Source organism: Ictidomys tridecemlineatus, unplaced genomic scaffold (genome assembly GCF_052094955.1).
Source record: "Ictidomys tridecemlineatus isolate mIctTri1 unplaced genomic scaffold, mIctTri1.hap1 Scaffold_190, whole genome shotgun sequence".
Classification (NCBI taxonomy): Eukaryota; Metazoa; Chordata; class Mammalia; order Rodentia; family Sciuridae; genus Ictidomys; species Ictidomys tridecemlineatus.
The window spans coordinates 272,430-394,089 of record NW_027521631.1 but is presented as its reverse complement, the minus strand read 5'-3'; the positions used below and the strand labels follow the sequence as shown (position 1 = coordinate 394,089).

At 42.0% G+C, this 121,660-nt stretch overlaps 1 pseudogene across 1 annotated transcript; it reads right to left on the bottom strand.

Moving 5' to 3' along the window:
* Positions 1-31,143: 31,143 nt before the first annotated feature.
* On the bottom strand, positions 31,144-91,971 carry LOC120888254 (junctophilin-1-like; annotated as a pseudogene). Its single transcript, XR_013432737.1, has 3 exons — positions 91,392-91,971; positions 85,506-86,269; positions 31,144-32,193 (listed from the first exon to the last, which is right to left on the bottom strand). The product of XR_013432737.1 is annotated as a junctophilin-1-like (transcript).
* Between the last annotated feature and the right edge of the window lie 29,689 nt (positions 91,972-121,660).

Sequence of the window (121,660 nt, the reverse complement as noted above, 5' to 3'; positions counted from 1 at the left end):
TGTTGGCTTTGCTAAATACCCAATGAACTTAGCCTTTAGGATATTTACAATGGCTCTTAAATGAACTTGTATTCCAAGTAAGCCTTTTCTCTATTTTTTTTCTTTTGAAGCGACAGCACATTCACAGAAAAGTTGCATAAATAACACATAAACTCCTATATATTTGGTCAGTAATTTGTTTTTAACATTTTGCCACAAACTTCATCATTCTTGTGCACCATTTTACTCCTTTTAAGAGTAGTTTTTGACACTTTCCAGTTCCTTGGAGAAGAACAGGAAATATTTCTGATTGCTTTTGAGATCATTTTTGGAATACATGAAAAAATCAAATGTATCACAAATTTTCAAATATTTGATATTTGATATTGACTCCTTTAATATTTCAGTGGTATATTTTAGAATAAGTATTTTCTTTCTTTCTTTTCTTCCTTCCTTACTTTCTTTTATCTTTTTTTTTTTTTTTGCAGAAGCTCAGTACAGTGATACATTTCAGGAAATTAGATATTGATAAAGATCTATTACCTAATCTACATTTCATATTCCAGTTCTGTCAGTATTCCCAGTAACATTTTTAGGATATTTTTCCCCATTATAAGATCTAGTCAGAATTTTACTACATTCTCCCATTTCAATTTGCAATATAAATACTTCTTCAGTATTTATCTTTCATGACTTATTCAAATAACTAAGGTCAAACACACTTAACTAGGTAAATCATTATTCATCCAACAAATTCACATGAATTTTTATCTGATTGCTCTATGCAGATTTAGTGAGATCTACCATGGTGGTCTCATAATATTACTTGTATTAACCACTTATATTGTAATTCAGTGTTCTTCATTAAAATGTAAACACCTTAAAATATAGTTTTTCTATTGATTTTTACTAGAGTTCCTACACATGGGAAGTACCCCCCCCAAAAAAACCTGGCAGAATTTACTAAAATAAATGACATATTTTATAAACACTTAAAAATTAGATATTAAACCAAAGAAAGATTACTATTTTGTATTTCTCTGTCCATGTTCTCTCATGCATTATCTTATTAATCTTTATTACATCCCTGTAAGATAAGCCTTTTTATCATAAACATGGCACAAATAAAGGAAGTAAAGCACAGAGAAGTGAAGAATGTGCCTAAAAGGTTTAGGAGGTGTAACAATACACCTTCCCCTGAAGCTTTAAACTAGAGACCTCCTAAAAAAAGGAAACAATACTTTCTCTAAATTTGCTGAAGTCAGAGAGTACATATGTCTTTAGCAATGAAGGACAGAATGATATTTTCATGTGAATGTAAAATTATATCATAAAGAATTTGTGAATTGGGAAATGAGATTATTTTCTTCTTCCTATTAATGATTGAAGAATGTTTTAAAAACTAAAATTCATCTTTATAAAGAGTAGTTCATATGAATTAATATGAGGAAAAAATGAAAAACAAGATTTATAATCAACCATGTGAGGGGACCGATTTGTAAAGAGCAAAAAAGAAAAATGTTTTCTACAAAAAGAACTTTAAAATACTGCTATCACTAACAGCAATTCAGCAATATATTTGAAAATAAATTTTAGGCAACTGTGTATGTATGATATCTAACAATTTCTCATTATATAAATGTTTTTCCATCTGACCATATAATGTATGTGCTTTGGGGAAACAAAATTCAAAAACTATTTAAATACTAAGTTCACAAATAGATTTTTCTTGTCACTGAAGTAGATAGCCACTTTAAATTAAAACAGCGGCTTAAATCTACTCTGATATTGTGTTTTATATTCCTAAAGAAAGTGATAACCTTAAGTCACACTAGTCCAGCCTTATTTCTTATGATTCTCATTCCAAAGTATCAGGAAACTGAACTTATTTTGAATGAGTACTAATTAGTATTAAAATACTAAATAGTATCATGGAAATCATGTCTCCAATACATGTCCTGAATGTATAAAGAATTTCTATTTATAAATTATTTAAAAATTCTGGTTAGAGAATGGGCACAGGACTTACATAGATATTTTTTCAAAAAAAGGGCCAAAAAGGTACTCAACACCACTAATCCTTAGGGAATGAGATGTGCAAGGTAGCCAAAAGGTGGAAGGAATCCCAAGAATTCGTCAATAGATGAGCAGATAAACAAAATGTGGTACATATATAAAAAAGAATATTGTCATCTCTCAAAGTTATGTATGTAAGCATCACTGATAATGGTGTTTGTTGTACTAAATTTTCTTCCAGTTTTCTGCATAAGATGTAATTTATTTTTTTATGGTTGAAATTTTTTTTTGCTTTTATTATATTTTATTTTTATGTGGTGCTGAGGATCAAACCCAGAGCCTCACACTTGCTAGGTGAGAACTCTACAAGTGAGCCACAACCCCAGCCCAACAATGTTTTTCTATTACTGATAAAACTTGCTATTATGAACATTCTTTTGTGTAAATTATTTTAACAATATTTATTGAACACCTACTATGTGCCAGGTACTGTGATTTTTTTTGTCCTAACTGGTTTTACATGACAGTAAAGCAGAATTCATTTTGACACAATGTACACAAATGGAGCATACATTCTCATTCCTCTGGTTGTACATGGTGCTGAGTCACACCAGTACTGTAATTATACATGTATATAAGCTAATAGTATCTGTTTAATTGTAATGTCCTTCCCATCCTCAATGCCTCACCCTCCCCTCACTCTCCTTTGCACTATCCAAAGGCCCTTCATTCTTCCCTACCCCCACTCCCACTGTGGATCAGCATCCATTTATCAGAGAATACATTCAGCCTTTGGTTTCTTGGAATTGGTTTATATCATTTAGCATGATATTTTCTGGTTCCACCATTACACTTGCAAATGACATAATTTTATTCTTGTGCATGTCTCTTGGTATACTTATGCAGTTAATTACTCTGTAGTACATATTCAGGTATAAAAATGTTTTGTCATCAAGTATGTATATCTTCAAGTTTAAGAAATAATACTAAGCAGTTTTCCAAACTAGTACAGATTTCACTGCTACTAGAATACATAAAAGATCATGTTGCTCTTTATACATATTTTCAATTATTAAGTTCTGTCATATGTGTGTATGTAATGGTATCTTGTGGTTTTAATTTGTATTTCCTTGAGTAGTAATAATGAGCTTGAATATATGTTCACTGGCCATTTGGATAATCTTTTGTGGAGTTATTAAAATTTTTCCCGTTTTAAGTATTTTCTCTTGGCTTATCCTTCCATTTTACACTTCTATTTGTTTTTCAAATCTGCCATGCTTGAATTAAAACTAATGATATTCCATATTTATGCCAAGGATTACAGTTTTGTTGATTACACATGGGTGGTTTCCTTGTAAAAATTATTTAAAACTTTAAAGTACCTAGTAAGAGAGAGTAACTGCTCTTTGCATCTGCCTTTGGAACTGGTTCACCCGGGTGTGGATGCCACTGCACTGCAACACAGGACCTGGGACTGCCGTTGGTCCTCATTCCCACTTGCCACACATACCCTTTAGGCCAGTTCCTACGGGGAGTCTCAGGACGGGAGAGTTAAGAGGTGCTGCTGGGTATGGCACCAGAGTCCTCCCACTTCTGAAGGTCAGGCTTAGTTCCAGGGACAGTTGTCACTTGGAAAGGTTCCACAATGCCTGGGACAACTCACCACCTAGAAAATACACATTCCCATAAAAACAAAACTCCAAACTGTCATTATGCTATTATTCAACTATTGCAAAACTGGATTTTTATCTAGCTCAAATGATGTGTTATAATTTGATAAATTTTTATCTTTACATATTGAACAATTTCTTATTAAAGGAAAGTTGAAAATCTGATAGATATAATCTAATTATAATATCTAATTACAGGATGAAATAAATCACTAAAACCAGCTTAATGAGTCTTAAATACTAATTAATATTCAGACAAGAAGCAGGAATTGTGACATTGCTGTCAGCGGAGGAAACACAGGCGCACCTGAGCGAGCAGGTCGTCTGTCATGTGGATCTGAAGTGCCCACTCCCTCTGCATCGTGCCAGGGACACCAGAGTCAGGAAGCTCCTGCTAATGACAGGCGGCCATGAGCGCCACTCATCAGGCGGACATGCTGAGGGGAGACCGTCTTGCTAAAATCAGCTGGGGAGTCTGGACGGGAGCTGACCAGTCATGTTGCAAAGAGCGACAGTTTCCAGAATGAGTAGGAATGCGGGTCTGCTAGAGGCAGGTGGCTGTGACAGGTGTGCAGGCAAAGTGGGTTACAGTGTGCACACTGGCACGCTCTTCAACACAAAGGGACAAACCGGGTAGACCTGGCCAGACTGCCCCACTTGAGTGCCCGTCCCACCACCAGCAGGAATCTGGGGACTCGGCCACCTCTCCCTGCAGTGCTGTCCTCTCGCACAGAGTCATCCACTTGTGTGTGAGGTCAGCTGGGCTCTCTCCAGGTAGCGCAAAGAGTGCCTGGGTGTGTTCAGTGCCCATTAGTCCCTTGTCCAGCTGCACTCTCCCAGCTCAGGAGGCCCAGGCTCTCCCTTCAGGGCTCTGTCGGCCCAACTCTGACATGGGTGACACCATTGCATTCCAGGTCCACAGAGAAGAGAGCCAGCACCAAGCACAGTGACAGTGCACAGAGCCAGCACTGAGTGCAGTGACAGATAGGGAGCCAGCACCAAGTGCAGTGGCAGAGTAGGGAGCCAGCACCAAGCACAGTGGCAGTGGAGGGAGCCAGCACCAAGTACAGTGGCAGTGGAGGGAGCCAGCACAGAGCGCAGTGACAGAGTAGAGAGCCAGCACTGAGTGCAGTGGCAGTGTAGGGAGCCAGCACTGAGTGCAGTGGCAGAGTAGGGAGCCAGCATTGAGTGCAGTGATAGAGTAGGGAGCCAGCACTGAGTGCAGTGACAGCAGCACGGGGAACAGCAGAACAGGGAGCGCAGAACCTCCTCGTCACCCCCTGGCCATGATGGGATTCAGGCAGCAGGGGGTGACAGGGCAGCCGCCACCACCTCCAAGCCACACCACCCTGGCTGACCTGCCAGGAGAGAGTGCTCCGTGCTCCTGGAGCTTATCAAGAACGTCAGAGAGCAGCTCCTCGGACTCTTGTCCCCATGGCAAAACAGCTGCACTCCCATGGCCCCCATGTGCTGTCTTCAACAGCCCCTCCAGACCAAGACTGCACAGAGAGTGTCCCTGTACCAGTGCCACCTGCAGCAAGCTGAGGCACCACGGCCTAGGCTGACCCTCTGGAGGGCATCTGTACCAAAAGAACCTCTCACGTGACAGGTGACTCGTCCACCTTGATGAGGTCTGTGAAGGGCCACAGTCTAAGGGCATGAGTGTGGAAGGAGCTTCAGAGAGCAGGGACAGCCCCCTGTGGCTTCCTGGGCATCTCTCCAGGTGCTGTCCAGAGGAGCTGCCGGGCCCTCATGGAGCTCCACTTCTGGGATGCACGCTCCTCTTCAGAGCCCAGAGCAGGACCGCAGACCCCTTCTAACTCTCCATCCCGCTTGCCGACCTTGTCCTTAAGGAATGTCAAGTCATGGCTCCTGGCCATCACTTCCAGAGCTACCCTCCAGGCCACGGGCCTCACATCCTGGGAGGAGCCGGTGGGCTGCCCCTGCTCCCAGGGCTGCCTCTGCTGGCTCCCTCTTTGCTGGCTGTCTCCATTCCATTCCAGACTCCTCTGGGGGGTCTTCTCCCCATCCCCTCTCCCTTCCCTAGCTTCTCAGGTTTGCCCAGCACTTCAAGCCCCACTCACAGGCTGCACACCTCAGCGTCCATCTCTGTTCCAGAGGCTGTCACAGTTCCAGACCCTCTGAGCATCCTCAAGGAGCTCCACCTGAGCAGCCCAAGCCTTCAGACACGTGGGTTGGAAGTCACTGCACTCCTGACTCTGACCTCCTGCATGCACACAGGAACACGCTGCTGAACGCACCCTCAGATCAGAGACCAGGAGCCAGGCCTCAGCCTCTGCCTTCCTCCTGTGCAACGATGCACAGAGCCTTGATCCTTCAGTCCTGGGGGCCACGCTGCCAAGGGGCACACTTCTTTGCCTTGGGGTCTTGCTGCTGAGGCCCCTTCCTGGACCTGAGTACCCCCCTGCACAGGGGCTCCTTAGAGGGGTCCCCACCCCTGCTCCCTCTCCCCCCCAGTGGCCCTCCACAGAGCAGCGAAGGAAACTCAGGACGCTCCCACCTGACTACAGAGCTCCATCCTGCACCTTCCTCTACACCTTCCAGGAGAACACGAGGACTGCGCATGGAGGCTCCAGGACAGTCCCCGGCATGACCCCTGCCCTGCTCCTGCCGCTGTCTCAGTGACCAGCCCCTCCTGCCACCTGGGCTCCCTGAGCCAGATCCTTCCCTGCCCCCTGCAGGGTCCAGGAGCCTGCACTCATCCCCTGCCAAGGACCCATGGAAGGTCATCAGCAAGGGACAAAGGAACACAAGGATAAAACAGGGCATTTTAGAAAAAGAACGAATGGGCCTCACTCATTCACAACGGTGTTGAGGCCTGTTGTGTGTCACACGCTGTGAAAGGAGGCCCAGGCACAGGGTGATTCTGTCCTCCTGGAGGTCCCGTTCTGAGGGGATAGAGGACAGGGAAAAGGCAGGTGGAGACAGAAATGAGTTACATGGTCTGTTTGACGCTGAAACTGCTACCAGAAAAAAAAGTTGGGCAAAAGTGGATTAGGAACATTGAGAAAGGATTCGAGCGTCTGAGTGGTCAGGGCAACCCTCGTCTAGAAGGTGACATCTGAGGATCTGGGAGCCCAAGTGACGATGTGGTACAGGAGGAGGAGCTACCTGGCAGAGATGCCTGGAGGAGGCCATGTCCACTCCAAAGGCTGAGGGCGGAGACCCTGGTCAGGGGCCTGAAGAGTGCAGGGCCAGCCTGGGGCTGTGGGGCATCGTCCAGAGCTGCCATGGGACGGGTGGAACACGGAGCCCACTGGCCAGGAACTGGCCAGATTCCAGAGCGTGGAAGGAAGCAGCAATGACAGAGGATGCTCAGTGACAGAAGAGAAGGGCTAATCCACAGACACCGAGGATCCCAGAGTGAACGTAGGAGCAGGTCAGAAACTGGAAAGAGACAACTTAAAATTGACGTGATGCCCAGTGTTGGAAACCACTTGCAGAAATGAATTCTGGCATATTTGTAAGATCAAATCCTCATAAGCAGTGACCAGGCACACTGTAAAAGAAAATCTAGCCCAAGAGCAAGGTTCACCATGTGACCTGAAATGGCTAAGTGGGGCTCTTCAGCACTCACAGCAATGCCAGTGTCCAGCTGAAGTGGAGCACACACGCATTACAGACACCAGGCACCATGAACAGATGCCAGTTTCTGGTTCTCTTAGGTACTTTGTTATATTTTGCAAATTTGTGAAAATATGTGTAAGTTTAATATCAAAAATGATAACAATGACATTTTTAAGAGACAGAAATCTGAAACAGAATGCAACATATATTTTTTTAAAAAATCGTTTCACGTATAATTGGGTAAAAATTCATTGTTCAATAATTTCTCCTGTTGAAATTGGAATTATTTGAAATAAAACAAATGAATAAGATGCAGCTCCTCCCTCACACCACATGTTGAGGCCACAAAACAAACAAACAAACAAAACACCTAAAGAAAAACAGTTTAAAATCCCTGACTGAGGGCATAGCTCAGTGATAAAGCCTGAGCTCAAATGCCCACACCAGAAAACTGTATATCCACACTGAAGAATAACTAGAACACTCTCTCTCAGCCTCCACACAGATCAACTCAAGTGGGTCAATGATCTCAGAACCACAACAGAAGCTTTGCATGAAACCAGAGGTCGACCCTCCAACACGTAGGGGTGGGCAATGACCTCCTGGATAACACTCCTAGAACTCAGGAAATAATCAATAAATTATTGGGATTAATGAATTGTTGGGGTTAATTTATTATGAACTAATAAAAGAGATATCATCAAATTTAAAAACTTCAGCCCAGCCAAGAAAAGTACAATCTATTCCCTATCTGTGTCTTCAAAGGACTTACTAAAGACTTCCTTAGAGACAGATGAAAAAGTTTAATTTTTATACAAAAGATAAAAAATTTAAGATCAGAATGGAAGAAAGCTTTGCTAGCTTCTCTTCCAACTGAGGATTAACATCCAGTATATATAAAGAAGTCCACAACAACACTAAAGAAAAAAAAAAAACAAGTGAGCAAGTGAACTAACAGACATTTCTGAAAAGGAGAATTAAAAACGGCCAACCAATAAATTTTAAAACATCCAACATCGTTAGTTGTCAGAAAAATGCAAGTCAAAACTACATTTTGATGTCATCTCCCTGCATTGAGAATGGAAATCATCAAAAATACAAATAACAGTAATTGCTGATGAGGACGTGGGGGAAAGTTACACTGATACACGATTGGTGGGGCTGTCATTTATATGATCACAGTGGAAAAGATGGTGGGGGTTCCTCGCACATCCAGGAATGCAGCCACCACATGACCCAGCTCTACCATTCCTCAGGATTTCCCCGAGAGACTTAAAGTTGCCAAACTGCAGCCACGAATGTCCACCCCTGGCTATAGCAGCACAGTGCACAAGGGTCACAGTATGAAGCCAGGCCTGGCACCTATAAACAGCTAAAGAGAATGTGGTATTTGTATACACAATGGAGTTTTATTCAGCCTTAAAGAAAAACAAAGTATGTCGCAGGCAGGAAAACAGATGGAACTTTTTATGTTAAGTGGAAAATGCCAAATGCAGAGCAGGAGGAGGGGAATGAATGGAAGTGATGGGGAATAAAATGAACTGAGTCATGTTGTGGGCATGTACGAATCTATAACAAGGAACCCCTCCAACACATATTATCACAGTGAACCAATAGAAAGGAAACAGATACTTCACATTGAAAAATGAAACAGAATAATAATGCGATTGTCTTCTGGTTGACGCTGGGGACTGACAACATACCTTTGCACTTTATGCTTCCTAAAATAGTGGGAGATTTAAAAGTCTATAAATCCATAACAACGAATGATAAATGGGACCTGTGTATGAAGAAGTCATGATTTATTAACAGAGAAGGCAATATAAGGAAAATATCTGCATAGGGTGATATGAAAGAGAGTCTGCCAAACAGCTCCGGTGAAGCTTGAAGAAATCATTGGAATCATTAATAATGCTGGGTAATGAGAAAAACAGGTGCATTGCCTCATGCAGAAGGTGCATAACTGCCACAATCACATTCCCAGAGGCCTGTCCACAATCTAGAGCATAGACATGGGTTTATGTCATGATATTACAAGGAGGCGAGATGAGAGGCTGAGAACAAGGTTGTCTTTTAATATGATATTATGACAGCTCATAAGACGATTAACTATTCAGTTCCTAGGATCCCTGTACCGAGCAGAAGCTGGAGTGTTAATCTCTGTGAAACTACATCATCCAAATTTCACCCTTGGGCATTCAAGGTCCTGAGATGAAATGGCTGCTCAGCCTGACCAATCTGTAATAACGTCCAGCCATCTACCCAGCTCACCCACACACTGTGAGCTCCCAGTCAGTGTGCTCCCACATCGTTCACACATATAAATAGGGGTCACTTAACATCAGAAAGGAAAAATGTAATTGAGACAAATAAAAGAATTGAGTATGGAGGAAAGGGAGATACTGCAAAAAGGGAAAGAAAATCAGAATTCTAAAACTTATATCATACCTATAAAATAAGAGCAGGATGCTCTGCACAGGACCATTCATATGACCGTAAAATGCCACTAAAACTAAGAAAATAAAAATGAAAATTAAAAATATATTCCCTATCTGTGTCTACTAAGGACTTACTAAAGACTTCCTAAGAGACAGATGAAAAAGTTTAAAAAAAAACCTGATCCAGTATGAGTGGTGTCTTTACAAAATCAGAGAAAACAAAGACACAGAAAGAAAACAACCTGTAATGATACACGTAGGGACCAGTGTTGTGAAACACCAGACCACCAGAACCTTGTGAGAGGCAAAGATCTTAAAATCCTGTGCACTTGGAGGGAGCACGGCCCTGCAGACCCCAACTTTGGGCCTCCGGCACGCAGACTGAGTTAACAGATGCCACATAGTCTGCGGCACTTTGTCACAACAGCCCTGGGACACCAACACATAATGTAGTCACTATTTATTAATTTAAAGAATCATTGTTGTAGCTGGGTTAGTAGGGAGACCGGGGACAGCAATATAAAACCTCTACTTGTTTATCAAGAACAACATAAATTTGCAATGACCAAATTTAATAAACTAAGAATTAGCAGTCTAATTATATTAAAGAGCACTTATGGAGCATCCACAAAGTATATGTACCATATTTATGTGGAGACATGCTAATTCATGCATTGATTTAGTAACTTATGAAGCATTCTTCATGTTAAGAAACTAAGAAGTGTTAAAAACTAAGTGACAGCTTGCACACTCGGGGCCAGTGTCCCTGCTGGTGACCCCACAGCAGCTTGCCTCCCGGGTCCTTGGTGAGCGTGTGCAACAAATGGGACGTACATCTCCTTCAAAGCAGGTGGTATGGCTCTGGGTCAGTGGAGGCTCTCACGAGTCGAAGGTTGTGTGGCTGCTGCAGGAAACCACGGGCATTGCCGATTACTTTCATGTGTGCACGAGAAGTGGGCACGCAGGGGCACCAGACTCAGAAAGCACAGTGGACAGATAAGCAGGGGCCTTCATAACATGCCACACTACACAGCAGATGGAGTAAGTGCTACAACCCTGCTGGGACAATCAGAACACACGTTGGAAAGCCTGCAGTATGCACAGGGAACTATGCACCTACGAACTCAGCAAATTCTCAGAACCAGGCACCGGCTCCCACAGGAAGGAGGAGAGTAGTCATAAGAGAACTGAACTTATTAGGACAAAATTGCACTCCACCACCCTCCTTCCAAAGTAGAAGAGGTAGACCTGGCTGGGGTCACTCTACAGCTAACTGCCGCGGAGGGGGACACACAGGGACTAGGAGGAATGTCACAATGAGATGTTCACAGTGAAGCAGCGAGAGGGGCAGCGGCGCCGACCCAGGACTTCATGTTCACAGACGTGTATTAAGGGCTCTGTTCTTTCAGAAATGGGCCTGGCGGCTGCCTTCAAACCAAAAGAAGCCACAGGAAATGTGCAGGGTGAGTGGGTGGCTGGGGGCTGCTTGGATTCTCTTTTTTGACCCTGGTGCTGCCGGCTTCCTGGGTGGAATAATCGGGCATTATTCCTTGAACTTTGTGCAAAGACTCTTGGGGTTTATACATGTACACTAAGCTGCAGCTTGAGAATGGACGGCGAGAACTACCTTCCCAGGCACCCAGAGGAGAGCTCGCGCAGGGCAGAAACAGGCGCTGGGAGAAGGCCCTGGAGATGGCCGTTGCGGTTGAAGATGGAGGCAGAGGCGGGACTGAGTCCTCACCCCACATCGCCTCCTGCACGAGGTTCATGGCCTCAGTTTCCTCATCCACCTGGGGTGGGGGCACCACCTCATGGGGATTCTGGGAGCATCAGAAGAGGCATCGAGTGCCACATGGCCATCAGGGACCTCTGCAGAGCAGGTACTCAGAATGGCCCAAGGATTCGGGGACAAAAGCCTGCAGCCCAAGGCAGAGAGCTCCCAGCTGGAGAGTGCACCAAGCGTGAGATGTGGCAGCAGCCAGCTTTCAGGAAGAGCCTGCTCCTGGGCAGCCTTGGGGTTTCATTTCCCACCAGGAGAGAGTCACTGGGTGGCAGCCAGGGAGAGAGGGCAGGACAGCGGTGCCCACTCACAGGTCTAGCTGTTTCTGTTCCATGGTAGTGTGGATGCTGTTCCTGATGGCTGAAGCTGAGCTATTGCACTCTTGTCAGAAGAAGGCAGCCTCAACTCTGGCAGCTTCTGAACAACTCCAGCAGTCAGAAAGGTCAGGGCAGGAACAGGCGAAGGGAGGAGTCTAGGTGGCAGCCACACTGGTAACTGGCTTGGCCCCTGGACACAGGACTCAGTCAAGGCCAGCTCCATGCCACTCACAGGTTGTCCCCCAAGGCTGGGCTCATCCTTGTTTCTGAGGTGTCACTCTGGGCTATCTACCCAGCGTCCTGCTCTCGTCTTCCAGGTTTTGCTAGCTGTGTCTGTCCACCCTGATTTAAGCCATCCATGGTCTTCTCAGTCCCCTCTCCTGAAGGGCCCAGGCTGGGCATCTGGGCAGTCCTGGGCAAGCAGATCCAAGAGGAGGCCGATGGATGTGGTTGCACAGGCTCTGGCCTCCTTCTGGCTTAGGGGTCAGCACGCCTGGGCCCTCCTTCCTGCCCAGATGCAGTGTCTGGAGTGACTGTCATCATGAGCCATGATGTGGCCAGTGAGTGGACACACAGCAGTGGGGGAGGGCCTCCCTGAACTGGAAGCACTGGGGCCCCAAGCCAAGTGTTCACCCTAGTGTGGGGAGCTCATCTGAGAACAGGCTTGCACTGCTGTGAGCTGGGATTCAGTACTCGTCCTGCACGGAGCTTTACCCGCAGCCTGGCCTTTTGGGTCAATGAGTGACAAGCCGTCCCTGTCACACTTCATCACAATCCTCCATCAAGGATCACACCCAACCCAACGTGCGTTCCAACATCCTCATCAATGTGATCCTTAGATGGGAAGAGCTGGAAAAACAAATGGTCAGTCCTGAAACTTGACACACGTGTACTAGGTGTTAATAGCATCTTCATCACTTGTGGCTCACATTTGTACGCTGTTTTAGAAATTATAGATTAATTCATATCAATTTGAAAATTTTAATCAGATTAATTTATACACAGCACTGTGCCAGATGCTAAGGGAATTTAAGAAAAATACGAAATTGGCCTATTTGAAATAAAGCCAAACATGAGTTTTATTGAAAAGTTTTACTCAGAGTCAAGCACCGGCAGCATCGGGGCCTACTCCAGCCTCTCTCCACAGGCGCCCTGGCTGGTGCACGGAGGCCAGGGGCGCCTGGTTTTATGTGTAGCTTCGCAGCATGATTCCCAGTCTCCCACTTGCCTGAGGTGTCACTGTCAAGCAAAAATTAGACACATTTAGGATGTTCACGTGGAATTTTCCCACATGCGTACTGTGTGAAATGATCACCTGTGGCAGCTGGGCAGAAACTCCATTAGACTAGCATATTAGATTTTTAGTAAACAATTTTACATTTTTTTTCCCAAAGACATCAGTTGAGAAAATGATCTGCCATAGGAGAAAACAGAACCCTTGGGATACCATGGGATACACAACATGCTGATCTTGATTTAGAATCTGCAGTGGCATCAAGCAAATGTGTCCCCTGAACTTGGCGTGTTCCTGAGAGTGGTCATGTGGAACACGGGCTCCAGTCAGGCCGCCGTTCCCACCTGTGACACACCGGGCTGGGATGACCTCCTCTCGTCCCACTTGTGCCGATTTGTAAGGTGAAAACAAACGCTGTCTGCACTATGGAGTGAAAATCCTTCACAGCCAACCAAGGCAGAACACGCTAAAGGCTCGTGCCCAACCACCATGTGGGATCCTGGGACACAAGACAGTCTCAACACGCGTACACATAACGCTCTAATGCATCCTATCAATAGAGCAAAGGACACGTGAGACGTGCTTACAAAACAGATGGGAAGTATAACAAAATGCTCCCCCTCCGTGACAGAGGACTTACCCAGGGGCTTGGCAGGGACTTGCTCCAACTTGGTGAAGGCATGTGTGAAAGTGCTCAACTAGCATCATTCGTGGTAACAAACAACTGCTTTTTAGTAAATCAGGAGTCACTCGAGTTCCTACATGGCAGCTGTCAAGGTCACAGGGACGGCGTGATGTAAGGCAGACTGCTTTCTTCCAACATCAGGAGGGTCTCAAGGGGGCAAGGGGAAAGAGTTTCTGAGGGCGCCAAGGGCCAGATCCTTAGTTATGAAGACTGAGCCTCTGCTGACTCACGACTAGCCTCCCACGTCATTATGAAAGCCTGAGTTCCTTCCACGGATACCAGGAGCCAGTGAAATAGGGAATACCAAGAGCCCCCTGGCAGCCTCACTCCTAATGATGCAGGACAAGTGCTCCTTCTCACACCAGCAGCCACACACCTTGGAGAAGCAACCCTGCGATATCTCAGACTAGCACTGTACACAGGTCAGAGAGACTGAGCACTGTCTGGTAACTTCAGGAACAGTTCAGCCTGGTTATGGGCATTTCTAAAAGGTGACAACACCCATCATAGCTAATTACGGAACAGTACTTTCTGCTAACATCAGATACAACTCATGGTGGTAAAGGGCATCTGTAAAGGTTCTCAGGAGCCTGGCGTAATCGTGAGACTGAGTGTTTTCTTGAAACCTCAGGAGCAGCTGACTTGGTGAAGAACATCTGTGAAGCTTATCACTAGCACCTTCTTAAGTATGAAGGATCGAGTCCTTCCTACTAACATCAGGAATCACTCAACTTGGTAAAGGGTATCTGTCCAAACTCACAATTAACATAATACTTAATTATGAAAAGCTGAGTAGGTTCTGCGGAAATCAGGAGCAACTCAACTGGGTAAAGGGCATCTGTAACAGCTCACGACTAGCATCACACATAATTATGATATACTGAGTACTCGCTACCTACGCCAGGAACAAAGCCATCTGTTAACTGTCCTGGGTAAGAGCTCACAACTAGCATTGTACTTCATTATGTACCTCATGTGCAGGTCAACTTTGTAATGGGCATCTGTAAAGGTAGACAATTAGCGTCATGCTTAAATATAAAATCGTGTGTTCTTTCTACCTACATCAGGAACGACTTCAGTGCATCTGGGCTTCCCAGCTCTTATCACCTTGTACTGGAGGTCTGGCCAAGGTCACCTGACAGTACAGGAAAATCTGGACGAGAAGGGGGTACAGTAGCAGTCTATCTATTTTTACCTTGCTTAATTATATGTATGTAATCCCAAGAAAACAGCTAAAAATTCATCAGAATAAAGATGTTTGATGAAATCAACATACAAAATCAATTATATTTCTACACACATCAACAAAAATCAAGAAATTAAGAAAACAATTCTATTCACACTACTATTGAAAAGAACAAAATCATTAAAAATAAACTTAACAAAATAATTATAAAACTTATACTCTGAAGATTATAACTGTTGAATTAATTTGAGGAAGCCTTTATGAATGAAAATGTCATTTGATCATAGATCAGAAGACTCAGCATCGTTAAGATGACAATATGTCCAAAATGGACCCGCATAGTCAACACAATACCTATTAATATCCCAGATCGCATTTTTTGCAGAAATTGCCAAAATGATTCTAAAATTTGCATGAAAATTCAAGGAATACAAAATATTTAAAGCAGCCTTTAAAGAAAAACAAAACAAGCCAGATGCATTGGCACATGCCTATAATCCTGAGGCAGGAGGATTGCTACTTTGAGGCCAGAAAGACCTTAAGAAACATAGTGAGACTCTGTCTCAAAAAGTAAAAATGGTTGGGAATGTGGTTCAGTAGTTAAGCACCCCTGGTTCAATCCTCTGTAAAAAAAAAAAAAAAATGAATAAACAAATAAAAACAAACTTTAAGGACTCATGTTTATCATTCCAAAATATGCTATATGCTAAGTAATTAAGACTAATAACTGAGTCAGCTGGAAAATAGAGACACTAATAAAAAGAGAAATAAAATAGAAAGAAAAATACAAATATTAAGTGTTAATCATAAAAGGTTCAAAGTCGCTGTTATCCCACTGTGGCCGCAGCCAGTTCAGAGTGGGAGCAGCCTGGGACAGCCACTCCGGACCCATTTTATGTGATTTATTTCGTCGATATTTTCTGGTTAAATGAAAAACTGTGTGAGTCATCTTAACCTATCCCGTGTCAAGGTGTAGCAACTGTCACCGCGGAGACATGGGAAGAGGGCGATTTAGGTCAGACAGACACCCTGAGCTGCAGTGTGGTGGGAGGGGGAGGGGGAGATTCAGTGTTGGAGGACTGCAGAGAGAAAGTAGTCCTTCTGCGGAAAAATAGAGGCCAAAGGTCTTGTCCTAGTGAGGGAAGGGAGAAAGCTCTTCCTAGTAGCTCTGGAGGGCAGGAGGAGGGAGACAGACTGGGCTCAGTATTCAGGGGGAGGGCACAGTCCTCACTGTTCCCCAGGACTGGCCCTCAGGAGTGTGCACCAGAGGCCCCTATTCCAGGACGGCCTCGGTTCAAAATGACTCCAGCTGCACTGCCTCTTTTCCCAACAGGGTCACATCCTGAGGAGGAGGGGCTGGGGTGGGAGGGGCCCTTCAAGCCCACCACCCACTCCCTGGCCTTTATTCCAAGAGCAGGAACTGGGCTACATCCTGTTCCTAACTGTCCAAAGTCATGCTTTCCCTTTAAAAATGACACACCTGTCTTAAATGAGTCTCAAGATCACTTGCAGATCTGAAATGTCAGTTTTCTACCATGAACTGTTTTCATGCCAGAATTAAATCCGTCAGATACTCTGGTGCCTTAGCTTGTAATCCCTGCAGAACAGGATGGAAACCTGAGGTCAGCAGCTGTCATGTGCAGCAGGATTCCCAGGTTCCCAACCTACCTACCTTCGAAGAGGCACAGAGGAGACAGAAAAGTGATTAGCACATGAGCCGGAGGGGGCGAGAACAGGACGGGCTTCAGGAGGAACCTGACCAAGAACCCTGAAAGACGGCACCAGACCTGAGCGTTTATCAGCGTTCAATGAACATCTGCTGTGATTGTTCAAACCAACAAAGAAATGCTAATTTAAGGAAAGATGAGTTGGAAAAAGAGAAAGAAACTAGTGAAGGTTCAGAAATACAAGTCCCGAGTCCCTCCAAAAAGACCGCAGCCCCCACCCAGGTAGGCAAGGGCGAAGCACATCAGACAGGGAGACTCCTGCGTGGAGCTGGCTCCTCCCAGGAGAGTAGAACCCAGAGCTTCACGGTGTACAGACCCTAGCTCACCACAGGCCATCACTGCATCATGGATAGAAAGGAAATAATTATCAGAAAGTGTGCTCCTCCGTAAGGAAAGGGTGCTCCAGCGACACCCAGGATGCCCGTCTGCCTCTGATGCCACCTGCGCCCTCCCCAGTGCAGTTGAGCTGCTGACAGCGCTAACCCTGTCCTCAACTCCCAGTCTTTCTTCTCGCCCTCCTGGAAAAGGCACGTGTGGGGCGGCATCCAAGGGAGGTCCCGGAGCACCCTTCCACAGGAGCGTGGAGTGGCGTCCTAGGTTGGTACTAAGCACCCTTTTACAGGAGTGCAGGACCATCCAGAGCACCCTTCCACAGGAGTGTGGGGCGGTGCCCGAGGGTGGTCCTGAGCACCCTTCCACAGGAGCAAAGGACCACCCAGAGCACCCTTTTACAGGAGCGTGGGGCCGCATCTGAGGGTGGTCCTGAGCACCCTTCATCGGATGCTGGCTTTGATGTCCGGCCAAGGCCAGCCCTGCTCAGCCAGGTGTTCCCAGAGACTTCAGCTTTGACTCCATTCCTGTCCTCAAAAGAATCGGTGGCCTGTGGTCATGCCGCGTGTCTTCAGTACTGTGGTGTTTTCCAGGGCTCCTTAGGACTCTGTTTATCTGTTCCCTCCTTGGGAGCTCCCTGCGTCAGTGAACACAATTCATCACACAGAAGGGAAGCGGTAAGCCTGGAGTGTGCTGACTGGTTTCCCCAGGACTTTGGACCTAGCTTAATCCTCCCTTGGATGCTGCTGCTCTTGATAACAGCATGTGGGACAGAGGTTCCTGGTGGCTGTTGGTGGCCCCACACGCCCACCCTGGCTTGGGGGTGAGGGTTCTACAGTAAGTGCACTCTAAAGGCTCAGCTCCCCTCTAATCCAGAGCCTAAGTTTGGGGAGGGTCACACAGTGACTGACCTGGCCAGGACATGTCTGTCCTACAAACCTTTATCAGGCTCACAGAAGACCCAGACCCGCCTGGCGCCCAGGCGGACAGCAGGGGTCTATATACAATTGAATACACAGCCTGTTTCAATCTAGCATCATCCAGTCACAGCAATTATAGACAGCTTAACTTAATTATCATCATCTTAATGGCTCTCCTCTCAACCATTACTTCTGACAAGCTGTGGGGGGGTTGAAAACCCTCGTGAGGCTTGAGACAAGAACTCTGGTGTGTGCAGCTTTGGGCGAGTGGGGTTTTGCAAAAGCAGCATAGTCGAGATTCAAGTCCCAAAACAACATGTCGTTGACCCATGTAGAGTGCAGTTCAGTGGGCTTTGGCATTCCATGGTGATGCACAACCCACAGCACTGCCAGTTTTAGAATCTAATTTCCTCAGGAAGAAATCCCATCCACTTTGTCATCACTTCCAGTGGGGCAGAGTGCCCGCACCCCACTCCGGCGGCCACCACAGTGTTTCATGTCTCTATAACACCTGCTCCAGGGGTTTCTCTGAACCACAGCATACTGTGCTACAGGCTCTTATAACCGGCTTCTCCTGCTTAACGTGTTCTCAGAGCTCATCCACATCGAGGCAGATGTCAGTTCTTCATTTCACTTTGTGGCCAAATGAGATCCCACTGCCTGGTCTGACACATTCTTTATTCACCTGTCAAATAACAAACTTTTGGTCGTTTTCACCTTTTGGAATAATGGTGCTATAAACATCTGTGTGGCAGTGTGTGTGCATGTGTTTTCACTCCTCATGGAACGTGTCTAGGAGAACTGCTGGGTCACACAGTAGCTAACTCCGTGTTCATAGGTGAGGAAATGCACAGGTGTGTTCCAAAGCAGCTGTAACCTGTGCACTCCCTCCCGCACATGAGGTTCCTGACCTTCCAGAAACTGACAGTTCATCCAGCCCTTCAGGTCTAGCCATACTGCTGGGTGGAAGTGCTGCTCACTGTGCTGTGCTTGAACCTGACTTGTGAGTAACAACGTCCAGAGTCCTTATCTATATGCTGACTGTGGGATCTGGGTTGTGGACCTCAGCAGAGCCCCCAGCACCAGTTTCAAAGGAGGAGGCCCATGGAGCAGGGACTGAACCTGACACTGGGCAGCAGGCTGCTCTCGGGTGCCAGGACCACCTGGTTTAAAAGGAGTGTACGTAGACACTGGGCCTGCAAATCTGTGGAGCTCTGGACAGGCGGCACATCTCTGCTTCTTCTCTCTGTAACCCCTGGAGTTAACAGGTTGTGCTCCTGGTGAGGGAGAGTAGAAGTTGTGATGTGACACACTGCTAAGCCAAATTCACAATAATGCACCATTTTTTACTCCAGAACTCATAACGCAGTATGTTTTTTGGTACTGAGAATTGAATCCAGGAGTGCTGGACCACTGAGCCACATCACCACCCTTTTAATTTTTTATTTTGAAGCAGGGTCTTGCTAAGTTGCTGAGGCTGGCCTTCAACTTGCAGCCCTGGGCCTCAGCATCCTGAGTTGCTGGGCTTACAGGGGGTGCCCTCACATCTGGCTTATACTGTGATTTCTAATATGGTATTTCATGTCACGGTGGCAGTGACCTCTCCAGGTTGGTATTCCGTCTTCTTTCAAGTGGAACTGAAGTAATAGGAGATGACTCAGTTTCCCCAAACTGCTGATGGTGGATGAACTGAAATGACAGGTTCTGGGTTTTCTCTCACCCTGGTCTCCCCAGGAGCCAGGGTGTGCCCTTGGGGAGTCCACAGGTGGTAGAAATGAAGTGAACATGCCACTCTCCTGCCCCTGAGGCTGTCTGACTGGAGAGGGACCTGGGGAGCTAGCACCTGGCATTGTCAGCAGAGCTAAGTGTGTTCCAAGAGCAATGTGAAGTGGGGCAGGAGCAAGCCCTTGGTCAGACCCTGCAGTAGACCCACACCCTGGTGGATAGGAGTGTGACCTCTCCTCTGTGTGTTGGAGCAGAATCACTAGCTGTGTCTTGTATAGCTTGCACAGGTCACGTACACCACTGTGTCCCGAAACTAGTTTCACAAAGCAAGTCTTTCTTTTCTTTCTAGTGCTTAGACTTAACAAAGCAACTGCCAAGTGAATTAGCATCCATTTCCCTTGGCTGGTGGTAGATTAATTAAGCCTAGTGAACTGGCTTGGCATCAGACTGATGAGGATTCCAACTCTCCATTTATCTGTCTACATCTATTCAAGAAGGTTTGATCTATGCAGGCCACAGTTTTCACAACTGACATGCACAGGCCATTGTGACTTGGAGACAAGGACTCCTTTGGGATGAAACATCTAATAAGGTGTCTGGCAAAGTCAGTTCTTGGTAAGGACAGACAAAATACTAGTATAAAGTAATGTGCTTCCCAGCCTGAGTGTGCAGGAGGTCAGCTTGGTAGAGCTCACAGTTGGCACCTGAAGGAGAGTAACCATGTCTAAACAGAAAAGGAATCCAGTGATGGGGGGACTGATATGTAAGACCATCTTCCAACCATGGCCAAAGTCATCAGAGCAAAGCCCAGGTTATCAAACTCATCAAACATATATCATGTTAGTCCCCTGAAGGAATGAGAAAGAAATAATCCATAGTTATGGCAAATGGGTTGATTTTGGATAGGAGACCATCCAAAAGTAAGACTGTCTTTAGTTAGGTGTTAGATTACAGCAGTGATCATATCCAGTATATATAAGCTTAGTGCCCCTAATCCCCAGAGTGTGGATAATTCGTGTGTGCGCATGCTGACAGTTTGTCTCACTAGTCACTTTTCAAAAGTTAAGAGGGCATCTACATACATGTATTCTTCTATCCATCCACCCAGCTATGTTTTCATTTACCCATCTACATATCATCCATCCATCCATCCATCTATCCATCCATCCATCTATCCCACCAACCATTTTTTCCATCATTCTTCCATCCATCTTACATTCATCCACTAATCCATCGGTATACCCTCTCATTCATGTACCCTTCTATCCATGTATACACTCATCCAACAAATTCACCCAGCCCAATGTTTATTAAGCATCTACCTATGCCAAGGTAGATATTAGGCATGAACAGTCATGACCCTGTACAATTCCCCTTGTAATCAAATAGGCAGATGTCAAAAAACAATTACAACAATCAAGCACACATAGAATCTGTCAACAAGGAAATAAGTACCTACAAAGAGTGGGTCTGAAAATCTACCCTCAGGATAACAATAACTATTTTGTGTGTGTACCAAGGATTGAAACCAGGAGTGTTTAACCACTGAGTCACATCCCCAACCCCTTTTTAAATTTTTTTTTATTTTAGACAAGATCTCATTAAGTTGCTGAGGCTGATTTGAACTTGTGATCCTCCTGCCTCAGCCTCCTGAGTTGCTGGGATTACAGGCGTGTGCCACCATGCCCAGCAGCAATAAGTTTTGAATTCCCAATAAAACCAACATTTCTGAGCCACGTTCTTACCTAGGTGGTCTTGGGCATGTGATGGCTGTTCAGTTCTCCCAGGATGAGAGGTGTGGATGATATACTTCTCATTATTGAAGGCTTGCTCCAAATCCTAATTGCTGACTGATTGCCCTATCCTTCACACTTAGGTTGTTTCCTTGAAGCCACCTCAACTTGTGAAGCTTGAATTTTCTCATGCAGGTTAATAATCTTTCTTCATTTCATTTTGGCACATTCAAGAGAATCATTTTTTTCAGCCCTTATGCATCAAAACTGCCTGTCATAGGCAGAGGGAATGGCAGAAGTGGAGGAGGGCTGTGGCTGCAGGATGCACTCGACTACAGCAGGCCCAAGGGTCAGAAGGCAGGCCGAGCACTGTTGGCACCTCTAGCCACCGTGTGCAGGTTCAGAGATCTGCAGGGCTGTGGTCCCTCGGCAAGCTGCCCATGAGCTGCACAGGGAGTCGCTATGAGGAGGGGGAAGGGGGTCCAGGGAGCACTGAGTCCAGCCTTCCTGTTGTTCCTCAAGGCAAGGAAGGCCCTGTGTACCAAAGAGAACAGAGGACCAGAGTGTCCCTTGCAGAGGAGCCCCTGGCCTAGTGCCATGGGGAGGGTGGCCTGGGAGCAGTGGTATCAGGGTCAGCACTGTGAGGAGTGCAGTCAGTGGCCAACAAATCTCCAGACTGAACAGCAGATGTCCTGGATTGCTCTGGAGGCAAGGGAGCTGGGCCCTAATAGCCCTGCAGTGGCCAGCTGTTGCTGAGGATGTCCCATGAAGGGCAGTGAGGAGGGAAAGAGCTCTCTGCAACCAGGGCACTGCCCAGGAGGGACTCAGGCTGCAGCAACAGGTGGCTGGGTGGAGGGGTGGGCGGCTCCCAGACACGGCCTCTCTTCACCTGTTAAGGACAGGTGAGTGCAGTTCAGGAGCATCCTGACCTCAGCTCCACCTGGCTGCCCCTCCGCCCTGCCCCACGAAGGTGTGCCTCCTGGGAGAGCTCTTCCCACTCCCCTGGGTTTGTTCCAGGCTGGTCTCTGTCCCCTTGACCCAGTCACCACTCTTCCAAACTGAAGGATGGCTCTTGGGTACTCACCACAGTGGAGAACCCTAGTCCTCAGCAGACAAAGCCAGCCACATCCTCAGCAGACACCCTCCCTCGTGCTGCTGTGGCTCCCTAGTCCTTCCCACACTATCCCCGGTCCCTTGGAAAGTGTCCTGGCCAGGCTCCCCAGACTTGTGCCCTGTGGGTCTGTTCTCTGTCTCTTGGTGGTGCTGCTGGTGACATTTCCCCTTGGTCCATGAGATTATTTAATTCAAACCTGACATTCCCCTTCTGCTGGGAGCTCTGTGTGTAAAGGCAGACCCAGCGCTTGGTAAATACTGCTGGGGTGGGTAGACGGAGGGTGGGTGAACTCTTAACTAAATCCACGGAGAGGCAGAACAGACTCAGGAGCCGACGCACAGCTTTCAGGACCAGGGTTCACTTTGGTGTTGAAGGCGTGGAGCTTGAGAAGTCTCCCGACAACCCTGACCACATGCTTGAGTAGGTGGCTGAGAGGTCTGGAGAGGGCACGAGTGGGCAGAGAGGAGAGCCGGGATGGGACCCAGAGTGCCACCAGGCAGGGAAGCAAGTCTCACAAAGGAGCCTGACAGTGCTGGGCTGAGTTGTGTCTCCCCCAGATCATATGTTGAAGCAGCAGCCCCAGCACCCCAGAATGTGAAAAGAGAACATTTATAGAGGCTATGAAGTTGAAATATTCTGGGGGGAAGATGTGTCCCCCTGGCCAGAACCACCAGATTTTCCTCTCAGCCTCTGGCCTTCCCTGGCCTCCCGGTCTGCTCTGGGTCCTGCTCGCTGGCTTCCTCTGGGAAGGCCACTCAGGACCAGGTGGCCTGGAGCCTCTTCATCTGGGGGTTGTTGGACCCCAGCAGCACCGCGGGAAGTCCTGATTCCCAGGCCATGGTCAGCCTCCCGGGAGCTCCCAGGGATGCTCCTGCTCCTCACGGAGTCCTGTCCTGGCCTGGTGGGCTCTGCAGAGCCTGCTGCTACCTGGCAGAAGTCCTCTTTCCCCTCTTTTAAAAAGTCGCTGAGCAGACATGCTCTCTGCTCACAGGAAATCTCTCAACTCAGTGCTTTCCTGCTGACTTGGTGAAACCCCTGGAGATGTGGAGGGTAGGCCCTGGGCAGGCTGGTGGGCCAGGCTCCGCAGCTGGCGACATCCCGGGCTGCGACCTGCGGGCTGCTGAGTGGGGTGCTGCCCACCTGAGTCTCATAAAGAGGGTGCGGGGGTGGGTGCCAGGGAGCTAGCCACCAATTGGAGACCCAGCTGCCATTCCCATGGAGATTCTGCACTGAGCCCTTGCCCTCCACATTTACCTTCTCCCATGCACCGTAACCTCCATTAAGCAGAAACAAAAGATTAATACGGCAGAAGCCATTTAATGAGCTCGCGCTGGCAGAGGATGGCTCTTTCCTGCAGTGGATTCCTGGAACAGCAAAGCAGAGGCCTCCCGCCTCTTCCAGGAGAGCACCAGGCCTTCCCGGGCCTGATCCGCCCTGCAGCAGATGCACAGGTGGCCTCTGGCCTGGGGAGACCCTTTCCTTTTCCTCTGTGTAAGGTCAGAGCAGATGAAGATGAAGGAGACCTCCCTCCAACAGGGCCGGGGCAGGTGGGGAGCCAGGGCCTGTAGGTCTCCGGCAGGAAATCAGGCCCCAGGGACCCAGGGATCTCGTCCTCTGGACGTGGCACGAGGAGATGGAGTGAGCTTCTCATGCTGCCCACTGGGACACAGAGTGACGTCTGACCTCCAAGCCACAGGGAGGGGTCCAGGGATGCTGCAGAGTCCCTTCCCAGAGGCAGGTTGAGGGGAACCGGGGAGATCTGCACCTGCTTTCTGTGTCTCTCCAACCCTTTCTCCTTTCATGTCCCCCACACTCAGCAGCATGGGGTGGCCTCTCTGGAGGTCCTCTGAGTGCTCAGCGCTCCTTCTGCTTCCTGAGCACGTGCCCACCCAGCAGTGGATCTCTGAGGATCTCTGGATGCCTTGCTCTTCTGGAAGATGTAGCCTAGCCTCAGGCGGTGGAGCTGGCATAGAAATCTGCCGCTCTGGGGCACAGGCCCCGGCGATGCAGCACTGAGAACCTCCTTTCTGGACAACTCAGAGGCTCTGCGGGGCCCTTCTCAGTGGAGCACAACACAGTGAGCAGGGCTCCTCTCAGGGGCACTGCAGAGACTGAGCTGGAGGCCAGTTAGGACCTGGAGCACACAGCGCTGCCTCTCAGCCGATTTACCCAGAGTCTTCCTCGTTAGAAGTACAGGGTCCCACCTCACCCCTGGCCTGTGCGGGCCATAGGAAGTGGGATTTCTTCGACTTCCCTCTATTTGGGATGTGAGGCCCTCGGGGCATTGCCAGGTTATTAGGTCAGGTCTCTGCCCTGTCTCAGCCTCGGCCCTTGATTCCACTGGGCCTGGCAAAGCCATGGCCTCTCTCATGGCCCTACCACTTTTCTCTGCAGGAGCCCTGGATGTGGGCAGCGCCAGGGCTGCCTGAACACCTAGTCACTTGTGGGCTGCTTCCCAGGGCACCAACACCAGCATCTCTCCAGCTACAGCCCTGGGTGGTGGCTGGTCAGACAGTGGGGGGCAGCATCCAAACAAGCCAAGTGTGGCCAGGAGGAGGGCAAGGGTGAGCGCAGGCCCTGATCCCGAGAGGCAGGCTCCTCCCCGAGACCCTTGCTTGCTGGTTGGGCTACCAGGTGAGCCCAGGGGTCTCAGCAGGGCTCAGAGGAGAAGAGGAAAGAGGCCTTGCCCCCCCTCCCCCCAGGTGGCCGTGGTCCAGTGCTTCCAGTGCAAACTCAACTCCCTATGAGCACTTTAAGGCACACAAGAGCTTCACATTTTATTTCATGGAACATGGTTGTTTGTTAAGAGTGTTGGGCTGAGAGGAGGGTGGCCCTGACAGGGGTGGGGGCTCTTGTCCCCACAGCTACATGCAGACACTTTGGTAAGATGCTGGTCATCTGAGCAGTGGGCCTGTAGCTGCTCAGCTCTGACAATTGGGAAGTCCCCACGGAAGGACTCCACACAGGCGATGCAGGGGATATGAAAGTAGGGTAGCACACACTCGCAGACTCCCAGGAAGTTGGACAAAGACAATTAAAGCAAAATTTTGGTATTTTCCTTGAAATTTGAATTAAAACCAGATATGGTTTCCCAAAGAATGCAGAAAGTAAGAAAGAGAGGAAAGAAGAATAAAAAGACCCTGTTCTGGCAGCAAGTGCCTGGTCACCAGGTGTGGGGCCCTCTCAAGGTGGACACTCTTTTGTTTAGGTTAGTGCATTTGCCTTTCAACCTGACCTCACCAATGTCAGGTAGTTCAGGTCTGGCCAGGTTTGGTTGAAGAACCCCAGGGCTCTCCTCTGGGACCCTCAGGCCGTGCTCTCTCTGGCGGCAGTATGGGGAGATACTGGGCCCAGGGGGTCTCTTCAGGTCCCTTCAGTTTTAGTCCTTTCTTGGTCCACACTGACTGTGCACCAGAACTGGAGGAGGAGGGTGCTGAACTCGCAGGTGCAGGCCAAGAGGAGACCCCAGGCCTGGTAAGGGGCTGGTGGGCCCTGCAAGGCCAGAGTCCCTTCTGGTCTCTGAAGTCTGCCCCAGCCCTGCCCTGGGAGCCCTGACCTGGGAGCCCTGCCCTTCACCCTGAGGTCAGTGTGCTGCCTGACCTTTCTGCTGAAACCGAGATGCTGAGAACCGAGGAGGTCTGCGTGCCCCCCGAGCTCCCAGCTGTGTGCTGCTAAAGGGGCAGAGCGGGCTGGTGGCTTTCCAGACCAGAGGCTGAGATGGCATCGGAATCCAGGGAGACCTCATTAGTCTTTCCAGGATTTAGTCCACTGCAGATGAGATTCCTTGGTCCCAATTCCAGACCCGTAGTCTAGTCTCTGATTGGATTTTCAATCTTTTGAGAGATCTGATCATTTTCCCACAGTGGATACACACATTAAAGTTAATCAATGGACACAGATTAAAGCTGAAGCTGACCTGGAATAAACTGTTTTCTTTCTGAGAGGAACCCACCTAGTGGTGGTCTGCACCTGCCAAGTCTGAGGCCTGCCTCCAGCTCCTCCAGGAAGGTGAGATGTGCCCCCCGCCACCGCTGGGCACCTGTGAAGTGGGCAATGCTTCCTTCTCTCTGGGTTGTGTCAAGGCCACTATGTGCGTGCCCTGAGGCCTCATGTGCAGGGTGGAGAGGAAACCCTGACCCTCTGAGTGGGGGTTTGGGTTCAGCCTCCAGGCCAGGGAAAGGCTGTGGACATGACCCCCAGCGGCAGACTCAGGAGAAGGCTCTCAGCGGTTCTCAGTGAGTGGGAGGTGAGGGCCACAGTCCAGAGTGTGACCAGGGACGATGGCCACAGTCCAGAGTGTGCCACAACATGGAGTGGAAGGGAGTGAACGGCCCCTTTCCCCTAGCAAGGCAGGACAGCTTCCCGTCTAAGGGGCCGCTCTGAGAGCCGCTGGACAGAGTGTGAAATCTTGTCATAGAGACTGCACAACCTGCCTCCTGGCTGAGCCTCAAGAGGGCTGAAGAGCAACAGGGCCAGGGCCACCAGGCAGGGTGCACCTCACTGGCCTCCTGTGTCACTGACCTCCTGTGTCACTGGGCCTTCTGTGCTGTGCCCAGCAAGGACCAGGAGTGGAACAGGCCAACTCACGCAAGAGGGTCTTGAGAAGCCTGGGATTTGAGTTTGGAAACGTAGCAGTGTGACAAGGGCTGTGTTCCTAGGCAAGCCCTTGTCACTTGGTCATTCTGGGCAAAGAAAGATCTCTGTGCCTACATTTCTTCCACTGTATCATTAAAATTTTAAGTCAATCTCACAAGCGGTTTTTGAAAACTAGAGACAATACCTGTGCAGGAGCTTGACGCGGAGAAGCATTGGATTACTAAGGAATACCTTTTATCATCAAAACCTGAAAACCCACAGCTCTGATCCAGCCTGAACACGTGCTCCCCAGAATAGCATCCTGGGAGCCAGATGCAGCCCCACACACCCTAGGGGAAAAGTAGACCTCTCCTCTCTGCCTTCTGGGGAAATGATGAGAGGCTCAGGTCAGAGTGCAGCACCAAGGGTCCTGGGCCCCATTACCCCTCCTGGCCCCAAAGGCCAGGGCTCAGGGCGGCCGTGTACCATGCCCCAGCTCCTGCCACTCAGAATATTCCCACCACTCAGGATATTCCCACCACTCAGCCCACAGCCCCATTCTCCTCTCCACCCCAGCACAGCCAGGCCCTGCTGCTGACCAGGCCAGCCAGGAACCTGACCTCAGGACCTAGTGGAGACATCTCTGCCAGTGTACTCACTGGTGCTTGCAAACCTGCCACACTCTTGAGGACGTGGATGTGTGTTCATGTGCACATTCACATGTGTGTGCTTCTGTGTTCACGCACAGAGACATGCACACACATAACCTTGTCTCATTATCATCTCGCATTGTTCACCCACTTGCCTGACCTCTGCATCTGTCATTAAAATTCTGTTACTCCACACCTCACATAAGTATCATCTCCTCTGCAGGTGCCTTAGAATGACCCTCTCTGACCCCTCCTCTGGTGCCTGCTGGACCACAGAGAGGGCAACTGCACAATACCTGTCCTTATCTGCCTACTGACTGCAAAGTGCTTCAAGGACAGGGCCCAGGTCTGAGCCACTTTTGCCTCCACAGCAATTGCTGCATTATCTGGGCCACAGTAAACTTTCATATAATGGATAAAATAATGGACAAATGAAGTTAATAAAATTCCTATATAAATAATTCATGGGAAGACAAACATTGCTGTAAACCATTAACTCGTGTGTATGAATGTAATTAACCCCAAGAGGTCACTGCTAAGCGTGACTATGGGACCAGTCTCCCAGACTGGGCCACAGACAGTCTCTGGCTGCACACACCACAGGAAACCTGCGACATCTACCTGCAGCCATTCGACCACTTCCCTGAGACACCATTGACCTGTGGTGGAAAATGAACCTGCGAATCTAGGTGGTGAATTTTCCTGTGTGTACATGCAGCCACCTCCTGACAGGGTGCAGAACCCATCCACCTCCTGAAACAATGTCCCTGTGTGTCCTTCAAAGTCAGCCACCCAGAGCAACATCCCCAGGCCACATGGGCTGTCCCTGAGGGAGGTGAAATGTCAATTGTGGTCTGAATGCCTCTCTAGGGGTTGCGAAGGTACAGGGGATGTCCCTGCCCAACTTCACTTAGTGAAAAAGCCAGAGACTCCTCCCCCAGAGCCAGCTCTTTGTTGAAATGGTTTGGGGAGGGAAGGACACTAGGTGGGTCCTGCAGTTCCCAGAATTTCTATTCTCTGGTGCCTTATGGTGGAGCTGGCTCAGGGCATTTGCTGAGTGATGAAATATCAGTAAATGCAGTCCCTCTGGGCTCCTGTCTGTGCCTGTCTCCTGTCCAGGATTGTCACACCCACCTCAGTCACAATTGTTGCTTTTGTGTTATTTCCTCACATCTGAAACCCAAAGAAAAAGTACACAAATGAAGTCATTTGATTTCACAGATTCAGTAAGTACCAGGAGTCCTTCTAAAACTTGAAGAAATTCTTGGAAATTTGTGTTGTTGAACATTAGTCCCCAGGAAACTTCTAGGCTTGGCAAAAATTCAGAAGTGATGGGAACATTTGTTGACATTAACCACTTAACAATGACTCATCAGTGTCATGGTAGGAAGGTCCAGTGTCAAAGTCAACGTCGTAGCCCCTCATGAGCCTAATGCCCAGTCACGTATCTGGATCACCAAGTTGTAGGGCATGTACATCCTGCAGGATTGCACCCAACAGGAAGACAAGATGTGCACTAGGTGGTGATGCGATGGCTCTGCACATGCAGGGTCAATCGTTCTGAGCCACAGCACTGCATTGTTGGACAGGAATCGGGTGCATACGAAGAAACCTCACCACCGGAGCACAGACAGGGCTCTGCTATGCTCAGGGAAGGCTGTTCCTGGTCAGCCTTTTCTTTCTGAACTCCCTTCTCTTAAGAAAGATCTCCAGTCTTGATCTGCACCTGCTCAGACTTGGCATGTACGGAACCCTGTGATTGGCTCTCTGCACCACCTTCTCAGTTTGAGCTCCCGTGGAAGGCTGGACCCCGTGTCCAAGGGGTGTCATAGGCCACTTTCTCCAGGAGCATCTCTGCACAGGGAGGGGACCTGCCCCCACTCAGCAGATGCATGGGTCAGGCTGTCCAGCACTCTTCACTGCCCCATGGTCACTTTCACTGTGCTGGAACCACAATAAGCACCCGCCACATCGGCCTATGAGGAAAACTGTGGTGGGTCCAGTCTGTTATCAGGTGGCCACTGGCCTCGAGGCCCGGGTGGCATGACACACCAAGGCTGCAGCAGGTGGCAGAGAGCCACACCCTCCTGGCAAGGAAGAGAGAGAGTGAGAAGGGTCTGGGGTCTGTGACCCTTCAGAGGCAGGCCCCAGGACCAAAGGCTGGCACCTCCCAATGGCATGCTGTAGGGACAGGATCCAAAGCCTAGCATGGAGAAGTCAACGGTGGGTGAGGGTGTGATGTCACAGGGCAAAATGCAAAGGCTTTTGAAATGCAATGTTTTTGTCGTTGTTGTATTTTTTACTTATTTATGAAGTAAAAACAAGCATTTTGACCACACCAGGGAAGAACAAATTCGAATGTCAACCTAGAAGTCATGTGTGGTCACACCTGGTGGAGTGCGTTGTGGGTCCTTCACTTGGGCACCAGCCACCAGTAGAGTGGGCAGTGCTTGGGCCCACAGTCGCCGTGCCCTGAATTATAGGCAACATATAAAACACTCGGCAGTGACCGAGACCCTCAACCCCACAGGTCTTCCAGGGTCTCTGGACCTAGCACAGCGCACGGGGGTGGGGTGGGCATGAGTGGGTACCTGGGTGTGTGTTCACAATTTGGGGAGCAAAAATAGACAGGATTCACCAAATTTTAAGACAATGTACCCAAAGTGACAGAAGCTCTAATCATGGAGGCCTTCAGGGCGATTTGGTCTCTGATGGGGAAATGCGTGTGATTTTCTCAGGGATGGCTTGGACAAAACAGCTGACTATGAATCAGGCCAGAAGAAACCCTGGAGAAGCAGGACAGTGGCCCCAGTGGCTGGGGCATTTCTGGGGTGGAGAGGGATGTCCTCCCCACTCCCTGACTCACCGGGGCCAGATGTCCTGGCGTGGAGGACCCTGATGCTGTCCCTGCCCATAGGATTCCTGGGTTGACATTTCTGCTCCCTGCACCTCCACGCTCTTCCCTCTAAGACTGCCCACCACAGCTCTGTGAGGACTCAGTGTCACATGTCCCTCCCCAAGGTGCCAGTCACCAGGCTGTGCTATGCACCCTGGCCGTCCCTCCAGGACTACTAACCATGCTCCCTGTCCTGAGTGAACCCCCACTCTGAACTGCCCTCCAGGATCTGCCCTAAGCTTTTTCTTGCAACCCTCAAAGGCCATGCTTGTTGGTCCCTCTTGATGTCTAACCAGATGAGATGAACCCCAGAGAGCAGCCCCACAAGCCTGCTGCAGAGAGAATGGCCATCACTCACTGCTCTCATCCAATAAAGGGTCTTTTTCCCACTTCTATTTTGAAGTCGAGACTTTTCTCCTTAAGCAATTTAGTGAGGCCCTGCCTCAAATACTACAAATCAAAAGGGTGAGGATATGGCTCAATGGTGATGCATTTCTAATGAAAAAAAAAAAGATAGTGAACACAAGCCAGATGATGTTTAGTTTATTGTGTCCAAAACAAAACAAAGCTCCTTCTTAAGTTGTATTGATATAATGAAATAAATAATCATACCTATGGAAATCTCATTGACCAAAACCATGCACTTCAAGTAAAGATTGCAAGAAAGAAGAATAATGTGTGATTTTTACAATTGCTCTGAGATAGTGAAGTGAAACTTAGAGAATGGTATAGTTAACACAAGAAATCAGTGAACCAAGTAGGAAATAAAAGAAGGCGTCACACAGAGTCTAGCTATACCAAATTGGAACAAGTAGTCTTAGTAGCAAAGCTCTGCTTTTCCCCATTTTTAAAAATGAGAGATGCTGTGTATAGACACAATAGATTACATTTGCATACTCCAGAAATATTATTTCCTCCCTTATTATTTATTAATTTATTTATTTTGTCCTGGGGTTTGAGCCCAGTACCTCACACATGTTAAGCTCACCTTCTACCATTCTTCTGCATCCCAAGCCCCTAGGATTTTTTTTCTTTAATGCCAGAGGCAGAAATTTCTGATCCAGAATTAATAGGAATAAGATTGAGTCAAGAAGTATGAATACACAAAGAAAGCTTTAATGGGTAGTAGATATGAGATTATCTCAAGGAAAGGGAAGACAGCTCTGATAGACAGATAAGGCTGCTCCCCAAAGGAAGGTGTCAATTCTTATTGAGTTGCTCATGTGGGCTTGTGTCTGGGAATTCTCTACTGAGTGTAAGTGTGGTATTTTTCAAGGAATATCTTCCACGTGGACATTAGAAATCACTAATTGTTTATTTATCATTTTCGTTTCTTGGAAAAGTCATGGTAACAATATTTTGTTTTTTTTATGGTGTACCTGCTCTGCTATAAGATTGTTGGAAAATGTGACAGAAAAGGAGATAAGAAAAAGGAAAAAAAATGTATGCCAGTTTTAAGGAATGGATAGTTAGGGACTTAAGCCCTCTGGTGTTTCCCCATCATTTCTGCATACCTTTCTTTTAATGGATGAGCAGTCAGAGGCTAAGACCTTGAAATTTTTTGTCTTCTGTTCCCATGGTGGTTCCGAATGTTCATCATCACCTTTATTCTGTATGTTTTAAATTTCACCTAAGATAGAATATGTTAATATAATCATTACCATATTATCCCAAATGAGAGAGCAAAAGGGAAATCAATAATAAATTAAAAATTTTCCAATACTGAAAAAATTGTAGTGCCTGTATTTTTTTTGTCATGTTCTTCTTAAACAGGAAAGAAATTGAAGAGATTTATTGCCCATTTATCTTTGGAAAGTGTCCAAGGATAGTTTTTGTTTCCTGTATGGAGAAAGGAGAATAACTGTAATTTTCCTAATTATGTAAGGTGCCACAAGTAAAAAGGTAGCAAGCATCAGCTCATTTCCCTGTGGGAACATCAGCATCTGTGAGAGTTTGCACAGTTCTTATATTAGTATGCTTCTCGACATGGGGGAGCAAGCTTGATATTCTATTTTGGATCTGAGAGAATGTTTCAAATTTATTAGTGGAATTCTGAAAATGCCTCTCAATCACCTAAGCATTGTTTAGTACTTTTAAGAAATCTAAAAGAATGCCCACAAGATAGATTTTAGAAAAGTAGATTTGACAAAGGAATTCAAAGTAGAGGAATTCAAAGTTTCTCTTCTTCTTTACTGTATCATGATATTTTTAGATGTTTGCAAGAGGGTGATATTAACTCCATATATTGCATTTGAAAATGTATTGTGGAGATTGCAGGTAATTTTTTAAAATAACACATAGTAGTGAAAAAGAAAAAAAAGATATAATTTATATTCTGTTCTCAGAAGATGAACTATGTTTCTATGTCGTGTTTGAAACTGAAAGGGAAGGACTTAGAAATTTGGAGAAGCCTATCTTCATTTCAAACTAAAAAAGAGAATATATAACTTGCAGAGAGAGTCAAGCATTTATCCCCATTATTGTAAAACTGCAACAAATGAAGAATTCTACTTTAAATTTTAGACAATACTTAGAGAAATAGGTAAATATATCTCTCATATGTAGATGTATATATTTGGGTGTGCTATTTTACTTTATATGTGCATATATAATTATCCCACAGTGAATTTCACCTTTATGTGTATTTACAAAACTCTAATCAAAAACTTCTATAAATAAATAGAAGAAAGATCAGAAGAATAGAGGACAGGAATCAAAGAGAGGTAGGAGGATATAAATACTGGAAAATAAAATGTAGCAAATTATATTCCATGGTACTGGGAAATGAAATATAGCCCATTATATTCCATGCATGAGCTTGTCATAATGAACCCTAATAGTAATGCAAACTATAATGTACTAATAAAACACTACATATATTTATATATTTGTATTTATAATATTTATACTATATATTTTATATATTCATATATTTATATAATTTTATATTTATATCTCTTATATACCTACTTTTATGAGAATCTATATCTTTATAGACTAGATATATGTGAGTGTGTATACATATGTATATGTGTGTGTCTCTCTGTGTGTGTGTGTGTGTGTGTGTGTGTGTGTGTGTGTGTGTGTGTGTGTAGGAAAAATTGGAGGAAGTATACAGGTTTAGGAAAATTAGTCTATAGGGGGAATGACTGAAAATTGTGTAGAATTAAGTGAACACTGATGGGCCATAGACTCTGAAGAGATAGAGAAGAAAGATATATCAGGTAAATTGTTTTTGCTGCAAGAAATATAAAACATAACTACAATGAGTTAAATAAATAGAGATTCATCTATCTTATACAGCAAGAATTCAAGCAGATTACAGATTCTGTTTAGTGGTTCAGTAATAGAAGGTTCTATTCTGACAACAAGAATTCTGTTGAATCTCCTGCCATTATTTTACTATTGAAAGGGGGAAGGAGGAGACTACCACATCTGCATCCCTGTAATTTTATTTGGGTAGTTCAATAAACTCTCCTGGAGATTTCTCCAGTAGACAGCAAATGATAGTGATCAGAAATGGTAATATAAATATGTAAATATAGATCCTGAATAAAGAGGCTAATGATAGTGAAATATGGCATTGTAGAGAATAATCTTAAGCAATTATGGTCATAAACACAAAAATTGAGGCTATATTACCAGGAAAGGCAGAAGGAAGAATAATGAGTTGAAAAAAATTAGCTAAATATCTTAGAAGATGTTGTAATGTTAGAATAAATATGGAAATAGATAAACTGGATTAAGTGGTAGGAAGGTCTTCTTCCAAGATAGGAAGTGAACAGAAATGGAGGGTGAAAATTATGATCTATTTATTGGTGAAAGGTTAGGTTTAAAGATAATTAATGTCAACTTCTCTTTGATTTCCAAGAATTTAAAAGGAATTACAGTAATTGGAAAGATATAAAAAAAGATAACGAAGACATTTTGTTTGGAAGAAATGTGTGCAACGTAATCTTAAGGTTAGCGTTAAATTATTTGATGAGAAGAGTAGATTTTCTTTAGTAATCACACATATATTAGAGTTGACAACATTTTGTCCCTCCTATGGCTCTGCAATCCTCTTCCCACCAAGTGAAAGAAAAGGAGATATCTTTGTGGAAAACATTTCAAATATTTGCGTCCAAATATTTTATTTTCTGCAAATAATATGATTTTTAGTGCAGGGTTTTTAACACTACTGAGTTTTTGGTTGAATAAATCTGTGTTGTGGGGACTAGAATCCTGTGCATTATAGAACATTTAATATCATCCCTGGCCTCTGATAGCAATTGTTGACCTGTATTAACTGGATGGACATAGTAACTTTCACAATCAGAAATGTCTTTAGATATTGCTAATGCCTGGGAGAAGGCAAAAAGTCCTTTGTTGAGAACCAGTTTTTGCATGTTTCTCTCTAAATGGGCTCATATGATTTATATTCAGTCTCTGTGTGTACATATTTGTGTGTGTGTGTGTGTGTATATGTGTGTGTGTATATATATATATATATACACACACACACATATACACACACATATGCATTTATATAATATACAATATATGCTAATGTGTGTTATTATAATATTTTAAGCAAATTAATGTTCTCTGGACCAGCAACAAAGCAAGAACCAGGATGTTTGATATACAAAGAGATTTTAGGGCTCCACTCTGATTTACTGCATAAGAATATGAATTTTAACAAGATCTAGAAGGAATTTATAAGCACATAACAGTCTGAAAGGCACTGATCTATAGTATAGCAACAGACATGCAACCATTCTATCCCCAACCCATCTATAGCATGTCTAGTGCACTTGACAGACAGCTGCTAGATTAATCCACTGGTAATTCCTCAGTGCCCACAGAATAAAAGTTGAATGGTTTAATCTACCTAATTTTTGAAGCTTTCCATGATCTGCATTCTCAGTAAGTTTAATCTGATTCCATAAATATCTCATTTGAAATGCCACATTCCAATCAAATTCTATTTGTTTATGTCTTGTGTGTGCTATGATGTTCTATTAAAATAGCATCCATAATTGCAGGCATTCTAATAAAAATCCTACCTTTTCCAAAAACTCTCCACTTACTGTACACCTAAACTCTTCTTCCTTTACTTCACGTATTTATTTTGTTAATTTGTGTAGTAGAAGATAAAGCAGAGTGTTCTGGTCAAAAGGGAAGTGTTAAAATGTAACTTTGCCACTGGACGAGATCCTGGCAAGGTAATTAATTTCTCTTAGACTCAGGTGTCATATTTATCAATTGGGTTTACTATAAGTACTTTCATCAAGAGTTGTTTTGACAATTAAATGAGAAATGGATATAAGTACTGACATAATGAAATCACAGAACAAATAACAGTCATTGCCATTATTGATAGTAATGATAAAAGTAAAAAAAATAATTCATATGCTTCATTAAAAATTAATACATAAGCATGAAAAGTAAAAAGTAATACATTTTATATTGTCCAGTGATTTCATTCAATAACGGAAACTACTATTAAATATTAATATTAACTACAATTTATATATTACTTTAGAAGTATCTAATTCATTTTTGTATCCACATGTATTATTTATACTGGTATTTCCAGCAAACATTATAAGCAATTAAAAATATTTGGTGCTGAATGAATTTAAGTATATGCCTTAATTTTACTACCATATAATGAGAATCTAAAACTCAAAATCTATGTCCAAAACCTTTTGGTATCTTTAGAGCAGCAAAAATAGTGTTTGACTATAACAGAAGAAATATTTGCTTTATATATGCAGGATTGACAAATCAGTTAAATGTGGAGAGCTATTTAAATTAATAGGTGTTTGAAACCCCAAGGACAAACTCTACCCCAGAAATATCAGTCTATTTGTGTTTATTTCTCACTCTTTACTCCTTCCAATGATGAAAAACATGTTATCCCTACAACTAGGTAGCTTATACTACAAACTTAACAAAATATTTTTCTTTAGCCATCTGCTTTTACATTTACCACAAATGGAAACTTAATATTACAGAATAAACAGTCATCTTAGAAGAGAGCTATTTGCATCCCCAAATGTTCTCTGGTTATGGATCCCAAGTAAATCAACTTCCTTTAAGAATGCACACATTATTGATAATATGTCATAATTATTTTCATCACAAGAATCACTTGCTATTTTCCAGTTGACAGGATACTATTTAACTTTTCTCAGTTTGAAATGTCAATTAGCACTTGCTCTAGCATTATGTGAAACTACAGAATGACTTTCTATTAAAGACAGATAATTTTGAGGTCTGCTTCAAAGTGTGTTATTATTTTCATTTTAAAAAAGCTAACTACATTGTTGTTTTCAAGAATCAGAGATGGAACCTGCATTTTAGATGTAAAAAAAATGTCCATAATTATTCCACTTATCTTAGGAAATGAGCTATTTCCTTTAGTCCTGTTTAGTACCTGTACTCAAAGCATTATGTTCTGTCTGGGCATTAAATAAATTATATTCACAGAGCTAAAGAGTTTTAGCTTCACCAGAACAGATGGTTTCTAAAGGGAAACACATAGCAACTTCTTAGCTTAATCTCTGAGAAAGTGGCTTTTTTCTCTTCAGGAGGTAATACCTAAGACCATTTGTGTAGGAGAAAGATGAAATAGAAGAATTTTCTTCCCCTTTGCCCACATCAATTCCAAACCTAATTCTGCCAATCATAATCATTTTTGCTTCTGCTTGTCTTTCAACTTGGCATATATAAGACTGTTTTTACTGTTCAGGATACTTTGAAACACTTCTTTTGTCTCCAAAGATAGAACTGCTCCTGAGCTCTGCTTACATCACTGGACAATTTTAGAGCTTCCTTTCCACTTTGCACCCCCACCTCCAGCTCCTCACCATCTTTTCATTCTGGGGCTTAGTTCTTAGATCCCGTCTTTTTTTTTTTTTCTGTTAACAAACAGGAATACTGTTGACTCTAAGTTTATACCTGGACCTCTATTTTGAACTCTATTTACTTAAGTATAATTTCCTATTTTCTATCCCTAAGTGAATGGCCAAGTGTATCAAAGTGTAGTACATAATTAAATTGATCTTCTGATCTCCCTCACTATTTTTTCAACTCTCACAGTCTTATCAGTCTCAGTTCATGTCAAATCCATTCAACTTTCTAGAGATCATTGTCTCTCTCATATCCAATCCAATCATTTCTTAATCTGATGCTTCCACCTTTAAAATATATCTTGCCACCTCTACTCTGCCATGATTTAACTAGAAACTCAGTTTTCCCCTTAGTGCAAACTTCATCATTATTGCGAATGCTATTTTTACAATAGCTACCCTGCCATTCTCTTTTCTGTGACTCCTTTTACTGCCACTTACTCTCAATGAGACAGCTAGAGTAATTCTGTTTAAAGAGAAGAGTTCATGCAAGATAATCACATTTCTGCTTATACTCCACAGAAACGTCTCATCTCACATTAAGGAACTGTGTCAAATAATCTTTCCCATATATTTTGTGCATACGTGGGTCTGTTGTTCCCCAAAACACTCTCCAAAGAACTCTGCTGATCATATAGTTGGATAGGACAAACCACTTTCAGCCTTCTGACTTATTACTCCCATGGCACTTACTGCTATCTGGTTGACTATTCTTGGTTTTCAAAATATGATGGTCAGACTAATAATGACATCTTCTCCTGAGAACTTATTAAAAATAAAAATCATAAGTCTTCAATCACTGAGTATAGAATCAAAAGTGCAGGGGTTGGAGGCCAACTATCTTTTTTCAACAAGCCTTTCAAACTATTCTGATGCATGCTGAAGTTTAAAATGACTGTACTATATATTTTATTCATATACATTATTATATTTATTTTAACATATTTCTATCTTATATTAAAAGTGATATATTTATAGAATTTTATATATATATAAAGTGTCATTATAAATGACATAAAACCTTATATAAGTAAAAAGTAAAGTCGCTATTAATGATTGAGTTCCAGAAAGAAATTGTGCATATATGTGTGTGTGTGTGTGTGTGTGTGTGTGTGTGTGTGTGTGTGTATGTATGCATATATGAGCATGGCTATAGACACATATCTACATATATTTAAATATATTTGTGTTCATTTATATATTAAATAAATAATGTGTATGCCTTCATCTCCAAAATGTCAATATTATGAAAGATAGATTTCCTATTATTTTTCTTTACTACTGCTCCCAGAGCATCTGGAATAGTGGCTTGCATATTATGTGTGCTGTACAAAACTTGTTCAATGAGTGAGTGAATCTAGGACGTCTCATCTCCTTGTCTTTCCTCCTATGATTTTTTTCTTGCCTATATTGTACTTATTTCATTCCTTGGCTGATTAATCCTGGCTTTTTCCTACACTTAACTCTAGTATTATGTAGATTCTTTTTGAAACTATCCTATTTCCTTTTGCAGGTCAGTCTTTAATAAGGATACTGCTATTTGCCTATAGAAGACTTCATGTCATTATGAAATACCGTGTAAATGGGATTTGTATATCAGAATATGCACTTTTTCCATTCCAAAATGAGTTCTTCAAAGGTATATTTTCTGCATCTGTACATAAAATTTGTTATAGTTCCCAATACAGAATCAGTCCTCAATCAATATTCTTGATTTTATTGAATATAATTTGGAAGACATTATCAAGGCAGCAGAATAGATGAATACCACAAATTAACTTAAGAAAAATATCTTGATTGTTGGCAGAATATATGGCATCAGTAATCTCAAAGGCAGGAAGGAAGCTGTTTCATGAGGGTCTAGGTTCAAAAGCTAGAAAGCCTCTCAAAAATAAGGCAATTACTTTCTTGATATTGATCAATACATGTTTGCATGGTTTAACAGACAGGCGTTCAGTCTTTTCTGTCTGAGTGATAACAAATGGGAAACCAGGCCAATGAATTCCCTATTTCAAGAGCAAAATGAAGACTGACTAGTGTCACTGTATCTCTTTTTCAGTATTCAAGTGACAGAATCTTACAGATTTGATTCAGTGAGGGGCTATCTCTTAAACAAATAACTGTATGCTTAGAGTTTATTCTCTGACAATGGATAGGAGAAAGGCAGGTAACCTAATAAGTCCTTTGTATACACACATACACATACACACAAACACACACACACAAAAGCACAGACATGATTAAATATGATATGCCTTTATATACTATTTAATAAGTTTATATTTGAGATAAAATTTTATGCCACTGTTATTATTATTAGATTCATTATAATTAATAAATCTAATGATTTTAAAAATTAATTTTACCATGAATGGAGGCATTTTTCAATATACAAATTAAAGCTTAAATCTTTACAAAAATTACATAAGGGAAAATATGCACTATTTTGAATTTTCTTATAGCTGGATAAGACTAATTTGATTCTGATCTATCCAATATGACTAAAAATAAAAAGTAAGTTGTTTCCTTTTTTTCTGCATCTAATAAATGACATTTAGGAAAGGTGACCCCAAAATGTCCTCACTTGTTGATTGTTGACAATTTCTGCTATATCAAGCAAAGGACAGAGTTTCTGCTCTCAAATAGCTTTCATCTTGTACCCAAGAAATAAAATAAAGGAAATGCTACTATGACATGTGGTTGTTAAGGCTGTATAGATCGAAAATCAGTTGAAGATGAGATATAGGTCAGAAAATTCTAATAAGCTTTAGGGTAAAGGAAAAAAAACAAATCTCACACCACCTGCATATTTCATAATCATTCATATGTAATAAAAATGACCCTCTAATCTTCATGAATTTTGTAGATAAGAAGAAACAACCAGCAGCTATGGAGAATTTTCCTGGAGCATTTTGTATTGAAATGCTCCATGTAATTTAACGTTTTGATGTTTGTGTTAAATCTGGTCAATTATTACTCTCTGTACAAGCACCTTCACTAGACAATGAAGGCTCTTCTAAATTCTTCTTTAAAATACTAGCACCTACCAAATCAGGTGTGAATAAAGCAGGTCAGTAATTAATGCCTCTGCTCACTCTCCTTGTACAAGCCATGCCATTTTTGTCAAAGATGAAGAGCAGATTTAGAACCATGATTTTTTGTCTGAATGTTTATGGCAATATCATGCTAGCAGCCTCCCTGACACAGAGAAAAAGATCAAGCAAACTATTTCAAAATGAATCTCAACTACTAAATCATTTTCAAGATTCAATTGTGAGAATAATAAATACATTTGGGAAACTAAATATTTACTAGCCTTCCAGTTTGGCCCTGCATGGTGTAATCTAAATAAACAATACTGAGCATGGACATCTGGAACAGAGCATGCTGACTGAATAATTATATCTTGTCCTGGATTAAGTAGGTTTAATTATATTTGAGCTTCCTGAGACCAGGAGATGTGTTGTAATTTAACTTCCATGTAGAGTCTCACCCAAAGCCTGGTATGCAATAGATCCTTGGTGAATGTCATTTGAATGGTGCCTTCTATTGCCTTATTGATTTGCACTTACAAAATTGATTTCTTAAAAGAAATCAATTTCTTTCCACATGATAAAATATAGCAGAATACAATTTGTGGTTCTCCTGGAAAGGGCTTAAAGATGGCTTTTGCCCTGCTTTTATTTTTCAAGAAGAGAATGATAAAAAAAAATAATGATAGACTACTCATTTGCCTGTCAATTCCTCTGACACTTTTGTGAGATCATTTAGATCTAATGCAGTTCTTTTATTTTCTTTATAGATGTTGATGTTTTTAATAGGAGGGGGAAAAGGCTCTCTTGAAGTCTATTTGGAGTTTTCTGCTTTCTCTCAGACTTTGATGTATTTCAAGAAACATAGCACTTAAAAAGTGCATTGTCTCCTCAACCACATTCCTCCCCCAATCCGTCTTGTCAAAGGAAAGAAAAAAAGACAAGTGTGGAGCTGATATATTTAGTTCTTATTTTTCCTTTTCACAGCCTCTCTGATGTAGTCACTCGTCCGTCTCACTCATACTAGAACTCTCTAGGCCTCTGAAAATTGTTCTCACTCCAGCAAAATCGCTGACAAAACATGCTTCACGACTGATGAATTCTCTTTGTGATTGTAAATATACCTTATTCACTCACTAATTTTCTAGGAGAAAACAGCAAAATATATGATACATTAAAAAATTAGTGAGTAGTTTTCATGGAGGTGATATAAAATGTAGCTTTCATTGTAAACCTAATGTTAAACATTTTTACAAGAGGGTAAAAGCCAGAGATGGCTCTGCATATCCTCTCTAAGTTCATTGTCATAAGATTCTGAAATTTCTGGAATTGCCTATACATCTGAGCATTCTTAATATAGGTACTGTCATATTTTTTTTCTTTCTTCTTCTGTTTTCTCTTTGATTACTACTTGTTTGCTTTATTTTGGGTTAGAGTTTCACCTTCCATAAGATCTCTAGCTACAAATACAAAAAAAAAATAAAACCAACAAAACTTTACTTGGAATATGTTGCATTCAACTTAGTTAGAGAGTATTGTAAGAAACAGAAACAAAGGAATATAAAAGGTAAACACCACTTTCAAATATATATTGGATACAAGAAAACTAATAATTTCTACATAGGAAGCACTGGATGTAAATTTGTGTGACCAGAAAAAAAAGAATAAAGGCATATTGTGTAAGTAATGACAATAAACACTAAAACATGATATGGCACCATGGCAAATTTGTATAATGAAGTTCATGCTGGTGACTGATAGCCTAGTAAGCAGCAGAAAAGAAGAAGAGAGGCCACAAAAGCCGCTGAGATTTGAAAAGTATTTTCTTATAAATGTGCTTTGCCATTATCTAAAAATCTATTTACATTTGCATTCAGTGACTTGATAAATTTTCTCAACACTTTGCCCAAATAAAAAGCTTAGTACTGCTTATGTTATGCTGTACTGAAAGGAAGTATAGAGACTAGGGAGAAACCACACCTGTGCTAACAAGATGTGGAAGGGAAAAGAAGTCATTAAGAAACTCATGTATGCAAATGATCAATTGCCATAATTTAGATTTCATTTTGATATATTTATTTCCTTAAAAGGACTAATTTACCCCATGTTTTTGTAGACCACACAATTCTTGGGTTTTACAAAGTGGGATAATATTAATAATAATAAACTATCTTTTTCTGATTTCTATTTGACATTTGTTTTAGTCAACTTTTGTTGTTGCAACCAGAAGACCTGACAAGGGCAATTAGAGGGGGGAAAGTTTATTTAGGGGCTCATGGTTACCGCTGTCTCCATCCGAAGAAGGCTGTCTCCATTTACTGGGGCTCAAGGTGAGGCAGAACAATATGGCCGAAGAGTGTGGTAGAAGAGAGTGGCTTAGGATACTGCAACAAGAAGGAGAGAGATAGAGAGAGAGAGAGAGAGAGAGAGAGAGAGAGAGAGAGAGAGAGAGAGAGAGCGAGCACTCTTTACCACCACAAAATGTAAAAGCCAAAGGCAGGCTCCCATGACCTAACTCCTCCAGCCACATCTTAATCTTTTTTCAGATATTACTCATTTAATCCCTATCAGGGGATTAATTCACTGATTTGGTTAAGGCTGTCATAACTCAATTGTTTTACCTTTAAGCCTTCTTGCATTCTGTCACACATGTGCTTTTGAGAGACAACAAAATACCATATATCTGAACCATAACACTATTTCCTACCCTTATTCTAACTTGTATTATAGCATATTAATTTCTAATTACTTGAAGAAAAAATAATGTTCATGTTCAGGTACTAAAAGTGAATACTAATGTAAGGGCTTTTGGCTACACGCATTTATGTTTCTTGCTTGTGAAGACTGTGATGGCACCCTTACTGTTCCTACATCTACCTGATCCCTAACCTGTAATACAAGAAATGAGTCTTTCTCTCTAGACCTCAGATGGAGCACACCACTCCTCTCAGGTGTTCTGTATTTGCATGCCCTGAGAATTCTCATCTTCAATGTCTTTTTGCTAACATTATGTAAGGTGTCAAGTTATATGAATGCAGCCAATGCATTGGACTCTTCCAACAGGTAAACATTTTGCATGTTTACTCCCTTTTGATATTTTAAAACCATATCAATGAAATCAGCCAAAACATTGATAGAGGCTGCTGCCCTGAGGGTGCCAGACCCCCCATTTTACTTGGCTATCTCTCAAAGTCATAGTGAACTTGACCTGTAATGTAATTCTCCAACCTTTGGAATAATCTATGTAATATTTGTTCTCAAGTCCCAAGAAGATAGTTCTTTATGAAATAATATTCCAAATGTTTCCCATGACATCATTCTTTATTCTAAAACCCCAATTACTTTCCCATTGACACAATGTCCCTGGAAACTGAACTAGATATATTCTAAAATCTCAATCTTTTATGTTTCCCTTTAACACAATTATCATTTCCAGTCAATTCTCTATCTTGATGATCAGTTCTAAACAATACTGTGAGCATGCCATACACACTTATGCCAAAGATGGGAAGGAATGACCATTAATATATTGTTTCCTATGAATGCAAATGATATCTGAGAAAGAAGCAACATAATTGATTTTTACTCAGTTTCAGGGGTTAGTGTGACTGATATCAATGCATCCTCAGAATAAATATGTAAGGAGATTCTTTACTCTGTGATTGTTTAAATCTTTTTATATGCTTTAGCTGGTGGGTCCTATTTTAGTCTTTAAAATCAAGGAAAAATGAAATATTGTTCATATCATTCATCCACTGACTGTGCACCTGGCAGGCAATAAAAGTTTAAAAACCTTAAATTAGCATCATTCTTGAAGCTGGAAGTCAGAATTTTTGTTTTGCTTTCCTCTTTATGTCCCTTTGTTTGCAAGGAAGATAAATGGTTCTTTAATGACTAATCCAGAAAAGTTTTATTTTTATTCCAAAATTTACATATTTTGGTATAAGAGTATACTTGAGCAATGAATACCAGACTAATGGTATTTAAAATATTTATATATTTGTGTAATAGGTATGTATCTTAGATCAGAATATAGCCACATAGCATTTAAATTCATTGTATCTATAGAAAATTTAGAAAAAGTAAAAATTAAAAAAAGACAAATTAGGAATTCACAAAAAGTAATGACCACATGTGGTTTTAGATCAGGTGATTATTTAAAGATTGAAACTACTCCATAATTATCAGGATCTACATACTTAATATTACATATTTCAATTTAAATTATTTTTATTAATGCATTAATGCTATGAAATTTAATAGTAAGAGTCCTGTCTGATATTCCAAATAGTACTTTGAAAAAAAAGAATATATCAGCTCATTACATATTTTATGGAAACCATCATCTGGTGAAATACCATAAATGTTCAATGGTACAGCTGTCATATTCATAAAGCCCCATTGGTGTAAGGGAAGTGTTTTAAATCTTGAGGTATCTATATCACTCAAGTCCCTTCCTCAATAACTATCTTCCTATATTTTTAGACTATACAGCATTTTCTATTTTCATTGGCAACAGGAGAGAAGTGGATTAGCCAATTTTAGAGTTAACTAGTTAGAGATCAACTGATTCTTTGAGTACATCATCAACAAAATTAGCATAAAAGAATTAGAAAGAACCACCCTCTTTTTATGGAGACAGATGGGTAAGGCAGTATCACTCCTTCATTCTGCCCTGCACAATGTGGGATGGCAGCCTAAAGTGATATATAAATGGCAGAGAAATTTTCTTTAATAGTTGTAATGGTTAATTTTAGGTCTAACTTGACAAAGTTCCCAGTTTTGGATCAAACACCAATCTAGATGTTGTGGTGAAGGTATACTTTAGATATAATTAACAGTTAAATTATGAGAGTTTGAGTGAAGTATATCAACTTCCTTAAAGTAGATGTACCTCATCAAGTCAATTGAAGGTCCTGAGAGGATAAAGAGAGGTCACCATAGGTAAAAGAACTTCTGCCTCTGGATTCCTTCATACTCAAGAATGAAATACCTCTCTTTCTTTTTCTCTCTAAAAATAGAGTGTATATATATACACTCTATTTATACACACACACACACACACACACACACACACACACACACAGACACACACACATTTTATTGCTTTTCTAGAAAACCCTGACTAATATAATTGTTCTTATTTGGGGACTACTAAACAAATAACAAAAATATTATAGATTTGGTATAATTTTTAGAGAAAAAAGATATATTAGTATATATCACTAAATATCTTTTTAAAGAAATGTTTCTTATTTACCTATGTGCTTCAGATGCTCACTAAGTTTATCCTCAGTAGTCTCATCTTTCTATAACCCCCTCTGCTTGAGTGTGACTAGGATTATGTTAGACTGAAAAAGTGATGGAGCAGTCACAACCACAGCTAAGTGCCTAATGTAAGATTTATCTTAGTAGAATATAGGCAGAAATTTTTTTGTTGGCCTGGAAGAAGGGGAGGTACCATGTTTTAGAGAGGGCTTGTGCAATTGCCATGTAGCATGAAACTAAGAGTGACCTCTAGGAGCCAAGAGCAGCATACAGATGACAACCATCAACAAAATATGATCACATTCTGTCAAGTGCAGAAATAGTTAATTCTGCTAACAAGTTCATGCCCCAAAATGAGAACACCTATCTTCTGAATTACATGCTTCTTGGTCGACCTATGTCTCTTACTTTTAAGATTTTCAGCATGGAACCCCTTTATGCAAGGCCCAAACTCCTGACAGAAACTTAAAAATAATAAATTTATGTGGTTTTTAAGCTCCTAGACTTCTTCCCCTCTTTCTCCATATTTGAGCAACTTGATATAAAAGTCTTGTACTCCATTTTGTTTGGCACTGGCCAAATCCCACCATTCTTGGCTTATACATGTACACAGGGAGTTTCTCCACATAACACTAACCCTGACTACAATAAAAGAAAAAAACCACATAATCTCCAATTCTAGCTGTCTCAAGCCATTTAAGGAACTGCTTAGGATTCTGCCCTATTCTCCCCATAAATCCTCATTATGTTAGTAATTTACTTTATAATTTTACTCCTGATGTGTAGGTGGGGAGGATGCACATGTGTCTCAGAGAGAGAGAGAGAGAATATGAATCAGTTCTCCCAACATACAAAACAGTTTTAGGTGGAGTGGTCCATAAGACTTCTATGGGCAGACACAGTAGATGACGTCTACCCAAGAGGGAAATATCTGATGGAGAGGCTGTATTTGGGTACACAGACCATTTTTTTTTTCCGAATCACATATCACATAAATTACTCTTCCAGCTTAGAAAGTGGTGGCAGTAGGTGGAGTGGTGAGAAAAGCAGAAACTATTGTGATGTGATACTCTGTATGGAAGGAAACATTGAGAATGGAGAAAAGAAGCATTTCCTCTCTTCCCCAAATGTTAACCTTCCTTCCTTCCTTCCTTTCTTCCTTTCTTCTTTCTTCTTTTCTTCTCTTCTCTCTCTCTCTCTCTCTCTCTCTCTCTCTCTCTCTCTCTCTCTCTCTCTCTCTCTTTCTTTCTTTTTCTTTCTTCTTTTCTTCTCTTCTCTTCTCTTCTCTCTCTCTTTCTTTCTTTCTTTCATACCAGGAATTTAATTCAAGGGTAGTTAACTACTGAGCCACATCTTCAGGCCTTTTTTTATTTTTTTAAATTTTCAGGCAGGGTCTCATAAGGTTGCTTACAGTTGCAAAGTTGCTGAAGCTGGGTTTGAAATTCCTATCTTCCTGTATCAGCCTGCAAGCTGCTGGGATTACAGTGCCATTTAGCCTAGCTACATTACTCCTATTTTTTAACCATTTGGATGCCATTTCCTGCTCCTGTGTTCCTGACACACACACACACGTTTCTCTTGGAATTCTGGATTTACATTCACACATCCTTAGTTTCCTAGTTTTTTGATTATTCTTGTCTTTATTTTTCCCAAGAATTCTTTCATTTTAATTATTTGGATGAACAAAATATTTAAATACGAAACTATATGATTGATTGATATAAATTACATTCTTGCTGATAAATTAAGACATTAAAGTTTCTCCAGTATTCATGCATTTCAGGTCCATTTCCTGAAGATCTTATCTATGTCCAGGCAAGAGACTACCATGATAAGGGTTTTATGCACTCTACTTAATCAGTGAAAAGATCTCTCACTATTATTCTACTCAAATCCTAAAAAAGGATTTGTTCTTACCAGAGAAATGTATTTTCTAAGCTCTGGGATATGTTCACAGAGATAAATCAAAAGCAATTGGTTTCTAAAGTTACTCTTGAAATGAATATCATAGCTATTTGTTAGCAGTTTAGCAGAGCAAAAAATAAGATACCAAATAAAGTGTGAAAAGTAGTTTTGAAACTCACATTATACCAGATTTAGCGTTTTCTGTTAAATATTCCCAAAGGAAGTTTATATAAAATCCTAATATATTTTAACTGTAATTTTGTAATATTGGGCATGATGAAGCTTAAATATAACACTTTACATGCTCATGATAGAGATTTACATATATCCTTCACAGGCAAATACATAAAATTTCTTTTAATGTCACCATTTGTGTGTGTGTGTGTGTGTGTGTGTGTGTGTGTGTGTGTGTGTGTGTTAAAAATGTGAGTTATCCCAGAAGTCATGATTCACACAGTTTTTGGTTTGGCATATATGTCATGCATGGCGGTCCTAAGCTAAAATCTGTCATTTTTTTTCTAAAAAACATAATATATTGTGTCACTACATAAAACATGGACCCAAGTATGGCTCCTCTAACTCTGATTTTAAAGTATGAGTGCACATATTGACTGAAGGCTGGCCTGCCAATTGATGATCATTGTCTTATCTGACAATGTTTACCTAGCAGCTGTAAAAGGCATAAAGTTCAGTAAAAATGACTAAAGTTTTATAAGTCACCTTGGCTACACATTAGGGTTCCATACTTCTGAAATTTCATTTACTACCCTCAAAACCAAAAATCATATCCTTAAGCCTGTACCAAATAATTTCTGTTGCAAACCTCATTTTCTTACTTTATCTTTAAAATGTTGATTTTTTTAAAAAAAAATTTAAAGTAAAAAAAAATATATGGTATCTCCTGGAGATCTCATTCTCAAACCAAATTTTCAAACCACATAAATTTGTGGCCACACTGCAAAAAAAATGAGCATTCCAGACTTCTCTCCCAAATTTTCCCCTATTAATCAAAAAGATGAAGTCTGTTAAGAGCTATTTTCAACAAAAGTAAAATAAAACTTTTATGTGGGATCATCAGAACCCTAATATAAAGTGAACGTTATGACAACATACTGTGGATGATCAGAAGTCTTTGTATTAGAGTTCCTGTTTGGAATTGTGTTCTAAAAGCATGGAGAATTTCAAAGCTTATATTCAAGTAAATGGAGTTAATTGTTTTGAATTTTTTATGTAGAACTTGAGTCATTTGGATTAAAGGTTTTTCTAGTATGCCTATACAACAATTTACAAGAAATATGTGCAAACATATAGAACACTTATACAATATAATGAAAATCATATTAAAGTGAACAATTATGTCATTTTATTTTTTTTTTAATTTTCATATTTTTGATACTGGGGAATGAATACAGGGGTATTCAAATACTGAGCCACATCCCCTGTTCTATTTTGTATTTTATTTAGAGACAAGGTTCTCACTGAGTTGCTTAGTGCCTCACCATAGCTGAGGCTGGCTTTGAAATCAAGATCCTCCTGCCTCAACCTCCTGAGCCTCTGGGACCACAGGCATTACCCACCACACCCAGCATGTCATTTCTCTTAACAATAAGATATGGGATTAATCAGACCTTTACTTATTCAATTTAATATATATATTTTACCCATTCCAATATTCTTTCCTCACCTTTGGATGTTATAAGGTTTTTTTCTACTTCCTTTCTATTCAGAGTTTTAGTTAGCAATCCATAAGAGTGGATTTTTCTAGCTACAAATTTTTTTAGGTTTGCTTGGAGAATTGTCTCTACTTCCTATTTTATCTTCATTACTTATAAATATTTCTAGGAATTCATGAATGGTTTTAATTCAGATACATACATACACATATACATGTATATATGTATTTTTTTCTTTCAGAATTTGAAAATGAGTTTGCTGCTGCCTTCCAGAAGACAAGAAGTCTGCTGTCTTTAGAAGTGGTGGTTTCCCACAAGAGCCACATCTTTTCTGCCTGCTTTGGAACTATCTTCTTTGTCTGGTCTTTCAGAAGTTTAATTAGAATGTATTCTCCAATTAATTTTATTAAGATCTGTCCCATTTGTTTCTTACTTGGTTTTTTGAATTGTTATATTGTGTTTTCTACAAGTTTGGAAAGTTTTCAGCAATTATTTCTTCACTCTGCCATTCTCATTCTTTCTCTTCTTTTAGTTCCTGGAATTCAATATTACAAACATATCTCTATCTCTTTTGTTATTGTTCACATGCTTGAGACTATTATTTATTTATTTATTTGATCTATTTTTTTCCTTTGTTCAGAATGGGAAAATATGAAGAAATCCCCAAAGCTTCATGATTGCAATACTCTAACATCTCTACTATTTAGCCCATTCAGCAACAGATATCGCATTATTAGATTATGAATCTTTGCATATTCTTTCATAGAAGGTGGTATCCCTGAGCAGGTATAGCAAACTGGGGCAGGATTTGTGTGAAAAATTAGCTTCCTTTCAAACCTAGGTATACAATTTCAGAAAAATGACCAGTTGAGTCAGACTGCCTTAGGGAGGGGGGTTCAGATTGTTATTTTCTAGTAAGAGTAGAACACCAGTACACAGTTTACTTTTGACTCTGAGTGGGTTTGCAAGCTCAGTTCCCTAGTGCATCCTTCTGATTACATGAGAGAAGTGGATGAAAACAGGTTACTGACCCGCTTTTCCCTGTGGGATGGGGCAGAGACTTAGCATGTAGAGCACAACTCCTTGCCATACAGGAGCATTGTGAAGCATTGTCACTGCCTTGAGAGAGAAAGGGAGCACAGTCTTCCTCCATTGAGCTGAGGATGGAAGGTCTGTAGTGCTGCTTCCCGCTTTTACACAGGGGTTGGGAGAAGGGATGATCATCTTCTCATGCCAGTGCTGAAACTGGAAGGCAAGTGACATTCCACTTGAGTTTAGCTGAGGTAAGGTAGTTGTTGCCAGAAAAGTTTTCTGTTGTCAGGCCACATTTTCCCAGCTCCTTTGGCAAGAAGGAAAAGTCTTCTTTTGATTTTTTTTTATTTTGTTTAGGTCACTTGGAAAATCTAGGCTAGAGACTTAGGGCTCCCTGAGAAATATGGGAAGATATGGAAATCAAGGATATTCTGCTATGTTGCTAAAGTACAGAGAATCCCAGGCATTGTGGTATACCTTTTTCTTTCTACCTTTTAAAATTTTCTTGTTTGTTGTGGTATTTTAAGAATGGGATATTGAAAAATGGGCATAATCCCTCCATGGAGTCCTATTTTTTATCCTCTCCTAGCATGTCACTCCATCTGCCTCTCAAATCTTTTTGCAAGGTTGCAAGGGGTATTCTTTACACCACCAGGTACTTTCAGTAATCAGGGAGTAGAGGTCATCTTGCCTTTCTTTGTGCCTTCCTTCCATCTGTGATATTATCCATGAAGCCCTGTGAAAGTGCATCTTCCTGCTTCCCCTAATTTTGAGGTGGATTCTCAGAATCACACAGTGGTTGTTCACTATTGACCAAAGGCATTGCACAAAGATGTGGAAAATTCTCAACCCTCAAGTTTGCACTTGTGCAAGAGGTGCTAGAATTATTTCTAATGTCAGAAGAGTTCACTGGAATTTCTAATAGCTAACATTTTTGTATGCCACTTCCTGGTTTGAATGGATCTTATAAAAATTCATCCCCACCAAGAACCTAGAAAATATTATGTAGATATAATCAAATTAAGATGAGATCATAGTAGGTGAGAATGGGCCCTAAATACAATATGACTGAGGTATTTATAATAAGAGGGAAATTTGAACAGAGGTACAAGAAGAATACCTGCATAAATGAATCATAAATGAAGTATGTTTTGTTAGTTTCTAAATTGTGTGTGGGGAAACTGAGTTCTCATTCCAGAGAGTTCTCATTTAAAAAAACAGAAAACAAAACATAGAATATAGTAAACTGTTTGTGATAGATATTTTTTTCTTTAGGTTTACCTTAGCTTCAGGAGGTGTGTAATTTCACTGAGAGTAATGTGTCTTTAATCTGGGTTATTTAAATCAAATGTCAAATTCCTGAACATTTTCTTACTCCTTTTTTTGATGTTGTCAACATCTATAGTTTTTCCCTTGCTTATAATATCTCCTTTATCATTCATTTCTGAGTAACCAAAAAGGAAAACACATGATAACACTTAGCACCTTAGTTTGCTGACTTTCTTTAGTTATGTTAATTGAAAGTTCCAAATGAAATCCAAGATAGTTTATGTCTAACACTATAGGTAATCTTATCAACATTGCCTCAACCCTCTCATTTATCAGTTTATGAATTAAATATTTTCAAAAACAGCACACATTGCAGAGCAAGATTAACAGTTTTCTTTGGTTTGAGGACATGTAGCTGTTTTTTTCTTCCTGTCCTTGGCTAGGGTCATGAATAAAAATCAAGGCTGCATATAAGAATTAACTTGGGCTCTGATGTAAGAACTACTTGGGAAAAGCAAACAGGGTATCCCAGAGAAGTGAGGGATACTAGTGTGTCCCCAAGATAATAAGAGGGCATCATGTAGATAAAGGTACATATCTAAACTGATATATCTATGATCATGCCATAAATTAATATTTTGTAGGTCAATTTATAGTAGAAGTCTTTTTTTTTCATACAGTATATTATGAAGATATATTTAGGGATACAGAATCATTGTAAGGCAAGCAGCATGATTCAGGACTCATGCCTTGTGCTTCACTTAAACATGGGATATAAATGCAAAAGTGTGGAGCACAATTTCAGAAGTGCTAGCTTTGGAGATTCCTGCTGTGTTCAACATAAGATTGAATTGTTTGAAAGCAAATCAAAATTACCCTGAGATTCCATCTCAATCCAGTCAGAATGTCAGTGATCAAGAACATAGATAACAATAAATACTGGCAAGGATGTAGAGGGGAAAAAAACTCTGGTACACCACTGCTGGAAATATAAATTACTATAGCCACTATGGAAATCAGTATGGAGGTTCCTTAAAAAATGAAAAATACAATTACAATATGATCCATCTATACAACTTATTGGTATTTTCCCAGAGTTAAACTCAATATTCTCTAATGATACATGCATACCACGTTTATTGTAGCATGATTTGCAATAACAAAGTTGTAGAATCAGCCTGGATGTCCATAAATAGATGGATAAAGAAAATGTGGTATATATATACACAATGGAGTTTTACCAATCCATAAAGAAGAATGAAATTGTCATTTGCAAGAAAATGCATGGAACTGAAGAACACGATATAATATTAAGCAAAGTGAGTCAGTTCCAGAGAAGTATCAAATAGTTTCTCTCATAAGTGGATGCTAATGTGAAAAAAAAATGATTTAAGTTTTGCCTAAAGTTGACCATACATAGCAAGGTATAACCTCACTTAGTATGTAGAAAACTGAAACTTAATAGTACATTCCCATAAAAATTACTGATTTTCTGTATAAGCTACCAGGAAATAACAAGCTATATACTAATTAGACACATCCCCATAAGATGAACTCTAAGCTGTAACCAATCAGACTATTTCTGTCTGCAAGTTATCTTTCTATCTATAAATACTGCCTGTCAATATTGCTGGATGGAGGTGTCTTTACCTTTAGTAGCCCATCCTGCACTAGATTCTTGAATCTGGTCTCTGTTCAAATGTGTTCTGCTATATTTGGTTTGTCTGAAGTTTTTCTTTTAAGATAACATCAAGAGGATGGGGCTAAGTTATCATAAGAAATCCAGGTAGCTTTGAGAGAAAATCTCATTTTTTGTACAATGGGAAATAAAGGCGTTGTCTGAATCCTTTTTAGTAGAAGGTGGTTGAGTCCTAAAATCCAAACAGTGATGATCCCACAGCATCCTAAGTTATGTCAAATCTTACTTGTCAAACAGAGAACAATCAAACCCCTGAAAAAACTAATCATCAAGGTTGTCAGGAAAAATGGACAAGGCTGCCAGAGGTCTCCTAACATATATTATTCAAGTCCCATCAAGAACACAACAGAATTCGTTTTCTGAAAATACTGACAAAAAAAAACTCTCCATGAAATGTAGACAAGAAGAAGAAACAGCTCACAAACACATATACACACAGTATCCATGCAAATAATAGTTTCTGGCATGCATGCTTCTTTCAAATTGTATTTGTTTTCCTGCCTGGATTCTAAAGAATATGAGAGATAAAACATAAAGATGATGTAGAACTCCTCTGTTACAGATAAAGGCCAAGTTGGACAACATGTCCACGTGCATTAGTCAAGTGGATTGAATTAAAATGTACAGCAGAATTTAGCACATTACACATCTGGATCTGAAAGTGCTAGCATTGCGGAAAATGAAAGTTAATCTTTTGGAGAAGCAAAGGGGATCTCTGAAACCTATGATACCCCTATGTCAGGAAAAGGGAGCAGAGCTAAGCAGAGTATGACCAGGTATTCTTCCCAAATTTATCAATCACAGATGTTCTACATACACTTGGGAGAAAGGATAAGCTCAACAAAATCCTACAATCTACAGAGATTCAGAAACATAAAAAAAACATAAAAATGAGGACATCCCCTCAACAAATCATTCTTTACTATCTCTATATCTATCTGTCTAGCTACCTAGCTATCATCTATCTCTGGTTCTCTGTGTTATGCTTAGGTGCATTCCTAAGAGTTGTATTATTCTAAATCACCATTCTTCCATCCATACTTTATAAGATATATTAAATTTAACAAACTTAATACTGCATTTTTTTATTTCAAATATTTCTAATTATTTTTATGTCCAGCTACATAGAAATATTTTCTTATTCCATTTTATTTATAATTTGCTGATTTTCTATGTAAATTTCCCCCCCTCCTTTCTCTAAAGCCATTATTACAGTGCTGTCTTTTATTTTCCTTTTTACTTAGAGTGAAAAAATGCACTTAATGTTTTCCTGGTTCCTTCTAAGTTTTTCCCCCCCTCTGGGGTTTAGAGTTTTAATACACAGACTCATCTAGGATGTTGAGAAATTTGTTTTATTTTGTTCTGCTTTTTCTTGTTTTAAATTCTCTAGTGGTTTTCATGTTTGTCTCTTTTCATCACACATGGACTCTCATTCATAATTGCTGAGGTAAACACTAGTCAGTGCCTAGGCGAGCTTGTTCATGAAAGAGAAATAAAAAGGATTCTAAAGAAGGTGATAACGAAGGAAATAGAGATGGAAAACTGGCCACTTCCCTTGCCTCCAGTCTTTAGGTGAGGACCAAAATGGGGTGACTCTAGTTGTAAATTTAAAAATAGAAAAATATGCTTTTAAAATATTCAAAGAAATTTGTCTGCACACGAGGCACACAACATATCCTCTATGTTGCCTGGCCTGTAGGCATGGGGAAGCCCTCTGTTACATCCCGACCTGACACTGCCAAAAATAACAAATTTGCCAAAAGGCTTATAAATAATAAACTGTTGAAATCTTCTCATTTGAGTCCTCTAATTTATTTCTTTGGAATTAGAATATAGTATGCTAGGGGTTTTGCAACCCTGGAGTGAAATGCTATTCGACTCTTTTGGGTGGCTGGATTCCTGCCCTTATTTTATAGGAGTTTGGACAAAGTCCCTATTTCTGACTCAAGAGTTGGCTGGCCTAAGGACATTTCCTGCCTAGGGTCACTGGATCCACTTTCTTTGAGCAACAAAGACCTGCTATGAGGTGCACTCTGCCTTCAAATGACCATGTTCAAAGTTTCAACATGGATGCAGTTTTTTTGGGAGCTGATATAAATTTCTGTCAACAGTAATTCTTACCTGACATTGGGCTTAAAGTTTGAAAATAAAACAGGTAAACAGAAGCAGAGTAAAAGTCATATCAAAGACTTTCAGTTTTCTTATCCTCAGAAGCACCAAAATGAGTGCTCTAAAAACATGGCTGGTAGGCTCATCCTTCTCCTTGTCCCCTTCCTGAGGCAGGCAGCAGCTGGGAGCTTGCTGGGGGGACCGGCTGAGGGGAAGTTCTGCATGGGTGTTCCAGAGATTTAGATTTGGGTTCCTTCTATTGCCCATGTCTTCCTTCTCATTTATAGCCAGAGGGCTTTTACCATATCTGCAATGGATTGGTTTCTTTGTCTGACAAATTAGGTTGTTAGAACAATTCTATTTCTTATAAGAAATTTAACACTTTCTCTCCCTTTCCTATGGAAAGGGACAGAAGTGCATGTTCTGGCTTACAGGTGCCTATCTCCCACCTCCTCAGCTTTCTCCTGGCTCCTACCAACAGCTGCTCTGTAAGACCTGCGAAGTCTAAGGAACACACTTTGAAAAACCACTGGAAAACTGAAGAGTTCTAAAATTCCCTTCAGCTTGAATAATCAATAATTGCTGCAGCTACACTTTCATTTCTAGGGAAATTCATTTATTATAAATAAATAAAAATATAAATAAAAGTAGACATCTGCTTTTTCTAAGAGATGACAATCTTCCAAGTAAATCAAATGAATTATTTTGCTTTGGTAAAATAAAGTTAGAGGTATTAGATTCAGGTGGGAAGAGGCATATATACCTTCTAAAATTATTATTTGAATGACAAAGAATGCTAAATAGCGGGCCTATCCACGAAGTTATTGTATTTTGTAACTACAGATTGAAAAGTCTAGCAATAGATGTATGCAAACAGCTGATTATTTTAGTAAGTGGATCTAGAATGGTAGCCAAAATCTTTATCCTGTAGCCAGCCACGTCAACCCAGCACTACTATTATGTTAATACATTTTACAGAAACTCAGATCTCAGAGCTGATTTCATTCCAACAGATTTATGTAGACCAGGAAGCCAGGCCTAGCCAGCTAGTGGCACCCCTGCTCCACCATCATGTGTGTATCCCAAGTGTTTGCATTACATGCAATCTATATAATTATACAGGCATTATGATCCTAGCCTGTTCAGTTCCAGGAGGCATCAGAACAGACACACGCAAGATACAAAGCACAAAGACTGCTAATGGGTTGGCCAAAAGGTATCACTTCTTTATCCATAGGTGGTGAAACTCCGGTAGGGGGTGACCTGCCACCCTCATGGCCTGTAAGGTCATCATGTTCAGGGAGGGCAGAGAACTGGGCTACTGCCAAGAACTGGACTACTCTTCAGCAAAGCCAATATTTGTTTTTATTCTTGGTTTTACTATTAATGCACTTGCCTTGCTTGTTAGTCATGAAGTGAATGGAGGTAGGAAGGAGGAAAAGCAGCAAGGATCAGCGGAGACAAAGGTGGATGATTGGGAAATTGAGGAGAGAGAGTAAGACATCATTTCCTGTGGGTTTGGCCTGGCCAAGAGCACCTAACCATTCTAGAGTTAAATTAATTCAAGGAACTATTTTAATTAAGATCCTGAGAGGAATGTGAAAATTAAAATTTTAATTTTGATTTATAACTATAACATGCATATAGATACATATACCCTATTGGTATGAAAATATGTAATACTGTCTGATTATTGAGTATTACATCCTCAACACTCTGCTGAATACTTTATGAACAAAATAATTAGGTTGAATTGTATTTGGAGACTGAACCTAGTGGTGCTCTATCACTGAGTTACATCTCTAGTCCTTTTAATTTATTTTTTATTTTGAGTCAGGATCTTGCTAAGTCACTAAGGCTGGCCTTAAACTTGCTATCCTCCTGCCTCAGCCTCCCAAGTAGCTGGGATTACAGGCATGTGCTGCTGTACCTGGCCGAAATTATTAAACATTCACAACAACACTATAAAGTTATTATTCTGTCCATTTCATGTATAATAATACATGTTTGGATATAATAGATCCTAGTCTAAAGTACACACCATTGGACAGCAGAACTAGCAGTGATGTAGGCCATGTTTAATGATAAACTCTAGGCACTTTCTCCCACATCATTCTGCCTGTCAGCTGGGGATATTAGAACATTATGGGGGAAATCTGCCAACTTGTGATGCCCATTTGCTTATCATACTGGTTTTTGTATTTAAGTCTCAAACATCTTAAACTTTGTATTGAAAAGTGAACTCTCACAACATTGATTGTTGTGATAAAGGGGATTTGCATCAATTCTGTGAGCTACAGATAAAATTAATCACTGGCTGGAAATTAGCTAGCATTGCTAAACTCACTCTGTCTATCATGAACCTCCCTGGATCAGAATGTCACCACTGGTCACTTGGGCATGTAAGGCTTGCCTTAATATAGTAGGAACAAAAGCACTACTGATCCCTCAGCCAGCCACTTTGGTTAAGGGAGCTGAAAATAGTAAGTGGGCAGATGTGTTTACCCAATTATTTCAGTCCAACAGACCCAACCTTGGTATCCAACACACTGAAATGACCCCACACTTGTTTGGAAGCCAGTGTCTATGGACAACTTTCTGATTGAAAGTTTGACAAGAACATTCTTGTTAGTGAGAGTCTATATATATTAAAAAAAATGCTGAAAGTTGTGATTGCTGGGAATCCAAGTACCAAGTCCCAGATTCACAGCCACGGGTAGATTTGTTTTCATCTGTCCTGTGTGGTTAGCGGGAGCTGCCCCAAGCCCGACCCAACTCATTCCACACTCATCCCCTCACATCCAGACTTCTGTGATCTGAGGTCATGGCATAAATCTTCTTGGATTTCCCCCTCCCACTCCCTGCCCTTTTCTTCTAACCAATGATACCACCCACCATCAGCCTCCTCCTTCCAGGAGAGAGCTGAAGAGCAGCCACCTTTGACATTGTAGCAGATTCGAGGCTGGGGTGAGGCTGCGTCGAGTGGCCAAGGACCTCAGAAACACACTTGTGAAGCTGTCTAATCCAACCCAAGGCTGGGAGATCTTCCCTAGATGCCCCTTTATTGAAGGCTCAGTACAGGTTGGACATTACACAAAATCCAGGTCATACACGGACTCATTTAATCCTTTTGATTTCCCTATGAGGAGGGCTCTGTAAGTCTCCTAATAAAGACACCAAAGGTAACACAAGTTAAAATAACTTGCTCTAGGTGGAGCCAAGACTTTGCCTGACTGAAAGCATGTGTCCTTCCCACATTCTACGCCCTTAGATTATGGAGTCAATCAGACGAGTCCTCCTTGTGTGCCTACCATGCTTAGAATCTTCCATCCTTGCACCTTTCCCTATCAAAGTTCCAAACAATTATTAGGAAAGATGTATGAATAGTTTATTTTAAAACAGAACACTCAACCGCAAAATGCATTCCACATTCCATCAGAAATATTACGTCTTTTTCTGGGCCATCAGGCCAGAGTGGTTCACAATACTATGCTGTGGTGGGCACCAACAGTCATTGTAGGAAAACAAATTAAGAACTTGAGAGTGTATATTTGAATTGAAACAGGTACCCCATTGTTTTACTAGAGGCATTTTAATAAATGGCATTTTGTTTTTTTTTTAAATATTTAATACAATGATTATTATACTGCTTGTGATAAGGCAAATGTGGTGTACTTTTGAATACTATAAAAGGCAGGATCAACAGAGTAGATGTGACACATGGATCAATTTCAAAACACAGCAGAAAAAAATACATATGTATAAAAAAATGCATATAAAATTGAAAAATGTAATATTACAAAATGAAAAAGATTCTAAATAAAAGGAAATGAGCTGTGTGGAATGGTGTCATTTGTGTAAACCCCCAAAATAGAATAATGCCATGTTTTCCAATTTATACATCATCAATGACATGTAATGGACACACGTTACTCAATGTGTCATACAGGGATTGAGCCTGGGAAAGGAGAAAACGAGAGAGGCTTTCCTCGGCTGGTTGCCTATGAGAAGGTGGAGCTGAGGATTGGGAATACTTTACCCTTCTATGCTGAAGGGCTAAGGTGAGAAGGAGGGAAGATGGACAGGTACCGAGATCATCAGAGGATGGACACATGTTACCAACCCAGCTCAGAGCTCTGATCCCACACATTTGTTTTTAATCTTTTGGTTTTATTTTTACTTGATAGTGGCACATTATAATCATCAGTTTCAGAAACTTCTTTAACCACATGCCTGTGCATACACAGAAACTCCTCTCAAGCCCTGCTCAGAAGCCCAGGTTGTCCCATGAGCACTAACACAGCACTGAAAATAGTTACCTGCTGGCCACTAAAATGAACCTTGGATTTAATCCTACAAAAAATTGTTCCATTTTCTTTTCACAAATATATAAACTGGCAGAAAATATAGAGGACACAGAGGTGAAGAAAAAGAAAAGCACAGTGGTGTGCTAGTGGATTTACACATGACCCTTCCTCTCCCCACTCCTGCACCTACTGAGTCCAAGGGGTGGCAGTGATCGCAAACTTCCCTCCCTTGGACCCCCACCTCTGTCCCTGAGCCTCAGGCCAGCTGGGGAGGCACTGTGGTGCTTGGGGAAAAGACCTTCCGGAGCCAGGGCTGGTGAACCAACTCCTAAACAAACTCTCCACTGACACATCACTAAAAATAAGTATGCTTACATGCATAACACATTTTTGGAACAGTAAACCGAACTCTCCCCTTTATCCTCTCTAGAGACTTAGGTGCCATTCTTAATCAACTTTATACGAAATACATGCAGGTGCAACAACTCCGAGCATTATAGGCAGTAACTTTTGATGTGATAAGTACACATCTGCCAAGAAGCGAAGGAATGGCAGAGCCACTGGACAGGCACTGGGTATCAGCTGCTAGCCCGGATTCCGGTCAAACGCTGATAAGCCTCACTTGGGCATTGCCTTATTTAGTCAGACTTCTCTGTCCAAACACGGGTGCATGGTGACAACTGTGCATGCTATTACAAGTCTTTCTCCTTTCAGTCATCTGCTGACACACCAATTAAATAAAGTGTCACCACTATTGAAGCAGCCTATTGCCTTGCCTACTAGTGATTTGCCTGCAGAGAATAATGATAATATATTACAAATAAACCTGAATATGTTATTTTAGCAAAGGGCTAAATTTTTTTCCTTCTCATAAGGAATACAAATTAAATTAAAGGCTCCCCCCATAACAATGAACAAATTAATATTGCATAGTATTACTACTGGCTCAGGTAAATTGCACAATTTCCCCCATAGTTTCAGTAGAGAAACTATATCTGAAAATATTTTTTTCCAGCACACATTATGGTATTAATGAGCCTTATATTAGAAATCAGTGACTTGATCTAGATATGTGACGCTATTAAAAGAACCAATATGAGTCATACAGATACATAAAAAATAGTTGAAATACATATGGTGATTTAACAAGTCTAGCATGTCAGTTAGTTTTAACTGCTTATAGAATAGGGAAGCTCTTTGTGTGAGAACATGGGATGAATTCCAATATATATTGTTAAACAACGACAACAAAAACCAAGCAAAAAAGCCCGCAAAAAAAAGTAACAAAAATCTAGGGTGTAGATGGTGCACATTACAAACTATGATCCTTTATCTGCATTTAATTTCAAAATCTAAAAAGCTTTAAAAATATCCAAATCTCTCTTTTTCATAAGTTTAGTGCGAAAACTTGACAGTAACACCTGGATGCAACTGACAGGCATTTATGGTTCATTATTTTTTATGCTTAGTGTGAGTATTCAGTTTCCCTGGAGAAATAATGTGTTTGATTACCAGGTGCTGCTCAGACCCCCTGAGGATATCATGTAATTTATGCTATATGCACTATATTCCTTTTCTAAAATCCAGTAAGTTCTGAATTCTAAAACATATCTGGACCCAAAAGGTTTTGGAAAGTAACTAAATATGTGGTATGTGAACATCTGCATCAAGGGGGATAAACTTACATTTGGATATATAAATATCAGGAAAAAATTTATAACAATACTAATAATATTTGCTGCCTTCAGGAAAGGTTCCTGGTTAGCTGGAGTTAGGAGTGGGGGAGAGATTTAAACTTGGTCTAAACCATCTTGTAATTTTCAAATTTTGAACCACTGAACATGAATCATCAAGAAATAAAATTAAAATTAAAAAAATTACAAGTTGTAAACATATGGCCAGAGCCTGATCTATTTAAAATACATCCTGTTAACAAGTTTTCAGAAGGCAATGCTGCACTCCCACAGTTGGTAGGTGGGTACCTTTGACCAACCCTTCCTGGTCATAAGTTCCAGTTTCTCTTGACTCTCGTTTTAAGCGTGCCAAGTCTTTCCAAGGCAGCCCCCTCTTCTTCTAAAACACTGTTTACAATCCATTTCGTAAATGAAACCTCTCTCTCTCTAATCCACCTGTGCTTACTTCAACTATGTAACCCTATAAAACAAACATACTTACTTAGTTCTATCTTCTCCATAACACTAGAAGTTCATGGAAACAGGGATGAAATAATTTGCTTTTGAAATTTTTACTGGGCAGTTTTCTTACATTGATGGTTAATTTACACTGTGTGCATATTTGGTCTTCCTAATAAGCCTTCCAGGGACTGCCCAAAGACTAAGTGATAAATATTTGCCAAACTGAATTATGCTTATAAAACAATACTTTCCCATTAAGTCTTTATAATGAAAATCAAATGGAAAATATAATCGAGTTAAAAGACTCAAAAAGTGTCTGGAATAACAAGTGCATGTGTGTGGGACAGAGCCCTGGGTGGACAGAATGCTGCTCTAAATTTACCACCCGACTATTGATACATGCACTTACGGTGGAGAGACCCCAGTTACATTCCAGAGTGCTTACTTATATATGTGAAATTACCTACTAAGAAATTCTGAGGGTTAAAAACTCTATTTGTTCCCCATAATGTTAAAGAAAAAAATTATGTACAGATGTTATTAATAGTCCCCAGGAATCTAAAAGTAAAAAATACTTAAAAAACATGGGATACTAAATTTAGAGACAACTCAAATGCTTATCTTTCTTACAATCCTTGAAATCACTTCAAAACGATCACTAAATTGTACTGGTATACATTGGCAGCTTAACAATTAGTTGACATGGTATTCACATGCAATTTAACAATCAGTTAACTATTTTTGCCTAGTATACTAATTGAACAACAAACTCTTGAGTCAGTTTCTTTTTATTTTTTTTCCTTTCTTTTTTAAAGGCAAACATCAGAGACTTTTGAAGAAGGGTAAATTCCATCCAGCAATATAAATTTTCCCTCTGACTATACATTTCATTCAAATCCACTGTTTTGGTGTTGGCATTCAAAAAGGGGGAAGTGGGCAAAGAAAGACAAATGAGGAACTGGGAGGCAGATATAAGTAGAGAGCAAATAAAACAAGAGGATAGTTAAGGAGCACACAAAAAGCCAAGGACACACTGCACTACAAAGGTGAAACCCAAAGAATGTTAAGCCCTTAGTCTCTCCAGAGATGAATGGGTGCACCATCTTTAGAGGGCACAAAACCATAGATTCACATAATTTTAATGATAGCCTTAAGTGATTTGGAGAATCTTTTGTTCACATATTTCAGACAAAAGCTAGTCAGTATTTGAACTGTGTAGAGCTGACTCACTTTATGATGATTCTCAAACTACACACTCCTTTTGCGCACGGAATGAAGATTTTACCGGAGAGTTTATGGATGGGCAACCACAGGCTCATCCACACGTGAAGCCAAAGGCATGGGAGAGCTGCTGTGTAAACTGAGGGACACCAGCAAACTAGTCCAAAGAAATACATCTACATGAAAAACTCAGGACCCACAAAACCAAGCAAACTTTAATAATGGGGAAAAAACTTTTTCTATAGAAATCGTCCTGAGGAAATGGAGCAATAGTTCACTTGGGTCTGATTTTCATTTCTTTACATAGGATTGAAAGGAAATGACCAAGGTGGCCTAACCTAACTGCAGGAGCAGCAATGACGATATCCATCACAGACATGCCACTAGCTGCTGAGAAAGATGATAATGCAAATCTGCTTAGCAAGAACAGCAGGATGGTCTAACAGATTAATAATAATAATTAAAGCTTTAGATGCTAAAAAAGAGAGTGACAATCCCAAGGACATTTAATTGAAAAATGCACAATAATCATAACCCGTCCACCGCACACCAGGAGCTGGGTATGTTCCAACAAGGCCCTCAGATACCCACTGTGCTGCCCTTGCCACCCACAGCCACTTGGAACCCTTTTTTCCACACTCTGTGTAGAACAAACCCTTCTCATGGTTCAGGATCCAACTCTAACCATCTTTCCTCCTATGAGGCCTTTCCTGAAGCTTCCACATGGATAAATCCCTCTGCTCCTCTAAGCTTTATCCAGCACTTAAAAGATTCTGAAAAAACACAGTGGATTCTGTCATGTCCCATACTCTTCTTCTTATGTCACAGTGAGGGAACCCACAGCTCCCTCCAGAACTCCTTCTATACCCTGAAGTGTTTGCTCACAGTCACGTTGACAAGCACGTGTTAATATAGGAAAGTGGTCTAAGTTTTCATGCCACAAAACCCAGGGTGACTGGGTCTGGAGGACTGGCTTATAGTCTCCCATTTTAAATTAATTCTTCCAGTGTCATTTTATAGACTACAAATCTACCCTACTGTATATACAGAGAGAAACTGCTTTTCACTTATTTCCCCAAAGCCTACACAGACACACTTAGATAAGGATAAAATGAAGATGTTCTAATAAGCTTAAGACAGACATTTCACACTGTGAAATGCAGACTAGTCTAAGAATTTCCTCATATTTTAAAATCTGGCTGTTTCTTCTGAACAGGCTGACTAAAGTAATGCAGGTAGCAATACAAAAACGCAGGTGTGTAGGTTGGTGGTTGTGTTGAGAAGTCCAAGCAAGTCCTGCTCAGCAAGGTGAGACCCAGGGCAAAGCAGCCCGTGTTCAGCCCACAGCTGTTTAAACTTTTGTAGCAGATGCACCCAGTGGAGAATCAGGTCAGACTGAGTTTCAGAAGGGAAACCTGCAGTACTAGTATCTGTCTCTATAGCCACAGTTTGCATACACCCTGGATCAGCTTCAGGAACTTAAACAGAGGTGCAGCCTGGGCTTTCTTCTTCTTCTTTTTATTTTTTTTTCAGATGTGTATGCAGTGTACTTAAAACTATTTACCCTAAACTGGAATTTGGATGAGAATTTCTGCAGTGAGACTTATGAGCACCAACAGTCCCACTGGGTACAGTGCCTCAGAAGCAGTATCCTATGTCCAGTGTGACAGCAGAACAACTCTTGATGTGCCCCATTAAGGGGTAAGAGAGCTCACAGATGCTGAGCAGCATTTCAAATGCTTACGGCATAGCAACTCATCGAGCGTGCACACTAACCCTGTGGGTTCTATCAACAATCACCCTCACTTTACAGATGAGGGAAACAAGGCATGGAGATGCAAAGTCAATTGCTTATGAGGCCACTCAAAGCAACAGAGCCAGTTTTCTGGTTCTCAAGTCTGTGTTCTTAACCACTACCTCTTACTGCAGAAATAATTCAAAATAATTCCCTAAAAATCGCTGAGGAAAAAAGAAAATCAGGCCCTCATGTTAAAGATGAATCATTTCGCTTTTCTCCCCTCTGAATTTCTTGGTGATGTAGCTCACGCTCACTTCTTTTCTGATTTTAGGAATCACAATCGAAATGAGAGCCAGCTTGAGCTGGCAAATTGCCTCTCCTTCCCAGGACCACACTGACTAAAATGAGGGAGGGTCCTTTATCAGAGGTGAAACTACAGAGCTGTACCAGGATAGGCTGGAGACCTGTGTTAGAAGACCTGGGGACCAAGACGCCCATCTCTCACCTGCAGTTCCTGGAGAGGAAGGACTATCCTACTGCATGAAGACCAGGGTTCCTCAGTATTGCCTTCATCTCAGACTCACCTTCCAAATTATAGCACAGGCTCATTCTGGTCTGTCTTGTGGGATGGGATTGGGGTGACAACCCTGCAAATCTGAGTGAGCTCCTTTGAAGGAGGGAGCTGATGGAGCCATGCAACCTGCAGCCACTAAACACAAGCGGCCCAAGGGGCATGAAGGGGAATCCTATGAATGAGTTCCCGCGCCCAGGGCCTAGGGACTTCTCTGTAACTTGACTTCTCCCTGCTGAAGATCAACTTTCCCAGCTCCTGCTCTCTGTGCACCTCTCTCAGCCTATTGAGTGATTAACCTGACCACAGACCTATCTCATTCATGTCTCCAGTCTCAGTTCTAATGGAGGCCTGTGAACACTGTAAGGAAGACAGAGAAAAGCCAAGGCAATGTCAGTTACCTCGACTCAGACAGGCCAACAAATGGCAGGCCGGGATAGATCTGCCCCGAGTCACACAGGCCAAGGCACAGTAGGCTAAAACCAGCACTGGGTACCAATTCTATACCCAATTCTCTTCTCCTAGGAATTCTTTCTCTTCCTTCTAACAACTGTTTTGGGTGTTGCTCTCACACGTTGCCTGACTTCCATGTAGATCTTGCATTGCTAGTTGTTTCCATATCCACCTCTGTCACTTGGTCATACAACTTCCTGGATGACAGGGACATCTTTTTCATCCTGGTTTCTCCCAAGGTACCAACTATGCTTGGTTTACTTGGAGTAGGCATTTGAGACGTGTTGGTTAAAATGGTTACAAAATTCACTCTAACATAAATATTTGGTGTCTACCTGCCAATTCAAGTTTAATGCACATAACAGTCTGCCAAGCATCTACCACTCTTCTACTCTGCAGATGAAGGACTGTGAGATGTGCCAAGGTTAAGCCAGGTGTCCACTCCCATAGCCAGCAGCACAGAGTCTGAGCCGACTCTCCGGCTGCAGAGTAAGTCTTCTTAACCAGTATCCACACACACTGCCTCTCTGAGACCTGGAACCACACAGGTATAAATGACAACAGCATGTTCATTTTTTCAGGGAAGAAATAATGAAATCTCTTAATCCTCCAGGATTTTGCCCATGCAGATCCCTGTGCTTGGAAAGTTATTCCTTCCCTTTCTACCTTATGAAATCCCATGTTCCCTCAAGACCCTGCTCAAGATGAACTCTTGAAAGCCTCTGCTGGGCTCTTACATATATTGTCCTTTGCTCTGTCACTGCTTACAAGATCTTAGATGACCTGTGCGAGATTTCTTCTCAATCTCTTGCCTCAGACTATGAGATCTCTGAGGGCAAGGGCTGCCTTTCATGATACTTGGCATGGAAACATTTAATAATTGTTGGTTGTAAGGATTTATTAAGCACCTATTAAATATTCACCTGATCTTATTTAATTCTTCCAATCTCCTACAACTAGGTGCCAAATTGTCCTGTTTTTTGGATAAGAAAGCTAAGGTGTCATAGGTCTCAGATTCTACCTGAATAAAATATCCTACCTCAGCTCAGTCTAAGGTCCCAGAGTCTTTCTGGCATCCTTGTACCAAAACACAGGTTGGAGCCAGTACCCTGGGCAGAGCAGGATGTTCTCATGAAGTTTGCCTGCAGATGGATCTCTTGGGTTCTTGTTCCTGGGACCTGATCTGAGACCTGTGAAAAAGTAGGTACAGTCTCCAGGTCATGGGCCAGTGGGACCTCTAAAGCTGCAACTCCTTCATTTTCTCATCTCATTTCATTTATGTGTACTTCAGCTGAGCCCAGGGAAATCGGTGTCACTAGCCACAAAAGAACTTCATGTCTACTTAACTGAACAACTTGTATGCAACAACCTCAGTAAGACTTAAAAAATGCATATGTAATATAGCAGTGTCGAGTTGAAATATGAACTGTCAGAAACCTGATTAAACCTTAGCCTGTACTGCATATTCTAAATCTCTAAAGAACACCTCTAATTCAAAGAAGATAAACCAATCACAACCAACTATTTAGAGTACCTACAGTGTCTTGACATCTGTGTTAAGTTCCATGCAAAGTATAAAAACTGAATTTTTATTATCTATGTGGTATAGATTAATAAGCATGAAGTAGGCCCCTAAAGTCTAAAAATAACCTACTCACAATTATCACTTTCCTTCCCAGTACCGTATGAGTAAACATTTTATTCTGGTACAGACCCCAGAGTTACTTCTTATTAAAAGCCATCATATCTTGCTTTAGATTTATGTTTAATTATTAGGAGAATCTTTTAGTAATTCTATCTGACTTTATAGCTCATTAGTTATTATTTATTAATTAAGACTTATGAAAGTTATTTAGAATTCAAGTGAGAATTTCATACTAATAAAGATGCAAAGGGTGCGTGCTGAGGGCCATTACCAAGTAGGAATGACACATCGAAATTTCCTTGCCAAGCGTACCCCATGCTGCTTAGAGGACATTTGATGGAACATTGCATGCATGCTTTAATAAGGTGACCTTGCTCAAGGACCAAGGCAGATCCAGGTTTAGAGCTGATCAGGTTTGAGGAAGTAACCAGTTCCTTGAGTTTAAGGCATTGCCAGTTTAAGATAATGGGTTTTAGAGAAGTTAGAGGTTGAAGATTATTGCTGGGATTAGGGTGTTCCTGTTGCTTGTTCCCATTGAGTTCTCGTGAGATTAAAATGGGATTTGGAGATAGCCTCGTGGAGTAGGTGAATTGTGCGGGCAGACGGCAGAACGCGATTGCCCCTGGACCTGTGTGGAGGTGGTGTGAGAGCGGGAATAAAAAATTGCTGTTTGAACCTACAAAGCTGTGTGGTGGCCTGTGATTCTGGTGCCAAGCCAAGACATTGGCATTTGGCAGGTGCGGGGGGAAATTTCTGAAAATGTCATTAGAAAATCCAGTAATAGAGCTATTTTCTTTTTTTAATTTATTTTTCAATTTTCAGTGGACATAATATTTTTAGTTTTATTTTTTATGTGGTGCTGAGGATTGAACCCAGCACCGTGCACATGCCAGGCAAGCACTTTACCACTTGAGCCACATCTCCAGCCCCGAGAACCTATTTTCAATTCCCAAAGTTCTTTATACCTATTTGGTGCATCTCCTGCAAAGATAGCAACTTGCCTAAAAATTCCATTTAACCCATCAGAAAATGCCTTTCCTAACCACCCTTACAGCCTTATTAAAGTATAATTGATAAGTAAAACTCACATATGTTTACAGCGTATAATTTTCATATATGAATGTTTTCATATATGAATAAATTCTGGAATGATTAAATTGAGCTAATTAACATATCCAAGTAATCCCTTCTTCTCTTCTGTGGATTGAAAACAAACATTTTATGTTTCTTGCTAACTCAAAGTCCTCATACAGACCAGGAGTATAAAGAACCACTCAATGCAATCCATGATTGTGCAAGAGCAACGAGCACGGTTCTGGCTGCAGTGTGTGCCCTGGAACACCAGGAGTATAAATGACAACGGCATTTTCAGTTTAACAGGGAAAAAAACAAACAAATCTCTCATTCCTCCAGGCTTTTTTAGCCATGTTGGCACATGTGGAAAGTTCTTCTTCCCCTGTCTACTTCTTGAAGCTGGAAGAATTTATGAAGTGTTTGTGATGCAAACAATTATATTTTGACTCATTTATTAATAAGAGTAAAAATATTTTTTTCATAATTTCCTGTTTTATAACCCTTAATGAATACTGTTAGTGAACTAGAGTAGAATATTCTGTAATGACATTTTCCTAATAGAGAAATGAGACTGCCTGTCAGGGACCCCTTCACTTTGCTGACCCCACTACACCTTCCTGCTTCCCTTCAGAGGGGTAGCAGACTGAGATGAGCTGGGGGCCTGCTCACGTAAGGACTTGACCACCACCAAGAAGGCTGGACTATGCTCCAGGATAGCTCTCAGGCCCTCCATGGATTCTTCATCCTGATCCAGAGACGAAGGTCAAACAAAGCAACCCTACCAGAAGGCAGAGTAGGGACCAGGGAAAGAAAAGATATAGATGGTACTGGGTCATGAACAAAGAACAGGCCCTCAGCTCCCCTTAATTTTGTTCCTACTCTGAACTCAAAGTGTTCTTTGCAGAACTCCTAACTCACTCTTCATCCTACCTCCTTCATGTAGTTAAACTATCTGTCAATGTCAAATATTAGCCACTGCAAATTTTCACACTCTAACTGGTAAGACAAATATCTTTACACAAGACACTGTGCTTATCCTTTTGTTGTGTTTTGCACACAAAGAACTAATAAAAAATGAAAAATGCCTTTTGTGAGGCAAAGAAAGTCACAGGTATTAATTTCATCCTTTTATACAGACTGAGTCAAAGACAACTAGCAGCATGAAAAGTTAGCTAAAGCTCATGATAACATCACGGTGGACTAGTTAGTGTGAAAACTACTATATGGATTATGTCTTCACTAATTTGATTAGATTTTAGATGATGGAATTACGCTAATGTATTACATTTCAAACCACAATCAAACCTTGTTTGGTATCTTATTATAAAATCATCTCTGCTTTTTCCTTAGAGATCTCTCTTCCCTAAGCCCCTTCTTAACAACTGTTTATGATAAATGTCAATCAATCTTTGATTTTTTTCATTTCCTCAGGAAGTCCTTAAACATTCAAGGATCTATAGCTCCAAACATGAGACTCATGTATCTTATTCCACCTTGAATGCCCAAGCAAGATTCCTTCTTGTCTTCCCCCAAGTGTCTCGACAATACTCACAGTTCCACAGGTGCTTTTAGCTAACTGTATTAGTATCTTTAGAGTTCTAGCTGCCTCGTACACAACTAGCTGCATCTGAGATAATTTTCCCTTTATAAAGTTCAAGGGTCTAGTTTTCTTTGCCTGAATTGATTTATTCATGTCCTTGATGTCTTCTTTCCTGTCCCCAACTTCTGTGGCTTGCAATCTGCTGTGTGCACAGCAGCTAAGATCACCCTCCTCAGATGTTGTTTTGCTCATGTTACTAACTTCCTCGGAACTTGGAGATGGTTTCCATTTGTACGTTGCATAATACCTGATTAGTGCTTTTAAGAGTCTTTCATAGTCAGGCACCTCATATCTAATTGTCCTCTGCTCTTTCCATGACCCAGCTGTGCTCTACACCACAGCAATCCAATGGGTCTCTTGGATTATACACCCAACAGGGTGGTGCAGAATTCAGAAGGGTTTTTGAGTACATTTTTTGTACTCACATTTGTGAATAAGACTCCTCAGAGGATGAAGCTCCAGAGTCTAAATATGACAGCAGGGTTGTATTGAGCTTCTCCAGCCTCCTACTTTCCTGGTTTTTTTTCTTTCTTCTTCTTTTAAATTCTTTGCTACCAGAAACACTAATTTTCAGGAATTTTGGGAGTAGCACCACTACTGCTCTCCATAAGTTTATGAACTTTCTGGATTACATTTTTCCTAGTGGTAGGATGAAGACAAGAGGAAGCTGTCTGCATGGGGAAAATCCTTGTCTTCTAGTTCTAGTGACCACAAGAGTCATGCAGGAACATCAACACAGAATGTCAAGAGGTCAATGAGGCCCAGATCAGACCTTCTCCAGCAGACTCTGGAATGGCACTGCCCACAGACAAGGAGCACTGGTGGTCTTTACTGCCAGAGTGGGCTTCCTTCTCCTCAAGTTGTTCAGTCATGAGACACACTATCCTTCCCCACCTGGCAATACCTCCACTCACCTCTGCCAATCATGTCTCAGCCTCCTTTGAAAACATTGCTCACTGATCAAATTCAAGTCACTCCAGACCAACTCTACCTGGCACCCAATGTGAAAATTATATCAGATCTCCTTTATTCATGCCATCTAATTTTTCTGCCTTTGGTTGTTAACTCATTGCCTCTTAATAATCAGCATGTGCTCACACATACACTCACGTGTTTACGTGAACACTGTGGGGAGTGGGAGGCCCATTTTCTTTTCTTTGTTGGCTTATTCCTTCTGTTTCCCTTGAAGCACCTTTAAAGATCTTATTATTGGGCACTGAATGCAGTGGTGGCTCTGTAACTGTGACCAATATGGCAACTGCAATTTAAATTTTCAAATACAATAATATTTAGTAACTTTGACACTGTAAAAATAACACATCACTGAAGATTTAGGGTAAAAAAAAAAGAAAAAGAAAAACCCGTTTACATACGCTTTTCTTACCCTTGTTTTAATTTATGGAATTAAACATTAGCAACTGTCTGTTTGCTAATCAGATTTCAAGAATTCCAATGGGCTGAAAGTTATTGTGAACTAGTGAAGTGTAAGAAGGATAACTTTCAAAATTCTTTTAATGTCTAATTCATACGGTAATATGAGGGGAAAAGAAAACATTACCAGGATATGAGGCCAAATTAAAAACAGTCATTGGAACTGCTTTACGAATAAGCCAATTAATCATTTTTAATTCCTCTAAGCCCAACTATTATGACATTTACATAAACTGTCCTGAAACCTTCGTGGAATGAGCAGGGAAGTATTCAACAGTGCTGGCTGAATTGTTTTTGCACTATTTTTTAACTACTTCCCACCTGTATGTGTTACCTCTGTCAGACTCTAAGCCAGTGATGGGGTCAGGCCCACACTCCTCTTTGTCCTTTGGATCCAGCATGGTATGAAGTGTGTATTTGATAATACTTCTGAGATGAACAAAAGAATGATCAGCATTCAAGTAATGATCCTGGGTACTTCTAAAAAGTTTTTAATTTTGATCTTCCTAATTATACTTTCATTCCTAATGGTTTACACCATAGGAATGTTTCCCTTTCAATCCACCAATCCTCTGACAGAGGACAAATATGGAGTTGGAAAAGTGAAAATGTCAGTGATATCTCACTGTTTTCTGAGTAATTTCTATAAGAAGCGTCGTTGGTTTTGGTATGTAAAGTCAGGTCAAAAAACAGGCAGAAAAGGGAAAATTCACACAGTAATGAGATCCCAGGCTCAGGTTTTCTGTAATAATTTGGAAAAGTTTCCCACTTCTTGCATCCATTTTATTGATTGAGACTCATAAAGAAGGGTTTCTTTATATATTTGAAATAAATCATCCATATTCTGGGAATGAATAAACCTTTCCGTTAACCTCATGGGCAACACACAACATCTTACACTTGCTTCTGCTCCTCACTCACTATTTCCAGTACACCAAGTCCTGCTGATTTTATCCCATGGCTCCTGCCCTTGACCAGAATCTTTACCAAAATCTCCTCCCAGACCAGGCCTCCAGTCTTTGTCCCCCTGAATGCCTTCTCCATGAAGACATCAGACCTCCCATCTCAAAGGCAGATGGCTCTCTGTTCAAATCCCTTTGAAGACCTCCTAAAGCCAACAGTCAAAAATGCAGCTTCCAAATCTAGATCTTGTTGCCTATCATGTCCCAGTCTCTACCTACCAAACCTCAGAATACACTCTGGGAAGCTTGTAAAATGCAAATGTCTGGGCCTCATCCTAAGAAATGTTAAAATTCGATACTGGATAGAAAAGCAGGAACCTTTTTTTTTTAAAAAAATATTTTTTAGTTGTTGATGGACCTTTATTCTATTTATTAATATGTGTGGTACTGAGAATCAAACCCAGTGCCTCCCACATGCTAGGCAAGTGCTCTGCCACTGAGCTATAGCTCCAGCCCCAAGAGCAGGAACTTTTGAGCACTCCTTGTGATTGCCATGGGTGGATAAATGGTGTCCATCCTGGAGGGCACCACTTGCCCTAGAGAAACATTGTTCTTCCAGGCCCATCTGCTTGCACGAACTTAGGCTGTACATACACTTTCATTTCATTGTGTCTCTGCTCTGATGCTTCCTTCCTTCTGTAACATCCCTGCCATTTGCTTCTGGCCTAAACTCCCCTCCTTTTCACAGCTCAAGCTCAGCCTCATTCCATTAAGCCCCATGTGCCTTCAGGGTCCTTCTTCTTTTGCATTTGCATAGCATTTTTTCTTAGAATTTACTCTATTATACTGACATTATCTGTTCATGCTTGGCCTGCAAATTTTGTGGCAGTTGAAGAATAACATCTTTTCAATGACACAATGATAAATCGAAGTTTGTGACTAAATAATACCATCCCCTGACAGCTTGACCTTTATGAACTGAAGAAAAGTACATGGGTTCAAGAAAACATTCCTAACCCAATTCTCTAAACCCAGAGATGAAAAGCCTGTTATGCTACCTGAGACTCAGACTAGAGCCATCAATTTTCTACAGACACACAGGGTCGTGATGAAGATTAGAGGAGATAATAATGTCAAGGTCACACCACAAATCCAGGCACCAGATAACCACTCAAAGAGCTGTTGGCTGTCTACATGGCCCAAAGGTTTCACCCAACTCAGTATCCTCAGACCAAAATGGGAAGGGCACAGGTACTAGCATATGATTCCCTTACAAAAATGTTGAGCAATGTCTACATGACTTCCTTATCTGGAAACACTGCCAAAAAAAATTAATTCACTACCAAACAAATTTGATGTCTTGGATCGAAATATTGCTAACAGGATTCCTCTATCACACTTAATCATATTTCTACAGACTCTACGCAGGAATCATTTGATTCTCTAAACTTTTAAAAAGAAACCACTAATCACTTTCCCTTTTGCATTATGAAATTTGTAGACATTTTATGTATTTCCTGTTCAAAGTGTTCCTATTATCAGGGGCAAGATCACTTATTTGAAGAGTCATTTTCTGAGATTGAGTCATTGAGCCTGCTATGGACCTTAAACATAATCACAACTAAGAGAAGTTAGACAAAGTGAGCTGGCCTGGAGTGAGGACATTGTTGACAGAGAGTGCTGCTTGTGCAGAGATCCTAGAGAAGTGTCTGTGATGAGCCTGCCCAGGCTGCCTCCTGGGGTGGAGGTCCCTCCAATCTGCAGCCCTGCAGCATCTGCCAGCTGTGTAAGACCACCACAAACTGAGCTGGGTATTTGCTTTTAACGGCAGGTTTCTTATTAATCTCTGTATTCCCGGGGCCTAGTGCCATGTCTGGACAGAGCTGGCACTAAATAAATGTTTGCCAAATGATGTTTCTTTAGAATAATAATTTATGAGAGTGGTATTTTGTTCCAGGATGTTGCCAAGGGGGAAAAATAATCCAACAGATCTTGGCTGCTCACTGGGTAGTTTCCCTGGTCAGAAATCTTAGAAAGCATAATTTTGTAAATTCAGGAACAGAAATTTTGATACCTGAATTGCACTGTCATCAGGCAATGGATTCCTACTCATTTAAGGTGAGAGCTGCTCTTAAAAAGAGTTGTGTCTAGTATCACACACACAGGATTCCCCTTCCTCTGTAAGTCCCCTAAACATCTTTGTTTCTTAGAGTTGGGATCTGAACTGAACGCTGTGGCAGATCACAAGTCCAGTGCTAATTTCTCACAGTCCCAGGCCCATGTTCTCTGTTATCATTTGGGATTGCATTTCAAAATTTAAGAAGTGAAAAATCCAAATTCATCTTTCTCCGCAAGTTTCCTGTCTGAGTAAACAGGGCTACCATCCATCCAGCTGGCCAAGCCAGAAGCTCATGAGTCACTCTGACTCTTCCCACACCTACTCAGTACCTGGTCAGCCCTAGTGGGTCTGCAGGGGTGGGGGGCTCTCATCCATGCATTTGCTTCTTTCCATCCCCACTGCCACTGCTTAGCTCAACCTGTGGGCTCTTACCCAGATTACTAGTTACCAGGTGACTACTTAAAATTGTCTCTAGTTTTACTGCCCCTTACCTTCTCCAATCTCTCTGCTACCTGTAGCCACAGTGGTCTTTCTGTTATTATTCATCTCTCAGACCTCCCCACCCCCCACAACTACCATTCCCTTTTCCGACGACATTCCACATTTTGTCATGCCCTCAAATATATAAGGGCTATTGTCCTTTGCACTCTCCTGTGTCTTCTGGAAAAAAACATCCTGTGGTTGCCAGGCTGGATGCTGCCTGCAGAATCCTGCCTCCAGCCCCAGACTATGATTAAGCCCCTGCTATGTGCTACCTAAGCTCACAGCAACATGCCAATTATCTGATAGGTAACTGCTTTTTAAAATCTGCCTAACTCAAGTGGTAGCGTGCTCGCCTGGCATGCGTGCGGCCCGGGTTCGATCCTCAGCACCACATATCAACAAAGATGTTGTGTCCGCCGAGAACTAAAAAATAAATATTAAAATTCTCTCTCTCTCTCACTCTCTCTTTAAAAAAAAATCTGCCTAACCAGACTCCATAAAGGGAAAGAACTAGGTCTTAATCATGATTTTACAATTACATGACAACCTATTAATACAATGAGAAAATCCATCCACAGCTCAAATGATTTTCAAATCACTGGGCCAAGCAGGAGTGAGGATGGAAACGAGTCACCAGGGTTGGTGGGAGGGTAGGTAACACTCCATCACCTGATGTGTCTCCATTCTTACCCCCGATCCCTAGATTTCTGGTTTCTGTGGTGTATCTCCTCAACATGTTCTGACTAACCATTCCCCTAATGCAAGAAAATACATTAAATCTAGAAATTCAAAAATCAAATTTGAAAATATCCCACATCTATGTAAAAAGTTAAACAGGAACTTTCAGACCCAAGCAACTGAGACCAAACCTTGACAGAGTAAAATCTGCCAAAAGGTTTAATCTTCTTTAGAATTTTTTAAAAATTAGCAAAAAAGTATAACAAAAAGTTATCTGTTGATCGTTGGCATAAAATCTATTGTTTTGCTAGAAAGTGAATAAATATATTTTAGTTGGCTTAAATAAGTTTCTTTTGGCCACATGGAAATTCTAAGAAGTTTGACTTCAAAGTGTTACACTGTTTTGAAGGCAATTTTGATTCCTTACATATTAAATTTCTGAGAAAGAAGCTTATTTTTCATTTAGCATACTATACAAATGAATGTGAAACACCAATTAAAATAGAAGGGCAAAATTATGAAAAGCTGATTTGATTTTATTCTCAGGAGGCTCTTGTACTAAAGCTGAATGACTTGCATAAATACCTTTGGCATTTGCTGGACCCTGTTCCTAAACACAATGTTCATATTTCATCTATAATAAAAAAAGCATCTCAAAGATCTGCAAGGCACTAGTCTTGCAAGCATCCAGTCTAGTGTCTTGAGTAAAGTGAAATTGGCAAAGTCAGCTTAATCCATAATGGAAAATTGTGAGCAGGGTGCTTTGGCTGCCTGGCAGCTGCTGCTAGGAGCAGCCTCCCAGCTCTGTGAGCTTGTACACCAACTCTACCACTTGCCCCAAACAGAATTCTCCAGTCAATGCTGAAATCCAGAATATAAATGCTGTCACAATTTGGGGGACTTTCCAGAAATTATAATAGTAGGGTGTTTTCTGTTACAGATGAAGCTATGCTAAAAACAATCTGCTGCTTTAATTCTTCAAACTTATACCACCAGGACAGTGTTATATTTCAGAGCTAAATGAGATGGAATCCGTTTAAATTTGAATGATCTAAGCAAACTCTAGAGTTAAAATAAGGTCAATATGTGTCCCCAAAACCTCGCTTGCCACCATCCTGGGTTTTTTTTTTTCTCTAGTATTCCCAGCCAGTTTTCACTAAGTAGATTTCTGCACAATTAAATATTATCTCATATCCCATTCATGGCACAGAAAAGCATCTTCTCCTGCCTGGCCTTCCTTGTTCAGTAATAAAAATAGAGAGACATGCCTACAAGACTTGAGTTTTAAAATGCATGTTTTTAATAACCTAAAAGTCTGGATTACTGTGTGATCTTTCCATTCATTATGGCCTGCAACTAATTCTCATTAAATTTGTATTCAATTGAACCTACTTATTAGTCATGGAAATGCATGCCCACCTCAATGCCTCCGAGTTTGTGAATGAGCCTGGACTTGTGGGGGTGCGGGCTGGAGGAAGAGGTTTTAAAAGAAAGATCTTCAGAAGCAAAATACCCAAAGAAGGTTTTACCAAGTTCTCCTAACACAATGTGTTCTCATGTTGTGCATAATGGCCTGTTAAACTCCAGGTGTTGTAACTGCAGAGCTGAAGGAGGGGTGCCCCCACTAGAGCTCCGTGTCTCCTTTACACCTCCTAGTACTACTGCATCCAAAACTAGACCTTCCTTGGGGGCAGGACACAGCTGCCCTCTGGGAGGTCATCTTTTACGTTCCAGCTGCTCTCTCTGAACATCCACAGAGAGCATGCTCCTGTGTCCTGGATAGAGAAGCATTAGTTTCTTTAAATAGCATGGAGACAAACGTGAGGAAGTTAGATCAGGCTCCATGCTTTCTTCCCTTTGAGACAGGAATTCTTTGGTAAAGAGGAGAAACATGCATTTAAACCCTTACTGTACAATAAAAAATTATAATATGCATAAAAGGACCATAATGACCTACAGAAACATACTTAAACAATATGAAGGTAAAAATATTTTATTATCCTATATTGTCTTCAGAATAGTAGCCCAGCATAATTCAATAGAAATACATATGCCATTTCTTTTCAGTCTTTAAAAATATGTAACTGGCTGGGTTCAGTGGCATATGCCTATAATCCCAGTGGCTCAGGAGGCTGTAACAGGAGGATCACGAGTTCAAAGACAGTTTCAGCAATTTAGCAAGGCCCTAAGCAACTCAGTGAGACCCTTTCTTTAAATAAAATATAAAAAAGGGCTTGAAATATGGCTCAGTGGTTAAGCATCCCTGGGTTTAATTCCTGATATCAATTAAAAAAAAAACAGAAAACCATTATATGTATACATATATAGATAGCTGGATGATTGCCTATTGACAAAAAAAAAATACATTGACTCCACACAGAACTCGGTGCTAGAGATGGAACCCAGAGTCATGTGCATGCTAAGTACACTCTCTGCAATCGACCCTCGGCCCTCCCCAGCAAATCTTGATATGTACTCACATCTATGTTCAGGTGGTGGGCTTGATGGGTTTTATCCCTTTTTTTTTTTGCTTACCGCTGCCTCCCAAGTCTTCTCTTCCTTCCCTTTTCTTCCTCACTCCATTTTACCTCCATCCCACTCTGGCTTCTTGGTCTTCTACCAACTTTTACTTTTGAAAATGGTACTATTAGGATTGAAATACTTCCCTGGACATTAACTGAATTCACTAATTGATCATTTACAAAGCCCTGTGACATTCTCTCTCATTCAATCTTCAAAACCATCCCACTGTGAAGGCAAGGTGAATATTAGCCTCTGCTTCCAGTAACTTTTGTGAGCCTCAGATGAGGGTTTTAACCAAACCTCTGGAACTTGTTCAGAGAAGTGCTGGTTATAATAGGTGGGAATGGGGTTGGGCAGCCAAGGTGCAGATATGAAATAAGACAGGCATCACCACTAAAGAAAATAATTACATAATGATCTTTTTTATTTTTAATATTGGGGGGGGTTGTAGATGGACACAGTACCTTCATTTTATTTATTTATTTTTATGTGGTGCTGAGGATCAACCCAGTGCCTCACACGTGCCAGGCAAGCTCTCTACCACTGAGCTACAACCCCAGCTCCAAGTAATGTTCTTTTTAGCTGTAAATTCCTGTAAGTTGACCTGTCAAACAGTCTCCTCAAGAAATAAGTTTCAAGGCATTAGAAGGAATTCATCTTCCTACAATAATCATTGTGCTAACTAAAAATTAATCAGAGCCCCAGTCAAAAACAAAAGAAAAACAAAAAAGCCATGGAAAAGGTAATTTAAGGTTGATTTTTAGAAATATGACCACTAATATTACAGAAGAGAAACGATTAATTATGTAAATGATTAATTTTGATTTGTGAAAGAGAAAGGGTATCCTTTTGTGCAATAGAAATAAAAAATGTTAAAGTCCTGTCCTTTCATAATAACTTGGCAAAGAATGAATCTTTCCCTAAAAATCAATAGTATTCAGTTTAATTTGGATACATAACATATACTGACTCATGGCTGACATTGGGTTTAAATTACTCATGAGTGAGGTGTGAATCAAGTCAAGCAATCTTGCACAGCACAGTTCTATCTACCCCACCCAACCTGATGTATTCAACTGATATCATATTATTTGAACTTAAGAACAATGTTCCCCTCCCCGACCCCAAATGTCAGGACAAGAAACATTTTCAAAAGTAGTAAGGACAGCTGAATATTCAGCAGACTTTGAGTTTTAGAAGACAATAAACTCCCATTTCCTGACTTAATATATACTGCCATGATGTCAAATGTATATGGGATGAAACAATATTATTAGAGTTAGGGTAAGTTGACTTCCTGGAGTCGCCATGTCTTAAGAGAAACATTCATATGTACCACTGATCAGCTCAATACCTGTGAAGAATGCAGAAAAGTTTGGCTTAACTTGAAGTTCTATTCTCTGGCCATGCCTTATAATGATAATAATGAAGTTGAAAGGGTACTTAAGACCCATACTTTTGCAATTTCTGCACTTTCTGGACTATTAGTATAGTATGAATTATTGGGGGCTAAGTTTCCTTACTTCCAACTATAGTTCATAAATGCCCAGCAAAATCAAATTAGAAGGAGCACTCATACCCTAAGCGGTAAGAATTTAATTCTTCATTCATCATTACTAGAGCACTTACCTACGTCCGTGATCTAAGTTTATGATGAATACACAAAAGGGAGCAAACTGTCCTTTGGGATCAGTCCATCTTTCCCAATCCAGTTGTGGCAAGAGATATTCAACAAATGCACTGATGTGCAACAATAATTTAGTGTAACTGGGGGGATTTAAATCTAGAGGATGGAAGTGGAATGGGAGGATGTGGGGTCCAGGAACCTGTGAGGAAAAGACTTTACTCCTAAATCTGAATGAGGACTGTGGAGTTGACCATGTAGAGGGAAGGGCTGAGCATCAACTCTCCTCCCCAGGTAAAGAAAGCTGTCACAGCTGAGTCACGTTGAGGGGAGTGTGGCATGAAACTGTATCTTTTAAATAGAAAGTATGGGAAAGAGTTGTTTTTTTTTTAATCCTACAGGAAGAACATGAATCATTTTTATTTTTAAGTCTAAAACTGGCAAACATGGAATCCAACCTCTAGTTCTGAGGACAGATGGAGTAGCAAGCTCACCCAGACTGGAGGCCCTTCACATTCTATCCAACTGCTTCCATGCCTCATACAGCCACACCTGTGACAACCGCACACCTAGGGTTGGGGCTGAGGCTGGGCAGCAGGGAGAACAGTCTCCTTCCTAACATGACCTGTCTAGGTCATGACCTGTCTAGGTGCCACTGAAGTGGCACTAATGGTCGGAGAGAGGTTGGTGACAGCAGCAGCACAGTCCCACGTGATTGGTGGGCCTGTCCCACTTACTGACCCTTCAGGGAAATGCTGGGAGATCAGCCAGCTATGCACCAGTGAGCTCCACTAGCTTGAGTGAAGCTGTCAGGTGAGGTGGGCAGAATGGAGTAGTTCTAACTACCTTTCTAACCCCCCACACACCTTCTGGTTTCTTCTCACAGGTCTGATATGGCCCGCTAGCATAAGCCAACACTTGGGGTTCTTGATTGCTTTAGGCAGCTGTCTCCCATCAGTCTTCCTGTGTATCTTCTATCCTCTAGCATGGCAACTACTTCCCCCACGGCTCAGAGCACACAAAGCACTGCTTCTGACTATACCCCTTCCTAAATGATCGAATTATCTATTTTTTTCCCTGTTTGTTTATGGTGCTGGGGATGAAACCCAGGGCCCTGCACATATTGGGCAAGTGCCCTACCACTGAGCTATACTCCAGTCCATACTCATTTCCACAGAAGTGCAGTTCCCCAAGGGTCACTTCTCATTTGCTCTCTTAATCAAATGCCTTCCCTTAAAGTTATTCCTTTAATCATCTTACTCAAGCAGCAGTAACTTCTTTAAAACATCTTTTTTTAAAAAGTTGATGGGAATCAACAATAACCAGATGAAAAATGTGACTGAAATGACAGGGACGGCAAGGAATTACTGCAGGTAAGAGGTGAGGAAATTGCCAATGAACACCCAAGGAACTGTACGAAACTGGAATGATCAGTCTCTGCCTTGGAAATTAAGGTCCTTGGACCAGACAAGATTTCATGACTCTTCCAGATTGGAGATTAGGGGCTTTCAGTCTTCTCTACCAAAACACAGTCTGTCCATTATATTTTCTAGAAAGTATCAGGAGACCCATTTTAGTTACAATGCTCTAAACAGAATTCCAGTGATTCAAAAGGGTCCAACAAAACAGTCTGGGTAAATGTGGATGAAGGAAAGACTGAGAGGCCTGGGTGTGGATGCTGGCTCTCCCTGTCCTAAAGTCCCCCAGGGTAGTGTGTGCTTCTACAAAACAGGACAGGTGGCATTACAGGCGGAGAGTTGGCGTGTCAGCTACTGGCATGGAGCAGCTTCAGTAAAAGCCAGGCATGCTTAATTCTCCATATATTCCAAGTTGCTCTACCACCTCTTGAACATTTCTTTAAAAACAATGTTGAGATTTTTCTTAGTTAAGGGTAGTGATTTTTACTCTCAACCAAGACAAAAGGGGAAAATTTTTTGGTTAAATCTCATCAACACAATACTTTTTGCATTGCAGCAGAAACCTAAAGAAATTTTCTAGGACTCAGCAAGTAATGAACATTCCTTCAGTTTTGACTCGCTAGTAAAGTACCTAGTCTACTGTGTGATGTCTTCTACCCACCATTATGTCATGCCCATCATGAGAATTATGCAGGGTGCACAACAATCCTGCAGAAACAAGCCTCCTACCTCCTAAGTGTTGACTGGGAGAAACAGCACTCCCTCTCCCTTCACAGAAACAAAACAAAGTCTATAGATCCCAAAGGTAGTTGGTTCTATGTCTCCTATCTCCCTTAGGGAACACTGTTAAAGGCTACAATTATTGTCCCTAAAAGTCAACTTTTATCTTCTGCTTAAGATAAAATGGGATGAGATAACATGGGGTAAAGGTACAAAGGCAGACATATTTTCTGGGATGTAAGAAACAAACAAAAGCCTCTAACACATAAAAAATAACAGAATCAAGATCAATACCATCTGGGTGGACAAACTGAATGGCTGTTAACTATTAAGTGGTCATCTTCTTGTATTGCTACTGGTGAACTAGTGATTTCCATAGCAGTAAGCTCCAGAAGTCTTAGTTTCTAGTTCTTATTCTGACATGATTGGGCCGAGCTGGGGACAGGACAACCCATCATTTTATGTTCTTAATTTTTCAATATTTTTAAAAGCTAAAATATTGGACTGGCAGTGGAATTCAATGATAAAGTGTGTTCCTAGCATGAAGGAGGCACTGGATTCCATCCCAGCACTGGAGGGGAGGGGGTCTCAAAACTCAACAGTAACAGCAACTGCAGAAGGACCAGGAAGGACTCTGCAAATACTTTGGCATTATAAAGATCCACAGTTATTAATAACATAGCTAGAAGTTGCTCCTTCCAGGCAGCAATCTCTAAAACCTTAAGAAAATCTTCCATTAAAAAAAAATTTAAAAAGACAGTAGAATTCTAATCTCAAGAGCTAATACATGGGGAATGTTAGTCCTTCAGCTACCCTCTCCAAAAACAAGTTGCAAAACTCTATATCTGTAGTAGTAATTATAGCAAGAAATCTGAAAAGGACTAAAAAATTGAAATAAGCAAAATATAAAAGTTTAGTTTAATCTTTCTATTATGTCACCCAAATAGCAGTATTTTTTAAACTGGGGTAACACTTAACATGAGTCCTGCCCTCACCAAATTTTAAGTGCACAATCTGGTACTGTTAACTACGGGCACAGTGATGTATGGCAGATCTCTAGAATTATTCAACTTGCATAACTAACTTTCTATTCATCAGCAATAATTGCCCATTTCCCCCCTCCACTCCCTGACAACTACTGCTGTATTCAGTTTCTGAGTTTGACCATTCTGGATACCTCATGTAAGTGGGATCATGCAGTATTTGTCCTTCCATGGCTGGTTTATTGCATTTAGCATGATGAGTTGAGTGTTTTTTAAATAGTTAAGTAAAATCTGCAGCAGTTAGCTGTCTGAAAGATTTTTAGGCTAAAGTTCTCCAGTTTATAACTATAAAATATAGTACTCACAAAGTATTTGATCCTACCCTTAAAAGTCTTTCAAAAGAGAAAATGTGAATAGGACTTGGGTAAATGGGTTTTCATGAGACTAACATAATCAGAGATCATCTCTGTATCACAAGTAGCCCGCTTGTATCATGTAGTTTCCTCCAATTTAAACTAGTCATAAAAGTCAATAATAAGTCATTTGCTAGATTGTCTGTACCGGTTTATCATCTGTCAAGAATGAACTTGCCTTTAGTATACACTAGGTTGTAATGTGAAAATAAAATGGAAGAATCCAGGAATGCATTTAAAATTAGAGGCTTGGGCCTAGAAAAAGGTATAAAGTTGCTCTGAAAATTAGCTGAGGGCCAGGGAAACCAGCAAGATTAGATGTGCCAAGTAGCCCAGCTGACAAGTAAACTGAAAGTAGACTTGCTGACCAGAGAGAACCATGATCTACAATAAAAGATGTTCGGGCTGGGATTCTGGCTCAGTGGTAGAGCAGTTGCCTCTCATGCAGGAGGCCCTGGGTTCGATCCTCAGCACCACATAAAAACAAATTAAAAAATAAAGATATTGTGTCCATCTACAACTAAAAAAAGTAATTTTTATAAAAAGATGCTCTGTGGAGAAAATGGAAAAAATCCTTCATGAAAGTTTGTGTTGGTGAACAGGAAACATTCACTTTAAAATAGGATTCAGTTTGGGATGAAGAGGAAAACCTTGAGGAGTTTCAACATAATATCTATCTAAAAATAGTGCAAAAAAAAAGATGGCCTCTTTCACTTTCCAATTAGTGTTTGGGATGCTCAGAAGTAAACAGTGACCCTAAGATAGCATTAAAAATAAAATAGCAGCAGCAACAACAAACTCTCTATAAGTCCAGAAGTATTAAGTTGAATCATATAAAACTGCCCATTTTTTGTACACAAAAAGTTAAGATATCAGAAATTTCATAAGGTTCAATTGAAAAGGGGGAGTTGTCCATTAACTCAATGCTAAGAATAAAAAGTTGAAGACATGCTAATACTTGCAGTTTCAAAAAGAGGTAGAAGAGTTACTACTGAGGCAGAAACAGAATTTTTAACATTCTATGCCAAACTGATGCTTCAAGTCACACAAAACTACAGCCAGTAGGTATCTATCTAAATATACATAAAAATCTCCACATATAACCAACTTTTTCCTTTCTTTTTGTCTAACCTATGATACTCATACATAATAAAATTTTATTCCCAACATATTCTTCCAGCCCTCTTGCTGAATCCCCAAATCTAGATATTAATGGTAAACTTCAAGTACAAAGTCCTCCTGACCCTACCTCCCCATTATCAATCTATTATTCACTCTCAATCTCCCACTCCAGCCCTTCTCTACTGCTTTTTCTTCCAACCTTGGCACAGTGAGTGTCCCATCTGTCCATGTCAAGTTTCCCAGACCCCTTACCTTTTAATATACCAATGATATAATCTTTGCTGCACAGAATGTGGACATTCTTACAAGCCTGAGTCTCTTTGCCTTTCTCATTCAGAGGAGCTCTGTTGTTTAAAACTACGCACACTAGATCTTATCTTAACTTTCTACTTTTGCCATATCTAGCAGATCTTCATGGCTTTCTTAAAACCAATTTCACCTATTAAAACTTCAATGAAGTTTGAATTAATGATAATTTTACAGATCTGTTCAACTCAAACATTAGAATAAAGGTACACATTAATACTGGGTATATTTCTATGTGGAGAGAGATTGTCTCTATGGCACACAAAACAGAGCTCTCTGTAGCAGTATTTCAGAGGTTTGTTCTTTTAAAAAGGTAACTTCCTGAACGAAGGAAGAGGTGCAAAGGTTCTGAGTGAACATCATCATGCTGTTAAATAAGTTAGAACAGGAAAGGAAGTATGATGAATCTTCAACATTTTGGGGTGATGTAAATTTTCAGAAAAGCGCGAGTACATCATCTCTGACTTTTATTCTACTGGGCTCATTTTTGGCAAGTGAAGAAACCTATTTGTGATGTCACCAGCAGAATGACAGACAAAATATTTTGAATGACCCGACTCAGCAAAACCACCCACCTTGCATTTACATACCTTGAATTCGCAATTTCCACTTTGGTTCTCACCATGGCGGCTGCCCTTTGTGCGCCTTCTATTGCTCTGTCCACCTTCTCCCTAGTTTTTGTATTTCTTATTGGTATAAGCTGCTTCCTTATTCCACGGACCAGAATATTATTTTTGTATTTTCCCTCTTCTTTGGAGCGATCAGGGAACACGGTACAGCCATATCCATGCCTCTTGTTATTTGCCCACTCGCCTTCATACTTCATGCCGTCGGAGCGCTCGCTGATGCCGAAACCATTGCGCTTGTCGTTCTTCCACTCGCCCATGTAGGTTTCAGTGGTGGTGGCGTCCACGTGGTCTTCCACGGGGCAGAAATCACAATCGACGTCGCCAAAGCTGATGGTGGAGTTGGCATTGCTGGAACTAATTCTGCTCATGGCTGCGTCGCTGGGGACGGAGCTCCGCTTGCTAGAGATGGAAGACTTGGACTCAGACTTGCGAAGTTTCATGCTTCCGAGAAGGGAGGAAGCCCCTGTGGAAGAGGCCGCCCTTTTTCTTGCCTCCAAGCTCGGCATCAGCGTGGAAGTTGAGCACGAAGCCTCCACGGGTGCCTGCCGGGCTGTCAGCTGCAGCCGCTGCATCGTGGAGCACGCTGCCATTGCTCTGCTCGCTGCGCAGGGAGGCCAGCGAGGTGCGCAGGGGTGAGCAGATCACCGTGGCCATGCCATAGGGCACATTCTGGCGCACACTGTAGCCGTGCCGCATGCCTCCAGCCCACTGGCCCTGGTAGGTACCTTGGAGAGATCGCAAGAAAGCACAGCATGAGTCAGGGGTACATGGGTGCAACGCCTGTGAGCACTGGGATAACTCAGAGCACAGGGCAGGTAGGCCCAAGGTCAGATAGGACACACTTCCAAGTCCACTCTAGGATATACTTTTCATCCACTTATAAATTTCGGCCCTGCAATTTTGGCCTTATGACTTCAACTGTATAGGATTTTTCTAAAAGTTGGATAATTTTTACTTCTAAATTTCATTAAATTTTTCTGAGTGAAAACCATTCCCTTCTAATACAAACAGAGCAAACATTAGGAAACAACTTTTCCTCTTTGAAATTAATATTTTAAAAATTCCTTAGGAAGGCAGTGCAACAGGAGATGAAATGAACTATTTGTAAATCTTATTCTAAATTATTAATTTAGCTGAAAATTTCTAAAAATGACTTAGGTCTATGTTAGTATAATATTCCAACAAGCACAAAGGCTTAAAATGACTAGCAGTGATCTGAATGCCTGGGACATGGGTTGTCAAATGAATGGTCTTAGATTTTCTGTCACACTCAGCATCTTATTTTTAGGTTAGGGAAAACCATTTAATATATAAAATATACAATTTGGATTTGGGTGAACCTTTCTGAGCTGAGTGACTTGACAAATACAATATCCATCCTGAATATATCGAACCATCATGGGAAAAAAATTAGCAATTTGCTTAACATTTTGCCCTTCAAGTGAAAAGATGAAGTTTTGTACCATATTGCTTGCTAAACCTGTTTCTCCTGGCCTTTCTCTTTATAGATTTATCCAGCCTTTACCAGTGCAGTGTAAATCACATTACAGACTGGAAGCACCTTGAGGGAAGAAATTACTTCAAAAAGGATCACGAAATCCCCAAATTCTGGCTTATGTGTCCTGTGGAAGCTGGATGTTTGGTGACTATACAGCTACGGTGACTGAAAAGAATACTCTCATTAGCACTGGAGAAACTGAGATAAGGCCAGAGGAAACCTATCTTGAGAAAAGATGTACTTGAGAATATCCATTAAAACTGTTAGTACCAGATCAGTTTTTCAATGAATATTCACTTTTTCAGAGAGAGAATAATCTGAAGTGTTTTCTACAGAATAATCTGAAGTGTTTTTCTACTAAATAAGTACAAATGTCTAAATAACTTGGTACAGGTTTTTAAATAATTTTTTGAGGAAATGAAGGTTAAATTAAGGAATTTAGAATTCCCTTTTCAATGCCAAGCCCATTTTCTTTAAACAAAGCAAAATTTTACACTATAGTATCCCCAAAAGCAGCTATCTGGAATTTTAAAATGTAATTACTTCTATGTTAATCATGACGATTTATGATGTCAGAAAATAAATCCTGGTTATGGTCTGTCTGCACCTTACTCTGTTTGAGTATGGAGAATTTTATCTTGCCCTTTGCATTTTATATTACCATGCATAGGTTTCTAATAGATAGGATACATTTTTTAAAATATACTGAGCAATAATGATATTGGTTTGTGTAAACAAAGGCTGATTATTTCATTGCATGTAAAAGCTAAAACTGTAATGATGCCAATTCCAAGACTACCTTCACTTTCTGACCATTCTGACATATTTCCATCATATAAACAGATAAACAGTAGAGCAACAATGGAATACTAAGTGGGTCTGGTACTATGAAAATTATATTCTTCATTGATGTGCTCTTAACCTGACATCTATGAACTTCTAAAGGGATGGGTAAACCATAGCTTTCTCAAAAGGATAAACCCAAAAGGATAGCTGTATAATAACATTTTAGGGTAAGAAGCTTCCTACTGAATATTTGCAATCACCAAACACTGCCACAACATGAAAGGGAACTGAATTATTAGGAAAGTTCAACTTTGACTTTGCCTATATAGATAAAATCTAAATTCTAGGATAAAAGTTATATAATCTGATACATGTACAGTAAAACAAACCACCTTATTTTAGTATTTAAAATCGCTATAATAATATTCTTTTAACTTTTCTACATGATGTTTGTTTTGCCAGGACAGTTTATAAAAATATTGTTTGATGTCAATACATATTTACACTTCTTAAAACATAATCATCTTGGTAAATGTTTAACATTGATGGAAAATTAATAGCTAGTTTCCTCAAGTTAGTATCTCCAAAATAAGATCAGTATATGGAATTTCTAAAGAAGTATTCCTTGAAAATCTAGGCTGTTTAAAGCAAGAGCAATAATTAGAAAGTTTAAATCTTTGCTTAACTGTCAAATAGGGAGGGGGGGCAGGAATAGCAGCATTGGCCACAATCCCCCCCTATTTTGTAAAATCACAGTAGGAAAGAATTCCTCCATGGCATTGCTAGAAACCATTTTACGGTCAAATTGCAAGTAGTTCATCTGAAATTTAACATAGATTTAGTTTAGTCAATTAACCTAGAAAAAGGGCCTATTTCTTTATAAAGCAGGTGGGTTCCAATTTCTTCCTGCTGCTCAAATAAAGTTGTAATTAGTTTCTCCTGATTCCTAAAGTGGAGATGCAAATTTCACAAGCATAAAAATTATTTTTATGGGTTTTGTTTTAAATTGTGTTCACTTTGGAACTGATTTTTTAGATCTAGCTGTTTTTACTGCACACTCTTGTAGTGGAAAGCATCCAGTTCAGAATGAAATTCAGTCAAATTTGGACTGCTCCATGCCAAACTTAAGTTTATATGCTACAAAGATAGTTAACAAAATAATGGTTATTCCTAAATATTTTCAATAGTTTTATGACAGGTGAAAAAAACAGTACAGTAGATCAGAATATGCACAAAAAAATTCCATGTACCTTAGATTTGGATTTCTGGAGTATGCTAATTTATTCTTAATTAACACTCAAGGGGTTTCTAGCTCAGCAATACTTCACACACAAATCACTAATAAATTGATAACTTTCAGATGGAATCACTACTTCCTTCTTAACCTTTAGTGCAATGTTACCATAAAATACATGGAATTAAATTTTCCCTAAATCTATAAGAAGATGTACAGGAATGAATATGTGGTGGTACAGAGAATGGAGGCAAAAATAACTCTTTAGAAGAATAGGGAAAGTGATAATTCCTACTTTGACCAAAAATAAGTTATAGCAATATACTTCCATTTAGACCATGTTATTATTAAAGGATTTTTCTAATGAAGTGACATCTGAGGGAAAAAACAGTCAACAGCAGAATGTTGTTGACATTCAAAAGTCATTTTTTAAGTTTTTTTATTTTAATTTCTATTTGTAGCACATTAGGATTTTGGGGTTTTAGGTAGAAAACTACAGTACTATGGCAATATCAAGTTTTAAGGCTGAATTAATAAACAGAAGACAGATTCACAAAGTCATTCTGAAGACTTATTTGGTTTCTATAACACATACATAGATAGATCTTACTGTGCTGCATATATTTTGATTACCAGGTATAATGAATACTCTAAACCAAGAGATTTTGTTTAATGACTAGTAACTTAAAAAGGAGACTATTTTTAACCTAAAACTGAAGTGAGAGAACTATTTACAGTCTTCTAAAAGGGTTATAAAATAATGTCCACTTTTAAAAAGTAAATTTGGCAATCCACTTTTGAGCATGGAATTCAGTTATGAGCTAGGGCTTCCAATAAAAATCTAGTCACAAATTAACAAATATAGGGCTGTCAACCAAGGCATGTTATGTCCATTGAGAACATTTAAGGGGCCCTGATTAACTACTATGGAATTCAGGACTCATACAGCCCACAGAAAAGTATTAAAGTTTTTTTTTTTAAATCCATGAGAACCATATCTTTTATTTATACTGTAGGATGAAAAGATGTTCTTTTTAGCCAATCCTACCATTCTGCTGTTTTGCATTTGAAACACAGCCCAAGTATTCTGAGTAAGTGAAGTGTACAAATTGTATAAGCTTTTATATAAGCAATGGCATAACTGGGGTTGCAGTGGGCTGGAGAAATTTTTAATTGGATCTCTTTAATATCCTTTAACTCTGAGGGGCTTAATTCCAAAAGGTGATCGCCTCCACACAATCCTTTTCAATTAAATATGATCATGTTTATTATCAGAAAGTGTACCTTGCCAATGCATGACATTCATCTTTCTCAGTTTTGCATACAAATTCAACTTTTGACACCTGTTTCAATAATGTACACTTTTCCCAATTTAAAAAAGGAACTTCTGTCCTACTGTATACAAAACTTCTTTCCCAAATATTGTTAAATATTAAAATAAGGTGATTTTGATTCACAGTCAGGAATACTATTTAGGTCAACACCTTAATGCAAATCAGTTTTTAGTAATGACATTCTGAGAAGCAAAATTGTTGCTAACTTTGCAGCTATAGGAACACATCTTTCAATTTTTTTTTTAAATGGAAACTTCACTGCCCATTTCTAAACTATTTTCCCATTAATTTGTCCAATGGTCTGCAAAGATTACTTTTAAGGAAGCAAAAGAAATCTAGAAAGAAAAACATACACCACTTGAATCCCACCTGCATCAGGTGGCCTTTTTGCTCCCTTGATCAGGACGTTCTCAAATGCACCCTAAATAAGGTTCAATTCCCCAACATCCTAGTTATGGGGTTCTGGCTTCTATCTTTAGGCTACTAGAGGACCAAATGCGAAATAGGACACTCCACGTGAAACCAATCCGAGGAGCCGTTAGCACAGACTCGCAGCCTCACAAGCTCAGGGCATTTCGCTCTAACTCCACAGGAGTGGTGATTTCAAACCCGGCCAGGAAAGGGAGGGATCAGGAACGTAATGAGACAGGCTCAAGTGACAGCGTCCTCTCTCCAGCCCAACCTTCCCGGGTGGCGCTCCCTCCTGGTGTCAGTGCAGCGCGGCACCGGCCAGGTATATTCACGCCTCACTCCCCCGGGTGTGGACACATCGCCCGCTTCAACAACGGGGTCAGACTAACCCCACACGCACCAGTCCCATCCCAAAGCACCCTCCCGGGGGAGGGAGGGCGCGGGAAGTGGGTGGGAGGCTTCCCCAGGTGTTTTGGCGGGTTTCTGGACATGTGCGCTTCGCGTCCTCCCCGCTTCCCCGCAGCCTGGGCAATGCCCACCGCACCGTCTCCTGGAGCAGCTGAGCCGCCCGCGACGCCGCTCACCTCCGTCCCCGTAGGTCTTCACGCCGTACCTGTCCTGCAGCCCGTTACTCCAGGTACCCTCGTAGCGAGCGGGGGTGCACAGGCTCTGCCGGACCCCGTAGCGCCCCTTGAAACCATGTGATCACTCCCCCCGCCCCCGTACATCCACTTGCCCTTCGTTTCCACCCCCAGCCTGTGCCGCTTGCCCTGAGCCCAGTAGCCCTGGTAGGTGTTGCCACTGGGCCAGGTGTAGCCTCCGACCACCTCGAAGCGGTGGGACCAGGAGCCCGAGTACAAGCCCTGGCTCTTGGGCCCCGTGCAGATGCCATGCCCGTGCGCCTTGCCCTCCTCCCAGCTGCCGCAGTTAGGTGCCGCCATCGTCGAAGTCGAACCTTCCGCCCGTCATTGGGGGGGCAGCCCCGGCGCGCTCCCCGCGGGGGCATGGACACGGGCAGAGCTAGGCACCGCAGGGTGTAGCTCAGGGGTGGGGGCCCGGCGGGCGAGCTCACGACTGCGCTTCGGGCAGCTAGCGCAGCCGCTTGGCTCCAGTCCGATGCCGCCCCCGTCTTCCCCTCCTCTTTCGCTGCCGCCACCGCCGCCCTTCTCCTCCTTCTCCTCCGCCGCCGCCCAGGCCAGCGCCGCGCGCCAGAGGACAGCCCAGGCTCCCGAGCGGACCTTCAGCTGCTCCCGCCCGCCCACGTGACCCGGGCGCCGCCCCGCGCCCGGCCCCCCCCGTCCCCTCCCCAGGCGCAGAGGCCCGGCCCCGCGGCGATCCCACCCCACAGGCCCTGCCCCCAGCCCCCGGGAGCCGCCGCTTCCCTGGCGGGCGGGCGCGCGCGCGCGTGTTAGAGCAGTGGGATGCGGGTGGGAGGGCAATTGTACCCGGGGACGCGCGATAATCACGCCTGTAGATGAAGGCGCGGCTCCATGTGTGGGGGCAGCTCGCGGCGCCGGAGCCTCCCGTGTTTGGGGTTTTTCAATTGTGTTTAAGCTCCTTGTAAGTGCGGCCAAGTGTGTGATGAGGGAAAACTCATTGTATGTGTTTGTCTGCATGGGGTTTGTAGTTGCATTTTTTCCAGCATTCCAACTTGTGTACTGTTGCATTTGTCATGCTCAGCTGTCATTGTGAATTAATGTCCTCCAAATATATGTATGCATGTGATATAAATCTGAGGAAGCCTAGATATAATTGTGCAGAATGTTTTTTTACACCTGCCCATTTCAAAGCACATGAGTTTGCGTTTCTTTAATGAAGATACTGAGGGAGAGCAGTGCAGTTTGAAAAAGCACAGGATAAATTGGTTAGTTTTTATTTGTAATAAAGAAGAAGAGGTTTTAAAGCTGTCTTTGGAGGGGCACAGGATGCTTTCTTTTCCATTAGAGCCTGCTTACCTTAATGCCTCATTTGTTGTTCTTCACAACCTTAGAAATCCTTGATCCTGGAGCTGTGTATCCAACAGGCAGAAGACTCAGTCTGTATGTATTGTATATGTGCCTGAAATGTACACTTGACACATCTCCACTGGTATGCTCCATTTAAGAAAGTAAATAGAAGTTTTCAAGGATGAAAGGTAAGTAAAACAGTGCTCTAAACTAACAAAGAAGCTGTGACCTACAAAACCAGGGACAGGTGTCAGCTGATCCACTTTCCAGCTACAACACTGCCTTGTTGAATTCACTTTAGATACCTCTTCTAAACTTTGTGTGTGTATGTGTTTGAGGTGTGAGTGTGTTTAGGGGGTGGGGCTGGAACTCCAGGGCCTCATGTATATGAGGCAATGCTTTACCAATGAGCTGTCCCTCTAGCCCCCAAACTTTTAAAACGGTTTCATTATTTTCTGAATAGAAATAAATAGATTTGCTTTTTTAATGTTAGATAATAACTGGGTATACTGTGAGAGCAGTGCCCAGCCAAGAATTAGGGATTTGGTACTGGACAAGTTGAAGCAGTCAGTATTGCCTCTTTAAAGGAGACACCGAACTCAACCTCACCCTTAAAATACTCAGATTCACAGCCAAGGGTCTTAGATTGGCCTCTCAGGAAAACTGCCTTGCAGGCAACTCTTGTTATTCCTTAGACTGAGAGGCTTTGGGCGGAGGACCAGAACACAGTCTGCCAAATACCTCTCACTAGGTATTTGATAAGCAGATAAAAAATGTAAGGACAGGTGTTGGGAAGGCAGCAGGGCAAAAGTAGACTTTCCTGCACAGAAAAGGAACTGAAATTGACCTTGATTGTATCTCTCTTAGGACTGGAGCTGATCTTCCCTGCTTATCTGTCTGAAAGACTGAAAGAAAAATCTCAGTTTACACTGAGCCAAATCACCAAAGAGAATTAGAAACCCTCATCCATGGCGCTGCCTGCAGAGTTGGCAGGAATAGTGCTTACCCTAGTGGCCTGAAATAATTAGGCATCTCGCTCAGCATCTTGTCCTGGACTGGGGATTGATTTAGGCCACTGGGAAAAAGAGGTCCCAGAGCTTTGCAGCTGAGTCATAATTTTATTTCCTGTTATGGCATACACCAGAATTGGGAGCTGGACACATTCCCATCTATTCTGAGGTTCTGTTTGATAGGAGAAACAGTGTGGTTGCTCAAGCTAATATATCTTTTTCCTCCCCTTTTTGAATGGGCTTTCTTCACAGTAGCTTTTGCCCTTTTGCTTTTTTGCCTGTTTGCTTTTGGCCCCACTCATGTGTGTTAGTAGGTTCTCTTTAGTTCTCACAGAAATGAGAATTCTTCTGGCATACATGGCATAGAGTAGGTTTCTGGCTTCTGAATGGATAACTCGTCCATTTGTGGTAGAAGGGCAAAGGATGGCATTGCACACGCATCTGGGTAGAGCATGGAGATTTCAGTAGGATAATGGACCTGGTCATTCATTGGTTTCTTCCCATGAAAGGAACCTTAATTAAAAATGAGAACCTTCCACTGCATGTGTGCTATTAAATTTCAATTCTAACCTGACTCTGCCATTGAGTTTCTTCATGAAAGAAAGTTTTGGTATCCTGAACAATTTTTGGCAAAGTAACCATATAAGCCATGCTTCCATTCACCTACTACCACCACAGGTGAAGTTTCTCCTGTCATACAGGTGTATTTGTTAACCCTAGTGTTCAGGTTCCATATCTTTGCATGTAGAAGATTGGCAATGAGAACTAGGAAGAGGAAGCATTGAGAATGACTGCGTAGCAGTAGAATAACGCTGCAGTTCAGTACTCAGGGTTAGTAATGTCCTTATTTTCCCTCTCATGCTGAACCTTTGCCCTGGATAAGGGGGAGTTGAATTTAGCTTTAAGGAGGGATTAGTAAAAAGAGAATGTGAATGTTGGTGTGACAGGTGGGATGGGGGAGGTCATTAAAGCCCAGGGGCCAACACCCACTCTAACAGTTTGTTTTCCTCCATGCTTAAAACCTAGCTGTTATGTTTTTACTCTAAAAACTTTTATAACAAATGCTGAGCCACTTAGAGTATAAATACATGCAGTTAACAAAATGTTGAGAAAGGTGTTTTGCTTAGAATTTAATGATGTTTTATTTTTTAAATGAAGGTACATTGAAAAATTTGATTTTAATTTATATATTAGAACTAATTATTGATAATTTTAATAAAAAAATTACAAAGCAGCTAATCTGTCGGTGTTTATTACCTTAAGAAAATGAATTAAAGTATAAAACACATACAGTTGAAATCACTTGATGTATTCAAAATTAATACTACTAGCTTGATTTATAAAATCAAATAAAAATATGTTGATTATTTGTAATCATCTAAGCATTTATAAAAATAAAAGAAATTTTTAATGAATTTAAAATTTAATGTTTAATAAATACAATAATTAAGAAATATGGCCATAAGCTTTGCAGGCAGAATGAGATCAGAAGAACAAACAGTATTCTAAAATTAGTGATCTTCAGATTTTTTTTTGTGTGGTGTTGGGGTTTGAACCCAGGGCCTTATGCATATGAGGCAAGCACTACTACCAACTGAGCTATATCCCCAGGTCCAGCTTTAGGTCTTTAATCCCTTCTTAAAGGCAACTGTTTGTCAGATATTATACTAAGTTCTTCACATGTATTAATTCATGTAAGTCTCATATTGGGCGCAGTGGTTCACACCTATTATCCCAGCATTTTGGGAAGCTGAGGCAGGAGGATCAGAGGTTCAAAGCCATCTTCAGCAACTTTGGAAAATCCTGTCTCAAAAAATAAGCCAGGTGTCATGGCACATGCTTGTAATCCCAGCAGCTTGGGAGAATCTGGAGTTCAAAGCCTCACGCAGCAATGGCGAGGTGCTAAGCAACTCAGTGATACCCCTCTCTCTAAATAAAATACAAACTAGGGCTGGGGGTATGACTTGGTGGTTGAGTACCTCTCTGTTCAATTCCTGGTACCAAAATAAATAAATAAATAAATAAATAAATAAATAAATAAATAAATAAATAAAAGGTGCTGAAGATGATGTAGCTCAGTAGTAGAACACACTTGGGTTCAATCTCCACTCCAAAAATATCTCATAATAACTAAGAGAAAATAAGAAGACAAAAGGGTTAGGACATTTGTGTGCCTTGGATTATTCAAAGTGTAAATGATCAAACCTGAACCAGGAGCCTATGTACCCTGCAGGTAGTTCTTTGTTAGTCTTTTATTCTATTGGATGGAGGCTGAGAGCATGCTGCAAGCCTTAAGAGCAGGGAGAAGGAGCCTGGGTGGGAAGTGAGAAGGGGTGGTAAGGATGACTTTTATTTCTTAGGTTTTTCCAATAGCTGACTGGGCAAATGTCAATACTCCTGTCTAGAATTTTAAAAACAAAATGAAGATAGAAGAGGAATTACAGGGGTTGGAGAAGATGTATTTTTTTAGTAGAGGATGATTCCAAAATATTCACCAGGGCTGGGGTTATAGCTCAGTGGTAGAGCACTTGCCTAGCATATGTAAGCCCTGGGTTTGATTCCCCAGTACTGAAGAAAAAAAAAAAAAGAAGAAAGAAAACCCGGAAATATACACTTGAAGAGATGTTAGGTAGGCAACTGAATACTAGAGATCAAAAACTAAATAATAATAATAAGATACTTAATAAATAACTCTCATTTTTCCCTTCTCAGTAGCACTTCCTTTTGCCACTTGAACTATGCACTCATGCCATTGGTGCCCTACTCTGATCAGCATCTTCTTTAGGCCATTCTCCCATGTTCTTCTATGACTCATTCTTTGTCCACTTGCCTTGCCTTGTCCTGGACAGCTTCATCTTGACTTCAGAACCACTGCCTTTTGCAGCTTCATGACCTTCAGCTTTAAAGTTCACTTCCCAGACCCAGCTTGGATCTTACTTTGACCCAGACATAGGGCAGTTCTGAGAATTGGAAGGTTATAATTCCACCCTTTGACAGCCTTCTCTTGTCTTTCCCACTGAACAAACACCATCGACTCTTATCAAAGCCTCCACTGTTTTTATATCCTTCCTCCTCTCCTGGCTCTTCCCTTCCTCACTCTGCTTGGAGGCTCTTATGAGTCACTTCTGCCACACCATCCCTGGCACTCAGTTTCCTTTTCATAGTGGCCTTCTGGTGCATCTGTCTGCCCTGTCCCCAACCTTTAATTTTTTCCTTTTTAGTTATACATGACAGTAAAGTAGGACTGAGGCTGTAGCTCAGTGAAAGAGCTCTTGCCTCACATGATAGAAGAGTAATTTTGACATATTTGTAAAAACATGAAGTGTGTCTTATTCTAATTAAGATCCCAGTCTTGTGGATGTACGTGATGTGGAGATTCACTGTGGTGTATTCATATATGTATATACGTAAGTCATGTTAGATTCATTTTCCATCCCCTGCTCCTTGGAAGCCCTTCGGAGGTAAGTACATCATTTACCAGTTGCCACTGCAAACTGTGGTTGCAAGCATTGAGCACCTCCATCCTCCGTGGGAGATCTTTTCCTAGATGTTTAGTTTCCTAAACTTACAGATGTTTAACACTGTCCTGGAGACCCTCTCAGCCCCAGGCCTCTTACTGAGCATGAGACCTTATCTTTTCCTTACAGAGGAGGAAACATATAGGGAACACCCTTGCTTGCTTGCTTTTCAAAACTTAATGTCTATGTTGATCAACTTTTCATCACTGTGTGACAGATTACCTGAGAAAATCATCTTCTATGTTTGGGGCTCACAGTTTCACAGGTTTCAGTACATGATTGCTTGGCCCTATTGTTTTACTTCCCTTCTAGCCAGCAAGCATGCTTTTGTGTCCTCCATATTAAAATAGCTCTAATTTCTTGGTCCCACTTGGTCCTTGTGTCCTTTGTCTAGTCTCGAAGCTGCAGACCTTCTTTACATTCCAGTGTTTACTTCTCCCCCTCTGATTCTTCCACCACTTGATTTGCATTATGTTATCGCTATTCTAGTGAAGCTTCTCTAGCCTTTGGGGACCTCCTATTTGACAGATGCAGTGACATCTCATCCGTTCCCATCCTGCTGGTGGCAGCTATGAATTTCATACTTGAGAGCACTTATCTCTCAGGCTTCTGTGAAATCTTTGTCTCTTGCTTCTCTCCCTCTTCCTCTCCCACCACTTCAGCTGTTTCATTCCTATTTTTCTTTTTTGTATCCCTTTCTAGCTTCCTTAATTCTAGGCTACATACAGTGTTCCAGCCAGGATGGTTCATGGTACCAGAATTTTATGTGATTGCTGGATACTTGTTGGATGGTACAACAAGGCAATCCTGGTTTAGAGGCCAAGAGTCTAATTTAGAAATGGTCTAATTCCTATATAAAACACCAGCTGAGCCTTACTTAAATCTCAAGAGCAGTACTTTGGTTTCTTCCCATGACTAGTCCCCTGTGGCTCTCTGCCTATTCTCCCTAGTAGGGAAAGCTCCACGTAGACCTACATAGTATCCGTGTCTAGTGATGAAATTTACAGAGGTTTTCAGGAAAGTTCCAATAATTAAAAAAGTATTGACAGATTAAAGGGATACTTAATAAAGAGTAGTGAACTTGAGGATACAGTTTGGGCTGCAAATCTATTTTGAAGACCTAGTACCTGAAAAAAATCATAAAATGTATAAGTATGTGTGTATGTATACACATGTGTGTATATATGATACATATTTTAGGTTTGGAGACACAGAAGTAAGGCATAGTCCTTGCTCTTTCTTTCTATCTCTACAGAGACAGGAGATAAAAAAGAAAAAAATAATAGAATTACAAGGGACTGCTATGGTTGAATGATTTGGGGGGAATCATGGGCATATTGCTTAGCCTTTAGATATAATGAAGGCGTATCCTTCCAGACATCACTATGCGATGATCTTGAGCCGAGACACCCGAGGGAGGGAAGGAATGAGGGGACCCCATATAAAAGTGTGAGAATAGAAGAGACCCTCTGGAAAAGGTGTGCCTGGTATCTGAGGGACAATACGATGAGTTCATCTCCCTCATGCTGCATTTAAAAATCACAGTGCTTTGTTCTGAAGATATGGCTGAAAGGCAAGTCGGTATTTGAAATAGCGCAAATGGGGGATGGCAAGGGAATAGAAAGCATATTTGGGAATGTCAGTATTAAGATATTAAAAGTTGTGAAAATTAATCTGATAACCTTTTCATAAGGCAGCTGAATAAACAGGGAAGACACAATATTGTTGAAAGTATGGCTATGGAGTAAATCAGCTAAGTGACTCATAGTGAAGGAAAGGGAAAAAATTAACTATTAGGCAGTTAAAGAAATGTAAATTATAATTGAGGAATGATGGGGTTCTTAGAGCTCTGGAACTGGATTTGAAACAATAGCCAACAGTAGTGAAGGCTTTCTTGTAACTACATGATGGGGGGGGTGTTCTGTTTGTGCCGAGTGTTGCAGCCTCAGTCTGTATAGTACCTCAGTACACACATCTCAAAGCCCTTGTGGGATTCTTTGGATACTGATTGCATTCCATGTTCAGCCTACATTCCTCTTCCTTTCCTTCATCATGCTGTAGCATTTTTGTCACCGCTTGCATTTCACTTATTACTTGCACATGGAAAGCACTTTTTAAAGCCTGCTGAGACATTAGAACCCTCCATGGGGAGGTCATGGAGGTACTAGATCTCCCTTCCAGAGAACCTGGAGTGAAGATGGAGCCTGACAAACAGCGTCCAGCTGCTGTGACTTCAGCTGTGCAGCAGTGCTCACATGAGGTCATGCTCTGCCCAGGACATACCCTCCCAAGTTTAAGAGGCAAATACTGCATCCTGTGTCTCGTAAGTGCCAAAAAAAGGAAGCAGAGCACCTGGTAAAGTTCTTGGGTTCTGGAAGCAACATGTGGCACCCTTCAAAACGGCTCCAGCCTTTATTGCTGGGTGACAGAAGGAAAGCTACCAGCTTTGAGAAGGCTTAGAGAAGGACAGGGTTTGCTTAGAGGTTCAAGCTGTGATGCAAGTATCCCTGATTCTTAGGTCCTGTATGATCAAGCAGGTACTATGGTGTTGGAGGTTTGAGTGGTGAGAAAGACATGTGAAGATATGGCAAGCCCCAGTGGAAGAACTACAACATAGGTCTATGAGAACCTAAAGCAAGACAGTATTAACTGCAATAGAGAATTAAGTGTCTTTCTTTCTTGTTTTTTTTTTTTTTGTGGTGTTGAGGATTGAACCCAGGGCCTCACGCCTGTGAGGCAAGCACTCTACAAACTGAGCTATATCCCCAGCCCCGCGGGGGAAAAAAAAATACTTCTTGGTAAGTTACTTGGCTTTGGAAGAAAAGAAATATTTGACAATGAGACCAAGTGCTATTAGTCCAATATTTCCCATTATAAACTGGGTATGTTGAACCTGCCAAGACAAAGTTGAACAGATCTGAAGCAATCTAAGTTAGACATGGTACATCCAGGACCAGACTGGACAGGACCAGAGGGCACAAGAATTCCAAGAACAGGTTGCCTAGTCCTCCGTGTCCTCCACCAGGGTTGCATTCCAGCTCTCTGGCCAGATTGGGATTCTATACAACCAGCTAAAGAAAGAGGAAAGACCATATATAGTTTCTGGATAGAAGCTTGGGGTATGAATTAGCTGGAATGAGTTGGGATTGCATTACACCCACACTCAGGGAAAGCCTGTAGACAGGGAAAATCTTTCCAATGGGTACAGCTGTGAGCTGTGAACCATGACATATATTTTATGTGAAAGGAAAAATGGCCCAGTGTCTGAATATATGTATATTTCTGAGCAATGACCAACAGCCTGGTCATCATGTCAGGGACCTCTAAGGAAGAGAACTGGAAGAATGGAGACATAAAGGTCAAGGTAGAGGCATGTGGATGAAAGTATAGAAGTAGACAGAATGTGAAGGGTTCTGTTCTGAAGGCTAATGGCCTTCATGGAGGAGGCACTGAAAACCCAAGTAGACTACAGGGTTGTGCTACTTGATTTTAGTCAACTTCCTCATTGGCCATCCCACATCTGGAACCAGGGACACATAAATTTAGCAGCCTCAGTGGCAAAGGTTCCGGTTAAACATGGGCAACAAGGACTCCCACCTATCAAGGCCAGTTTAGTGGCTGCTGCCTCTGACTATCTAAACCGCCAGCAGCAGAGACTATTCTATGAGGATACTAGTTACCTACTTGGTGGCAGGTTGACTGTATTGGGCTCCTTCCAGCCTGGAGCAGCAAGTGGTTCATTCTTACTAGGGATAGACAACTACTCTGGGTATAGATTGGCCTTTCTGTCCAGAGCCTCAGCCTCTGCCACCACAATCCAGGAGCTAATGGAGTGCCAGATCCATCTACATGGAATATCATACAACAAATGTTTGACCAGGTGACCCACTTCATAGTGAAGAATGTGCTGGAGTGGGCTCTGATCATGAGACCCACCCCTTATCCTATCACATACCACATTACCCCATATGTGTATTATCTATGAAGAGCTAACCTCATAGAATGGTAGAATGATCTCCTTAGAGGTATAGCAAAGTTGCAGTTTTCTGTATAATCTGCAAAGATGCAGTTGCATCTTTTGGGGTGCAATATATGCACTAAATAAGACTGCTCTATGACATTATCTCTAATAGGAAGAATATGTACACTAGGGAACTAAGAGATGGAAGCATCAGTACCTAGTTGGTCTTATCCAGTGACTTACTCAGGCTTTTTTATCTTTTCTGTGCCCGAAAAGGCAACATCTTCAAGAGTCCCATCTCCACCTGGCCACCTAGACTTCTGATAACCCATAGTGCTCACACAGGGCCAGGGCCCCAGAAGAAGCCTCACCAAACCCTGCCTGCAGCCAAGCAGAGGCAACTGGGCTCTTCTGGGTCCCTAGAGGAGAATCTAGAGTAAAAAGCAGGAATTCTTTTGAACCACAACCTATGTCTGCTGCCTGGCAGACTTCAGTGACTTATGCCCAGAGACCATCAGTTGAAAAGAATAATCACCATACTGACAAGGATGATTTTTATATGATGGGGACAGAAGGTAGTATGTGCAGATCCCAGCTAATGCACTAGAGTGCTTCTTGGCTCTCTGCTGGTGCCTTGTTACTATGGATACACATGTGAGAAGGATGTGACGTACAAAGGGTTCATTCTTTCCTGAAATGAAGGTTTGGGTCACACCACCAGAGAAACCACCAGAACCTGCTGATGTCATACTTGGGGGTGAGAGGAATTTAGAATGGAGATGAGGGAGAATATGAGAACCATTTGTAGCCTCAAAATCAACTACAGCAACAGGGGCTGCTATTGGCCTGTTAATTTCCCTTTCCAAAGCTTCTTTTCAGGAAGAGAGGCTCACGGGAGCTGCTTCCAAATATGTGGAGATGATCTTTGCAATGGTTTGGGGACCATGTGGTGGTCATGGATATGCACCATTTAGAGATCCTCCTCCAAGAGAATTTGCTGCAAGGAGTGAGGTTGATGAACAGCCTCAAGCTGCTGCAGGTTTGGATCCCCCACAGAATTCTTGGCAAGGCCACAGGCTACCCAAGCTGTTTTCAGCCAATAACTCAGCACAGTGGGATAACAAAAGTTGGGTCACTCCTTCTCAGCTCATGCCTCCTCTGATGGGTAATACTTTCTGATCTCCCTATTGAACTAGCTGAAATTTTCTTAGGGCTATTGCAGTCTGAGGCTCCTTGGCACAATTCTTCCTTCTCTCTTTCCCTTTCACCAGTTTCAGACCTGTATTATGACCCAGAGGCTTTCCCTATCTATCCATGTTTTCTATGGGTTCTGCCCTTCACATGTGTTCCCCCTGGTAAATCTCTTATCTTCCTAAATCTGTCCTGGTATTTGTTTCTTGGAGGTCTGAATTGATATGCCAATTAAAGATCTTAACTGATCTTTAAGAAACAGAAACACATAAGGATCCTAGTCAGGAAGAGATGAAAAGTCTAATCCAGGACTTCATAGAATTTGAATTGAAATTTAGATTTCATGGTCTTTGAAGAAGAATGAGGAAATTTCCTATGTACCAATATGGAAAAATCCCCAAGATCTACTGGGTAGAAAAAAGCAAGGTATAAAACAAGGTATGTGTCATGCAATATTTTGCTGTATTGGTATGTGGTATTTAAACCTGTAAAGATACAAAGAAAAAGGGGATGGGAGTGGAAAACTTCACTAAAGAGTAATTTGCTTTGCTTTTATTTTGCACCTTGAAATTATACTGCTTATTGATAATTAAATTGAAATCCGAAAAAATAAATTGAAATATAAATCTTTAGCTTCTGAGCATTTTATTATATTTCATGATTTAAAAATGATCCTGTATATGTGATTAATTAGCACTGTCAGTTGGCTGATGATGCAATAACAGGTGTGAAGCAATGCAGAGACAGACCCAGTGAATTTTAGGACCCTCCAAAACTTACTGTCCCAAATGAAAAAAGAATCCTTGCCTTCATGGGACTGAGATAATACGAGGCAGAGAAATAGGAAACAGGTAATGTTCCTTAATAAGCCAGTTCATCTGGGTGTGGGGTGCATACTTGTAACCCCAGTGACTCAGGAGACTGAAGCAAAAGGATCACAAACTGGAGGCTAGCCTCAGCAAGTTAGTAAGGTCCTAAGCAATTTAGTGAGACCTTGTCTCAATAAATAAATAAATAAATAAAAGGGCTGGTGATGTGGCTCAGTGGTGAAGCATCCCTGGGTTCAATGTAAGGGTTGATGGCAGGAAGCAAGGCCAGGTGTCTCTGGGTCATGCCAGCTTCTCTCCTCTCGAGCATTGCTCTCAGAGGGGAGCCCCTCTGCCCTTCCCCCACAAAAGCCCCTGTGCCCACATTAGGCCAGCCAATCCCTGCGTCTGGGTCCTGGAAGGAAAGATGGCCACTTTCAGAACTGGGGACACGTCTCTTCCCTGCCCATGGTGCTCTACCTGTTTGGAAGAGAGGTGTTGCCCTGGGAGGTGGCTCTGAGCAGGCCCTCATGTCGGTCCTGTGCTCTTTACCAACTTTCCTGGTCACAGAGCGACTGAGCTGCTAGGGGCCCTGATGCCGGAGAGACATGTGGGAAGACTGAATGAGGGGTCAGATGAGCCAACTCTAACCCCTGCCTGCCATTCACTCCCCAGCACACAAGGGGCAGGAGATGGATCATTATTGACTTTGGTTGTCAGGAAAAGGGCGAATGCAATGATGGAGGAGAGACAACTTTGCAAATGGCAACTCTTCCAAACATTAGCATCTATTAGAGTCTGTCCTTGCATTTTCCCAGGTTCTTCCTTGAAGTGGGACTTGAGTAATTCTCTGTGGACTGAGTCCTTACTTTATGCAGCACCCCTCTGGGTTCCTTGGCCCAGAGCACCTGGGTTCCCAATGCAGCTGGAGTGCAGACAGTCCAAAGCAGTGGGTGTTTCTCTGCAGACTTGACCCTTTCTTTGGATCTGCCATTTGCCTAGTTGTATGTCCTGGGCCACAAGTTTTTTGGCTTCCTGAAGCTCAAGAAATATACAGCAATTTTTGTCCTCCCTCAAGGTTTAATTGGGACAATTATTCCCAAGGCCAGATTCAGGAAGGATCTGGCAAAACAGGAAGGGGACTTCCCAAAAAGAGCCAGGCCTGGAGCCACCTGCCAACCATCCATTCTGCCGTGGCTCAGCATGGCCCCCAGATATGGGTCGAAATTCACGAAAGTGTCACTGGAGCATGTTCCAGATATCCCTGCTCACTCCAGGGAGAGGAGAGATGAGGGTCATTCTCAGCCCTCACAGGGAGCACAAAGAGCAAGGGAGGGCAACTTGGAGAGGAGGCCAGATCCAGAGCTCAAGAGAGAAGAAGCCCCAGCCACTGAGAGACAGAGAAAGGTCAAGAAATGGGGGGGGGTGGATGTGGGGAGAAAAAAATGGCATGAGGTATACAGACAAGCAGAGACTGGGGGAGTTGGGAGACTGAGCGAGGGAACAAGGCAAGAGAAGGATCTGGAAGAATGTCATGTGCTGATATGTGTGAGACAGAGAGTTGGAGAGATGGGAACTCCTTCGAGTCATTTGTCCCATGGGGAGTGAGCATGAGTGTGAATGTTCCCATAAACCAAAGGCTGAGCTCAGCACAGCTCTGCTCACCTGTAACCCCAGTGACTTGGGAGGTGGAGGCAGGAGGATCAAGAATTCCAGTACGGCTTCCAGCCTGTGTGAAAATGAGAAAATAAAAGGGCAGGGGATGTAGCTTAGTGGCAAAGTGTCCCTGGGTTCCATTTCTTAGAAAAGACAAAACAAAACAAAGAGACAACGGAGTTAGAAAGCCATGATGGGGATTCCTTTTGCCTGCCTCTCAGTGCAGACCGGGAGCACGGGTTCTGGGAAGCAGGCCTGGACTGCACAGGGCGGGGCCAGGTGGTGTGAGGAGTTAGATGTGGCATGTTGAACACTCCAAAATGTCAGACTCCCTGGTCAAGAGAAGCCCCTGGGACATGGGGCTGCATCGGACCAATGCAGTGAAAGATGGAGAGGGTGCTGGAAGGAAAACAGAGGTGGAAAGTAGAAGAGCGTGTAGTTTGGCATAGGGAGAGGCCTCTGCAGGGTCAATTGCAGAGGTCCCTACCCCTCTGCTTGCAGGATGTTTTGCAGGGAATGGGACAATGGAGATTGAACCCATGGGTGCTTTACAATCAGACTGCATCCTTAATTCTTTTTTTTTTTTTTTGAGACAGGATGTCAGTAAGGGTTGCACTAAAATGCTGAGGCTGGCCTCAAACATGTGATTCTCTTGCCTTAGCCTCCCCAGTGCCTGATTACAAGCTAGAGTCAGAGTGCCTGGTTCTGCTTGCAAGCTTTTTCAAGGTTGCTGGAAAGGGGTTGGGATCTGCTGCCAGTGAACCTGCAGCCCCTTTGGACAAGCTGAGGCTTCTTCTAGGCTTAGGGCTTAGCTTCTGTGGGGCACGGTTTCACCCCCTGATTGACCACTTGTCCTAGCCAAACTGACGTCAGTCACCAGGATCAGGGAAGATGTTTAGAGTTGGTGGTGATTGGCAGAGTGGGCCAGGTGGGAGAAGATGACAGCTAAATCCCAGTCCTGTTGTCCTGCTGCCAAGGAGGCCTGGAGGATACCCCAGCAGCTGTCCCTGAGTGCTCCTGACCCAGGACAGAGGATCCAACACTCTTACTTTCCAGGTTCAGAAACGGAGGCCACAGAGAGATCCAGCCCCACTCTCATCCTTGTCTTCATTTGGCAGGAGAAGGTAGTTATGGTTGGCCTGGGGCCCCACTCAAAGCATGCTTGTCCCCAGAGGCTTTGTTTCTAGATGGGTGCCGGCTCCTTCACCTTGGTTCTCTATCTCCCTTGAGGATCCAAAAGAAAAGTTGGTTCTGCAGCCAAGACCAAGACATGTGATAGTGCAGTGCCCAGCACGGAGGTGCAAACACTGCGTCTCAGGGCCCGGGGTGACTTGTGCACAGTCACACAGCCAGTGAGAGCTACAGCTGGGACAGAACCTCTGTGTGTGTCACTCCGAATCTGCCAGTTTTCTTGGTTGGTTGCTTTCTTTTGTTTCTTCATTTTTTTTTTGAGGGACAGAGGAAATTGTAAAAGTAATGCACACGTTCTATAGAGATTACAAAACCACACACAAGAAAATAGAATCCAGAGTCCTACTAACCAGGGAAAGCCATTGGTGACTTTATATTCTTTTTATTGGTCTGGGTACTCAAGAGTGCACTACCATTGAGCCACATCCCCAGACCTTTTCATGTTGAGACAGGACTGTACCAAGTTGCCCATATTGGCCTTGGATTGGTGTTCCTCCTGCCTCTGGAATAGCTGTCATAACAGGCATGTGGCAATGCACCCAGCTTAACTTTTTTTTTTTTTTGTACTGCGGATGGAACCCAGGGGCACTCGACCACTGAGCCCCATCCCCAGCCCTATTTTGTATTTTATTCAGAGACAGGGTGTCACTGAGTTGCTTAGGGCCTGGCTATTGCTGAGGCTGGCTTTTAACTTGTGATCCTCCTGCCTCAGCCTCTAGAGCTGCTGGGATGACAGGCATGTGTCACTGCACCTGGCTAAAATCTTCCATCTTGCAGGACTGAAACTCTCTACCCATTGCACAGCAGCTCTGCATTCTCCCTCTCTGCCAGTCACAGCAGCCACCCTGTTCTCTGATTCTATGAATCTGACTATTTCATGTTCCTCATGTGAGTGGGATCCTGCAGGATTTGTACTGTGTGTGTGGCTTGTGACACTATGTCCTCAAGGTTCATCCATGTTGGAGCATGTGACAGGATTTCCATCTATTTTAAAGTTGAATAAAATAATGTTGCATTGTGAATGTGTGTATGAGAGAGAGAGAGAGAGAGAGAGAGAGAGAGAGAGAGAGAGAGAGAGAGAGAGAGAGAGGAAGGAGAGAATGAGGGAAACAGGGAGAGAGAGAGAGAGAGAGAGAGAGAGAGAGAGAGAGAGAGAGAGAGAGAGAGAGAGATATTCTGTTTCCACATCTAGGGTGTCAATATGTTTGGAGAAATCTCCAGAAGCAGGCTTGCTGGATCACCTGGTCATTGTATTTTTGTTTATGGAACCTCCATGCTGTTTCTGGGTGACTGCATCCTTGGATGTTCCCAGCCACAGCTCACCAGCCCTCCCTTTTCTCCCTGTCCTCCCCAGCGCTGGCCATCTTTTGCTCATTTTGAAGGTGGCCCTTGGAACAGGGGCAGGGTGGAATCTGATGGTGGTTTTCAATTATATTTCTCTTCCCATCGTTTCTTTTCTTTTGGACACCCCCTTTCATAACCTGGTGTTCCCATATGCCATCCACCACAAACATTTCTCCACATATTCTTTGCTCTGTGGCCGGGTGCAGTGGTGCATGCTGGTGATCCCTGCAGCAGCTCGGGAGGCTGAGGCAGGAGGACTGCAAGTTTGAGACCAGCCTCAGCACCTTAGAGAGACTCTTTGTCTAAACAAAATATTTTAAAAAGGTGGAGCTGTGTATGGCTTAGTGCTTAAGCACCCCTGGGTACCAAAACACAAAACAAAACAAAAAACTAATACTGGTTCTATACAACCCTTTCCAGGAAATAGAAGAGGAAAGAACATTTACCAATTCATTTTTTGAAACTAAAATCCTGATTTTAAGATCAGACATACACAGAACAAAAAAATTGAAAAATAAAGAAAAAAATGCTGCCAGACACAGTGGTGCACACCTGTAATCCCAGCGGCTCAGGAGGCTGAGGCAGGAGGATTGCAGGTTTGAAGCCAGCCTCAGCAACTCAGTGAGGCTATAAGCAACCTAGTGAGACCCTGTCTCTAAATAACATTTAAAAAGGGCTTGGGATGAGGCTCAGTGGCTGAGTGCTCCTGGGTTTGATTCCCAGTACAAAAAAAAAAAAACCACATATTTTTTCTTTGCCCCTTTCTTCACCCTGAAGGCAGGGATGTGAACTTCAAGGGCCTAGAAGCCCTGCAATGCCTCTGTCAGTTTTGGCACATGGGCAGTGGTGTCAGGCTGCCAGGGTAGAGGTGGGAATCAATCCAAGGCAGTCTCTGGAGCACTCAAGCTGGGAGGATCAACCTTGGTGGCAGACAATCCGAGGTTCAAGTCCAGATTTTGCCACTTGCAGGCTGCCCGGCTTTGGGCCACTGAGTCTGCCTGTTACCCCTGGTTTCCCCATCTATAAGACAGAGACAGTGGTGCCCTCCGGTTCCTGGCCCCTGTGTGTGGCCTTGCTTTAGCTGGTGCATGCCACAACCTAGCCCACGGGGAGGCCCCGTGGAAGTCAGCTGTTCTCACTGTGGGAATGGCACGGCCTGGCCAGTGCCCACAGCTCTCTCGCCTCCTTTTCTTCACTCCTGCTGTTGTCATGGATGCGGTCTTTGAGGCCTGGTGTTCTCGAGATCTCCATGAACAGAGGCAGGAGGAGGACAGTTGCTGTGGACAGGGTGTTTCTGCCTGTCTCCCCAATCTGGGTGTTGAAACCTTCACTTCCAGTGTCATGAGGACAGTGCAACCCTCCTAAGAAGGGACCCCACACTAAGGAGCTGGCTTCCTCTCTAACATCGGCCATGCAAGGATACAATAAGAAGGCCATCTCCAGACAAGGAGGCAGGTTCTCAGCACACTGGGGCTGTTAGCTCCATGATCCTGGAGTCCCCAGCTTCCAGAACTGGAAGACATCAGTCCATTGATGGGAGAGAGCCATGGGCAGAAATGGAGGTGTGAGGCACACAGGGACCACGAGCTCCTCCTTCTCCTTGTGGGTCAGCCTTGCCTCCAGCAGCCCGTGTCCCTGGGGTAGAGGCTCATCTAGGCTGTCATCTAGCTGGGACATGGTGGGGCCTCTGGCCAGAGAAGGGCTAGGCTGTGCTACACTGCTCTAGAAAGCCATGCTGTGGGTCTGGGTCCCATCCATCAACACCCCGGGGAATGCAAGCATTGGAGTGTGGCACCTGTAGGGAGAGTTACAGGAAAGGAAGAGGCCGGGGCCCCTGAGCCTGGGATCGAGCAGAACTGAGTTGGCCTTGCCCCATTTTAGAACCAGTTGCTGAACTTAGCTTTATAATGATAGAGGCAACATCTCGTAAGGGATTACTGCCAGCTCTGCTCCCACATTATAGATGACAAAACTGAGCTCAGAGATGGCAAAACACTTCCCTAAGGTCACACAGCTAGTCAGTATCCACAAAGCTGCAGACAACCATCACAGTACTTCCAGGCAACAGGGTCATCCTCTTTGAGCTCACCTCTCTGAAGATCTTTCTGTTGTAACTGTGCCAAGGTCAGTCTTTGAAACTGGCCCTCCTCTGGCTTACAAGAAGAACTTAAACATGGGAGAGTGCTTGGAATATGTTGAATCTAATTCTTCCCATTGTACAGTTAGAGACACTGAGGCCAGGAGAGGAGAAAGGATACGTGTACATTGACCATCACTTCCATGTCACCAGGTAGGGTGCAAAGGTGACTACTGGTCTAGCTTCTCTGGAGATCACAGGTAGAACTAAAAGGTACATGGGATATAGGTCAGGTAAGAGGATGAACTTCCCTGCAAGTCTCTACGATCATACAACCTTAGCATGTCCCTGCAGAAAAGAACCAGAGAAAGATTCTAAGCCATAGATGTGAAAACAAGTTGCAGTCACTGCATAACTTGAACCCTATGCAGGGAACCCCACTCCAGCATCATTATCAAATAGCCTGTCATGCACAGAAACTTAGAGCTATGGCTCTGAGTCCATGTCCCACAAGAAGCACTGATTAGCCCCTTTGGGTATCCTTCCTAAGTGCACTATGCCCTTTAGTTGATCCCCTTGAGTCTCCCCGCTGCTGACCTGCCAGCTCTCTGAGAAAAACTCTCCCACTGTCTTTAGCGTCTCCCTCTAGTCCCTGAATCTCTGCATCCATTGCCAGAGTCTGCATGGACCATGGGTGGCCGGCCAGCAGGCAGGGGACAGGGAGGGTGCAGGCAGAGCCATGGCCAGGGTTTTGGCAGCTGTGGCCATCTGGAGACACAGATGGCTGCCCCTGCAGTCTGGTACTGTGCCCGGGGAACTGCCCTTTGTCTTTAGGCAATAAGGTACACTAAGGCGGGGCATGTCAGTCCACACAGCCGCCACCTCTGGGGCCAGCGGACTCCTGCAGTCCCTGCACGTGGTGCTGGGAATTGTGACATGAACAGTGCAAGCAGGAGGCTGTTCATTCCTCATCAAGTTCATTCAATGGCTTTCCCTCCACCCCCCCCAGGGCATCGAACCTAGGACCCCACCTAGGGGACCATTTTGCATCACTCCTTCTTGAGGCCCAAGAGTTCCTGGGCCCCTTTCTGTGGGTCACATTCCAAGCAGAGAAGGAGACTAAATTGGACAAACTGAGCACCTAGTATGTGCCGGGTTTTAGATCAGGTGCTTCTCTTCTATGTTTCTCTTTCATCCTCAAACCCATGAGGCAGGTGTGATGTGATTTTCCCCTTTTACAGATGAATGACCCAAAGCCTACAGGGGTTGGACAGTATTGTCTAAGGGCACTTGGAGCACACAGCTGTCCCCAAGCCTTCCCCCACCTCCACCGCCCCCACCAAGCAGGAAGACCCAGCCAGCTGCCAGGGGGAAAGGGGAGTAGGAGGAACAGGCTGGGAAGATGCAGAGAGCTGCCCCCAGCCCCGAAACGGCCAGCTCGGCCTCCTGCCCGGAGGGGGATGGCTCTGGAGGGACCTTGTGGGAACAGAGAGAAATTCATTAGCATATGTGCATGTCCCCAAGTGATTAAAGATCGATACTCTGGGCTCCATAAGCCGGGGGTTTGTGTTTATTATCCGACTTGGCCCAAGGCCCCCCAGTCCCACCTCTCCACACTTCTTTCCCCTCCTTCTGAGATGCTCAGGCCCACTCCATCTGCCTCCTCCCAGGCCTCTCTTCAATCCACACAGCCTAGGCCAGTTCCCAGGACAGACACACTGGGGATGGAAGTGGTGGGGAAGGACAAGTGGCAGGGTGCCAGGATTACCTCCTGAACAGTAGGCTCATTTGCTAACCTGAGCTTTGTTCACTTCAGGGACAAAAGAGGACTTCATTTCCACTTTGGGAGAGGCCAGAAGGAAAGAGAGTGTGGTACTACAGCAGGAAAGATAAAGGATGGATAATAAGAGGAACTTCCAGTTACCATAGAACTTTGATTCCTGGCCTGGGGTACACGTCCTTCTTGGCTGTGGGAAAAGGGCTGACATGGAAATGACACAGGCTGGGCCTGTAGCCAATGGGACCTTCCCCATAGAAGATGCCACTTAAAAGTGTCATTAAACCCTCAGGACTCTTAAAGTGGAGAATAAGGGAACTAGGAACACCCTGTAAAGTGATATGGAGAGTTCCCAAGAGACGGCCGTGTCTTTCTCACTTCCCCTGCCTTGGAATGGAGACAGGTGGCTCCTGCGACGTCCCCCTCCCACCAGTTTCTTCTCTGTCTTCCAGCCCAGCCCTACCTACCATGGGGCCTTGAGCCAACAAGTCCACATTGATTCAGGGGCTTCTCTGGCTCCATCTGCCTTGGTTGGATTCTACCCGTTGAGTGGTTTTGGGGGAAGAAAAAAGAAGCAGTAGGGACCATGGGCTTCCACCTCCAATCGGCAATTTCAACCTTGGGCTGGGAACATTCCTGGGTTCCATTCTCTCCAGATGAGTAGATTGGAAATTAGGTGCACTGCTACTCCCACCATCTTGGGAGCCAACAGAGAAATGTCACCCCAGCCTCTCCTCACCTAGCTCTGATGTTACTTCCCCATCCATGGGGCTTCAGGCTCTTCAGTCCAGGAGACTGCAGTGTGCACCTAGCTAGCTGCTTCGGTGGTGAGTCCCACATTCTGGAAGTCTTTCTTGATGTCTGACCTGAAGCCTTCTTGCTGCAACCAGCTCATTTTTTTTCTCCTCATTCTGTCCACAGAAGTGTCAGAGGGAGTCTTCTTGTAGAAGGTCATGCTGTGAATGGAACGGAGAAGACTGGGAAGCATAGGCTGGACTAGGAAGCCTAAAGAACTCAAGAGTCAGACTGGGGCTGTTGCTCAGTGGTAAAGCACTTGCTTAGCACATGTGATGCAGTGAGTTCTGTCTTCAGGACCACATAACAATAAATAAAATAAAAGGATCGTGTCCAACTACAACTAAAAATAAAAGTTTAAAAAAATGAAGAGCAGAGTCTGCTAGAGTGGGAGCCTCTCCTTAGGTTAGTGACTTTGAACAATGCTACGCCTATGGTCTTTGGCATTGGCTCCCGGTTCAGCATGCTGTCCCTCAACAGTCTCTCCTGCTACCATTAGTCCTGTCTGTTAGTCAATTATTCAACCAAGGGCTGTGTGCTCCTCCCAACCCGTGGCACTACTGGGGGTAGGGTTGGAACTGTCAAGAAGGGGACCCATGTGTCCAGGCTGTACCCTTCAGGGGCTCCTAGCCTTGCGGTTCTTGCAGGCCTCACCTCTTCCTCCACCCAGGCTGGGGATAGAAGAAAAAGGTGCTTCCAGTGCATCAGAATTGGGTCATTAAAATCACTCCTCTACCCCTGACAGATGACTTCCAAGGTCTGTTCCAGTCCTGTGATTCCAGGATCCCAGCTGGGGGGATCCAGTTAACCCTTGTGATGCTTGGCTGGCGACACGGGCTATAGAGTGGGAAGGGGTGGGGTGGACGAGGCCTGAGGAAGGCCACTCTCAGCACACACTAGCACACACTGTCCCCTTTGTCCCGTCCCTCCTCTTCTGCACCAGGCCCTGCCAGGGTGCTGTCCTGGGAATTCAAGTGCCAGTGGAAGGAAGGACAGCACTATCAGTGGTTGTGGGTCAAGGCCAGCTCTGGCCATGTGTGGGCTGCACCAGGCCTTTGGATCAGGCTCTGGCAGAGGGTGTCCCCAAAGCTTTGAAGAACAGAGATAGGAGGAGGTGGGGGCTTTGGAAGGAAAAGAGAGAGCAAGACCCCTGGCCAGTAAATGAGCCATCCAGGGGCCTGGCATCTTGGATCATGTGTCGCCACCCAAGAAGTGCGGGTGCCAGGTGGCTTTCTCCTGGTGGAACATTTGGCCAGTTCTCCAAAGGCATGACATTGGGCAAGTTTTGGACTCCGCTCAGGATGCTGATGGAGCTATCCGTGTGCCAATGGTCAGAGGTGAGGTGGGCCCCAGAGACGGCCATAAACAGGCACCTGGGCCACTTAGAACCTTCTGAGTGTCTCCTTTGGCTCTCATCATGCCTACATCAAGAACAAATGATGTGCCATCATTGAAAGGAGTTTTCTACATAAAAATCCAGATTTATAACTTTGAAAATAAACTCTAACAATCCAGTAATCCTGGGCTCACACTCACAAGGCCATAGACAGCTGAGGCTGAGTGGCAGCTGTCCCCTGGGCCAGGGCACATACTCTCGGCTTCTCCATGGCCTTCACCTGCTTCAGTTGGCTCTTCCTGGGGTGAATGGGGAGATCAAGGCCCACAGAGAAAGGAGCACCCTCACTGGATATTGCCCCAGGGTGAGGGACAACATTCCCCCTTCACCTTCCTCCCCAGAGCTTGGCCAGAGGCTACCAGGTCCCTCTGCCACCACCGTCCCCCTCTGCTCTGGAGGACCGGCAGCCTCTATGGCCAGGCTTTGCTGGCTGCCTTCCTGCATAGCCCCCTCAGCCACCCGGGCCCCAGCCCAGGCCCAGGCCACCTGTGGGTGGAAGCAGAGGCACTGCAGGGCCTCCACAGCCCAACCTCCTCTCTCACAGCTTGGAACAAGAATGTCATGAAGTGCAGGGGGCGTCGCTGCCAGGCCTGGGTAGCCTGACCACAGAGCTGGGGCTTCCTTCTGCAAACAGCCCTGACTGGCCAAGCTGGGCAGCCCTGTGTCTGTGAGCCCAAGGGGCACTGCGGCCACCCATCCTGGCCCCACAGGCCTCTCTTGCTGCCTCTGATTTCCTTGGCCCCTTCTTTCCTGTGGCCACCCCAGTCCTGTTTCTCTGTCTCTCTTCTCTCTGCTGCTCCTCCTTCTCTCTCTCAGCCAGGCTTGCTTTCTGCCTCTTTCTGTCTTGGTTTGGCCGTCCTCTGTGGCATGGCCCTTGCTCTTCTCAGAGTCCTGCCTGCTTGCTGGGTCTGTCTGCTGCAGCGCCATCTTGCTGACCCACAGGGGTGCCTGCCCGGCGTCTGTCTCTTGGTCTCCATCTCTGAGCTGCACCGTTTCTCTCCAGCTCTGCTGTCCCTCTGGTCTCCTGCACTGTGGGCCTCTGAGTCACCCGTCTCTCCCTCACTCCAGCTCTCTGGCCTCCCTCAGTCTGTGCTCCTGAGGCCCCCACAAGGAGGGCTTCTGGGAGGTTGGCTGTGCTGGATCAACATGGCCCCAGTAGCAGGATAGGAGGGATTCTGTTGACGGAGCTTTCCTCTGGGGCTGAGGAGGGTCAGTGTGAGCCAGCACCCAGGGGCCCAAGGAGAGGGCAGTGTCCTTTCCATGCCTGTGTCCCTTGCCCTAGCCAGCTCAGGGCATGTCCCCAGCTGAAGAAAAGGAACTGCTTCCAAGGGGCTGCTCCCTACCATTTCTTCCTCACCACTGATGCCCCCCAGAATAGATACAGTGCACACACTCCACCAGCACCTTCAGTCCAGCACCAACAGGATAGAGTTCAGGGGTGTGTGGCTCCTGGCCTGGCCTGCCTTGGCCTCGATGGCAGGGGCTCTGGGGAAAGGAAACCACCCAGGGGCCCCTGAAGCAGACCATGGGCTACAAAGAACTCATGGCAGCTTACCCTCCTCTCCCAGATGACACCTGATCTTCACTACTCTTCTAGATTGAAAGGCTCTGCTCCTGAGGAGGAAAAGTGTGTTGACTTCCCCTCTCACCTATCTCTGAGGCCTGATCCTACTGTGGGTCAGTAGGTGCCTGAGCCACACTGAAATCCTTCCTGCTGAGGTTCAGGTGAACAGGGTGTGTGTGTGTGTGTGTGTGTGTGTGTGTGTGATGGGGGTGAGTCCATGTGCCTAGACAGTGTGGAAAAGCAATGGTCAGTGTGTGGGTGTGCAGCAGGGACACAGGGAACTCCTAGGAGAGACAATGGGTCCTGTGCACAGGGACTGAAGGGACAAGGCCTAGAATGGCAGGAACACCTGTGGATGCAGATGCAGAGAGAGGAAGAGGATGGAGAAGAAGATGCCCAGTGACATAAGGCCAGGAAGTTTCCTGAAGAAGAATCAGGGAGATTTGTGGGGGGAGTCTTCTACACAGCAAAACACTGTAGGAGTCATGTGGGTGGGAGGGAGTCTTCAGAGACACATAGTGGAGCCTACTGTTTGCATGACCAGTGTGTCCCAGTTTGCCAGAGACTGTCCAGATTGGAGAACTGAAGCTCTCATTTCCCAAGAAACCCCTTTAGTTACCAAATGAGTAACTGTAGAAAATTTGTTCTGTGAAATTATATGAATTAAGATTAATTATTAGAGTGTCATTTTTAAAAATAAGATAAATTCATTATCATTTCCAGTGTTGCAAGTCAATTTTAACATGTACATATTTTAGGGAAAAAGAAATTAGTAACCTTATTATTTAAATTAATACTGAGATGCATTCAACACCAGTCTTATTAGTTATTGAATTATTAGAGACATAATTGTAAAATTTCATTGTCTTTTGCCCTCTAATGCAATTGTAACTCTAGGTTAATAAATCAAATCTGTTCTTTATGACCATTGACAGCTTTAACATAATAAGTATATTAAAATACTTTTCCCCAAATAATTTTTGTTTGTCTAAGATACTGGGCCTTTGTGTATGTACATATTAACACAAGGCTTTTAGTTAAAGATATGCTGTACGCTTTGGGATTTTAACTATGGGGCAGAGAGAAATATGCGAAATTCATTTCTAAATTTCAAATTTTGACTATTGAAAAGCTAGTCTTTGTTTAAGAAATCTGGCTGCACTCTAAAGGAAACACGTGTTATGCTTTAATAGAGGAAGAATATCTAGTGAAAATATACATGTCTGCAACATTTAGGAAAGAAACTAAGCATAACCTTGACTCACTGAATTGCCCTTAATTTAATGTACATCAGTGGACACATGCTAATTATAAGTTGCCTCCTTAGTATTATTTTTGAGGGCTGATAAAAGTTTCCCCTTTGCTTTATATGGTGCTTAGAACTTAGGAAAGGGAGTGTTGAATGGCTAGTGAAGCGAGAAGAAAGAACAAATGGAAAACCGTCCAACATCCATATATTCCAGGGGAGCTGAAACTCCAGAAAGAAGTCTAATAGTGTGCTGTTTCCTTGTCCATCTGTGTGCACGTGAGAGCGCCATGGCAGGGGTCAATGTGTAAATTTAAAAACCAAAAGACTGGAGTGTAACAGAAGCAACAATGATATGATATTTCCACTTCAGCTACCTTTTGGGGAAATAAAAGCACCTCCTTTGGTGTTGGCTCAGTGTGTGTGCATGTGTGTGTGTATGTGTGTGTGTATGTGTGTGCATGTGCACATGCTCATACACGTGCATGTGCCTTTCTGTGGAGCTGAGTATGCTCCACTTTCTTCAAGCATATTTAATATCTTTACATTTTTAAATGAAAATGTATCTGTCAATTTTAAACTGATTTGGATGGACAGCAATAAAATGCAAACCTCACTTCAAATTAGAATTTTCAGTGAGGATTTCTAATGCAAAGTAATTGCTGACAATAAGAAATGACAAATTACTAATTACTTACTTCAATTAGACTTTTGTGCCTTTGGTCCTAAATGGCAAGCATACAGCAGCTCTTGCACTTTTATAACAATTAATGACACTAAAATTATTTAAACTGCCAACAGATGTGAGTAAGAAGACATGAATTGAAACTTACCTAGTTTACATACTATCCCTACTTTATATCAAGTAAATGGTGTTTATTTTTTATGCTACAATTAAATATTACTGGTACAGTGCAATTTTCACAGAACTTCAAAGGGCAAAATATAACTGTTCAAAAGCTGGTCAGTGTTAATGCTCCCTTTTCTCTTATCACAGCAGTATTTCTCTTTAGAAGATTCTTAGAATATGAATTTCTATCTATATTATATCTGCAGTTATACATCAGTGTTAATTGAATAGCTGTACTTCTGCTTTTTGTTTTTTCTTCTTTATTGTCTATTCTGTTCATCTTTAATTTCCTAATGATCTATTTAGCATCCATATATTTTCTGCTTCTCTTCTTTCCCATGAGACTAATTCAGGTGTATAAAAGATTTTTTGTAAGTTCAGCTCAATTTACTGTGTCTGCCCTGATATCTTCTGGTTATAGCATATAGAGAAATTAATTTGACATTCCTAGTGCTTTCATTTTTGGTTATTTTGATTTATTATATTATAAATATAATATATATAAATAAAAATATTATATATTTTCAAATATAGAATTTTAAAAAATGTTTCCAGTTATAATCAGAAAGATTTTTGTTTTCCTATGTGGGTCAGCAGGTGAATAGACTATTTCAGATGCATGTAGAGTAAAAAAATAAGAAAGGCAAAGGATCCAATTATGTTTGTAACGATCAATTTCCCTATTAAGACTTTAAATATATTAATTTTTTTTTCAAAGCATGTAAAAAATCCTATTCATCTGTGAAAGGAAAATAAAAATTCTGATCAGTACTGAGGCAATTCACATGGTACCTTGTGCTTACAGAGTAAGGAAAATGTTTTTAGGTAACTAATCCAGCCATAAAAAGAAACACAAAAGGATGTTATAGAAAAACAAAATACAAAATACAAAACAAAATACAATTAAAGTCTTTCAAATCAATTAATATCTAAGCAAAGAATTGCATCAAAGATAAAAATGTTAAACTGGCTATTATTGTCCACTAGGAGTTTCTTTACCCCATAAGATTCTTTACATGTCACTAGGAGGTCAGGCATCAGGAACTTCATTTCTTTTCTCAGTGTTTTGAAGAAGACTGCGAACATCCCATTAATTTCAAATTAAATGTATTTTCTTTATACTTAGTACTAGCTGTTTAAGATGGCATGTGTTTTGTCCTAATGCTACTAAGAGTTAATTGTAATTGGGTGAACAGAAATATTTTTATTCAACTGCCCAGTAAGCAAAAGGAAAAATGTAAATATATCTTGTTTTATCATATGAATGCCGGCATGGGGCAATTGAGTGACCCTAAGACTTAAGAAGAAACAGATTACTAGTGTTTTTTCCAGGGCTTTTACTTGATTTTTGCATTTATTTCCCCCCTCACATCTGAGCAATGAAGCTGTTGTTTAGAAACAACATAGGAAACTAGATCCAAATAACCACGGGTAATTTTTGGACAAACCTCTGTTGTTTCACCATAACTGTAGTTTTCTTTTTTCATGAGCTCTGTGAACTTTAAGTGCTAGAAATATAACAGTGCATGTACTAGATAATAGAGAAAAAAGATAAAGCTTAGGCAGAGGGTAGGAGGCCTGGGCAGGGACCAGAAAGAAAGACTTTCACGAATCACAAGAAAAATGGCACTGGCATTGTTCCTAAAACAAGATAATGTGGAAAAGAGGCAGTAGCAGTGATGGACTTAGCAAGCATATTTAGAACAAGAATGATAGGAAGAAAGAAGTGGCCTAATTAGAAGAGAGGGAAAGAAAAAGAAAGGGAGGGGGACAGAGACACTGACAGAGGGAGAGGGAGAAGGAGAGGCAGGAAAAGAGGGAGAGGGAGCAGGAGCAAGTGCCGAGAAAATGTCAAGGAAGAAAATAAAACAAAAAATCAGAAAGCAAAGGACCTAGGGAAATTAGCAAAACACCACTTGAATCTAAGGATACATCTTTACAGGAGTCACAGTGCACCATGAGAACAGGATCTTTTGGATGATTTAAAAATCCAAGGAATGAATAATTTCCTTCCTGTTTTCTATCATTATCATTAAGACACAAACAACAGAGAGTGTCACTTTGTTAATCTAGATTATTTTTTTTTCTTTTTGGTGGTTATATAAGGAATTGAAAGGTGTATACTATCTTCAGGAAATACATAAAAATGCCATAGACCTACTTGCATAAGATTTGTTTTGTGTATTTTGTCTGACCTGTGTTTTGTACTCAATGAAATTTTGAGGTTTTTAGGCTCTAAGAATTTTTAACACAATCACTTTTTATATAGGCAAGCATGTTAAATCCCTCCAAAGGTTTTGAAAGAGTTGTGGGTCATATATTTTCTTAGTTTGGGTATTATTCCTTTTTTTAAGTTAATTTTTAAATTTGTTTTAGTCAGTTATGCATGATAATAGAATGCATTTATGCACTTTGATATATCATACAAAGTTGGATATAACTTCTCATTTTTCTGAGTGTACATGTTGCAGAATTATTTTGGTCATGTAGTCACATATACACATACAGTAATAATGTCTGTTTATTTCTACTATCTTTCCTATCCCCACATTCCCTCCCCTCTTCTCCTATCATTGCCCTCTACCTAATCTAAGGTAATCTCATTCTTCTCTAGTACTCCCCCTCACCTTACTGTGTATTAGCATCCACATATTAGAGAAAACATATGGCTTTTAGTTTTGTGGGATTGGCTTATTTCACATGATATTCTCCAACTCTATTCATTTACTGACAAATGCAACATATACACATATAGGGTTAGTATGTTGCTTAATGGTAGTGTATTTTTCTAGTATATGTGAGTGCTAGGTTCAATCTCTAGCACTGGAAAAAAATACACACACGTACACATTACATACTATACAGGTTTAATGAAGAAAACTTTGAACTCCACTTTCTTTATGAAAACCTTATTTAGATGATTATGCTCCCTATTTTGTTGATTACATTTCTGCTAAGGAATCAGAGGTTGATTCTGGTCATAAGTGTCTTCTTTCTTGACATACAGAAGTATTGGAAGACTGTTGTCGTTTCCTTCCTTCTTCCTTCTTTCTAGATGTATAAGGGACTCTAAAATGACTGGCATAGGTTTAGTTGGATTGATTGCCCATTGAATAGATTAAATAAATATCTATCAACAAGTAAAAAATTATTTTAAATAGTTAAGTGCTGGGCTGGGGATGTGGCTCAAGCGGTAGCGTGCTCACCTGGCATGCATGTGGCCCGGGTTCGATCCTCAGCACCACATACAAACAACGATGGTGTGTCCGCCGAGAAATGGAAAATGAATATTTAAAAAATTCTCTCTCTCTCTCTCTCTCTCTCTCTCTTTCTAAAAAAAAAGTTAAGTGCTTATTATAGCTATTAAATATCATAGTAAAAAGTTGCCCATCCTGAGGCAAATTTTTAACTTACATTCATTTCTTTAATTTCTATTAGGGGCTGAAGGCTAACATAGCAAAGTTAAGATACCTAACAAATGGTTAGCAGTTTTGTTTATAGACAGACTGATTCTACAGATTGATTTTCCTTTACTTGGATTTTATGTAGACCCAAAACAGAGGAGGAAAATCTGAGAGACATTATATATATATCAGGCAATCACTGAGGATACCTTGTAGTAAAATGTGTTTTCTACTCCAATTCCACAGGTCCTTACAAAGTTATTGCGTCCAATTCAAATTTTCTCTACTAATTTCCTCAAATAATTATCTATATTCTTGGGAGATTTGGATTTAATGCATGATAATGTATATAGTTATCAGGTTCAAAATTTATATTTCCATTCCTTTCATATTATGAGGTTAAAAAATACGTTGCTATTGTGATACAGATATCTTAGTAGAAAAATGTATGAATTTATAATAAGCAAAGCAAATGGAATTTGAAATCATGAGACATATATGGAATATTTTCACAGTTTCTAAAATTTCCTGAACTTCAGAAATTAGTCCTCAGAGTAAACTTATTGTGTTAGCAACTTATAGTTATGGCTTTCTTTTATTTTTGCAGTTTTTGCTAATAATTACTGAAATATATGTAGTAACTTGTTTTCTTTTACATTAGAAGAAATGTCATTGTAGTTTTGCATAATAAAAAGCATAAAATAACTAGCCAATAAATGAAGTGCACTATTTTGGCTTTAAATGATTTTAAGTTATGTCAGATTCCTTTAAAATCAAGAATATACTGATCTTCTGACAGAGGGAATTTATATTTGAAGGCATCCTATTGGAGATGAGTAGAAAGTGAGAGAGACTGATGGAAAAAAATATATTAGTGGAGTACTGTGATTCAAGGACAGATTATTTTATTAATTCTAGGAGTCTGGTCTGAGCTTTTGGGTAACTAGTAAATTGAAAATTTTTTAGTTAAAATATATAGTATATTTTCATTATTTAGTTTAAGAAAAAATAAAATGGAAGTTTTCTTTCTTAAATAAGTTGAAAAAAATCTTGGGGGAAAAATAAAAAATCTTACCCATCCATCAATTAATGGTTAAAATGGGGAAAAAATTCTACTTTGA